Source organism: Crocodylus siamensis, chromosome 11 (assembly GCF_052110815.1).
Source record: "Crocodylus siamensis isolate JL-2025a chromosome 11, ASM5211081v1, whole genome shotgun sequence".
Classification (NCBI taxonomy): Eukaryota; Metazoa; Chordata; order Crocodylia; family Crocodylidae; genus Crocodylus; species Crocodylus siamensis.
Genome location: NC_143405.1, coordinates 38,223,602 through 38,367,780, shown reverse-complemented (window position 1 = coordinate 38,367,780; position 144,179 = coordinate 38,223,602). Strand labels below are relative to the sequence as shown.

The 144,179-nt window shown below is 43.3% G+C and overlaps 1 protein-coding gene across 1 annotated transcript; it reads left to right on the top strand.

Moving 5' to 3' along the window:
• The first annotated feature begins 30,755 nt into the window (after window positions 1-30,755).
• NUP210 (nucleoporin 210) lies at window positions 30,756-142,459 on the top strand. Its single transcript, XM_090022078.1, has 40 exons — window positions 30,756-30,922; window positions 39,635-39,771; window positions 41,316-41,447; window positions 46,399-46,495; window positions 55,385-55,535; window positions 58,536-58,668; window positions 59,552-59,710; window positions 60,177-60,245; window positions 60,571-60,677; window positions 61,445-61,585; window positions 63,358-63,495; window positions 67,730-67,885; window positions 75,237-75,435; window positions 77,024-77,169; window positions 83,421-83,642; window positions 85,568-85,741; window positions 87,091-87,283; window positions 89,578-89,684; window positions 93,226-93,330; window positions 93,478-93,579; window positions 102,913-103,041; window positions 104,090-104,217; window positions 106,965-107,100; window positions 107,392-107,454; window positions 109,826-110,005; window positions 111,583-111,663; window positions 114,593-114,724; window positions 114,852-115,010; window positions 118,086-118,177; window positions 119,981-120,155; window positions 125,259-125,434; window positions 126,504-126,721; window positions 128,695-128,831; window positions 129,629-129,752; window positions 133,825-133,971; window positions 136,051-136,301; window positions 137,947-138,163; window positions 138,599-138,694; window positions 138,824-138,907; window positions 140,233-142,459. Exons 1-40 carry the CDS (start codon window positions 30,756-30,758, stop codon window positions 140,319-140,321), a joined length of 5,649 nt encoding a protein of 1,882 aa, XP_089878204.1. The 3' UTR covers window positions 140,322-142,459.
• Window positions 142,460-144,179: the final 1,720 nt, after the last annotated feature.

The following is a 144,179-nucleotide window of genomic DNA, read 5'->3' as shown; positions in this document are numbered from 1 at the left end:
TAGACAGGTGGACAGGCCTTGTGACAGCCCCCCGTGACAATAATGTTATGACTATTCAGCTATTATGACTATTTTACACCTGTTTCTTTTCAAAATGTACATAACAGAATATCGGTTTAGCCTGTAAACATAGATTAGTGCTGCTCACATTAATGAATTAATAATTAAATGTATGTGTGATGGAGCAGCTTCAGTGCCCCATCACTTTAAGGGCTGAAGCAGGCAGCTGGCAGGTGTCTGAGGAGACAGTTTGTTAGCAGCTGGCCTGGGAGTAACATCACTTGGAGGGGCTACTGCTCCTGGAGCATCTTAGAGGTAAGTGCTGGAGATGTGGGAAAGGAGGAGGCCCCATGTCCTTGACATAACTGGAAACTGCAACTTACAGGGAAGGGTGACCTGGTGGGACTCCTTGTGGTGAGGGGGTCTCCAAGAAATGCCAGGCCAGTTACCTCCCTGTAGAATGGGGCACCTTAACCCCAGCCTCCACCATCCAGTAGGTTATCAATGAGAGTGGTGGGCCAGGCACGCTGAGGAGGCGGCACCTGAGCCTACAGGGTGTTTGACCCCATGCCCTAATGAGAAGGCCTTGTTGAGAGGCCCTGGGGAGAGGGTGTTGAAAAAAAAGTTAGCCTGAGAGAAGGGCTAAGGGAAAAATAGATCCATAGTTTGGGCCACGGGAGAGGCCCAAAAGGCTACACCAGGTCTGGCCAAGGAGTGCAGTCAAGTCTGATTGCTCTTCAGGGTTGCTTGAGGGAGCAGGGCAGGGTGAAAGGGGCCCAGAATAGGCAGTGTGAAAGAGGCCTGGTGAGAGCAGATGGAGTGAAAGAGGCCCTGGTACAAGAGGGGTGGTGTGAATGTGGCCCAGAACAGGGCGGTATGACAGAGGCCTAACTGTGTACTGAGTTTGGCCCAGCCTCAAGCCAGGGACTTACCAAACTGAGTGTATTATCTGTGAAGCATGGGACACATTAAAGGGACTGTAACAGGGAACCCTAGCCCTGTTTCTAGAAAGCAGGCCAGTCCCTTTAAGACCAGAACTTTCTGGGCACAGACTGCTGGCAGGGAGGGGTTAAAACTGAGCCTTGCCAGCTAGTCAGGTGACCAGAAGGGTGCAGGCCAAAACTATAAAAACCCTGGGCTTAGCGGTAGTTGGGGCCAGCAGCCAAAGGGGAAGGAGTTTGTGTATAAGAGCTCCACAAAGAGGCTTGGTGACCTGTCCAGCTGCTGTAGGAGGGGAACTACTCAGGACTCTCAGAGAAGTGGAGGCAGCCCCAGAAGAACTGTAATAGATGGTGGGAAGCAGAAGCACAGAGCCTAGGAAAAATGTAAGCTGGCATGCTGCCTTCTTTAATTATTTTTGTTGTGGTGGTTATAGGCTGTGGACATACTGTTTATATTTTTTGATTGATTAATGCCAGTGCTTTGTGGTCAAGGCTATATGGAAGGAGGAGGCCTCATTAGCGCCTTGGGCACAGTCATAGAAGGCCAAAGGGCCTAGCGCATTACAGTGTGCAACCGTATAGGGCCTGTAGCTCAGAGCTGGTTGCAGGACTTTCAATCCGCATCCCAGTGTGGGGATCTCGGCTGGTAGCCTGAGCTAAAGGAAAGGGCATCCTTGGGCAGCGGGAGCTTTGGGCCACTGCCCAGACTAGAACTTGCAGCCTGCTGTCTCCAGGCCTAGCAGATGGGCCTCTGGGCTAGAGAGCCTAGGCTCCAGGTTGAAAACAGAAGGAGGGCCCTGAGAGAATTAAGGAGCTAGGATTTGACTCTGAGGCTCTCTCTGGTGGATTTAGACTGGTAGAGAAATAGGCCTAGCTAGAGAAATATGGGGGACAAGGCCTGTGGTGGCTGAGAACCCCAACATAGAATTACAATAGGCAGTCTCCTGCTTGTAAGAACATCTAAATATTTACATCAAGACGTGTCAGGTGAGTAAAGGTGGGCTATGAGATGAATGAGAGAAATGAAACATTAAGGGACTTCAGGGGTGCCCCTCATAGGCAAAAAAGAAAATATCCTTCTGTGGACAGCAACCTTTTACAGGGAGTTTTGAGCACGTACATATTGCCTTTGGATGTCAGGGTGCTCAAACGGCAGCCTCCTACCTAATTAGCATCAGGATTGATTTACAACAAGGTGTAGCAGGAGAATGAGGTAGGCAATTTGTCCACAGACAAACAGAACGGGCCAGTACTGAGACTGGGCCTTAAGAGTTATGTCACAATATGCATGACTGATAACACTCTCCCCTGTCTCTCTCTCTGTGCTGCAGAGCCCCCATGCTGAGGCATCCTGCAAATTTTTGCCCAGCACTGAAAATCAGCAGCACTGTTCACAGTTTAACATACAGCACATGTGGTTTGTGGTGCCACGAAGAGGTTTGCAGTGCCACAAACTGCACGTGCCTACACATCTGGATCTGGCCTACAGGATCTTTTCAGTAAGACTTTACAGATAGTATCTCTGTATACTAACAGTATAGCAACATAAAATTTATGTCTAAAGTTATTTACATGATTTACTTTTTAATTATATCAACATTCCTATAAAATATAGAATGTTGTTAAGTGTCGCAGGGCACTGAAGCGCCCTGCTCCTAGAAAGAGGGACAGGTGCCAGTTGCTGGAGCAACCACAGTTTGGTCAGCTGACCAGAAGGAGGCAGGGCCTGGCCTATATAAACAAGCCAGGCTGAGGCCACAGTCAGTTCCTCTCTAGTAGCTGAGGAAGATGGAGCTTTGTTAAAGCAGGCAGAGTAGAGAAGCCCGATGGCCTGAACAGCTTCTGTGGAAGGAGACCAGGTGGAGGAAGCCCTGGTAGGGATCTGGGAAGATGAATGGCCTGATGGTTTAGAGTCTGCATTTCAGCCAGGAGGCTTAGTTTGAGTTATAGCCTGTTGGCTCGTGTTATTCCGTTTGTTGTTACACCGGAGGACTGGGTGAGGCTAATAAGGGTTGGAGGAGGCCTCATGGGGGCTCCACGGTAGTGTGGAGACCCAGTGCCAGAGAGGGTGCAGTGTTTTGGGGTGTATCGGCCCTGGCCCCAGTGTGGGCAAGAGCACAGAGAAAGGTCCCAGTGGGGCGCAAGACCTGAGAAGCGGGTCTGGGGGGGAGCCAGGTACAGCTCTGGCCACCTGAGCCTTGATTGTGGGAAGCCCCAGTGCAGGCAGGGAACGCGAGGCTAGGCCCTACTGTGGGCGTGGGCAGAGAAGGGCCCTGGTGGGGATCACAAGTATAAGACAAGCCCAGAGGGCATCCGCAAGGGCGCGGGCAACAGTAATTGACTAGACAACATCCGGTACATCTGTGAGGCTTGGGGCATGGTATTAGGGGTGGTAGGAGCCATGTGTAGCCCTTAAAGAATGAGGGCACCGAGTCACCTTAGATGGGGTACAGACTGGAGTACATCAGGGGTACTTGTGTCAAGGAGGACTAAAGGCAGCTTCCCTTAATACTCTTTATATCAAAGACGTGGCGGGTGAGAATGACAGTGCATTGACACCAACTTGGCATGGTAGGGGTCGCTAGCGGAGTTCACGGCACCCCTAGGTCCCATCTTGTCACATTAAGAAAATGGACTAGTTCTCTCATGTAGAGAATTCCATTAACTTCAAATTGTACCCAGAATGCAAGTCAGTTACAACTTGGTTTGGAACATGAGGCATACTCTAGAACACAGACCTGGCAGGGTAAAAGCAGACCTACAACATGGGCCAAAATCTGGAACAGACCAGGCAGGGTAAAGCAAACCTACTAGAACGGCTTGTGTGTGTCTAATATTAGGCATACATTTAAACAGTCAAATTTCAGTTCTATGCACCTAGAACAATTCAGAGCCATTAAACAACAAAATCTTAGAGCTATTTAGAAGACAGAATTGCCAAATACTGACTACAGCAAAACTGACTTTATTTTCACTTTTCTCATACCTTTAAACGACTGATTCATTCTTGTACAGACAATGCTTGAAACATATAGTTAAAAAGGTGAAAGGGTAACAAAGCTGTCAGAAGTTGAAAGCAGGAGGCAGGGGCAGATCCAGGGGAGGGGTGCAGTTGCACCTCCTCACCTTTTGATTCCTGCTTCACACAAACTTTAAAACTAACTGCCTGGGAGGGGCAGTGGCATTTCCATTAATGTAGCAATGAGGGAGCTAATTGACTTCATGGCTTGTTATAAATCTACTCAGTTCCTGCTAATATCTGTTCATTCCACAGGTATTAACAATTCTCTCTCTTTCTTAATGGTCTTGATGTTCCATTGTTGAAACTATCTTATCTTCTGCAATGTTGTTGTCTGTTAGTCATTCCTGCTAATGTCTCTTCTCAGAGCCAGCCTTAGGGAAAATGGTACCCTGGGTGGTCTTTCATAGATGTTATGGCTGGAAGGGACCTTGAAAATCATCAAATCCAGCCCCGCGCCCCAGGGGCAGGAAGTCAGCCAGGGTCAAGGGACCCCAACAAGATAAGCATCCAAACATTTCTTGAATGAGTCCAGAGTAGGTGCCTGCACCATTTCTGGAGGGAGTCTATTCCAGGCCTTGGGGGCTCGGACCGTAAAGAATTTTTTCTTTATGTCCAGCTTAAAACGGTCTTGGAGTTTATGACCATTGGTTCTTGCTATCCCTCGGGGCACTCTGGTGAACAGATGTTCCCCCAGATCCTGATGTACACCCTTGTGTACTTATAGGCAGCAACCAGGTCCCCCCTGAGCCTGCACTTCTCTAGGCTGAAAAGTCCCATAGCTCTCAGCTTCTCTATTCTCTTGCCCCCCGATCATGTGCATGGCTCTTCTCTGGACTCTCCTAAGCTTATCAACATTCTTCTTGAATTGTGGAGCCCAGAATTGGACTTGTGTTTTGGTGCCCTCCTTCCACCCCCAACACCCTCCCCCACACCTCAGCAGCACTGCTGCAGACAGAGGTGGGTAGGCAGGAGTGTAAGTCTGAAGCAGGAGCCACCCCACCTACACTGCCTGGCCTGGCTTATTCTAAGTAGTGGACTCGGGGACACCAGGACCTCAGGGACATCAGCTCCAAAGCCATGGTAAGACAGTGCTGTCTTTGCCCTGTATTGGCCCCCCTCCAGCAGGCTGTAAGGGTGGGCTGCACCTAGGGGACTGCCATGGTAGGGCACTTTAGCTGCCACTTTTTAGCCCAACATGGGCCTAGGTCTGGTGTTGCCCAAATGGGGAGTGGTACTGGGGTGACCGGAGTGGAACTTACCTGCTTCATATGCCAGAGTATAGGGTGGGGTGGGCCAGGTTGGGCTGGGCTGGACATGTGGAGTGGAATGGAGCAGAGCAGAGCCAGCAGCCAGGAAGGGAAAGTTTGTGCAAGAAGAGCAGAAAGTTAGGAATCAAGCTGGCCCAGCTTGCCCCCCACACTTCCTTCTACCCACCCCTCCCCATGATGTGCTGGGACCTTGGAGTGATGAGGCAGGCAGGGATACTGCCCTGCATGGCTGAGCCAGAGGTGCATGAAGGGACACCATAGGAGTCAGGAGCTGCTGCCCGACTCAGCCGGCTCCTGCTGGGCTGGGCAGGGCACTGCTCCTCCTGCCTGGGCTGGGGATTGACTAAGGTGGGGTGAGGTGGTGGGGTTTTTGGTACCTGCCTGACCACGGTACGCTGGGCAATGGCGTACATCACCCTCCCCTAAGGCTGGTTCTGTCTCACTTCTCTTCACAGTGCCATTTCACAGACTGTTTTTATCTCTAGCTAAAAACCTTAACTCGTATATAGAAATGACTGCTGAAGTACTGGAGGCACTTTCATAAAATAATATCTTGTTTTCTTGAATGTCTTGAATCTGAATATGAGATGTATGTTTAACTATAATGACTATAGGACCAATGAAATAACCTTCTATTTTTGCCTAGTTAGTTGTGTTTTTTAAACTTAATAGTTTATCTAGCAAATTAATGCACGTTCTAAAAAAGTTAATTAGTTTTGCTTTGAACTTAAATTGAGTAACACAGTGCTAGGCCCATACTATATTAGTAAAGTTTTTACGTTCTCTTTAAATGGTGAAAAACCGTAGTGTTTAATATGTGATGATGCACCCTGCTTTTCAAAATTCTAGATCTACCTGGCAGGTTAGAATAAAGTGTACCAGGCAAATGTAATATGGTTGTTCTATAGTGAGTAATGATGCCCATAAATAAAGTGGATGTAGAAATCTGTAGATCAGTATCTGTGGGCATGAACACATATAAGGTTTAAACTGCATTCAAGTGGTTTCAAGTGTTAAGCAGACAAATTAATATGCCTATTAAAGACTCTGAGAACAGTTCAGAAGTACTCCTGGATGGTGTAGACACATGAATGCTTAGAGCCCTTTCTAAAGAGGAATGTTTCAAAAGGGCAGCAGCTGGTACATTCCAATTGTTATGAGAGAACACTTAAAATGCATCAAACCTTCATCCAGGGTTAAAGTTGGAACAGGTTTACTTCATTTGAATTGTTCTCAACTTATTCACATAACAATTAGAATGTACCAGCTGCTACCCTTTTGAAACTGCTCCGAGCATTCATCTCTGGAAAAGCAAGTATTATTTTGAACTGGTTCACATTGCATGTGGACATCAAGCATTCTGAGACACAGGTACGGTCATTCTTCCACATATTCCACTGTATTCCTCCTCAAATCTTTTTCCTTACTATATCAACTGGCCACTCTAGTACACAGCCAGAACTCTACTGCCCTTTCCCCCCCCCCTTGGCTGGCACTTTTATTAATGCACTGATTGTTCGATAAAAGCTTTCAAATAGCTAGCTAGATCCTTCCCAGAATTGCCAAATCAAAAACTTATTTTATTGACAGTCTGCAAACATTTTACTTACAACAAAACTTTTTTATTGATGTGTTTTTACCATCAGTAAAAAAAAAAAAAATCTTGGGTTGGCAATCTTGTGCGACTGCAGCAATGTTTTTATACCCTGTTGCCTCCACAGCAGCAGTCCTTTACTCTCCCCACACCCTGACAGTCTTGACCGTCCCTCCCCCAGCACACATTCCAGCTTTACCCTGACCAGCCCTGTTTCCCATATCCCAAGAAGATGGCCTGCTGCAGGGGGGGGGGGCAGCAGATATGGCCTAATATGGTAGCACTGGGGGGGGGGGCACCTCTCTCCCACTGCCCTCTCCCCCCATTGGCTGAGCCTGCTCCTCCCATTCTCCCGCCACTGCCAGGTTAGTCTGGACACACTGCTCCCCCCACCACAGTAGCCTAGCTTCTCTCCACCCTCAGGCCTGGTCCTTCCCCCAGCCTGCATTGGGCCTGGGCCCACTCCTCCCCTCCCCACACTGCCACAGTCATAGTTTCTAGGGTCGGAAGGGACCTGAGCAGATCATCTAGTCTGCCCCCCTGCCATGGCAAGAAAGAGTACTGGGGTCAAACGACCCTGTCATGGGGGCCCCCCCCGCAACCAGCCGTGAGCTCGCTAGCACCCCCTTGCTGTGCCAATTAGGGTGATCCGGCACCCTCCACTCGCCCACCACATCTTTGCTGTTGAGGTTCAGAATGGGAGGCTGCCTATTTACCCCTATGACACCTTGCTGGGATCACCTCCGTTCCAAAGTGGGGTACTCTCACCCCAGCCTTATGGGCCAATGCATGCCTCCAAACCTCCCCTTTAGCACGCCCCAAGCCTCACAGCTGTTCCATGGGACGTTGTCCGGTCCCCTGCCCCTCAGGTGCTCTCCCTCTGGCACCCTGGGCTCTTCGTGCCTGCGGCCCCTCTCGGGGTCTCTGCCCGCGCTCTTCGTGCCTGCGGCCCCTCTCGGGGTCTCTGCCCGCGCTCTTCGTGCCTGCGGCCCCTCTCGGGGTCTCTGCCCGCGCTTGGGACTCAGGTGGCCATAGCCGTGCCTGGCCCCTTGACCCCTTCCTGGGTCGTTTGCCGCACTGGGCAAACCGCCGCCCTCATGGGCTGGGGTCCAAACCCCGTACACCGCGCCACTCAAGTGCAAACAGTCATGCCCCACTGGCACTGGGCACCGGGAACCCCCAAGCTGCTGGGGAGCTCCCATGAGGCCTCCTCTCACCCCTACAGCCTCACCCGGTCCTCCAGTTAACCATAACTCAAGCCAAGCCCAAACGGCTGTAACAAAACCAACAAAGAGCCTACCCGCTCGTAATGTGAACTCCGAGCCCCTCTTGGCTTCCAACCCTACCTCACTTCAGGGTTCACTCCTCCCTCACATCATTGCAGCCGGTCAGCAAGGTAAGGCTGCAACTCCCAACTCTGGCCGCTCAGCTCAGCTCAGCCACAGAACTCCTGCTCCTACAGCTGCCCAAAGGGAACTGCTAGCTAAGCTTTGGCCTAGCTGTTTATAAGGGCCTGGCCCTGCCCCCTCCTGGCCACATGACCTGCTTGGTTGCCCTAGCAACCCCCATCTGTGTTGCTCCGGGGCACTTCAGCAGCCCTATTCCTCCTGCTAGTAGCAGGCACCCTGGTGCCCTGCTACAGACCCCAGCAAGATGTTCATCCAACCTCCTCTTAAACACCGCCAGGATAGAAGCCTGCACCACTTCTCTTGGAAGCTGGTTCCAGACCCTAGCCACCCTGACCGTGAAGTAGCGCCTCCTGATATCTAGTCCAAAATTACCCTCTGCCAGCTTGTGACCGTTATTCCTGGTCACTCCTGGCGGTGCTCGGGGGAACAGGGACTCCCCCAATGCCTGCTGATCCCCCCCAACTACTTTATAACAGGCCACAAGATCCCCCCTCAGCCTTCTCTTTTGGAGGCTGAACAGGTTCAGGTCCCATAGCCTCTCCTCATAGGGCCTGCACTGCTGCCCCCTGATCATGCGAGTGGCCCTCCTCTGGACCCTCTCCATGCTGTCCACATCCCTCTTGAAGTGTGGCGCCCAGAACTGGACGCAGTACTCCAGCTGTGGCCTGACCAGTGCCGCATAGAGGGGGAGGATCACCTCTTTGGACCTGCTTGAGGTGCATCTGTGGATGCATGACAAGGTGCGGTTGGCCTTCCTGACTGTATCCACACACTGCCGGCCCATGTTCATCTTGGAGTCAATGATGACCCCCAGATCCTTTTCCACCTCCGTGCTGACAACAGGGGAGTTTCCTAACCTGTAGGTATGGTGCCGGTTGTTCCTCCCCAGGTGCATCACCTTGCACTTGTCTGTGTTGAAACCCATCCTATTCTTGTCCGCCCACCCTTGTAACCTGTCTAGGTCTGATTGTAGCCTGTTGCCCATGTCCCCCCACATCTTAGTGTCATCAGCAAATTTGAACAGGGTGCATTTTACCCCCTCGTCCAAATCACTGATGAAGATGTTGAACAGTGCGGGCCTGAGGACCGAGCCCTGCGGAACCCCACTGCCCACGTCCTTCCAGGTTGAGAAGGACCCATCCACTACCACCCTCTGGGTACGGCCCACCAGCCAATTGGCGACCCAATTGACTGTGTGGGTGTCTACACCACAGCCCCCCAGTTTCTTAATGAGAATGGGGTGAGAGACAATGTCAAAAGCCTTCTGGAAGTCCAGGAAAACTATATCTACTGCTACCCCTGCATCTAATGATCTGGTGATCTGATCATAAAAGGCCACCAGGTTGGTTTGACAGGACCTGCCACGGATGAACCCATGTTGGTTGCCCCTAAGCATGCAAGTCGGGAGGGGGGGAGTGGGTCCGGACCCCAAGCAGCAGGAAGTAAAGGGGGAGCAGGCCCAGAATGGGGGGGAGGGGGCACAGGGCTCCATCCCCACATGCTTCCCACCATCATTCATGATGGGCAGTTGGCTATATATATATATATGTATGTGTGTGTATGTGTATGTGTGTGTGTGTATGTATATGTGTATATGTATGTGTGTATGTGTGTATATGTATGTATGTGTGTGTGTGTATATCTGTGTGTGTGTGTGTGTGTGTGTGTGTGTGTATATGTACTAGCCAACTGCCTGTCCCCCTGTTCCCACTTGACAGGGGGAACAGGTGAACACAGAGGCCTGCATCCTTTCCCCCCCACCACCTCAGGCCGGGGCTGGGACTGTGGCGCTCCCTACCTCCCCACACTGCTTCGGGCTGCAGCCAGGGCCAGGGCGTGGGCCATTCCCCCACCTCCCTCCGCTGCTTTGGGCTGCGGCCAGGGCTGCTTCCTGCCTACCCCTCCCACTTCAGGCCGGGGCTAGGGCCATTCCACTTCCCCTGCCACTTTGGGCTAGGGCTGCGGCCGCTCCCTGCCTCCCCCCTACCCCTGTTCCCTACCACCTCTAGTCCCTGCCAGCTGTTGTTGAGGGGGGAGGCGCCAGCCCCTGGCTACAAGGAGTAGACCCTCCACTTCATCCCCTCCATTATGAAGGTGCTTTGATCCCTGTCATCCCCTTCTACCTCCAAGGTGGCAGTGCTCCAGTCCAATCATCTCCCTCTGCCTCCAAGGAGCAGGGGAGCCATGACAGTGGGGACTGAGGGGCCAGAGGGGAGGGGGGTGAGGCCAGTGGAGCTGGTCTCATCCCCCTCCCCTCTGGCCCCTCCATTCCCACTGGCAATGCTCTGCTGTCTGTCCCTGTCTGTGTAGGGCACTGTGTTTGGCTGCCGAGACAGCCAATCAGAGCACGAATAAAGCATTATGGACAAAGACAGACTTAGGCCTTTTATTTTATATGAATAGATAGATAGATAGTGGTGTTTCATTTTAATCATAGAAAAATGTGGATTTTGGACTTTTTAGTTAGGGGAAAACCAGGATCCCTGGTTGCTAATGTACTGGTTGAAAGGGAGAGGTGCCAGCAGAGCTGTGTCTTTTGTGGGGGTGAATTGGGGTGACCACCTCAGGCCCCATACTTTGGGGGGCCCCATGGACAGTGCCATACAGGCTCCACCAGCTGCTCACCAATCCCCTCTGCTCCATGCTTCAGCTGCTTGCCACCCCCCTGACTCTGCTCTCTGGCCGCTTGCCATGCCTTCCCCACCACTCCATGCTTCAGCCACTCACCACTCCCCCTCCTCTGCACAGGCCCCACACAGTCTGATATACCCTGGGCCCCACACACCCCTAGGGTCAGCTTTGGGTACCAGTACTGATCCCATGGGGAGGCGATTGGTTTGATGTCTCCAAGAATTAGTTTTCTTGGCCAGGTAGACTCTAAAGCAGGGGTGGGCAATTATTTCAGCTGGGGGGCTGCTTAGTAAGTTTTAGTGATCTGTTGAGGGCTGCAAGGGTAGCTCCACCACTTGATGGGTCACCATCTTGGGACAGGAAGTTCCACTCTGGGCTCCTGACCTTTACCACCAGAAGTCCCTCTCTTTGCCTTAGAAGTACTTATTTCGGGAGGGGTGGTTGCTATCTTGAAACCAGGGGAAAAAAAGTCATATACAAAAAAATCAAACATCTATTATAACTTATTTTAATTTTATTTTAGAAATATTTGTGTCCTGATTTAGGTGTGTTTGCACAGTGTATCTATTACATAATAGCTCAAAATACAGTCTTACTCTTGTATATTGTGTGTGGGAGGTAAGGCAGTGTGTGGGGGGTGTGGTTGGGGAGTGTGCGTGCGTGTGTGTGTGTGTGTGGTGGAGTGGCCATCATGGGTGACCTGTAATTTCCAGACATCTGCTGGGAGGGGCATTCAGCCAGGTCTGACCGCTCACGTAGGTTCCTAGCCAGAATGCAGGACCTTCATCTAACCTAGGAGGTGCACAGCCCCACCAGGGGAGATGCCTTGTTGCACCTGGTGCTGGCCACGGGTGACAACCTGGTGAGGGGGCTGAGGCTGCTCGACCACCTGGGTGACAGCTATCATCGCCTGCTGGAATTCACCATCCAGCACAAGGTGGCAAAGGCCTACAGCAAGGCAGCAGCCCTAGATTTCAGGATGGCAGACTTCAGTGAGCTAAGAAGAATAGCTGGGGAAGCACTGAGGTCCCAGAGGAGATGAACCAGGTGTCCAAGAAAAGTGGTCGCTCCTTAAGGAGACAATCCTCCAAGCCCAAAGGGAAGTAATCCCAACATGGATCAAAGGGGGCAGGAGAGCGCAAAAGCCCCCATGGCTCACCAAAAGCATCTGGGAATGTCTCCTAGATAAAAGGGAGGCGCACACCCAATGGAAGGGAGGGGCCATCACCAGGAAGGATTATACTGCGGTTGCTCAGGGATGCAGTGGGGCAGTCAGGAAGGCCAAGGCAGAGATGGGACTGAGACTAGCTTCCCGGATCAAGGACAACAAGAAGTCCTTTTTTAAATACATAGGGGGCAAAAAGAAGGTTCCGGGTAACATGGGGCCCCTGCAAGACACGCTAGGAAATCTGGTTGTAACACCAGACAACAAAGCTAACCTATTTAACGATTTCTTTGCCTCCATTTTCCTGAGCAGGGACCGGAACAGCCACACCCCCGGCCCCGCTTTCACCCCAGGGGAGGCGCACCTAGTCCAAGGGTTAGTGAGGAACTCATTAGGAAACTTCTGTAGGGACTGGATGTATTCGAATAAGCTGGTCCAGATGATCTCCACCCCGAGTACTGAGGGAATTGGCTGAGGTTATTGCAGGGCCCCTGGCACAGCTTCACGAGCACTCGTGGTGCTCTGGTGTGGTGCCAGAGGACTGGAAGAGGGCCTATGTTGTTCCCATCTTCAAAAAGGAGAGGAAGGAGGACCCGGGAAACTATAGGCCAGTTAGTCTTATCTCAATCCCGGGTAAGCTTTTTGAGAGAATTATTCTGGCACATGTCCACGAGGGGCCAGCAGAGGAGATTATGCATAGGGGCAACCAACATGGGTTCATTAGAGGCAGGTCCTGTCAGACCAACCTAGCGGCCTTCTACAACCAGGTCACCAAATCCTTAGATGCAGGGGTAGCAGTGGACATAGTCTTCTTGGACTTTTAGAAGGCCTTCGACACTCTCACCCCATTCTCATTAAAAAACTGGTGGACTGTGGTGTCGACACCTACAGAGTCAAATGGGTCACTAACTGGCTGGAGGGCCACACCCAGAGAGTGGTGGTAGACGGTTCATTTTCGACTCAGAGAAGTGGTGCTGGCTCCTACCCTGGGGGTCTTTAAGAGGCAGCTAGATGAACACCTTGCTGGGGTTGTTTGACCCCAGTACTCTTTCCTGCCATGGCAGGGAGTCAGACTTGATGATCTGCTCAGGTTCCTTCCAACCCTACTATGAAACTACGAGTGTGGGGGGCTGTGTGTGAGGTGTGGATATGGTGGGTGGGGTGTGTGAAGAAGGGTCAGTGTGGAGGGGTGTGGGGTATGTGGTTGGGGTGGAGGGTGTGGGATTGTGTGTGGTGGGGCTGTGGGTGGGTGTGTGCAGGCTGTGGGACGTGTGGGAGTAGGGGAAAGCAGAGGTCAACTGAGTCCCTGGCATATACCAGTCCCTGGATCTGCATGTGGTGTGAGCAAGTGGGACCAGCCCCACCCAGATCCACAGTGTGCAGCTCCCCATGCTCCTACCCGAGTCCCTAGATGCAGGTGGCAGCAGCATACGGTGGCCAACCCTGGTCCCTGGTTGCATGTCAGTAGTGTGCAGGGCCAGCCCCACCCAGCTCAATAGTGCTCCCACCCAGTCCGACCCAGCCCCATAGTGTGTAACTCCTAAACTTCTGCACCTTGCAGGGCTGGCTCAACCTGGCCCCATAATACATGGCATGGCACCCCATGCTCCTGACCTCTCTTCCTGCAGTGAGAGTCACTGGCCCTGGCCTGGTGGATCTTTTATTTAAATTCCCATGCTTGCAAGTAGGGAGGCTGGAGACAGCCACAGGGTCACTAGCAAAAGCTCTACCAGGCAGAGGTTTCTCGTCTCTAGTGCTCCCTGGCTCAGGGCTGGGGTGGGTCAGTCCAGGCTGGGGTGGGGAGTGGTTGCTTAGCAACTGAAGATGCACCTCCTGCATGGAGGCACAAGCTTTCAGAGGGGCAGGAAAGGCAAGGGCTTATGGGGGGGGGGCTTATGGAGGGGCCCCACAGGCCAGATGGAATTGCTTGGTGTGCCAGATCCAACCCATTGGCCATATTTTGTCCAGCCCTGCTCTAAAGTGTCGACCACATAGTAATAGTTCAACTAGATAAGTGTCCCAGTGTGGCAGAATACCTGATATTTTCACCGGAAGACTGGTATGCCAGACAGTGTCATATGCTGCTGTTAAATCATGGAAGACAACACCAGTTTACAAGTTTTTCTGAAAGCCATTTTCAATTAAGGTGGTTGAGGCCAGAACTTGATTGCAAGAGCTCCAAGCATGGCAGAATCCAGCTTGGTCTAGGCATAAGGCAGAATCAATTACTGGAGATATATGCAGCACAGCTAGTATCTCGAGTGTCATAGCAGTTACTCAAGAGGGACACTGATTGGTAGCTTGCTGCTGATTATGGGTCATTGCCAGGCTTAGGTAGGCCAATGATTTTTGTTTGGCACCATGCTAGAATTCATCTTTCATGCATAATACAGTTGAAGAGTAAAAGCCAATTACGAGCTTGAGTACTGAGACATTTCAGAAACTCTGGGTGCACATTGTGATAGCTAGTTGCAGTGCCAGATTTTAATTTACACAGCACAGAGTCAAGTTCTGTTGGTGAAACGGTTTGTGGAGGGTCTTGGTTCAGAACATTTTGAAGGAAATGACACCATTCTTTATATATTCTTTGCTCAAAATCTTTATTGTTATGGGGTGCTTTTGCCACTTTCAGAAGCTGGCTGGCAATGGTATTGGCCAACACAGATGATCAAGTGTCAGCTGAGGGACACTGAGCCACTCCCAAGTGGCAAATGAGGCGCCAGCTCTTCCACATAGAGTGACAGAACTTAAGTCGTGAAGTTGAGTTCTCCCAGTGGTAAGGGCCAGGCTATTCCACTAAGGGCCAGACTCTGTTCCACCTATTAGACCAACCCATCTTTTGCATTAACTGTTTTTCAAGGATTCAAGCAGCACTAAGTATCAGGTTTTAATTACATGGTTAGTATTTTAAGTAGTTTCATAACATTATTTGAAATATACTTAAAGGCTATGAAGATATAGGTGGCAGAAGGCCAGGGCTAACGGGGCTCAGCACCCCCAAAAACAGCATAGCAGGTAGGGCTGCAGGGCAGCCCAGCTACGGGCTCTGGACTGCTGGAGGAGGGGTGGGTGCACACAGCCAGGATCGCAGCCTGGCATGTGGATCACTGGCTGCCCAGCGTATCTGGCAAACACCAGTCGATTCCGTCAAGGGGAAAGGGCTGGTGGAGCCAGATCAAGCCCCCACAGTGAGGGAGGGAGTGGATCAGAGGCAGGGGCAGAGGATGGGGTGAATGGGGCCCTGGTCAGGTGGGATGGTGGGATAATTGGAGCCCAAGTGGCTCATCCAGTGGTGCAGGGGGCTCCCGCCACAGTGTGCATCCTGGCAGAGGCCCATGGGCCACATGCCCACCCTGATCTGTGTGCAGAGTGAGTTGGCTGCCACTGCATGCTGGGCTTTGCATGCCGCTGCAGCTGCCCTGGGAACAGGGCAATGCCATGTGTCTAATGCTGAGCTGCACCACTGCCCACCTGTTGGCAGGACACACATGGTGTTGCGTAGTTCTTGAGGCAGTGAGGCACAAAGCGCAGCCCATGGCAGTAGCCACCTCCATTCCACACACAGATAAGTGGGACGTGTGCTACTGAAGCCTCCGCCAGGGTGCAGACAGCAGCAGGAGCCTCCCCCCTCTACCCCGTGCCCCTGGATGAGCAGCCTGGGCTCTGGATTGTCCCACCACCTGGCCCAGCCAGGGCTCCATTCACTCCAGCCCCTGCCCCACTCCCTCCCTCACTGCTGGGGCCTCAAGCTGCCTCCCCCACGGCCCTTCCCCCGACAAGATTACCTGCTGGGGGGGACGTGCGTGCATGCACACATGCGCTCAGCCCCCACAAATAATTTTTTCTCCCTCCGCCTATTTATGAAGATCACTTTTATTTTGCTCTACATAACAAACACGCAAACAAAAACATGCTATCATTCTTCCACGATGCTACATATACCGACGTTAAATTTTATGAAAAAACCATAAAATATCTGAAGTTATAAGAAAACAACATTTCTCTTCTTGTGCCCACCATATATTTATACAGCATTACCCCAACTAAATTTGAGGATATTTGTGGGTTTCGAGCAGGTTTACTTATGTTTGTTTTACCAATGTGGCACGTGTGGTCTCATTGAAAAGCCAATGTTATGCTGTGTTCATTTATGTCATTTTAATCTTTGTATTGATGGTATGCTGTCTGCATAAATCTTTATGATTTTGGACATAACTTAGTCATAGGAACTAATGGATGCATACTTAAAGACAAGGGAATAGGTGAACCTGCTAAATATCTCTTGCCGTTGTGTGATAAAGGCAAAAATAATAGCAACTCCCAAACACAAGAAGGGGTTTTTGTTAGGATGGGCACCCAAGGTTTTGCCTTCCTGTAATATGAAATCCAAGCCATTAGCAAAAGCAAAAGCATTTCAGAACAATGGACCATTAACTAGAGAAATTCCAGTTGCCCCTAGCAGGAAAATTATTGAGGATTCTGAGCCATTAGGACAATGCTGATGCAGGGGCTTGGAAGTACTTAGTCATGGCCTTTGGATTATCCCAGGCCTGGGGAGAGTCCAGATCCCCAGCAGTCAGGGCTGACACAATTAGCAGGAAGGCTGATCTCTGAAAATACTGGCAAGACTCTCTGAAAGGAGTAGGTTGTAGTCAAATTGGAGGGTAAGAACTTTACTTCTTTGTGTTCTGTCTTCAAACTATATGGTCAGATTTCTGTAATTCTCTTATTTTAAATAATAAATTATTTTGTTATTTTGTCTCCTTACTGATTGTTTATGGTAAAGAGTGGTTTCAGAGCAAGTGATATTCCAAGCTAACCCATTCTACAAAAAGGGGGACCTAAAATTCTTTCACAACCCAAGGGGAAACTATGTGAAGCTGGCAAAGATTCCCCTCTGCAGCTGTAGGGTCCACTATAAAGATGGTGAAGATGAGGCTTGCAGGGATAACAAGTTATCTCAGGGCAAACCTTGGTCTGTTCCTGGGACAAACAGTGGGACAGCACAGAGAAATCTGGGGCTCTAGGGGTACTGTCAAGCTGGGTTTGTGACAAAAAAATTATTATATTTGTGGACTTCTAGTGCAAAAAGAAAAAAAATGACTGGTTTTAAGTTTTAGGTCACTTCCTTTTTTTGGTGACACTGGGTGCATCTACACATGCCAATTTAAAAATAGCTAATGCTCCTTAAGGTGCATTAAGGGTCTAAGTGTGCATGTCTTTAATGTGCCTTAAAAATGGCAATTTTAGGCTATTTAAGCCTAAATTTAATACCTGCAAATGCAAGTATCAAACTTATATGTGAACAGCTGATGTACCTTAACACATATGTAGATGCATTAAGGCACATTAACACTGTATATGTCAACTGACTTGGGACTAACTTGGGTCCCAAGTCAGTCCACATACTGCGTTAATGCGCCTTAGCACATGCATGGGTGCATGCATGCCTAAATCGCCTTAATGTGCATTAGACAAGTGCACATTAAGTTTAGGCACACACAAAAGCACATGTAGACATGCCCACAGTGGCCTGTTGACTTGTGTACTAAGAGGTGGAGGAGCAGGGCATAAACATCGACAGCCTTTGTGGTTCTGCAAATCAATGGACTTAACCACAGCTCAAACTCAGGAATGGCTCCCTCAAAAGCTGGGAGGGAGAAGGCAATTCCATTACTAATTCCACTCCCCTTAATACTCACCAGAAAGAGTTAGCCAGCATAGAATATACATATTTTGTGTGCTCTGTCTCTCCCATCCCACATACTCAGAAGCTAAGGAGAGTGAATTCCTGAAACAGACCTTGCTCTGGAGCTCCTCTCTGCAATAATGCAAGCTGAGTATTTCTCTTGGAAAACAAAATCTGTCATTTTGGTATTTAAGATTAGGAACAGGTGATGCATTTGTCCCTGGACAAGATGTACCTGTGTTTATCCCAAAACAGAAATATCCTGGAATTGGCATGTACACACATAGTCTTTCTAGTCAGGGTTTACTGAGTAGCTGAATGCATTGCTACTTTTCCACCATTGATTCAATGATGCAATCCTGGGATAATCACTCAGATGCACTTTGTGATTCCTGCAATAAACACATGGTACTTCATACTCTTTTTAGGGCTTATTCTGGGACAATCCTGGGATAATCACTCAGATGCACTTTGTGATTCCTGCAATAAACACTTGGTACTTCATACTCTTTTTAGGGCTTATTCTGGGACAATGGACATAGACATCCAAAATAGTTTCTACCAGAATAAATTTGATGTCTGTTTGTACCCTGTCATATTTCAAATATGAATGCTGAGTCTTTGTTGGAGGTGAAAGCATCTGAGCAAATGTAGGCTAATTGTGCAACAAATGCCTTTATCAAGTGGCTTCACATGGAACATCCATAATCTTTGGAAGCAGACTGTTGGACTGATAAATGCTACTTTATTTTGGTGCAGCAGATCTCCTGCTGGCTGAATCCTCTTCAGATTAACAAATCCCATTTTCCTGCCACTGAAAGACATTTTTAAAAATATTTCCGTGGTATAAGTCCATTGAAGTTATACTAGGGATGATTATAGCTTATAATGAGATTAAACCTTTGTCAATCTTGAACAAGAATTGCAAATAGTTTCAACACAGCTATGGACACGTTTGTATCTTAGACTAAAAGGATGCTACCTTTCAGCTCTGGAAAAAATACATTCTGCACACATTTTACTTTTGAAATAGAACTTCTGGACTAGTGATGCCTGGACACCACACTGAGCTAGCAAGCTTCCTGAGCTGACAGCTTGACCTAAATATTGTTTTGAAGCATAACTGATCTTGTAAACACTACCCACCTACAACATTTAAATAACTGCTCAGTTGGACTTGTGGATTGCTGGTTATACTAGAGCCTATGCAACTGCACTGAGAATTTTACCAACATAGACTGTTAGAAATGTAGAAAACATGTTAATGCTTTACAAATAACCAGTAACTGTTACATAATTGTATTCTGCAGTGCCTTTGTCAAGTCCTTCTGTGCCCCCTGTCCTCCTGCTGCTTAGAATTAATGGCTTGGCTAGTACTAATCCCACGAGCTGAGCCTCCAGAAAGAATGTTACCTGATAGCTAGAATGGCTGTCAAAAGGCTAATTATGACTGAAAACAAATATAAATCTGCATAGATTTGTTGATTAACATATTGATACAGTGGGATGTAAAAACATTCTCTATTCTGACTGTGGCAAAGGCTACTAAAGTTAATTTATCTGGAGCAGGTTATGCAATTTATGTTGTGAGTGGAGGGTCTTATGGGATTTTCCTTTCTCCATATCAACTTGCTGCACTCAGAGTCAAGTAGTATTAAGATACAGAGCCAAACTGCATTTCCCTTTTCTTTCCGGCTCTTTTCTTTATGTTCATAATTTTTCATTTGCTTTGTGAGACACGCATTTGTACTGCAATTCATCCTCAAGTGTCTGAGTAGTTCCACTGACCTGCGCAACACTTATGCCCAAGGTTAACTTAACTTACTTGTTACATGGAGATATCACTCAGGAAACATAGCCTAACATTGTCCTAATACACATCTCTTACCTGAATTGAATGCATCTTAGTTACAGTGCTTGCTTATTCATGTAGGGTCTAAATATGGCTATATTTAAGGTTACTGAAACTGAGCACTTTTCTGACTCTTATCACCAATATCATGCTCACTTGCCTGTAGAGGTTGTAGTGGTGGTCTCGACTCTCTCCTGTCACATCTTAATGTTTAAATCTGATCTTGAGCAGGAGGTGACAAATATCTCCACCACTGGACAACATTCTCATGAAATGTGTTTCTTCTGGGGCTCTGACTTCCCCTACACCCTGGCCTAGCACCACACAAATGTTATGTCACCATTTGTTGTTGTCAGTCTTAACTGGTGACTTTTTCTTTCTATTTTAGGCTTGCACATGTCTCGATGGCTATCTAGACATAACAGAGTCACTGAGAACTACTGGACTTTTTCTTCAGTCTCAGGCAAGTCCTGTGTTTAATCTTTCTCAACGGTTAACCTTCTGGTGTGGTAAACATTAAAAACAAGATAATGTAGAGTAAAGAAATCAAGCCCATCTGGACAGATGTCCCTGGTCTACCCTTGGTACCAGGATATTTAACCCAGTCTTGGGAATTCTTTTCCCCTTTAAGTCAGTCTAATTGACTTCTCTTTTTTTTTCCCTGCCTGCCTCAATGCTCTGTTACCTTGCAGAGACAGAGGCTCAGCAAACCAACAAAAAAAGGAAAAGGAACAAGAAAGTAACTTCAAACTAAAAAAAAAGAACACCTTGTTATAGAGCTCAACCTCATTCTTTCAGCTGGCCCTTTTTTCTCAGGCAGTTCCCATGCTGCCTATGCCACTCCACCTGGCAGCACCTTTCCAGCCAGCTTCCCCCGGCTTAATTGAGCTCCTCAGCCAGCCGGCTGCTGGCTCACAGCCATTGCAGCCATCCTATCCATCTTCCCGGTTCCCAAACTTCCCCATGTCCCCGCCTCAACCCTTCATCCAGGGCCTCACTTTCCTTTTTTCCCTCTGGGTCTGCTCTAGCCTCAGAGAGCTGCTGCTCCAGAACCACAGCTCCCAGGGAACTCTTCTCCCCTTTGCTGGCTCCTGCCAGCTCTTGGTAAGTATCTTCAGCTTTTCCTCTTCTTCACAATTCATCTGTAACCAAATCAATTCTAGGCCTAATATTGATGCTTTAAAGTCAATGGGAGTTTTGCTACTGAATTCAATGGCAACAGGATCAAGCCCCTGGGCAAATCCAGAAGGGTCAGGGAAGGTTCTCGAGTGCTCTGACTATGCTGTGCAGTATGTCTCTGGCATCAGAACATTTGGAGGGGGGCATCAACTGATCCTCCTTTAGGGCTCTCACTGTCCCCTCCTCAAGTGTATTTAATTCAAATTACAATCCAGTTCAAATGTATATTTAATCTCAGGATAGTTATATTTAAAGCGAAATATTCCCCTCTTATTTCTGGCTAGCTATTTTAAAAAGTAGAGGAAACGATTTTACTACTAAGTTTTGCTCTACAGATGTTCTCAAAATAGATAGCCAACTCTCCGAGAGTGCTGAGGGAGATGGCTGATGTGATTGCAGAGCCACTGGCCATTATTTTTTAAACTTGTGTTAATCCAGGGAGGTCCTGGACATTTAAAGGGCAAATATAGTGGCAATCTTTAAGAAAAGGAAGAAGGAGGATCCAGGGAACTACAGACCATTCAGCCTCAACTTAGTCCCTGGAAAAAATCATTGAGCAGGTCCTCAAAGATTCCATTTCTAAATACTTAGAGTATGCAGGGTAAGCCCCACTGGCTCCATAACATGCACTCCTGCCCAAGTCCCTGGCTGTACCTGGCGGCAAGGTGTGAGGCTAGCCCCACCTGGCCCCACAGCACGCAGTTCCCATGCTCCCACCCAAGCCCCCACAGTGATCAGAAATAATCAGCAAGGGTTCACACCAAGAGTAAGTCATGCCTGAACAACCTGATTGCCTTCTATGATGAGATGACTGGCTCTGTGGATGTGGGGAAAGCTGTGGACGTGATATACCTTGACTTTAGCAAGGCCTTTGATATGGTCTCCCGCAGCAATTTTGCAAGCAAGCTAAGGTAGTACAGGTTGGATGAAGAGACTGTAGGGTGGATGGAAAGGTTGTTGGATAGTCAGGCAGTCATTAAAGATCTGGAAAATGGGATGAAATATACCCTCAGCAAGTATGTGGGTGACACCAAGCTAGGTAAGTAGTAGATATGGCCGAGGGTAGGGCTAGGATTCAGATTGACCTAGATAAATTGGAGGACTGGGACAAAAGAAATCTCATGAGGTTCGACAACAACAAGGGCGCAAATAGGACAGACTAATACGATACACCACTACAGGCTTGGGACCAACTGGCTAAGCAGCAGCTCTGCAGAAAAGGACATGGGGGGGTGTTACAATGGACAATAAGCCAGATATGAGCCAACAGTGTGCCCTTGTTGCCAAGGCTAACAGCATGCTGGGCTGCATTGGTAAAAATGTTGTCAGCAGATCAAGGGATGTCATTATTCCCCTTTATTCTGCACTGGTGAGGCCACATCTGGAGTACTGTGTCCAGTTTTGGGCCCCCCACTACAGAAAGGATGTGGACAAATTGGAGAGAGTCCCACGGAGGACAACAAAAATGGCTTAGGGGGATGGGGCACATGATGTATGAGAAGTGGCTGAGAGAACTGGTCTTATTTAATTTGCAGAAGTGAAGACTGAGGGCGGATTTGATAGCACTCTTTAACTACCTGAAGGGTGGCTCCAAATAAGATGGAGTTAAGCTGTTCTCAGTGGTAGCAGTTTACAGAACAAGGAGAAACAGTCTTAAGATGCAGCAAAGGAACTTTAGGTTGAATATTAGGAAGAACTTTCTCACTAGGAGGGTGCTGAAGCACTGGAATGCGTTATATAGAGAAGTGGTGGAATCTCCAACCTTGGAAGCTTTTAAGGCCTGGCTTGACAAAGCCCTGGCTGGAATAATCTAGTTGGGGATGGTTCTGCGTTGAGCAGTTGGTTGGATTAAATCAGTGGTTCTCAACCTTTTTTCGTACAAGAACCCATTTGTAAACATTGATGGCCAGTCCTGACCCAATGCCTCTCACTCCCAAGCCATTGCCCCCTGCCCCCCAGTGTGGGACAGGGAGGTGTATGTGGGGCATGGGGGTGTGTGGACCATGATGGGGGCCCAAGCAGCCCCTAGCAAGCTGGAACTCTGCCAGTCTGCAAGGGAAAAGCCGTAGTTTCCCATGTTTTTCTAATTTAAAGGAGAATCCTTTTTGTTAATCCATTTTTAAAGTTTGTTCACAACCTTGTCACTTTTGGGTCCCAACCCACGAGTTGAAAAACAATGGACTAGATGACTACTTGAGGCCCCTTCCAAATCTAATTTTCTATGATTTCTATGATTCTCTTAAGATTTATTCCACCTTTTTTCTTTCAAATTGTTTCTGTTGTTGGTAAGTCACATTAAGAGCTTTCAAGCCTTGTTCACGTCTATCCCCTCCATCTTCTCCTTGGTCAGCCTAACATCAACCACCATAGAAACAGCTTTCCAAAACATGCTTAGTTGGCCCATTTTCTGTTATCTTAATGGCATGCCCTATTAAAGGAAGTTATTTGGGATTTTACTACACTTAGAGGATTTGATTTTTCACAACTGTCCAACTATTCTTTTTGAGATAATTTTGTCCATACATCATTTTCCTTCCAGGCTGAAACAAATAATCTTAAATTTCATTTTTTAAGATAATTACTTGTCTTTCTTATTCATAGATGTTAGGGTCAGAAGGGACCTCAATAGATCATCGAGTCTGACCCCCTGCATAGGCAGGAAAGTATGCTGGGTTCAGATGACCCCAGCCAGATGCCTATCTAACCTCCTCTTGAAGACCCCCAGGGTAGGGGAGAGCATTCTCTTGGGAATGCCCATTCAAGATTTTAGCCAGTCTGTTAAGTTCTTCCTAATGTCCAATTTAAATTTGCTCTCTGCTAGCTTATGGCCATTTTTTGTTGCAACTCCCGGGGCACCTTGGTGAGTAGAGCCTCACCAATTCCCTTCTGTGCCCCCATGATGAATTTATAGGCAGCCACAAAGTCGCCTCTCAACCTTCTCTTGCGGAGGTTCAAGAGGTCCAGGTGCCCTGGTCTCTTTTTGTAGGGCTTGGCTGCAAGCCCTTAACTGTACAAGTGGCCCTTCTCTGGACCCTCTCCAGGTTATCCACATCCCTCTTAAAGTGTGGCGCCCAAAATTGGACGCAATATTCCAACTGCGGTCTGACCAGCATCTAATAGAGGGGAAGTATCACCTCCTTGGTTCTGTTTGTCATGCATCTGCTGATGCATGATAAAGTGCAGTTAGCTTTGCTGATGACTTAGTCACACTGACGACTCATGTTCATCTTGGAGTCCACTAGGACTCTGAGGTCCCTTTCCGCTTCTGTGCTGCCGAGCAGGTAATTTCCTAGGCAGTAGGTGTGCTGGACATTTCTCCTCCCTAAGTGCAGCACTTTGCATTTCTCCTTGTTCAATCGCATTCTACTGTTTTCTGCCCATTTGTCCAACCTGTCCAGGTCTGCCTGTAGTTGTTCCCTGCCCTCCAGTGTGTCCACTTCTCCCCACAGTTTTGTATCATCCGCAAACTTGGACGGAGTACACTTCACTCCCTCGTCCAAGTCACTGATGAAGACATTGAAGAGTATCGGTCCAAGGACCAATCCCTGTGGGCCCCTACTACCCACGCTCTTCCAGGTTGATACTGACCCATCCACTACCACTCTCTGGGTACGACCCTCTAGCCAATTTGCCACCCACCAGACTGTGTAATCACCCAAGTCACAGCCTCTTAATCTCTTCACCAGTATGGGGTGGGATACTATATCGAAGGCCTTCCTAAAGTCTAAGTAAATGATGTCAACCCCTACTCCTGTGTCCAGGTGTTTTGTAATCTGGTCATAAAAAGAGCCGAGATTAGTCAGACATGATCTACCTACGAACCCATGCTGGTTTCCCCTCAGCATAATTTTTCCTGCTGGGCTCTTACATAAATGAGCCTTAATAAACTTTTCAAATACTTTACCAAGGATGGAGGTAAGACTGACTGGCCTGTAGTTGCTTGGATCCTCCTTCCTCCCCTTCTTGAAAATAGGGACCACATTGGCCCTTTTCCAGTCCTCCGGGACCTGACCTGTGCGCCACGAGTGCTCAAATATTCTTGCCAGTGGCTGTGCAATTACATCAGCCAGTGCCTTCAGTACCCTTGGATGGTGCTCATCTGGGCCTGCCGACTTAAATGCATCCAGTCCTTACAAGCGACTTCTTCTTAGTAAGTATCTGGGTATTGCATCTATATAAAACAACAGGCCCTCAAAAAGTTTCATGTCTGGAGCTTGGCCTTTTCTCAGTTTTTTCTGGATCTAAAAATTCTCCATTGAGAAAAATAACAGGCTTTCCAACTCTGTACCTATGCCTTACATTTAACTTCCTCTCAGACTGCTAGTAGTAATTAATGTCTCTAAGTATTTAAATTAATTAACATGTTGGTATCGATGGGTATCAACTGCAAGATAAGTTTGCCCAATATTCTCTCAATAGCTTACAGAGACATATTTGATATTTTATTTGATCAGTTCCCATTTTTTTCCCTGCTTCCATCAATCATTTGACTAACAGTACAGTATCTTCTGTCTCTTTTGATAGCCAAAAAAAGTTGGTGTCAGCCATTTAAAAATCACACCATTGTGAAAATTTCTCATGGGCGACACTACCTACTTTAGTTACATTCAGGCATATGAAGAATGGTGCACCTCCTACCTCTAATTTCACGCTGATGTCAAATAAGCAAAGAATATAATTTCCTCCTCATTCTATTTTTCAAACTGAAAACATACAGTTGTAACATCTTAACAATTTTATCAGAAACTCCAACTATTTCATTGTGGCCAGAGGACAATTTTGTGATCTTAAGTTTTCTTAGGAGATACAAGAACTATACATGTTTTTTGGTTATATTCCCATTTTTGGTTGATTTCACTGCTGCTATGTGTAGTAATTAGTAGAGTCAACCCATTCAAGTGAAATTACGATAACAATGGGGAAACTCCTATAAAATAAATTTAGGGCTGCTTTCCTGCTGTGTTTTAGTGGAAAATATAGAGTAAGTTACAAGTACTCATAATGACAGAATATTTTTAAATGGTATAAGCATAGAAAGTGATGGCTAGAAAATGGTATTTATAGGTTTGCTTTTAGAAATTATCTTGCAGGTAAAATAGATATACATTAGAACAATGTTCCAGGGCAATGGAAAGGGTTAATTGATTTCTAAAAGCCTGTTTGTGACAAAGTTTCCTTCAAGGCCCCCTGTGTCGGACACAGGTAAGCAACAAGCAGCCACACATGCTGGGAAATTGAAAATATATATCACTTTATTCCATAACACAAACAGTGTGCGCAAACAGAGGTAAGGGACTCTGCAGCATTGGCACCATGTCACAATGCCTACTGCAAAGCCCTTGGGATTTCTGGTTTTGGTAAACAGACCACATTAGGAGGAGACCAGAAAGAACCCAATTAAGATGTGTGCATGTGATGTTTTTGTGAAACAAAGGAGTATGCTGACAGGACAGAACATGGATAGTATGATGGCCAGAGAGGATGCCCAGAGATGATGAGTCATCAGAGGGGGAGAAAAAATACAAAAGGAGGTATAACAGAGCAGAAAAGGGTCCCTGAGAGGAGAACCCAAGCCCACCATGGGCAAAGGGCATACCACCAGCTCGTCTCACCCACTTCACTAGAGGGATTAGGGGCCTGGGCCTTGGCCTCTGACAACTAACCTGCATGAAAACCTCACGGCAAAGCTTGCGTGCTGGTCAGACATATCTTGACTTTGTAACAGAACAGAGAACTGGTAGATAGAGAATTATTTGCACTATTCTTATCTGTTATCACTGTGTATCAATAAATTTTACCTATTATCAAATGGAGAGGTCATGTTTGGTCTGAGGGTTTGGGTCTGACTGGAACAAGGTATCTGGGTCATAAATCCAGCGCCAAAAAGAAAGGACATCAAATGTGAGTAAGTCCAATAAAGGATAAAAATGTGACTCTTTTACTGTAAAGAAAGCAATTACAGAAAAAAATGGAGGGAGTACTTTAATGAGCTCTTTAGTGGTGGATAGATGCAAACACAGTCATTTTCCAAACAGCAGAGCTATTTGTAGAAGAATGAAATTTTTCATATTCCCATTTCTACTTGATTTAAATTAAATGAATTAAACCATTTAATTTACCACGAACCTATTTTATGGCACCAGTACAGATAATTTCCTACTGTATGTCTATATGAAAGTGTCCAGATAGGATTTTAAAAGCCATAATGAAGAGAGAAATAATAATTCTTACCGACCATTTACCCTCCATTTTACAAAACTAGAAACATAAGAAGAGTACCTCCTCCTATTCCTTTTTTCATATCTCCAAACCAACAAATCAGGTTTTTTACAATCTTTGAGTTAGTTTAATCTCTCCTGTTTTTAATTCAACATGAATATTATTAACAATTGGTCCTTTTTTGATCCTGAACATTCTGATTACCTCTTGAAGTTTCTTCAAAATTTGGTTCTTCTACAAATAGCTCTGCTGTTTGGATAATGGCTATGTATTTGCATCTATCCACCACTACAGAACTTATTAAAGTACTCCCTCCATTTTTCTGTAAATGTTTTCTTTAAAGTAAAAGATATACATTTTTGTCCTTTATTGGACTTACTCACATTTGAAGTCCTTTCCTTTCTGTGTTGATACTCTTTTAAAATATTCTCTCATTATTAGTGCACTAAACTACAGCAGGAAAGCAGCCCTTAAATATCTTTTATAGGAGTTTCCCCATTGTTATTGTAATTTCACCTGGATGGGTTGACTCTCTAATCACTGCATGCAGCAACAGAAATAAAGTCTAGCACTAAAATAATTACAATAACGCAGTGTGTGACTGGAAAGACTCACAAAGACTGGGGCTACACCCTCTGCCACTTATTGTAGTATTACAGTTTTAATATTCTGTCACACATGACTTTCAACTACTAGGAATATTCAGTGAATATTCTGGGATAGCTCTACTGAACACACTTCAAAGTTCCTCTACAAGCTGAGGATTACAGTGTGTCAGGTACTATGCTGGCCTTGACAATGGTTAAGCATGTGTCTCAAATACAACAAAGTAACAACCATGAACCATTTACTTAGCTGGTGGAAAATTACAAAGTTTAAAGACACACTGTCTTTAAATAAAATAAAAAGCTCAGAAGTCAGTTCTTTATTCAGCCATTCTCTTTTACAAATCACTTCAAATAGTAGTTCAGTCTGAACTTCTAGTTCGGTAGTTCAGCACTGCAACTGTTATATTAACGAGGTGCTTTTTTATATACATTAATTGTCCATCGTGATGACTTACATCTACCTGCAAAATTCACTGATCTTCTATAGAAGGAGCTCTCACAAGACCAGGCCTACTGACATTTGATTGAAACCTCTGAGCCTGCAGATATGCTCTTTCTTAAAGCAAGCAAACTGGTAAGGAAGTGTCCGTGGGACATGGAAGCCCAGCTTGTCAGTGAGGAACACAAGCAAGTACCAGTACGGTATGCATCACTAGTTTCTGTGCAATCTGTATTTCAGTTATTTCAAAGGATATCAAATAGATCTCTATGCACTACTTAGGTGCAAGTCAGGCATTGAAGTGCTGTCTTCCTTTTTCATTTTTCACCAAAGAACTTTACTAACACATAATTACTTTAAGCTGCTCCTTAAGAAACTTGTTATTAAGCTACCTAAATCCAAGTAATATTTCAGTAAAAGCAAATAATTTTCCAGTAATCTTTTCCACTCAACACTGTGAAATGCAGACTAAAAATTACAGTAAAGGAATATTATGGCTGCAAAGTCAGGCATTCAAGTCAGGAAATGCCACTATTAAGGTTGCCTGCCTTAATTCAGTCCCTTTGTGTGTATGCATATCTTTAATTACAAGATCACACTGTTTTCTCAATAGGGTATTTTCTCTTTCTCATTCAAGGCACAGGATGGAAGGCACTCACCGAATGGGTAGCTACTGTTTTATCTTCTTCATTCTATACATACTCCCATAATGTACACAATCCAGCCTCTGTTGTGACTACAGAAGTATTAATTTAATCATGAGCCATTTTATGGTACTGTCAAAATAACATCTGTGCATTTCAGACATGTTAATAAATGTATCTCTACTGCACTGCTGAGAGGCCAACTTTACAGGTGAGGAACTGAGCCAAAGAGAGATCCTGTTAAAAAAAAATCTGCTTGGAGCTGCTATAGGTCTGATGTTTTCAGAACATACAGCACAGTGGTCTTCAACCTTTTTAAGTAGATTACCTTTCCAAGATCTACTGTGTGCTGCACCTCCCCTTCCCTCCCCCCACCCAGCAGGTAAGTCTATGAGAAGGGAAGGTGGGGGCAGATTGAGGCAAATGGAAAAAAAATTATTTGGGGGCACACCTCCCCAGCAGGCAAGTCCCACCCAGCTGGAGCCCCTCTCCATTTACCCCTGCTCCTGCCTCTGTGGCACTGTCCTTCACTGCAGGGGCCTCAATCTAGCCCTCACCTTCCTTCCCTCCCCCATGGACTGAGCTGCTGGGCTAGGGCACGTGCATGCGTGCACGTGGGCACTCAGCCCCCCACCTTAGCCACGGATCAACTCCAAGAAACTCTGAGATCTATCACAAGAGGCTCTGAGATCCGCTGGTTGGTGACCAATGATTTAGCATCTTAAACACTCAATGTTGTTGAGGGACACTGAGAGCAAAAGGGGGATAGAGATTCCATTATATTTAAAGCCTGGCAGTTAGAAATAAATGAAATCAAGGTCTTACATAATGAAAAGTGGAAGACAGTGTTGAGTATTGGTGTCATTACCAATAAAACCTACACTATTTAGGTTCAGCTCTTAAAGAAAACATGATGAGCTTGGTTGGGAGCTCTATGAGGCATGAGATCTCTAGTCCACTGCCCTCATCTTAAAAATAAAAACAAATGCACCAATCTTGCAATACATTCCTTATGAACTATTCAAGAAATGGTCATATAGTTTTTGCTTGTGATGTTACAGAAAAAGAAACCTATATTAGTTCATGTTCTGGGTAACCATCTCTACTAATCAGCACAAGGTATGAAAGTTTGATGCCAGGGTTCTTTAAACTTTCTGCTGCATTTTCACTGGAAAGTACAAAATCTGCTCCGTGCCTCAGTTTTCCCTGTCAGCACAGGATGGCAGCACAGCAGCCTGTCCCTACCACTCACCATTCTTTCTTTTGGGGATTCATTTATCCAAAAGGGGGAACAATGCTTCTTTGAGGTAATGCTGATATTAAAGGGCCTGCATTTGGATACTACTTATTCTTTGTTCTGAATCTTCGGGAAAAGAGGAGCTCCCGAATGGCCATAATGAGGATCAAAAGGCAACTTGTGCCTGAACACAGGTGTGACGCAGAGATTAATGCCTTGATAGAGGACAAAAAGAAATGCAAAACTCTACAACTCCTTTTATTAGACCAACTAAGGAATTGCAATCTATGTATCTTGAGATCTCTCTCTATATATTTTTAGTTGGTTTAGTAAAAAGGTATCATCTCAAAAACCAAGACCTCTAAAAGAGTTTTGCATTTCATTTTGTCTCAGGCCAACATGGCTCCCAAACACATCCTCGACAGAAGAGTCACCGTGGCAAAATTCCCCACCTGTTGCAGTGGAGCAGGATGCTACGACTGGTTTTGGAGCAGATCTTTGCAGCACAAGTGCTTTTTTTTTTTCGGCCGCAGAAGACACGAGGGTGACAGGAGGCTCGGTGGTCCTGAAGCACCTGCAGTCCGGCCGCACCTGGGCTTACTAAGGAGTCGGGAGGCATCTCGGCTAGAGCCAGAGCCGAGCACCGCGGCCTGGGCCGCCCGCTCCGCGCCGCGGTCAGCGAGGCCTCCGGGCGCGCGGGAGGCGCGAAAGCAAAAGCTCCCCCGGCCCACGTGACAGCGGCCGGCCGCGCGCAGCCCCTCCCCGGCGGGTCTCGAATGGCAGCGCGGGGCGCGCGATTCCCGTGAGCAGCCCCCTCAGCCCCGGCCCCGGCCCGCCTCGCCTCGCCTCGCCAGCCGCATGGCTCCGCGCGCCGGCCCCGTCCGACCGCCGCTCCTGCTGCTGCTGCCGCCGCTCCTGCTCCTGGCCGCGGCCTCCAAGCTGAACATCCCCAAGGTGCTGCTGCCCTTCGCGCGCGGCACCAGGACCAACTTCACGCTGGAGGCCAGCGAGGGCTGCTACCGCTGGTGAGTGGCGGCGGCGGGGCTCACCTGGCCGCAGGGCTGGGCCCGGCGGCGCCGCAGCCTCTGGCTCTGGGCCCCGTGCGCAGGCGGGAGGGGGGAGGGGCTGGACTCGGGCCTCGGGGTCCTCGCTTGGGCTGATCACGGGGGTGCTCTACGGAGCCCGGCTGACCCGCGCGGGCCTCCCGGGTTGTAGCCTGAATCCACGGGCTGGTGCTCGGTGGGCAAGGGGGGGCCGGCAGCAAAGAGCAAGAAAATCTGCACGTGGGCGGGGAGCGCGTCCTGGGGGCCCGGCCCGGCCCGGCCACGTGCCAAGCGGGCGGTCAGGTTTCTGCCCAAACTCGGGGTCGTATTCATCCCTGTAGCCGCTCCAGTGACCCGTGAGCTCGGGCCTTGGCGTTTCTGCCTGCTGAATTGGGGGCACCATATTTCTAGTGTGATACCGAGTTTATTAACCAGAGCCTGGAAAAGCACCATGTTTCTACATCACTGGATGCCGTGAGGCACATGTCCTTTCAGAAGAAATCCAGCGAAGCACTAGGTAGTTTTAAAAGATTATTTTTTAAAAGTGCATCCCTAACAATAATCCTGCAGGGCCAGGCATGCAATTAAAGATGCAGAATACCATCAAACACTTGCACTCCCCTGAATGGGAGCTGACTCTTCCTAACTGCCTCCATCCCAGAGTAGCAGGTGAAGCTCACATGAGATAACACAGGGGTTGACTAAATTGAACTCAGTGGGATTTCTTGAAACTCCAGGAATTTGGCAGATTCAAGGTCTCAGCACGAAGATACTGGCACAGTTCCTAAACTTCATACTAAGATTATACATCCATGTTTTAAACAATGCATCTCCCATTTGGAGAAGCAGTAATGGTGAGGTGGCCAGCACAAGAAATCATGGTATTTCAACTCTAGCTGTGATTGTATCTGCACACATTTCATTTGTATGCGTTTAGCAGGTGTTTTTTAAGCTTGTGACTGAGAGCCGCCAAAACAGGTTCTAGTGGAATATATTTTTACGCGGTATAGTTTAACTTGTCATTCAAGTTCCTCCAAGTGCATGTATTTGCTTGGGGGTTCTAGACTTTCACAGGCTGGTTATAATTCTTTGATTTCTTAAAGGTTTGAGGTTGCTTATGCACAGGAAGAAGAGTAGAGCTGCATCAAAAGTTTATTTTAATCCTATACAGTATGTGCAGAAAAGAAAGAGGAAGCAAGTTATTAAGTCCTGCTGCTTCCTTTAGGGCTTTTTAATGACTACAAATATATTCTATGAATGTTTTCCTACTATTTTTTTTAAAGGTCCTGTTTTTTAAAAGGATTCAGCACTGTCAAAATGGCTTGGTAAAAGACAGGACAAACCTGTCAAAAAGAAACACTTTGAGGGGTTGCACAAGCATACATACATATGTGGAGGTTCATGTAGTAATATAATTAAAATTAGAAGTTTAAAAAAATCTTAATGGGAACAACTATAAATTTTCCTATACCTGCCATCTATTTAGAATGTGATTCCAATTATAATATAAAGCTTGTAGTGAAAGTTATCAAATCAAATTCTTTGTGGAAATTACCAAAGTTGAGTGTGTGTGGATGAGCCCTTGACTAAGATTTGGGGGAACTCAGTTCTGCCGTTCTGCCACTAGTCTGCTGATTGACTTTGCTTTTTGGTGCTTTGATTTTTTTGTTTGTTTGTTTTGTTTTCTTACCTGTAGAATGGGGATAAAGAAATCATCTTCCTTTGTGAAGTGCACTCAAGTTTAATTGGTAGCTATTGCAGGGAACATGCACTGTTAGCCCTGGGTCATATTCCTAGTCCAAAGAAATTTCAAGGCTTTTTTCCCCCTATTTCATTCCCTATGTCTGCGTTTCCTAGAATTTAGGATATTATTTCAGAGTGAAGGACAGTAGTTTCCAACTGTGCTGAATTTGTGGAAGGTGTGGCATCATTTTCTACCTTCCTGCTATAAGTGTACATTCATTTCTATCTTACAGTGACAGGATGTGGGTGGCAGACTTCTTCTTACAAAACTCTGGAGGAAGTAGTAGCTCATTGTTGAACAGAGTACAAGGGCTGAGAAGCATAATGGTGCTCTAAGCACGTTTATTAATTTTTAATCTTCCTTTCCTACTGCATCACCACCATCTGCTCATCTCTAAGAACTTTAAAAAATTTTGTGGGAGGATTCTAATGCCGTCCTCTGAAACATGGGGTTGGGCATTTAATATGAATTTGCCTACTGGGTAGTTGGGGATAGTGGAGTTCAGCAAGCTCTGAAAGGTCTGTGCACTTGCCCTCTATTCCTGTATGTTGCAACAGAGTTTCTTACTAGGGAGTTGCTCTGTATGCAGTATGTTAGTTGTGAATACTTTGTATAAAGTTCTGCTATGTTTATTGTAACTTTATATATGTTACATCCTTGACTATCTAGGTATGGTTGAGAAGAATCTGTTCTTTAGTTTGACTATATTGATATTAAAAACTTGTCTTTTTCCTGTTATCCAACCTGTCTTTTTATACCAAAGTAATTAAAATAACATGTACAAAAATTGCAGATATACTTTTGGTGTATTTCAATGGATTATCCTTTATGCTCACTTAATTCTACACAATTTATTAAAAGCATCAAAGTGAAACAGTCTTGAAAAGTTGCTGCTGGTTCAAATCCTTCTGTCATATGAGATGCATGCACCCCAAGCTCATGGTACAGTACTAAGAGACCTGATACAAACTCTTCCACACACATTCTGCCTATCAGGCAGAACCCTCTTATAGGACTCTTAAGATGCATTGTATGTGGAAAGTTCAAGGTTGATCTTGACCTAAATATCTATCTTTGAAACCTAGTCTCTTTGAGGGGGATAAATGCTAACTGTTCATTGTAGGCATCTTAATTCGCAAAGTCAAGTCCACTGATGGGCTGGTTAATTGTCCAAAGTTAGTTATAAGTTTCCATTCTGTTTCTTTGTAAAACTGGTCTCTGGCTCTTGTTTTCACAGCCACCATTATTACTTTCAAGAACATGTAATCAACACTTATGTGCAATGTTGCCAACCCCAAGCATTCAACAATATCAGGTCCCAAATACTTTGTTACTGTAGCTTTTTTTATCATAATCAAATTGTTTAGAAGCAGCGTCTTTTTTAGATTTGCAGAGCTCTCTGTTTAACTTGCATTTGAGGACCTCTAAAACTGACTTGTAACAAACTGTTGGCTTAAAGACTGATTAAAATATTTCTGTTCTCTTCGGTAGAAATAAAGAATGACTGTAGCTGTGTGGGGAGGTTGCTCTGATGCACTTGAAGCAGACTCGATTAATTGAGTCTGCTGGGGCCTGCTCCAGCAACCTTTATGTCTCATGTATCAATGTCCCCATGCTTCAGAATGGTGGCAGGAGTGCTTTAACTAAAGCTCATCAAATGAGCTTTAGTTAAAAGTGCCCTGCTGCCATTTTGAAGTTCAGGGATACCAATATATGAGACTCAGGATTCTGGATAAATAATATTCCAAAATTGACTAGAATTTTATTTATACTGCTGTTTGTAAACATTGTGGACCTCAGCAGCATCCCTAGACACTTTTGTCTGCAACCTTAGAGTGAAAACATTGAGATGGATTCATGCTGGGAAATCTTGATAACTCTAAGAGTTTAAAAATGATCATTTTAAGTGGGAAGCATAAATTACTTCAAAGGAAATAGACAACACTTGGAACCACTGAGGAGTGTGACTGTTTATTGTAGCAGAGTCCAGCTCTGGTTCTAAAGCACCTCTGTCTTAACAGCTGCTTATTTCTACAGCACTGTTACAGTTGTTCTCCATGGTCAGAAAAATAAATGTGAGGGGACAGTTGGGTTACCAAATGAAAGTAGTGAGCAGGGCTGGCTGAATTATACTTTGTATGGAGCTTTGCACCTGTCGGTGCATGTCTAATGAGACAAGTATACTCACTGAAAGCTAAATTGACAATGTGATATATACAGTATATTTCACTTTCACTCCAAATGTTTGTTGAAAGTGGTTCTTTGGCATGGTGGTTTCATCCATACATCTCAAATCACTTTGCAAAGTGTAAATAGTAAGCTGAACTGTAACGTATGGATAATACCTAAGTATATATTAAAACAGTGTCTGTGTAAGGCCCTGTCCTTTACTTAATCATTTACTGCATCAGAAAAGCATGGAGTTTCACAACATGCTATTTTCCTTAATGCTTTGTAGAAACCTCAGTGTTTTGCAGTGTAAATCTAGTAATTTCCTGGGCATATTAATTCTCTGAGCCAAACCTGTAGGAGGATGAAAATAATGTTATACAGTAAAATGGAGAGTCTATTTTCTCTCTTCATATAGTAGATATAAAGGTCTAGGGTAGAGGTGCTCAGCCCCTGGTTCATAGGCCAGATCTGGCCCATGGATCTATGGTATCTGGCCCTTAGCGTTTCACATGTGTCCAAAAATTTGGCTACAGGTTAGTGGTAGCGGTGTTAATTGCCATGGCTTTGGAAGTCACCACAGATAGTGCTGCCACCACTCACTTGCTGCTAAATTTCTGGATCCGTTGGGAGCCCGGCAGGCTAGAGCGACCCTGCATACTTGATCAAGTGTGCAAGCCTGGGGTGGCACAGGTCCTAATCCAGGGGTGCAGGGTAGGTTAGCATGAAGTGGGATCCAGGCAGTGTGAGGCGGGATCTGGCCATGAGAGGCCCAGTCCAGGGGGAGGGTATGGTGGGGATGGATATGGTGGAGACTGGGGGGTTGGGCTGACTGTGGGTATGGGAGACAGGGGTGGGGGTGGATATGGTGTGGGGTGGGAGTAGGAAGTGTCGGGGGTGTGGTGGGGGGTGGCTTTGGGTGTACACATGTGGGCTGCCTGAGTGCTAGATCCTGGGAGCTGGCTGGAGGTGGGTGGGGGGAGAGGGGCAGGGAGCACATGCAGCACATAATTATGAATTATGATATTTATGATTTAGTAATCACCTAGATATCCCAGACATCAGAGAGAACATGTCAAAAGTCACTTCATATGCTTTGTTTTTTCCTAGCTGCTCAGAAATCTGACCTTTGATATTGATGGTCTTTTTAAATATCAGAATCCCTACTAGGGCTATCGTCACTTACTTCTACGTATAGGGCAAGGGTCAAAAAGTGAAATAAAGTCATACTATTTGTCCTGTTGAAGTGTCACATTCAGTCATACTGAGATTTGGCTTGGTTGGGTAGGGCTTTCCAGAAACTTTTGGAGCAGCAGAGATGTACACTTTTGAATTGGACTGTAAATCCTATGGGATTTTGCCTGGGCAGTGCAGGTGCAGTCAGAGACGACCCGAGCAGGGTGCAGGGCCCAGGGCAAATCAGCCTGTGCGGTGCCCTGCCTCCAGATGTGAGGAAGCCGGTGGCAGATTTGGTGGCCGGGGAAAGGGGAAAGAGGCTGGAGGCGGGGGATTCAGCGATGTGAGGGGAGGCCGAGCGGCTGGACATGAAACCAGCAGCAGTGCAGAGTCGCCACACCACTCCACCCAGCTCTACAGGGCCCAGGGCAGTCGCCCTTATTTGTGATTTCCGCCCCCCCATGCAGTCCATGTGTTTCCCACCCCACCCCCAGCTCTCTGGCAATCTGTACGGAGCCAAGCCCTGACTGCTCCCACCCCACTCCCTGCGGCTTTGGCCCTGTGCTCCCACCAGTCCTGTGCTGCTAGCCCTCAGCTACAGCTTCCTCTCTGCCCACCACCACTTCCCCTCCCTACCTGCTGCCTGGAGCCCTGCAGCAGGGACAGGACGAGGAGCTGGTGGAGATCGCAACAGTATGGTCACAGCAGAGACTCTGGATTTTTATCCCATTATTTGGACATGGTTTTATAACCTGTATATCTCAGTTTTTTTAACTGTGTTGTTTAGTCCCTTTAATCTCTTCAGTTCACCGTTGCCTCTTTCAGTAGGGCCTCCTTTTTGCCTCCCTCTTTCCCTCTATTTTATATTTAACTTACATTATTCCATTCTATTCTGTTCTCTATGCAAGTCCATTCATAGCATTTGATGAAGTAGTCTGTTCATCTTTGAAAGCTTCTACTTCTGTTAATGAGTGTAAGGTGGTGATGCTCAGCCTTGCCTTCAGGGTGCTTAATCAGTGACTTCCCTCAGTTCATAGGGGGGACTTTCTTTTAATTTTGTAGCAACAAACATCTACTTGCTGAATGCTATTTTTGTGGCTATTAAAGATCATAGTAACTTTAGGCTTAATATAGGTTGTTATAGCTTTATTATTTTAAACTTAAATAGGTTTATTTTTAAACAGAAAAATATATGTAACTATTTACTCTCTAATATTGTTTTCTGTTTAAATACATCATCAGCTTTTATCCATCCTTCAGTTCTTGCTGTAGTTAAGAAATTAGCAATTTGGGCTGTACTTCTGCAGTGAATTTCACGGAGGTCTAAGGATATAATGGTATGATGCTCACTTCAAGATATGCTTTTTAAAGCAACACAATTTTAAGTTAGAGTACAATTGCTCCAAAAATTTAATTTAGGTCAAAATTTTAATAGCACAAAAAAGAATGATATAAGCTTGCAGATCTATACAAAGTTGCATGCATTAACCAAGGAACCTTAAATCAGTTTAATCTCTGGATAACTGTGATATTGGTTATTGTAGCAGTTCCCAATCTGTGATACAGGTACTACTAGTGGTACACAGAAAACCTGTCAGCGGTACATGTTAACAGATTTATTATAATTATATGATGAAAATTTGTTGCCGGTACTTAAGGTTGTATCATTTTAAATTGGTGGTGCACAGTAGGCCTATGTGAAATTTCAGGAGCTGTTTTGGCACCTGAAACACTGAATCTGAAATTAAACAGAAGGCTCCAAAATATCTGTGAAACGAAACCAAGCCATCCAAAATGTTTTGGATGTTTTGGAGCCAGGCTTGCAGGGAATCAGAAACTAAGAAGACGGAGGGGGAAGAGAGGCAGAAGGACTGCTCTAATATTGACATCTGTAGCTGGCCAGTGTCTGCGATCTGTCCCTGAGGTCCCTTCCAATCCCAGTGCTCTGGGGGCGGGACGGCAGCCTGCTGTTATTCTGCATGCTGATCTGGGGCCCTGTGCCCCCCTGGGAGGAGTCTGGCATAGCCCTGCAACCCTTCCGGAGGGCACAGGCCCCCAAATCTGCATGTGGGACAACAGCATACTAGCTCTGCTGGCTGGGGCCAGCACCAGCACCCAAGTCTGCTCAGTGCAGCCCGTGCTGAGTGCAGCCGGAGGAGCCACAGGAGAAGCCCCTATGGCTGCCCTGCCTGGCCCCAGCCTCCTGCCACTTAAAAAAAAAAAAAAAAAAAAAAGCCTTGTACTCACCAGTTGTAGCAGTGGGGGTCAGGGCCTCTGAGGGCTTGTGGCAGAGCCTTCTACTCAGTGGGGGGCAGTGGGGATCTCCCCTCCCCCCCGCCTGACATCTGCACAGCAGCTGCCCCATGGCGCGGATGCAGCATGGCTTGCAGGGTGTTGCACACTGTCTGGGAGCTGGGCAGGACAGCCATAGGGGCTTCTTCCATGGCTCCGGCTGTGCCTGCCTCTGCCCTGCCTAGGGGAAATGCAGGAGATGCCCCCAGGGCTCCCCTGCCTGGCCCCAGCCTCCCAGAACTTAAAAAAAAAGCCCTGCGCTTACCAGCTGTAGCAGCAGTGATCAGGACCTCTGGGGTAGCGGGGATTTCCTCCCCTGCTTGGCAACCACATGGCAGCTCAGCAGGGCGTTGCTCACTGTCTAGGAGATGGGGTGGCTCCAGCTGACTGGTGCCGCTCAGCCCCAATGCCCCCAGCTCCCAGAGAGTGCTTAGCGCCCTGCCGAGCCACACTCCACCTGTGCTGTGGGGCAGCTGCCGCGTGGGTGCCAGGCAGGGACAAGGGCAACGGCGATCCCCATAGTCCTGTGCTGCACGGGGTGGGTCTCTACCACAAGCCCTCAGAGGCCCTGATTGCTGCTGCTACAGCTGGTGAGTATGGGGCTTTTTCTTTTGTTTTTTTTTAAGTGCCCAGAGGCTGGGGCCAGGCGGGGGCCTCCCACAGCTCCCCCCACCTGGGCAGAGGCAAACGCAGCTGGAGGAGCCACGGGAGGACCTCCAGCTGCCCAGTTGTGCCTGCCTCTCCCTGGCCGATCCGAATCTCTGAATCAGTGCTGAAACAGATTTGGCCGAATTGAAATGGCACAGTGATCCAAAACACCAAAATGGTTCCTGTCCCTCCAAAACAGTTGAAACCAAAATGGAACGTAGCTGTTTTGCTCATCCCTAGTGCGCAGTCTGTCAGTCTGGGAACTGCTGGGTTATTGGATGATGATTCTGGTTTTCTGCACATTTTTCTGTGGAAATGCAACTGATTGCAAGTGATGAATAGCTGTTTTCATATTCATTTAGTTTTTATCTTGGCTTGTACTTCAATATCTTGTTTGTATTTTATCCATGTCTGCTGCTAAGTTAATACACTACAAAGTGAAGTCTTTGAGGCTTAATTTAAAGCATAGGGATGTTTTTGAGCTAAATAAATAGCATAAGCTGATGTTCAGATTCCATACTAATGGGTAGAATATGAAAATCCAGCTAAAAATAATAGAATCGAGACCTGTGACTTTTTCCTCCTTTGGGTGCTTTTAAGACAAGTTGCATATTTTTGTTAATAGTTGGCTTACACTATAGTAACTTAGAGTGATATTTCTGCAGGTCATCTACCAGGCCGGAGGTTGCTAGCATAGAACCTACAGATCAAAATGAACGCCAGTGTTCCCAAAAGGCTGTTGTCCAGGCACGTTCATCACAGCCAACACGTCTGACAAGTATAATTTTTGCTGAAGATATAAGTAAGCTTTTATGTATTTGGAAATCATGCCATGTGTATGAAAAATGTATGTTTTTCAAGTTTAGGATCATGGTGAATCTTTAATGGGTAATACATGCTTATATACATAAGAAAATGTGAAATACTTAGTTGTAGTTTCACTTGACTGTAAGATTGTAAATGGAAGAGAAATCAAGTTCTTTGAAGGTCTTAAGTCAGTGTGAGTGAGACGTGCAGCCCTTATAAATTTGGGGATATTAATACAAATTTCACATATTGCAGAGTTAAATATTTGGCGTATGAAAAACTGGAGTATACCTCAATGCCTGTGTACATGCAGTTCACTATCTGCTCTTAAAGACAGATGTGTAAAGTGATATACATGTTATGAAATCATTGTATAATAAACTGGTTATGTTATTTTGCCTTTCATCCAAATACTATGGTCAGTATTTTACATGCCATATCAAGAGTAATTGTTTACCGGTACCCATTGCTGCCAATGGATTATGCCTGGGGTGTAGGAAGTTGCTGCCACTATGAAACTCAGAACACTACAACAATTTTCTGGAGGGGAAATAAAGTAGAAGTTGTTCACTGAAACACTTACAATTAAAAGAAAAAGAACTATTTTACTCTTCTTGTTTTCAGAACTGTAAGCACCTCTGGATTAAGATTCTATGTAGAGTTCATAATTAGGGGTGTGTGAAACAGGCCCTGTTCAATTTGGACTCAGCCTGAATTGGGGACAGTGATTAGATTTATTGGTTGGGATCACTGTCCCCAATTCGATTCGGCCAAAACTGGATCTGAAAATTCAATGCCAATTTGGAAAATCCATGATTTGGCCATAAACACAGATTTAAATGTTTTTTCTACATACCTCGAGGTACCAGACATGGCTCATGAACGCTGCGATGCTGGGGCAGATGGAGCATCCTGCAGGAGCGCGGGGGGTTCCCCCATGTGTTTGGTGGCAAACCTGGAAGTGGACTGGAAGTACTTCCAGGTCTGCTGTGGAGCATGTTGGGTGCCATGCCCCCCCAGACCCAGGAGGTGTACCAGTTGCCAAGCCGGGGGGGGCACAGGAAAGTCCCCCAGTGCACTCCCTGGTGGACCTGGAAGCGGACTGGAAGAGCTTTTGGTCCCCTTGTGGGTCTGCTGCCGAGCGCACTAGGGAGCCCCCCACACTTCTTTGGGACACTCCACATGCTCCAGCATCTCAGTGTTCACGAGCCACCTGCTACCTAGAGGTATGTAGAAAAAACAGTTAAAGCTTTCTATGTCTGAATTGCCAAGTCTTTCCAAATCTGTCTGAATTGATTTGGAGAGTTCCAGTTCGATTCAGAGAGATTAAAGGGTCTCCCAATTTGATTCTGATATGGAGTTTTGGTCACCGAATTGGGCTGAATCTCTGCTGAATCAAATCGGGGATAGAAGGTTCACACAGCCCTATTCATAACCTAGTTTCTGTCCTCTTTGTAAGTCCCTTGTGTTGCCGTACTAGTTAAGATATGCTCCGTCTTATTGATCTAATAGTTTTAATTATGTTGTCTTCTGTCTAAGTGACTGGTCAAGTTCTTCGTTGTGATGCTATAGTTGACATAATTCATGGCATCCAAATTGTGTCCACAACAAGAGAACTTTACTTGGAAGATTCACCACTGGAACTGAAAATTCAGGCTTTAGATTCTGAAGGTAAGAGATTGCTATTACACCGTAAACATTTTAGTAGAGTTCTTTGCTTCACACTGAACTGGATGTTAAAGATCTGAATAAACAATTTGAAGAAGAGTTCTGTTGGCACACACACTTATGTATTATAATATTTACGCTTCAGTAATCACCTAGATACCCCAAACCTCAGAAAGAACCCATCAGACACTCAGTTGCTTCATACACTTTGTTTTTTCCTAGTTACCTGGAAATCTGACCTTTGGTTTTGATGGCATTTTTAAATATCAGAATCTCCCTACTAGAGCACTTACTTCTACATCTAGGGCAATGGTCAAAAAGTAAAGTGAAAGAAGTCATAATATTTGTCCTGTTGATTTGGTTTGGTTGGGTAGAGCTTTCCAGAAATTTTTGGAGTAGCAGAGAGTTGGACTGTAGATCCTATGGAATTTTGCACTTAATATTTGAGTCTAAGCAAGCTTATGCTTGGGGATCTACCAAATTCACGGCAGAAGTAGGCTGTCTGGCAGCTCCTTTAATCTTGTAGGTTTCCCCCATTGATGGGCAGAGGGGTCCTGTCACTCACTCCTGATTGGCAGAAAGACAAAAAACACAGTTTTAAATATGGTGCTGTTTGGCCAGTCAGCAGCAAGCAGCATGGCCACCAGGGCCCCTCAGTCAATCAGCAGTGGGGAGGGGATAGGGGGAAACCTGCAAGATTAAAGGAGCTGCTGCACAGCCCACTTCCACTGTGAATTCAGTAAGTCCCTACTTATGAAACTTTGGTTTCCTCCTTTTGTCTCTATTTCCGCCAATATCTGGCCTCATTTTCTTTTAACAGAATTCTAATAGCAGTGTCCATAACATAACTTCTTATCCAGTACCCCAAGAAAGAACTGAAATGACTGACCTAACTGAAACCTTATTGGACCCATAAGTACGAGAGAGAGAGAGTGAGTGAGCCTTTGCTGGCTAGACTGTGAATAATAATCTGAAGAGAGGGGGTTAGTTGTATTAATCTGAAGTCAGGCAGAAGGCAGCAAGGCAGTGACACCTTACAGACCGAGTGGTTCAGAAAGGCAACAGCCTACAAAAGCTCACTTCTTTCTGAACCAGTTAGTCCTACATTGTCACTCCATCTTGCTTTCTGCTTAGTAATCTGAAAAAAAATCTGATGCCGTAAAATGGCAAACCTTACTTCAAAACTATACAAATGGTTTTTAGAATGCTGCATGAAGTAAGAAACTAAATGACATATACTGTACTTGTATGTCTAAGCATTTATAAAAGCTTATTTATATTTTGGACACTTAATAGGGCCTAAATTATATTTGTCGATTTATAAATCATATACCACAAAATGTCAGTGAGAAGAACTGTTAGTTTTCTTACAGTATATGCAATTCCACAATGTTGGCTTGGTGTTTCTTCAAACTTTCAAACATCTTCAGCTGATGAGTTTGCCTTGGTAGGCATCCAAGTTAAAATTTGAATAGGAGCAGTCATTTGAAAACTGCAAGGAAATATTTAATCTAAATGACTGAAACTAGATGTTCACCAGGAGCTTCAGGCATAGTTGTCCACAGTTAATATGAAAAGCTCAAGTAAAAAGTATTTTGGAGAATAAAAGTTTTGAAGTGATTTACATTTTTAAAAAAATTGCCATGCAAAAGTGTATTGAGTAATAATAATGTGTCTTAATTTGGTGTAGATTTAGACTCCCTGTCATAGAACTGTTGTCAAGTCTAGGATGGAGAAGTAATCTGTATGTAACTGAAATTAATTTTAAAACAGCTTTGCTAACTCAAGTTTCATGGATATGATTTGCAGTGGTCAAGCAAAATTTCAATAGAGGCTAGTTGAGAAACAGTTGGACCAAAGAGCTCTGTTTCCCACAGAGTGAAGTTTAGCTTAGTGTAGCATTTCTTTGTTTGTTTGTTTGTTTGTTTTACTTTTTGCTACCAGCTGAAATCAATGGGAATTTAGCCATTGACTGGCATAGTGGAACCAGAATATGGCTCTCTTGCATTTACCTTGATAATACACTGGAAGGCCAGTACCCACTGCTGATCTGGACACATGTCAAGGGTGTCATAATTCCTTTCTCAGGTATTTCCCCTTGACTCGCCCCTAAAGCCTGTGCATGTTGTCCTCCAATGTTGCTAGGATCCAGTGCTTAGGGGCTACTTCCTTGCATATTGTGAGCAAGGTTCCCAGGTAATTGTTCCTTTCCCACCATTTATTAAAATATTTATTTGCTTCTTGGTCGGATAGGTATGTTTTATTATCCCCTGCCATTCTGGGATGAAATAAAACAATATGGGTTTATTACACCTATGCAGTCCTGGTAGATCTATGCTATATTCTTTATTGCAGTATGGTAAACCCTTTTAAAGCCACTCCTGGGGTGGAAATGTCTTGGATCTGCCCTACATTTCTCTATCTCCTAATCATGTGGTTGGTTCCCTTTCAACATCCCCATACTGATCTTGCCCAAAGGATACAGCAGGTATGCAGGTGGCTGTTTCCTGGGCTGTCAAAGAAGGTAAGAACAGCATTGGCCCATCCTCCCTTTACCATACCAACTCAGCTTCTTTTTGCCACTGAGTTCCAGCTGTAAGCCTGCAAGGGAACTGGCTGCCTTCCTGCAGTTTTAAATGCTGGATCTCATGACCAGTCTTCTTGTTAACCATGGAGCACCCTTCTGTTTGTGCCACTGCAACACTGCCTCACTGCTGAGGCCCGGTAGTGGACTTTTAGGAGGAATTGGAAGTGATAGGCTAATTACATAGTATTGTGCCCATGCAAATGTTTTCAACTCATCTTGCTCACATGATCCTGAAGGAAGGGATCAACAATAGGAGTTGAGTGTATGTAAAACACTGAATTAAACTCCCCATATCCTTTGAATTCCTCTCTGATTGCCATAGCTTCCTGAGCTGTATGCCACATTGGGGATATAAATGACCCCTCACGAATGAATTGTATCTCGTCTCTCCAGGGCAACCTCAGTAATATATACTTTTTGCCATTGCTATGAATTGAAATGTCCTTGTCCCAGGAAAAATGGGCTAGTGCCAGCAGCCTCAGCTCAACATAAGTCTAAACTGGTTTGATTGGGCAGACCGTGTACACGCACAGTCATTGTGGCTGTTCCTCAGTTTTTTTACTTTCAACTGGGTCATGCCTGCAGTGATAAGCAGCTGTACCTCAGTTTCCTCTGTGCGAAGGGAAGGTAGTTGGCTGACCTCCAGTTGTTTACTTGCACCCCATCAGCCCACCCTGAGGGGGATGCTGTTCTTTCAATTTCAGTAGTGGAAAGGACTCCTTAAGAAGGCAGTCCCTCCAATCCACATGGTGCGGGGGGACCTTCTGAGGTTTCAGGGACTGTATTTTGCTGCTTCTGCCTGTTTGCTGCAGCACTGTTTGCAAGTATCCTCGCTGCAGTGCTGCATCATGCTTTTTCTTTGTCTTGCTTATGTCTTTAGTCTGAGTGAAAATGAAAGAGGACTTTGTTTGGCAAAGCTAAACATAGCATGAAGAAAACCTGATTTTGCTTTGTGTATCTTAATTCAAAATGCAGGCTAATATTTTTTTTATGTTGCCCCTTGTGTTTTAGATTGCTTTTGTTTTAAGGAAGAGGTTTCAGAATTAATAGTATGGTGCTTTTCTTATATACAATCCCATTTGCTCAGGGTATGAATTTATTTGTAATACTATATTTCACCAAAGCCAAGACGACTTCAAATTTACGATAAACCTTCAATAATTAGATCCTATAGGAAAAAGTATACATTTGTTATAATTTTTCATGTACAAAATCTAATTATTGGAGGGTTGTCTTGAATTCACCCCCTTCCACCTCTGCAGTGAGGAAAGCAGTTGCAGGGGGCCAGAAGATTGGGGAGTCAAGTGACTTGACTCCCACAATTTGCCCCCTGGTGCCTATCCCCCCACCTGCCCCTCTGCTACCTGCACACCCTTCCACTTGCTGTCCCCCTCTGCTGCCTGCCCCTCGTCTCCCTTGTGCCTGTATCTCCCAGCACTTTTTCTCCTCTTCACCCCCATAGCAGTGCTGTGACGCCTGGTGCCTGCCCTTCCTGCCACTTATGCTCTCTGGTTGGCCCCCTTGCCTTTCCTTCTTCCTGGGTTCTCTTTCCGCTCCCTCTCCCATTCCCATGGGCTCATGGTGGCTCTGGTTGCTGCTCAGCCAAGCACCACTTGTACATGTGAATCAGCAGCTGCCAGAGCCTAAGCTGCTGCCATTGCAATGACCAGGGTTCAAGCCCTGGTGTGGTGCTGAAACTGCTGACTATTAGCGGATCATAGGCTGGCAAGGACGCACTGAGGCCAGTTCAAACTCTGGTGTGGTTCCAGTCCAGCCAGCAATCAGCTGATTGTCAGCATTATCAGGACTATACCAGTGCTGAAATCCCAGTGCATGCAGTCCCTGCCAGCTGACAATCAGCTCATCATTGGCAGGATTAGAACCATGCTGGACCCAGTGCAATGCGCCGTTGTGGTCCCAGAGCCAACTGATGATCAGCTAATTCAGCCAGCAGGGACTACACAGGGGCCTGCTGGAGATCCCTGTGCAGTCCACCCTGCCACGTGTTCAGTTTACAGTGGGATGGAAACCAGCCCCAAAATGATTTGTTTTGTTTAATAATTTTGTTGTTTATTTCCTATTTTTATTGTGCCATTAATTGCCTGAACTTGTGGCAGGGTTACACTTGAGACTATTAACCAATTAATCCCATCTTCAAGTGTAACATCTACCAGGGGCCTCTGTCTCTGCATCTCTTTTATACGTACTCTTCTTGATTTTAGTAATAAACTATCTTGCTTTAATTATTTTTGTAAATCTCTGATGTTCCTATTCTTGGTAACTAATTATTTTTGGTTATTTATAGTTTGAATTGCAAGAAGATTTGCTTGTTTTGAGCAAGTGTATTTTTTTTTGTCCAATTTATAGGAAACACTTTTAGCACCTTGGCAGGATTAGCCTTTGACTGGACAATAGTAAAAGACACAGAGGCCAGTGGCTTCTCGGATTCCCACAATGCATTGCGGTAAGTGTTGTTCACATTATGCTCAAAGACTTCAGCTCTTTAAAATTATTGTCCGCTTTGTTGCATTTGGACTTCAACTAAAATGGTATCTACGGTTGTATGAATGGGTCAGATATTTTAAGTTTCTAACTGTAAGTGCTAGTTACAGTTCTGGGCACCTTTTGACCAATTGAAAATTCACATTAATTAGAAGAAAACTGATGGAGTTAATGAACTGCCTGTCTAGCTCCAGGTCACCAATCCTCAATTAACCAAAAATCTGCCATAGCTTACCCCTCTGCAATCACCTAGTGGGGGAAAGGAGGGAGGAATGGAACAACCTGTTACATGAGGATGCAGGAGTATCTGCTGAGACCAAATGTTATCTTCCATTCTGAAAGGTGTAGCTCGGGATTAAAGGGAGCTGTTGGGTTAAAACTATTTAAAGATTAAGTAATGTTAACTACAGTATTGTTAAATAAATAGTCAAAATCATTTGATTGGCTTAAAAATCATGACTTTTTAAATAAAATAATTAAAAAAAAAAATGGGACTCACTATTCGTCTTCCAGTGTCTGAGCCTTTAGGGTACACTTCAATCATGTTTTCCAAATATTCTTCACAGCCAGAAGAGCTGGGGCTAGTAATTAACCTGAATTCTTCTTAAAAGCTGAAATACTTTCCTAATAACATCCTCGGAAGTTGAGGCTTTAAGCAAAATCATGAACGCTGTTGGTTCTACAAGGTGAACAGTTGTGTATGCTAGGCTAGAGGAAGCGAGCTGAAATAATTCAGTGCAGGTCACACAGCATGTGTCTTCGGTCAGTATAATGAATGGCAAATTCAGTATTTGCAAATATCCAGAGAATTATGACTTCATCATCCAGAATTAATTATCACCAGACTCAAAAGGGCTCACAGATAACTTGGAGTGCTATTTATCTCTTTACAGGCACATTTATTTAAAATTTTTCATTAAGTAATTTGAGTGAAGTTTTTGATGTTCAGTTTCCAGTACTGTCAGTGTGCCACAGCTAGCAAACACACAGTCTTGAGTTGATTAAAAACGTGTTCATATGGTGCATGTCTTACAGAGCTTCAGGTGAAAGCTTTAAGCATATTTAAATGCTTTAGTTTGCTTTAATTTGGTTACGTTGATTTGTTGACTGCATCCATGGGTGCCACTTTGATTGCTGCATTATGCCCGTGTGGGCACACATTATGTCCCACAGAACTCCGGCAAGTTGCACAGGACATGCTGTAGCTCCTGGGTCTCTGTGCTTGGGCACAGGTGGTGGGACACCAGGCAGGCCAGGACATGGAGCCACGTGCAAATCACAACAGAGTGTTTACTCCTAGAAGCCTAGGGCTGGGCATGGGGGAGGGCCTGTGGAGATGCAGCAGGGGTTTGAGGGTGTGCTTACTCAATCCCATGTCTAAAAGTAAATCGGGAATGGCCTGGGTGTTTGGCAGTGTCTGGCAGACCAGAGAGTCTGAGGGGCCTGCTAGGAGGCATGCAGGAGTACCTCTAACCTGCTAGCCTTGACCAGTGCAGGCAGCCTGTGTGCCCCTCACCCCAAGCCAAAGACTGAATGTGTGTTCTGTTCACTGCTAATCTAACCTAGGCCGCTTACCGAAAACTACGTAACTTAGATCGATTCTACCTTGGGTTTTTAAACGTCTGTCCTTACTGAGACAAATACACAGCCATAGATTCATAGACGTTAGGGCTCGGAAGAGCATCAAGTCCAGCCTCCCGCCAGAAGGGCAGGAAGTCAGCTGCGATCGTAGGATCCCAGCAAGATAAATATCCAATTTGCTCTTCAAGGTGTTCAATGTAGGTGCTTGAACCACCTCCGATGGCAGGCTGTTCCAGACCTTGGGGGTCAGATAGTAAAGAAAGTCTTCCTTATGTCTAGCCTGAAATGGTCTGGCAGTAGTTTATAACCATTCGACCCTCGTCATCCCTTAGGGCGTTCTGGTGAACAAACATTCCCCCAGATCCTGGTGGTCACCCCGATAAAATTATAGGTGGCCATCAGATCACCCCTGAGCCTTTAGCCTTTTCCAGGCTAAAGAGCCCCATGGCTCTCAGCCTGTCGTCGTAAGGTCTGTTTTCTTGACCTCTGATCATGCGCGTGGCTCTTCTCTGGACTCTCAAGCTTCTCCACATCCTTTTTGAATTGTGGAGCCCAAAACTGGGTGCAGTACTCAGCTGCGGCCTCACCAAGCCAAGTACAGGGGGAGAATGACGTCCCGGGATTTGCTCGAGAAGCATCTATGGATGCAAGCCAGCGTTTTGGTTGCTTTACTAGCCACAGCATCACATGGAAGGCTCATGATCATGTTGTGGTCAATGATAACCCCCAAGTCTCTCTCTTCCGTAGTGCTAGCCAGCATAGCACTGCTGAGCCTATAAGGGTGCTGCAGGTTAACCCTCCAAGGTGGAGAACCTTGCATTTTTCAGTGTTAAACACCATCAGGTTCTCGTCTGCACATTTGCCGAGCTTGTCCAGGTCAGCTTGGATCACCCGCCTGTTTTCTGGTGTGAATGTTTTTCCCCAAAGTTTGGTGTCATCGCCAAACTTGGCCAGTCTGCTTCTGACTCCAATGTCCATATCATTAATGAAGATGTTAAACAATATGGGTCCAAAGACAGAGGCTTGGGGGATCCCACTGGTCACAGGGCACCATGACAATTGGCTTCTGTCAACCACCACCCTCTGGGTCTGACCATGGAGCCAGTCTCCCAGCCAGTGGATCGTAGTGGACCCAAGGCCACAATTGGCCAGTTTTGCTGAGGTGATTATGGGATGCCAGATTGAAGGCTTTTTTGAAGTCAAGATATATGACATCAATCTCTTCTCCCTTGTCCAGGTGATAGGTCACCTGGTTGTAGAAGGAAATGAGATTGGTCAAGCAAGAGCTACCCGCAACAAACCCATGCTGGCTATCCCTCAGGATGTTGGCATCGGCCAGTCCATTAAGGATGACCTCTATAATAAACTTTTCTAAGATCTTCCCTGGGATAGAAGTCAGGCTGATGGGCCTATAGTTAGCCAGATCCACTTTTCTCCTTTTCTTGAAGATCGGTACCACGTTGGCCACCTTCCAGTCTTTGGGCACTACACCAGAGCACCAGGAGTTTTCAAATATCCATGCCAGAGGCTGGGCTATGATGCTCGCCAGCTCCTTGAGTACCTTGGGGTGTAGATTGTCAGGGCCGGCTGACTTGAAGGTATCCAGCCTCTCAAGGTGTTCCTTCATGGGATCAGCATTAATGGAGGGCAGGGGATCTCCCTCACCCGGACCTCCCTGTCCCGTGGTGGGCACGGACGTCCCACGGGACTGATGAAAGACCGACTCAAAGTACCCATTTAATAAGTTGGCTTTTTCCTGGGCATCAGTTGTCAGTTGTCCCATCTGGTTCAGCAGGGGTCCAACATTGCCCTTGCTTTTCCTCCGGCTCCCCACATATCTGAAAAAGGACTTTTTATTGTTCTTGATGCTCGAAGCTAGTTGGAGTTCAGTTGTAGCGTTGGCTTTTCTCGTTTGCTCCCTGCAGGACTGGACAAGTGCAGAATATTCCTTCCTGGAGGAATTGTTTATAAACAATCATTTGTTTATGGTTTGTGTAATCAGACTCTAGAATAAACTGCTAGCAGGGGTGGTGCAGGCACCTACCTTAGAGAGCTTCAAAAGGAGACTGGGTGCAAACCTTGTTGGAGTTATTTGACCCCCAGTAGTCTTTCCTGCCCAGAGCAGGGGGGCTGGACCCGAAGATCTCACAAGGTTCCTTCCAGCCCTAAACTTGTGTGAATGTGCATGGATCTACTTCCTTTCCTTTTTCATGTCCTTGTGACAAGGTGTTTAGTAGGATTCACAGATTCGTTGGAATGTTTCATAGTTTCTAGGGTCGGAAGGAACCTGGGTAGATCATCTAGTGCGACCCCCTGCCATGGCAGGAAAGATTACTGAGGTCAAACGACCCCAGCAAGGTGTTCATCTAACCTCCTCTTAAAGACCCCCAGGGTAGGAGCCAGCACCACTTCTCTTGGAAGTTGGTTCCAGATCCTAGCTGCCCTGACCGTGAAGTAGCGCCTCCTGATATCTAACCTAAACCTACCCTCTGCCAGCTTGTGACCATTATTCCTGGTCACTCCTGGCAGTGCTCGGGGGAACAGGGACTTCTCCAGTGCCTGCTGATACCCCCTGACTAGTTTAGTTTATAACAGGCCACTGCTGATACCCCCTCAGCCTTCTCTTGTGGAGGCTGAACAGGTTCAGGTCCTGTAGCCTCGCCTCATAAGGCCTGCCCTGCTGCCCCCTGATCATGTGAGTAGCCCACCTCTGGACCCTCTCCATGTTGTCCACATCCCTCTTGAAGTGTGGCGCCCAGAACTGGATGCAGTACTCCAGCTGCGACCTAACCAGTGCCACATAGAGGGGGAGGATCACCTCCTTGGACCTGCTTGAGATGCATCTGTGGATGCATGACAAGGTACGGTTGGCTTTCCTGACTGCATGCCCACACTGGTGGCCCATGTTCATCTTGGAGTAAGTGTTGACTCCAAGATCCTTTTCTGCCTCTGTACTGACAAGAGGGGAGTTCCCCAACCTGTAGGTATGGAGCCAGTTGTTCCTCCCGAGGTGCATCACTTTGCACTTGTCAGTGTTGAATCCCATCCTGTTCTATTCCGCCCACCCTTGTAACCTGTCTAGGTCCAATTGTAGCCTATTGCTCCCTTCTAGAGTGCCTACATCCCCCCACATCTTAGTGTCATCAGCAAATTTGAACAGGGTGCTTTTTACCCCCTCATCCAAGTCGCTGATGATGTTGAACAGTGTGGGCCTGAGGACTGAGCCCTGCAGAACCCCACTGCCCACATCCCTCCAGGCTGAAAATGACCCATCCACCACCAGTCTCTGGGTGCGGCCCTCCAGCTAGTTGGCAACCCAATAGACTGTGTGGGTGTCAACACCACATCCCCCAGTTTCTTAATGAGAACAGGGTGAGAGACAGTGTCGAAGGCCTTCCGGAAATCGAGGAAGACTATATCCACAGCTACCCCTGCATCTAATGATTTGGTGATCTGATCATAGAAGGCCACCAGGTTGGTCTGACAGGACCTCCCACTGATGAACCTTGTTGGTTGTCCCTAAGCACGAAATCCCCTGCTGGCCCCTCATGGATGTGTGCCAGCATAATTTTCTCGAACAGTTTGCCTAGGATCGAGGTAAGACTAACTGGCCTATACTTTCCTGGGTCCTCCTTCTTCCCCTTTTTGAAGATGGGAACCACAATGGCCCTCTTCTAGTCCTCTGGCACCACACCAGAGCACCATGAGTGCTCATAAAGCCGTGCCAGGGGTCCTCAGCCAATTCCTTTAGTACTCTAGGGTGGAGATTGTCCGGACCAGCTGACTTGAATACATCTAGTCCCTCCAGAAGCTCCCTAACTAATTCCTTACTAACCCTTGGGCCAGGTGTGCCTCCCCTGGGGCATGGGGGGGCCCAGCAGGGGTTGGCTGTTCCGGTCCCTGCTTAGGAAGATGGAGGCAAAGAAATCGTTAAATATGTTGGCTTTGTCATCTTATGTGACGACCAAATTTCCTAATGTGTCCTACGGGGGCCCCACATTACCCGGAACCTTCTTTTTACTCCCTATGTATTTAAAGAAGGACTTCTTATTGTCCTTAATCCGGGAAGCTGTTCCTAATTCCATCTCTGCCTTGGCTTTCCTGACTGCCCCCCTACATCCCTGAGCAGCTGCAGTATAGTCATCCCTGGTGATGTCCCCTCCTTTCCATTGGGTGTACGCCTCCCTTTTAGCTAGGAATGTGACAGGGCTCCACCTTAAGCGCTTCTTCTGTAGCTTAGAGCTTGCAACCTCTGTGCTGTCAACTATGTACCTTCTGCTATCAAGTGTCTGCGCTACCCCTACCCACCCTGGATCCACTGTGGGTGGGTAAAGTAATGGCCATTACCTGCTGAAATAGCTGAACAGGCCATATATTTGCAATGGGACTTGTGTTTCAAATCATAGTCTAAACACTAGGTGTGTGCGAAACGGGCCGTATTCTATTCAGATTTGGTCCAAATCGGGGACAGCGATTCGATTCATTGATTCAGAACACTGTCCCTGATTCAATTCAGCTGAATCCTAATCTGAAGATTTGATTCTGCCATAGACACAGCTTTAAATGTTTTTTCTATATACCTGGAGGCACCAAGAATGGCTTGTGAACACTGCAATGCTGGGATGGGTGGAGCGCCCCACAGGAGTGTGGGTCCCCCCGCCCTCCACTTCCGGGTCTTCTGCCAAGCATGCTAGGGAGCTCCCTGTGCTTCTTTGGATGCTCCATCCACCCCAGCATCACAGTGTTGACGAGCCTCCTGGTACCTTGAGCTATGTAGAAAAAACATTTAAAGCTGTGTCTATATCCGAATCTTTCCAAATCTCTCTAAATCGATTCGGAGGGTTCCAGTTCAATGCGGAAAGGTTAAAGGGTCTACTGATTTTGATTCGGAGATTTGGCCACTGAATCGGGCCTAATCTCCACTGAATCGAATCGGGAACCAGAGCCTCTCACAGCTTTTTATATGAAGAAAACTGTTTCAGTTTGTGATTGAAATGGTTACATTGCTCTGACCTCTAGCATTTACTCATGCGCTGATAAAGGCACCTTAATGCCTGTCCTACTTCTCAAAAGACACTTACAAGCATTTATCGCTGTTTTCACACTATGTTGTTTCTACTGCTTCAACTGAACTTTAAGTAATTCAGCTTTTGCACATAGAAAAGCATAAGTTACTCAAGTGCTTCTGAAATTCCTACCCAGTGTTGAGAAGTAAATCAACTGCTGACTTATAGACTCCAAGCACTGAAGAATCCTCTTCTGCCCTTTTCCATGCCCCGCCCCCCCCCGGCGTCTTCTGGTAGGCAGTTTTAGAAGTTATTTCCTCACTGTTAAGAAGTTTGCATATCAGTTAATTTACAGTATTAGTGGAGCTTTGGTTTCTAATATCTTCCCACATACCTACAAAACATTTTTTTTATAATAAAATGTTCAGGCCATGCTTCTCAGAGAAGCTTAAGGAAGTTGAGTTCAAAACTTTTAGTGGCAATCAGGCACCTGATATTCTTATTCTCCTGAAAGAATTCCAGCCAAAGAGGTTTTTTTGCAAGCAACCTTTAAAATTTGACCCTCAATTAACACCTGTCATCTATCCGTTCACCAGGAAGTACTCTGCTCCAGATTATCCTTCCTCATCTAAAGTTCCACTGACTACAAAAAACTCCACTTGTATGTCAGCATGAGGAAAAAAGCCCCTTATCTTACATTAACATACAAGGAAACATCATTAAATACACTGGGTATCATTAAACTGCTACCAACACTAAAAAGCAGTATGTGCTTAGTAATGGAAACCAGCTGTGAAACTGACTAAAATGCAGCCAATACTAAGCGTGTCTATAAAACATATGGCCCATATTGAGCAACTATAATGGTGGGATCCTACTACAAGGAGAAGTTAGTACAGCCCATCTGAATAAGATATATGGTAGTGCGCAAATTCTTTTTCAGGTCATGGTGAGCTACTACATTGAATATCTTCCAATTTTCTCTTCACTCTCACAGCTGAGCTGTGCCTTTCTTTCCCATTTCCAAAGATTGTTATTTCTTTACCAGCCTTAAATGCCTGGCAAACAACACTGGGACCTCAAACAGTTCACTAAGAGTCCCTCTTTCACCCCCTCTCTCAGCCTGGCACGTATGATTAATGTGACTCCCACCCTCCCTTCATGAAGTAGATATGGACCAGGTTGCCCTTCACTTAACCTGTGTGTAAATTTTTTTGAGGATTCCAGGACTCAGGACAAGAACACCTGGTTTCAGTCATAAGTATGGGGTTAATTAGCATATGGATCCCTGGGGGTGGGGAGTAAGGGGCAAGTGTATCTGGAGTACACACACATACTGAGCAGTGCTGAGCTGTGGGATCACCGTATGCTTTTGGCCCAGGCCATTGAACTATATGGTAAATCATGAGCCTTTTGGCATAGTTTTTACTGTATAAAAGTGCTGCTTAAAAATGTGTTTACAAAGTATCTGTGCTGAAACTTGCAGTAGTTTCAAAAAAGGTAAAATGCATTAATTCTAGATTAACTAAGTTTATGAGTACTATATGCAAATTACTACAGGTATGTTTATATCAAGGTTAATGTTTTCAATTTTGTCTTTGTGTTTAGGGAGAGCGGGTCTGATAAGAGTGGAGGGAAAGGGCTGCAGGGGAAAGAAGTTGGGAGGTAGAGGGTAAGGAGGCTACATGACCTCCAGATATATTTTCCTTGCTGTAGCAGTTGGAAAGTGGGTAAAGTCGAGACAAACCTCCAATAATTAGATTCTTTACCTTGAAAATGATCACAATTTTATAATTTTTCTATATATAGAATTTAATTATGGGGGGGGTCATCATATTATTTTCAAGTAATGTATCAAATCACATATTTAAGTAAATATGGTGTTTTCTATCCACATTACAAAAGTCAGAGACCCTTTCCAGTTCACCTGAGTGCTTAAAGAACTAAGAGATTCACATCTGCCTTGCCACAATGATTTAGAGAGTGCTATGTTTAATTTGTCCTAAGTACACCAACAGGAGATGTAACATATCTATGCTTCTCATACATATCTAAAGCCCTGATGAACTTTTATCTGAATTATTCTACACAAAGCAGCCCTAGAGGCCATTCCTGTGTTGAGGAATGTAAGTGGAAATTGCACATGTATTTCAGGTATAGGATAGGTGTCTTAAATTTGCTGTGGTATTTGCACTGGAATTAAAAAAATAGTGTAGTTCTAAACTCTCAGCTATTGTCTCTGAGTTATTCTGTTCACTTTTCAGCATACTCAAGTTCTTAGAATCAACTTACATACCACCTTCCTATATATCAGAAATGGAAAAAGTCGCCAAACAAGGAGACACGATTCTAGTATCTGGAATGAAAACAGGAAGTTCCAAATTAAAAGCAAGAATACAGGAAAATGTCTACAAGGTAAGAATTTCTTACTGTTCAGTTTTGAGTGAGGGCCAGGTACTTTTAAATGGTTGTGTTCAAAGGTTGCAAGGTTTTCAGCAGGGCAAAAACCTCTTGGCTTTACCTACCAGGAACCTTGCAATCCACCCATCCCACAGCCCACTGTTGGCATTGGACCAAGCTGTCTCCATTGAGCTCCAGGAATCAGTAATTGCCAGTATCAGGACCAGGAAAGTAGCAGACTGCTTAGGTCCTAATGCTGACAATCAGCTGATGGTTGTTATTGGGATGCTGGGATGTACCACATGTTAATTTATGGCACCATACAAAGCAGTCACAAAGATGTTACACATTTTATGTGGAATATTTTTTGATTGGTTTGTCATTTTACGCTGTCATAAATTGGCTGAACATATAGCATGTAGCTATTTATAGTGCATTTAACATGTAAATTGTGGTGTAAATGTAACATGAGCTTGGGGCCTCTGACTTGGGCTTACTTCTCAAAATCAACTGGAAAAACAATAGACCTAAACTTCCAAGATGCCATCTTTTACATAGTTACTTCTTAGAGTATTACCACATCCCTGGCATTTTCACAGTGCTCTAAAATACAGAATTCTAAATAGGCGTTCCTGTCTTTATTGATAATATCCTTAAACAACGGAGACCAGTTTGTGGCCTCCAGTTAATAGTGTGCAGTGTTATATTGCTCACTAGGACTCTGATTCAGCAAAGTACTGAAGCATATATGAAACTTGAAGCACAGTCAGTCTCAAATTGGTTGTCTCACAGACTTGAAGTTTTGATTGGTGTTACTGAACAGAAACATTCACATTGCAGAGTAATTGTCAATATCTAGTGGAGACTGAGGCCACGTTCACATGACCATGGGCATTTGTGTGTGGGGGAATTATGAGAAAGTATTGGAGGACTATGTGCTTGCTTCAGAGTGGGTGAGTTATCAGCCTTAGCCAGAGGCATGTGGGGCCTGGTCTGCATCCACAACCATGCTAGCTTGCCAGGGTTGAAAGTACCATTAAACTCAGGAGGAAAGATTTTGTTCTGAGATAAGGAGGAACCAGTGAGGATATCTGAATTTCCTCTGCAGTGAAGATTTATTCAGAATAGCAATAATTAATCTGGAGTTCACCCAACCTAAGTACACTACAGAACTTGCTGCCATGCCAGAGTTCCAAGTTGGTTTTGTTTTTGTTATTGTAATGATCCCCCAGGATGCTTTCACAATCATTTTGATTTGTACCCTGAATTGGAACAGCTGCTTAAATCACTGTGATTTAGCTTCCACTTTACTGTGAGGTAGGGCAGATGCATGAAAGTCAAGCTGAACTGCTGCAAGTTTCCTCATTTCAAAATTGATATAATGACTTCATCTGTCTGTACCCACAACTTACTCTCTGCATCATAGATTGGGAATTAGACTAGGGGAGGGAGGGTGGCTTACAATGAGCGGTTAAAAAAATCTTATTACATGAAATACTTGAGAATAATTTCCTAATTTAATCTGGCACGTGCACACGTACGTTTTTATTTATTTATTTATTTATTTATTTATATAAAGATGTCCTATTTTCACCTAATTCAATACAGTGTCCTTTCTGTAGCATCTTGAGTCTGTCACAAAATCTGGGTTCTGATTGACGTGGGAGCCACAGGAGCACTGTGCACTAAATAGAGTGCCTCAGTACCATATGCACCATTAGGTGAACGCACTTCTGGTTAAAAGAGGAATCTATAGTAGAGTGGAAGTAATTGTGCATAGACAGCATATGTATTGCATTATTCATCATTGCAGAAAAAATGTATCCATTGTACACAGTTAGAGGAAAAAGCTAACATTTTCCGCTGAGCTAGAAGTAACGTATTGGAGCAACGCCTGCAGGCTTGGAGATACTGAGCATCACCAATTTGGTCTTATTCATGCTTAGGTTTTCTCACTATTACATTTAACATGTTGGGCCTTTGTTAATTTCTCTTTGGTTTGGCCTGGACAAAATTAAAAAAAAGAAGTTTAAAACACAGTTCACCTGGTCCAGGGATAAAGAAGACAAGTCCTTTGTCCCAGATCACAGGAAGAAAGAAGAGGGGCATGAGAGGGGGCATGGTTTGAAGGGGGAGGTATGTGGGTGTCACTTGTTTAAATGAATTCCACTGAACTAGGGATCTTTCCTCTCATCTCCCCAGCCAGCCTTCCTTCCAGTCCTTAAGGACATGGGAACCCCTACAGTGGCGTCTGTTATTTTTTATCACATCTACGCAAAGTGTTTCTGCCCTCACCCTTCTTGAAGTTGCAAGGGCTGCGTTCTTTCACTTAAGAGCAAATGAATCATTCTTTGCATTTGCACAATATATTTGGCCACTAATATTTCTCAAATATCACACTGTAAAAGAAGAAAGAGCAGAAGATTTCTATAGTTGAGATTATAAATCTGACATTTTGAAAGCAATCTTGGAGAGCTTTATGAAAGCTCTCATAGATCTTCAATAAGAGGGACATGACAAGTAGTGCTGTAATAATTATTTACCTCTATAATTTTAGAGAGAAATGATTGTGACTAAAGTGTTTTAATTACCTTGACTTGCTTTCTGCCCCTCTTTGTTGTTTAACTTTTCTTCCTTTAGTTGGGTCTCTATTCAATTAGTTGGTAAAATGTTACTTGCTGGTATATATGAGAACTATTCTTTTGTGATCCTTAGTTGATATTTTACACAACAAGCACATTATTCATTTAATTAAATACTTAGAGCTTGAACCTGCAGTATATGTTAATATTTCATTTTGCTTGTTTCCCGTTGGTTGTTGATAATGCAGCATAAAGCAGTTCTTTATACTTTATTGTGCTCTGCCATTTATTACTGCTAATAATGTTGATGTAAATGAACAGGGTTTTTATTTCAAAATAATTTAATATTTTTGTAGATTTGTTCTTACAACTTTTTTCTCCATAGATGCATCTATACATATCAGTTATTCTAAAATTGACTTTTAATCAACAGAATGTACAGCCTGCTGAAGTCAGATTGCTTATTTTGGAAAACATCCTTTTAAATCCAGCTTCTGATATCTACCTGCTGGTAGGAACATCAGTTCAATATAAAGTTCAGAAAATAAGACAAGGCAAAATTGCAGGTTTGTATTTTTTCAATTTAAATATTTTATATAATTTTTTTTCACCTATTAGAAATTGAAAATGTTGGAGGTTTATAAATTCACCATGGATAAAATAACCTCCTTCACAGACAGGTCAGATTTCATAATGAAATTATCTTTTAGTCTCTTCTGTCATGCAAATGCTACTACATATGCTCATTCTGGGCAGAAGAGTAGTTTATTTAGAGATCAATTATGTGTTTTTAAGGCAGGCTGAAAAATAACACTTTGCAAGAGGAGCCAAGTTTGTATTTTCCAAATATGTTTCATCAAGCAAAATTTTAATTTCTAGTGTGTGTTTTATTTTCACAGAATGAAAATCCGCCTCACTGAATTTGACATGCTTCATTTAGATATTACCCTGAATATTTTCTTGGCAAATTAATATAAATATTAAAAGATGGTGTACTAAACACATGCTTGTTTCAGGGGAGGAGGAGAATTGTTTACATTATGGATGCAATTACAAGAAACTCTTTTAGTTGTTGAGAGTTCTTCTAAGAAACTGGATATCAAATAATATTTTCTCTGAGACCTATCATAGATCTCCAGCCAGTAGTATTGAATACATTATCTGGGATTTCTGTTACTTTTGTTATGAAATATTTCCCATGGCTAAGACCAGAAATTGGTCTGATGTTGGTCTCCCTTAAGCACTGCAGTTAAAGAAAATAGTTTAAGTTAAATGATGAAACTAATGTTTCATGCCTTGATAATGCATTTTCTACAAAACAATTAAAATCAACAACATCAATGTGTGGTAGGCATCAATAACAAAAAAATTAATCAGCAATAATTAACAGGGTCCAAACAACTACACATTTGCTTTTATTGTTTCATATGTTTTCTTATGTTGTTACAGAATTAATCATGCCGTCTGATCAGTACGAGCTGCAGCTTCAGAACAACATATTGGGCCCTGAGGGAGATTCAGCTCGGCCTGTTGCCAAGTTGGATCAGGCAACATCAACTGTAACTGCATTGCAGCAGGGACAAACTAACCTCGTGCTGGGGCACAAAAATATCCTTTCTTTGTGGTACTCTTTAATTTAGCATTGAGCTCCTGATGTCAGTAAGCAGATTTTCTACTTTCTGCCACGCACCAAGGTAAAATTATCCAAGCTTTTCCCAATGGTCTGAAAATTAGCAATAGCAGACGGAGCCATAGAAAGCAACATTGTTATGAGATCAGTTGTACCAAAGGCTCCAGATGCTCTGAGATGCCATTTGAAATTAAGGCTGAAAAAGACCAGTTAAATTATCCTATTTGTTGTCCGTGCAGGAGTGTGTGTGGTTAGGTTTGTTTTCTTGGTGTTCTGAACAGGTGAGTGTGTTCTCAAGTAACTGAGTGATGATGTTTTTTATCTTCTTTTTGTCCCAGAAATTTGGAGATAGATCCTGGCAAAAGCCAGGAAAGCAGTCCCAGCAGAAAGTTAATTTTAATTACCTTGGTCAAAACCTTTTTAATTCCTTAACTGTGAGGTCACGTATTCGCATGCAAGGTGCCTCCAGGTTACCCAACTGCACTATCTATGTTGTGGATCCCGGGTATTTAGGTTAGTATCAGTGGTAAATTTTCTGAGTGTTTGTTTAACAAGAGTTTATATTAATGCCTCTATGTACCTTGCTATCTGAATCCCTTTATACACTTGTAAATATAAACTATACTACAGTAGGCATATCTTTAGAAATGGGTTTAGGTTTTACACAGTTTTAACTGTAAGCATAGATTTACTTTTCCATCTGTACCATCTTCAAGCAACTAGAGTACCATTACAAAATTTAAGAATCAGACTTTTTCTATATATACATGCTGCATAGTAGTTCATCATCTGAACAGCTTTGTGGTCTGTACTGCTCAATGTTTTCTGTTTTTTACAGGGTTTACAATTCATCCTGGTGACAGATGGGTCCTGGAAACCGGCAGACTGTATGAAATTACAATTGAAGTGTATGATAGATCAAGCAATAAAATGTATTTGTCTGATGTAAGTGAAATAGTCGTACATGTTTCTAGATGTATGTAAATTCGTGTGGACAAATAGCTAAGCATCTCTTATTAAATAGATTTTAAAATTATGTAAACTTCTAAATAATTTTGTAAAACATTCTGAGTAGCTCTTGTCAAGGGATGCACAGAGATCATGTTCCAGAGAAAAATGGGATCAGATTGTGGGAAGTACGCACTGTGTACCTTTTATATACTGGAATTTGCAAACCAGTGCAGCCAATGGGGATAAGTGCCGAGTGTAACTTACCTTTTCAAGGTACTGAACTGTATTGTAATTTTCTAGTGTTAAACAATATGTTTACAGACTGAATCATTCAGCTGAATTGTGGATGGTCAAAATACTGTATCAATGGAGGATTATTGCATATCTACTCAGTTTGCATCCTAAAGTATGGACTGTTTTTCAGTCCTTATTGAGAAGAAAACATTTTCTAAATGGACTAATATGTTCCCATGTGCTTCAGAGGTTACAGCAAGGAGAAATCACAAATCTGAAGTAGTAAAATATAAATTGCTTAGCAATAAAATTTAAATTTCTGCCAAATCTGGAATTGGAAGTTTTAGCTAAATATTCTTCTTTTTTCAGAAAAATGACTGTTAATGTTACCCTGATGGTATCATTATTTTTCTGGATCATTTTATATATATGATCTTAAAAAATAAAAATAAAATACGGTTTTCTTACAAGATACTCATTTTTGTTCATTTATTTGTACCAATACATGTGTGATGTTTTAATTTCAGAATATCAGAATTAATACAGAGCTATCCAAAGAATACTTTGAGATTCTGAAATCCTCTTTGAATGGATCATATCATTATGTGAAAGCAATAAAGAAGGGTCAAACTATTATTGATGCTGCTTTAACATCTGTGGTAGATCAGGTATGTCTTTATATTGAGAAATGTTCTGCTTTGCCAGTATGCTTAGAAAAAATATCTGATACATACATGTCAGAAGCATTTGTATTAGGGCTGTGCGACACTTTGGTTGCTGATTCAATTAGGAAGAGATTCAGCAGCCAAATCTCCGAATCCAGATTGAATCGGGAGACCAATAAAAAGGTCTGAATTGAATCAGAGGAGATTGGGCAAATTCGGGCAGTCCCAGCTCACCACCGCCACTCAATGCCAGTAAGTAGGGGGCAGGGGGAGAGGGAGGAGGGGACCATGGAGGGACCCCCACCAGGCTCCATCCCCTGCCTGCTCCCCCAGCTGCCCTGAGCACCTCCCAAACCCTGCCCACTCTCCCGGCCCCATCAGTGGCTGCCCTGCCTGGCCTCAGGGTCCCGGTGCTTTAAAAAAAAAAAGCCCTGTGCTCGCCGGCCGCTGCACTACCTATTGGGGTCTCTGGGGGCTTGTGGCAGAGCTTCCTCCCCCCCATGCATTGGGGAGCAGTGGGGAGTGCCCCCCTGTACCTGGCAGGATCTGGTGAGTGCAGGGCATTTTTTTTTTTTAAAGAGCCTGGACACTGGGGCCAGGCAGGGCAGCCATTGACAGGGCTGGGAGAGTGGGCATGGGATGGGGCCTGTTTGATTCAGAGAGTTGGCAGTGGCCGAATCTCCAAATCAGATTCAGGTGAATCAATTTGGGACTGTGATTTGAATCACCAGATTGAATCGCTGTCCCCTGAATCAGCCAAATCAGAATTGAATCACTGTTCCCTGAATCGGCCAAATATGTATTGATAAGACCCTGAAATCAAACATAAAAAATTTGTTGGTGCTGCAAGTAAGCATGTGATAGTTAAAAAGAGGAAGGCCCAAATCCTGAAGTTTTCACTCAAGTGAATTCTTGGCCATCTTCAGATGTTTTGTCTGAGTAAGTATCAGGACTGGCTTCTTTGTGTGTGGCTCTTGTGTGTGACTGCTTAGTTCTGCACTGTGGTAAATATCTTAATAGCTGTGTTGAGTAGCTGGGGGCTGTTTCAGGAAGGATGACACCTCTCTGCTGCCTGGACATTTGGGCAGGTAGGCAAGGATTCAGCCATCCAGCACCTCATTTTGGGAGGGGTATGACTTCTGTTTGAAACTTGATGTATAAACAGATGGATCCAGGTATTTTATGCACCTTCTTGCTTGCTAGTGACTGCTTGAACACAGTAAACCAGTCCTACCTTCTGTTTCAGTCACATGTCCCCTTATCTGTTAGCTCCCCTGAAATGGGTTCTCTGTCGCCTTGGCAGTTGCAGTACCAGCAGAACCTCACCAGGAGTAAGTGGGATATAAATAAAGTCCTGGAGGAGCTCCTGATGACAGCATAATGAACAGTTTCAGTGTGTGATCTGATAAAGAAGCAGCATTCTCCATCCATCATCAGCTGTCTTTTCCTGTTATGTGAAGGAGTGATGAGTTAGAAAAGGAGTGGGGCAAGGAGTTTTTATGTATTTAAATTGCCTGCAAACTGGCATTAACCAGGTATAATTCCATGGTAATAACTGATGCTGTTTATCTAATGTAAGAGTGGACATTATTCCAGCCAGCTGCTACTTTATTGGAGGAATTGCTGACCTAGTAGTAGCAAAAATGGTCTTAAGTAGATGCTTGACTCTTTCTGAGTTTCTTAAATAACTTGGCTATAAATAAGGGCAGAATTTTCTTCTTAGAAAGACCTGTGAATGTGTCACTTATAACTGTATGCGCTGTTACTTCTTGCAGGATGGGGGTGTTCATACACTGCCTGTTCCAGTGCGAAACCAGCAGGAAGTTGAAATTTATGTTCCCATTGTCCTTTCACCAAGCATTTTGACATTTCCATGGCAGCCAAAGGCAGGAGCCTATCAGTATACGATAAAGGTATGCTAAGCAAGTCATCTAAATGCAGGGAGTGTTGCTCTGGCAGATTCAGTGATACCAGTAGTTATTTTTAGGAATCCAGTGTTGTATATTAAGTGTGGATGTTGGAAGCAGGTTTGTATATGAAGTGTACTGTATTTGGTAGAATTTCACTGGATTTTAGTTGCATGGGTTAGAAACTGATTGAAAGAAAAAAGTATCTCTTTTTTTTGCTTCAATTTTCTATAATTACAGAAAGTTGGGTTTTTTTTGCTTTTTCTTGACTACAGCGTGGTTACAAAATACAAACTAACAGAAACATAGTGCCATGTTTTTAACTAATGAAAATGAGAGGCTTCTAACTTCCTACAAACAGATCTATGAATTTGCAGGTGTAGTGACTGCCAAGAAAGCATCTTAGGATAAATGAGCAAATCCTCAGAGCTTTGACACTGGCATCCTTTACTCCTTCATGTTTTGCTCCTGTAACAATAATGTTGTTGGAAGGCAAAAGCCAGAACTTCATATACAGTAGATCTTTTGGTGGTAATTTTTTATGCCAATGTTCCTTTGGTCTCCACCATGCTTCCACACTTGTGAAGGCACAAAATTAAACTAAACTGTCTTTTCATTGTGCTGTGCTGCGCTGTACTAGAAGCAGTTAATGAAGCAACCTGTTTTTCTTTTGGTACCTTTAGGTAAAATTGTATTCTTGAATTAGGAACATATCTTTTTGTATAGTGCTTACATAGTCAGATTTTTGACTGCTGATGCATGCACTCCCAGTGAATACTCTCCAACAGATTCTGCCTCAAATAATTCACATACATTTCCTACCTAGCTAACTGAGAAATGCTGAGGTACGTAGAGATCTACCTAAATCGCAGTGTGTGAAAGGGACTTTTACAGGCTGCTTGTGCACATGGTGCTGATTTTTGTGGCCTTTTTGTAGTGAGTCTACCCCTTGCTGCTGATGGCCTCACTCCTTGCTGCTAATTGGCAAGAGGGCTGTCCATCGTGAATCTCTGCCCGTCACTGCTGATTAGTCTAGAGAGCTGTCTGTCATGTAGCCCTGTCTCACCATTGGTTGGTGGAGTGGGGTGGGGCCACATGACTGGCAGCCCTCTCAGCCAATTGGCCTGGGAGGGAGAAGGGGGAACCGACCACCATCTTGGCTGCTCCCCTTTTCGCAGGTGGCTGCCTGGCCTGAGCAGGCTGGGAGGCCAGGCCACAGCAGCCATGGGGACTGCTAGCTCCCACTGGGGAGCCAACATTTTATTTTTAATAAGTTTTTGTTTGGTTAGTTTTTTGTTTGCTTTCAGTTTGCTGACTTTGGAGACAATGCCCATGTTGTGATTTCTGTGAAATCTGCAAAATAACAAGTTAGGTAGGTCCCTAGAGATGCACGTCTCTTTCTGATTGAACTCTCCAGTAAAAGAGGCAACGTGTACATATGTGAAAATAGACTGAATTGCATACTAACAGCCTTCATACAGGGCAAAATTTTGCTCTTCTACACTACTGTACAAGATTGAGAAACACCACTGGCTATATTGGCAGCATGTGTCTTTCTACTTTTTGTGTGGTTAAAATTCAGCTCAAGCCCATTCACCTTATAACAGCTGTATCAACCACAATAACAATGCTTAGGTCTTCTGCACTTTTCTGTTACCTTTGCTGTAGTTTACATTTGTTGTACTCAAGGGGGAGAGAGACTTGGATTACATGGTCTTCTAAAAACTTTCTTTATTTCTTTCTTATTTATCTGGCTTATAGATTGCATTAAGTATCCTGCTAATACATTTATGTTCTGTAAATTAAAAAGATCATTGTTTTTAACTGGTTGCACCAATTTTTTTCATGAGAATAGAACTGGTACTGATTTTAAAACAGCATCTACATCGGTTCCTTTAGTGAGATTTCTCTCAGCATGTACATATACTTTAATCAGTATTAGTAATCATTTGAGGTAGAATTCTGTTTCCCTTTAGCCATGTGTGTGGCAGTTTTTTTGTTGAGCAGGTAGTATGTATAGACAATTTATGTACATGCATACCTGAGCACAAGTCCCAGAAACAAAATTGGTTTACTCAGAAAGGGTTTGGATCTGTGCCTCAGGGTGACTTTCCAGCACAGTGCTTAGACCCCCATGTCCCAGGTCAGGCATTTCATTCTTAGTGCTGATTATTAATTTAAAGCAGATGGATTGATTGCACTTCCTATTTGTGGATAACTCTCCTTGTGCTTCTCAGTGGGTTTTGGCTCATGCTCTTGGCATTGGATCAGGCCCAAAGTTTGTTTATGATCCAAGAAGTGATTCTGTCCAAATGGTATTACAGGGATTTCATGTTTCGCTTTGTGTCAGTGTATCTTCTGAATAAACTCTCTCTTACTATAAATAAGGGAAGCTTGAATATCTTTTTTAGCTTTCACAAATTAGTGAAGCCAGATTCAGATTCCTAGCTTTGTAGGATTAGTAAGTCAAGTTGTATCCTTTCTGGTAGTTTGTTTTGTTGGGGGTGGGTGGGGGGTTAAATCTGAACAATCAGCAGATCTGACTCTGCTTAAACATTTAAGACAACAACATTTCCAGCAAGTCTTCTCACCAGTGTCATATTTTAATGGAAGCTATGCATATTCAGAAATTTCTGATGTCTCCAAAATATTTTGAGAAGATAGTTTTGAGTTGCCTAAAGGAATCTGAGCTTTCACTCTCTCTCTCTCTCTCTCTTCCCCCCCCTCCACCCTCCCAGATCTATTCCTACTCTTGCATAGTATTGCCTACTGACCAGTAATTTTCAAATTGCTCTCTGTAAAGGGTTATGTAAAAGCTCACAAGAGGAAGGGAGTTACCATGTTAATAACCACCTTTTATAGTACATTTTTACATCAGTTGTGTCCATAAAAATCAATGTAGAAATTGTTACTTATGCTATAGAAATGAACACCCACATAATTTGTAGCTTTTCTTGTTGGCTATAGAATTTTGTCCCACAGGTGGACATAAGGGGCAGCTGGATGATATATAGAAAGGGGGGGGTTAAAGAATACGACTATTTTCAATATGCTTTGCTGTGCAACTGTTGGAGTGAAAATTTTCATAACTTATAATACTGTTTAAATAATAGACATTCTGTAGTGATGTAATAGTTTTCTTTATATAGTCTTTAATATTGAAGACTGAGGACAACAGTGTTAATTGTGATGAGAAAAACAGTTGTTCTTGACTTTAGATGAATAAGAAGCGACAGCAGATGGTGTTATGCTCCAATTTCCACAAACTTTTATATTACTTGATGGGTAATGTCATTCCTTTATTTCTATGGACTATAAAATCGAGTAACTTGTTCTTTTCCCAGCTACCTCCTTCCCCACCTCCCTATGACCTCTGAAATAATCCCCTTAAATTCCAGAGGATAATCTTAAGATCTTTCAAGAACTGAAAACCATTTTGATTTTTAGGAGATAGAGTCCCAATAGATGTGAGCATCTAGGTTTAGCACTTACTAGGTCCTTCCATGAGAGGTTGACCTGTACAGTGTACAGGCCTCAGTATTGCATGTGAATGTATGGACAGTCCTCACTTCTACCTATCATTTGGTCCCAAATGATGAATTTTTGGAGCAATGGGTATGCCAGATGTTTACAGACAGACCTGCTAACATTGTCTTCAAGCAAAAAAATAAAGATATGATGACAGCACAAAATCAATTCTTCTCTTTTCTCTTCCCCTTCTTTTAGACTCCTCAGCAATTCCCACTGGTAGAAGCCAGTTGCCATGGTAGAGCAGGTTAGCTACTCTGAGACCTAAAATCATCCAGTTGGCTGTCTCTCTTTTGGATTTCAGCAATAGAAAATTAATCACAATTTTGAACAATACAGCAATCATACATGCCAGGCCTCTGCTGTGCTGACTTGTGAAATGATATGCTGACTACAAGCACTATTAACCACTGGGATCTGTGAGGATTAGAATTTTGCAGCTGTAGCTGAGACTGGTTAATACAACATACATGCGTGAAGAAATCTGAAATTAAAATGAACAAAAGGTAGTAATCTGCTGATCCCAGAACTGGCTTATTTAAAATGGTGGGGCTTTGTTTTGGCTGTGTTTCAGCCCTAGGAATCCTAGCCCTAGCCAGCGCATTCATAATATTTTATACAGTACAAGCAAATATGGTGGTTTGATGGACAATAAGCAAGAAAACAGAATGCTATCTTAGTGTGGCTAAATAATTTTCTATCTACATTTTAGGCTCATGGTGGAAGTGGAAACTTCAGTTGGTCCTATTCTAACCAGGCTGTTGCTACAGTAACAGTCAAAGGAGTAATGACAACTGGGAGTGACATTGGTGTCAGTGTTATACAGGCAAATGATGTTCAGAACCCACTACACTATGGAGAAATGAAGGTAAGCAGTATTTTCTGTATTCACTTCTGAAAGATGCTTTCTTTGTGGCTTCTAAAGACAAGTAGCACTATCAGTGAAGGAACAGAGCAGTCTCACATAGTGTTGCTTCCATATGCTGGATCAGGCTGGATCACACTACCAGAGCCTCCTCTTAAACTCTAATTATCTTAATTTGAAGTTTTCCTATAAAATATGGTAATGAACGTTACAAGGTGGAGATCCACAATCTGATTCAGGAAAGTTAAAACAAAAATACTTCTGGGAGAGGTCTGAGCAGGGAGGGGTTCTCCTTTTATATAAACAATGGTAGAAGATACTATCCAGGTGGTTAGGAACTTCCCTTCAAAGGCAAAAGGCCAGAATTTTACAAACTCGCACATGATGATCTATATACCAAAAACTCAATCCCTTAAGTAGTTGATAGTTTCACTATGAATGCAGGGGCTTTCAAAACTCCTGTAAACTGCACCTCCACATTTTTCCTGGATGATAGTCTGGAGTAGTGACCTAGTGTAAAAATCTAGGATCAGTATACGCAGCCGACCTACCAAAGGATCACTGTAGCTGGAAGCAAATGAGAAAGATGTGTCTCTGTTTTATGCTTGTTATGGATCTTCCATAAATTTGAATGCTTTTTCTTTAGCATTTTATGTAGCTTAGGAAACTTTCAGTTGTGGGGGACAAAAATGCTCCTTTTCGTTCCTTAACTGAAGTTGTATGACTGCTTTAATCTTAGTAAGACTGAAATGCCATGCATAGTAACCTGAAATAATAAAGTATAACATTTAATAGCATTTTCCACAAGAGAGAGGGACCACTGGTCAAATTCTGTCTTGTTTAATTTTAGTCTGCTTACCTCAGTTATAGTGATGAATACGTGAAAATCAAACCTCTGTGCAGTGCTGCTGGTGGTGGTAAGAATGAAGGCCTCACAGCAGCATGCCACTTAGCACATGTTTGCATAGTGTGCTGCACTGGGGCTAAAATGAAGACACTTTTGTCTATATCTGTCTGAGTGAAATATAGCTACTGAAGCATGGTCTGAATATCAGGTTTACCCAAAGAATCTTGTCTGCCTATGTCCTTAGACCAACATGGCTACAGCCTATACCCCTGAGGCATTTAAAGCCACACTTCTACTTCGTTTTTAATAACCTAAGATTTGGAACAAAAGCTTGACTTAAAAGTTTGCTCTTGAACTCGCAGGGCACGTGCACCCATGCAGGCACGTGCACTTGCAGCAGCTCAAATAGAGGCAGCACAAATTTGAGCCAGGGCTTTTTGCCTCAGCATACATGCCTGGACATGCACTTTGGTGTGGGGCAAATTGTGTCACCTGGGGAAAATAACCCTGCCTGGCTCCTCCTGGATCTGCAACCAGGGGGAGCTAGAGCTCTGGACCACCACTTGTGTTGTCCCCAGCAGTTAAAAAGCTGCCCTGTCAAGTAGCTCAGGGCTACTTGCTCTCAGGAGCTTCTGAGGTTCAGCCAATTGGTACCTGGAGATGCAACCCTTTGTGCCAGCTGGACTGCTGAAGCAGCCCTGAGAGTTCCCTGCACCCCCAGGGATGCTACCTGACTGTGACCTGCTGCGCACCTGCCAGACCTGGATGGGGCTGCACAGCCAGTAGAGGCATCTGCCCATCTGGGTCACCTGCCAGTGGGCTATGGCTACAGAGTTGGCCTTTGTGCGGCACTACTGCCATGTGTGCCCCCTCCATGGGCAGCTATCACCTGGAAGATGTTCTTAGTGTGGTGGACTGCTTTGAACTGTCAAAGCATGCCCTTCTAGCCCCAATTGGCCAGGTCAGCCACAGCCAGCTGAATCCAAGGTGCCAGCTCTGAGCAGGCAGGGTCCTGCCACTGGCCTCCCTAGCAGGAATTTGGTGTTCTCTATTTGAAAACTGAAAAATCCCTGATTTAAAAAAAAAGAAAAAAAAAGCCGAAGTCAGTCTATAAAATGCCCCAAAATCTATGTTCTTCCACAATTGAAACAAAAGACCACTATATACACACAGGAGACAGTGATCAGTTGGGCAGTGTTTTATGGATGTATTTATAGTGTTAGAGCCATTTGGAAGCCTAGTGGTGTCTGTATCATCATAATGAAGTGAATTCTAAATACCTATATGTTTTGCTGCCCCCCACACGGGCTACCACCCCCCTCCTCCATACAGGGCCCACAAGCCCCACCCCTGCTTGCTCCCTGGGTCCCCCCACCCCAGCCTCTGGCACTTAAAAGAAAAAAAAAGCGTCTATTCACCAGCAGTAGCAGGGACTGTGGGGCCTCCTGGCAGATCCCACCCCCCACACAGCGCGGGACCCAGGCTGGGGCTGCTGCAGTTGTCTCCCAGCCCCACGATGTGGGGTCCCACAGTGCCCCTGACAGCAGCTGCTACTGTTTTGTTTTTTTTTTAATTGCCAGGATGCTGGGGCCCAGAGGAGCAGCAATTGGAGGGGCGGGGCTCAGGGGGCAATTGGGGAGTAGGGCCAGGCAGGGCAGGGATTGTGGGGGGTGGGACTGGGCAGGGCTGTGATGGAGAGACTCAGGGGGTAGGTGGGGGATCTAATTTTGCCCCTGTGCTGCAGATTTCTAGCACGGGGAACGTTTTCTTGTTCCTGCACATGCCTCTTGCAGCGTCTCAAAGGGCTTTGAGATGCTGCAAGACACATATGTGCGCATGTTTGGATGCACCCACAAGCTACAAGTTAGAATCTGTGACTGATCTGACTGTCTTTGTACGTTATATGGTCAGCATGAAATCTTTACCCAGCTTATATTTGTTTATGCCTGTGACAGGGGGCCGCCCTAAGGCCAAACTCTGCCTCAGCCTACCCACCTGTCTTGGGCAGTCTGCCCACCTACCTCATCTGCCACGCCTTGTATAATAAATAAAGTTGTTCGTTAGGCGGGGTCTGCCCTTCATGTACCCAGCTATACTGCACAGTGCATACATGCTTGCAGGTGTTACTACCATCATCAATTGTATACACCCCTGACATTGAGCCCACTGGCTCCTGTTTCTTTGCAACTCATGAGCACTGAGTTCTCTAGAGAGTGGCTTTCTGCACCTTTATCTGAGATGCCTGGCTCTCTGCTTATCTCTTGGACACCTGGCTCTGCACCCCTCTGGCACTCTGGGCTTCTGCGCCCTTCCAGCTGCCCCCTTTTTGGCGCTCTGGACTCTACCAGATCTTTTGCTCTTTAAGGGAACAAACTTCCACTCAGAGTAACATGCCCCCCTATCTAGGTACCTGGGAGACTCCCTTTAACACCTAAATAACAGCAGGCAGTAGCTAGGCAGGCAGCACCAGATCTGAAGTAGCTTCAGCAGGCAGGAGCTCCTTCCCTGTCAGTTGCCAGGATGTGAGTGCATCTGCTAGCTACAGCCTTGGTTTATATATCCCAGAACCCTGCCTCCTGCTGGTCAGATGATGTCTGCAGGTGTGGCCCATCACTCCCTTAAGCTGTTACCCCAGCAGCCTGCAGCTGGGGAGCTCTGTTTGGCCTGCAGAGGTCCCTGGCCAGGCTTCTTCAGCCTTAAGAAGCAGGCATGTCTTAGTGCCCTGCTACAATGCCAAACAGATCCCTAGTTAGAGACGCAGCTGTTAAGCAGCCTCTCAATCTTATGGGAGGTGATGTTCTCAGTCTCTGAAGGAAAATGGCATTTGATCTATTAAGAGCATTTGCAGATTAAGGAAGTACACTTGCCTTCCAGGACACACAGGTGTAGTTTAGAAACTAATGTGGAGTGAACTGATTGGATTAAAATTACAGATATTGGCTTCCCAAAATAAGTCATTGTTTTTAGGTTCTCTGTAGCATAACATAGCTGAAGTTCTGTAGGTGCCATATTGCATTTTTGATGCCTCAGTCCTTTTGGAAGGAGCTTTAGAAAGGATCTGCTTGTCCCAATCTCTAATTTTGTCCCTATAAAGAAGAGAGCCATTTAAACAGCCATCCTTTTGTTCTGGCAACCTGAGTGTTTGGGGGAAAAAATATTTCAAAACATTTTAAAAAGTCTTTCTGCATACCAGTACATCTGTAACTGGATGCATCAGCATGTCATTGTTCTGTTTCAAATGAACTATGACAGTTGCATAAAATATGGTTCAAATGACATTTACCATAATTGTTTTTAAACATTGATGTTATGGTGGTTTAATCTGTGAAACTAGTTTACAGTCTTGCTCTAGATATTGCACCTCCAGTGAGCTGTATCCCAAAGATGATACTTCTTAACAACATGATACTTACCAGCAGGAAGTTGAGAAATACTGTTTTTAATTTAAAACATTATTTGCCTGCAAGCTTTTACTTGTATTTGAAATTGTAACTAAAGAAAATGCTTCTTATCATGTGACCTTTGAAAACAGTACTTAGAGCTTTCAGAACTAAGTAGCTCACTTTTGAAGGCATTAAACAACTGCATTTATATGAAAAGCAATGGATTTGATTTGGCATAAATGTTATGTTTGAAGTAAGGAGCTTTTGTCTTCTGACCTTGATGAACAAGTTTCTAAGAATAGTTAATTATATTCTGTGAATATTACAATTTTAACACCGTACCATATGGTCCAACAATTTACCCTATCACTATTGGCAGATGGTTTTAAGTCTTAGACACTGCAAATGAAAAAAAATTGATCACAGCAATTGTTATAAAAAGTTCAATCCAACTATGATGGATTCTTTAACATTAGCAAGAAACTATTAAATTAGAGCAACAACTAATAGGGTTCCAGGGGCATGTCAGCATTTGGGTTGATGTATCTATGTACATTTTTTATATAAAACTTCTGAACAATCTGAGTTTCTAGGACCTGATGCTGCCTGTTTTACTTCCAGCATGAAACCTTTAGGTTTTTTGATGGTACTTCATACAGAATGATTACTTCTGTAAATAAAAGTTGTTTATTGATTTTTTTTTTTTTATTTAATTTGTTCTTTTCAGCTGGAAGGAAATCTGAAACACAACAATCTCATATCAATACACTGTTTAAAAAGTGTCCCTTAAATATTCTGTCAGCAACATAAAATAATTTAAATCTCCCATGGAATCCCTGCTAGAGTTCTTTCTACACGTTGCTGTTACCTCCTTTCCTGCTAGATGCCACCTGTATCTGGCAGTGTCTGTAGGGGGAGAAAATGCTGAACATCTTAAAAGCTACTATATTTACCTGAGTACTAGACAAGATTTTTACGCCTAATCAGCATGGGGGGAAAAATCTCTTCATCTTAAGTTTGTATACAAGAGCGGCCTTAAATGTCTGACAAACATCACCAAATAGGGCCCCACACAGCTCACCCAGAGTCCCTCTCTCCCCCACCTTCTCTAAGCCTGGTGCATATGATTAGTGTGGCCTGAAGCTGTACCAAGTTACCCTGCCCCTCATCTGCATATAGTTTTTTTGGAGGATCCCAGGACTCATAACAAGAACACCTGGTTCCAGTCAGGAGTTGAGGGGCTAATTAGCACACAGATCCTTTGTGGGATGGTTTCTGGAGTACACACATGTGCTGAGCTGTGGGGTTGCCATGGCTTGAAACACTACGGCCTCTGCTGGTGCCCAGCCCAATGAGCTGTATGGTAAATCATGAATCTTTTGGCTTTGGACTAACGTCATTCATAGTTTATATTGTACAGAAATAGGAGCAAAAGTGCTACTTAAAAATGTGTTTATGATGTGCCAAAACTTGCAGTAGTTTCAAAAAAAGGCAACATGCATCAACTCTGGATGAATTAAGTCTATGCTTTATTTAAAAGTCAGTGTTTTCCAATTTGCCTTTCACTTCTACGTGCCCAGGGACAGTAGGTTCTGACCATAAGGAACGGGGAAGGGGCTGCAGGGGGAAGAAGTTGGGGGGAGGCAGAGGGCAACGGGGCTATGTAACCCCCAAATTTACTTTTCCTGCTATAGCAGTGGGAAGGGGACACATTCAAAGCAAATCTCCAATAATTAGATTCTCTACTTGGAAAATTATCCCAAATTTATAAAATTTCCATATAGAATCTGATTATTGGGAGGAGTCATCTTTTTGTCAGGGTCATCTTATATTTTAATACATCTGGTAGTTGTGGGGCACGGAATAGGCAGTGAATCCACAGAATGCAAACTTGACAAGTTCATGAAAAAGCTCTTCAGTCTGGTAGGGACTTGGACCAGTATGAAGGAAGGGTCTTAATTTTAGAGGATGTTTCTAAGCGCTCTCTAGGCTAGTGATTCTCTGCTATGGTGGGATACCAGGAGATCGTTTGAAAAGTGAGCATAGGTGCGAGTAGTGCAGACTCAGGCTCATCTTCACGTGGGTGCTGCTTGGTAGGGCTGTGTGAAACAGCACGGTTTCATTTTGACTTGTTTTGCCATCTTGAAGGGACAGTGTTTTGTTTTGCTGTTTCAGAGCACTGTTCCATTTCATTTAGTCAAAACTTTTTCACTGTTTCAACGTGTTTCGCTGTTTTTGCCCATAGACTATAATGGGGAATGCCTATAACTTTGTCATTTCTTTCCTGATTTGAATGAAGACAGCAAGGATGGTGGCCCTGCTGAGGCCACAAAGCCTATCAAGTTTCAAGGAGATAGGTGCAGGGGGTTCTAGGAAACTGCACCTCAATCTGTTCAGAGCAAAACTCTGTATCACTTGTAAGTGTGAAGGCACAGAGAAAGCTCAGTTCAAGCAATGCTTTTTATGCTGTTTTTCTGTCCCTCCCCCAGAGCACTGGGATTGGAAGGGACCTCAGGGAAGGATCACAGTCACCGGCCAGCTACACAGTCAATGTCAGAGCAGTCCTTCCCCCCTCTTCCCCCTCCCTCTCTTTAGTTTCTGTTTAGCTGCAAGCAAGCCTAGATTTGAAACTCAAAATGTTTGAAACGTTTCAAGTGCCCTCGTTTCATTTCAAAGCTGTTTTGAAGCCTTTCATTTCATTTGTTTCACTGTTTTGAGGTCGAAATGCATCAAAACAGCTTTGAAGTGAAACACCCGTCGAAATTTCACACAGCCCTACTGCTTGGCCCCCTTGGCAAGGAGGTAAGCACTGTAATAAATTAGTTTTTGAAATAAGGTGCCTTGCATCTTAAACAAAAAAAAAGAAAAAAGTGGAGAACCACTGCTCTTGGATGTCTTTGTGGCAGACAGACAAGCACTGAAAGTGTATAGGTAGAGCATTGTTTCCTGCCCTCCTTAGTCAGAGGAAAGTTGATTACACTGAGATGTCTTTGAGAGAGTTAAGAATACTGAGGAATTGTAGGGCAAGACATAATGACTGGGACTTAAGCCTTCCTGTCTCCATCTTCTTTTATAACTGGTTTCATGCAGCCTGTCTTACATCTTTGTTTCTTGTCTCCCTCAGGTATATGTAACTGAACCCAGTGGCATGGAGTTCACACCATGTCAAGTTGAGGCACGCGTTGGTCAGATATTAGAGCTACCCCTGAGGATTAATGGTCTAATGAATGTTGAAACCAGTGAGATGGTCACACTGAGCGACTGTTCGCATTTTGATTTAGTTGTGGAGGTAGACAACCGTGGTGTGTTCAAACCGCTTCAAGGTGATTTTAGAAAAGATGCATTTAGTTCACTTTACAAAACAGAGATGGTACGAATAGAAGTCCTTTACCCACTAGTAATTTCTGTTTCAGCAGTTGTATAGAAAATTAGCAGAGGATGTCCAACTTCAAATGAAGAGATAAAGTAGTTTGATATTTCTCTATTTTTAAAATGCCCTCTTTTTATGGAGTGGCATTTTTCTTTTTCTCTTAGCATTTCTGAGTATTCCAAAAGCTGTAACAATAAGTACACTGAAAATGCTGGCATGTGCAGACTTGCACATAACTTTACTATTTTTCCACTATTTTAGCTATAACACACCTGATTGATTCCTCACATTTAATAAATAAGCATATGAACTGTGGGCCTAATGTGAGGCAATCAGACTCTCAAATAGAGCAGATTTGACTAAGGAGTGGAACGGTCTCTTTTAATTCCATTAACCCATCTGGCCCCTGATTGTTAGTCTGTTTTTGGGAGAAGTGGTGCTGGGAACTTTTATATTTTGTCAGCAGTACCAGAACACTTCTGTTCTTAAGCTTTAAGCATTTGTTTCCTCAGGTATATTCCTAGCTATTGTTACCCATTATAGCACTTTTTTTTACTAAAGTACGGGATGTGCATCTTCCAAATTTGCCAGTAAGACTTCTGTGCCACCTGGCCAAGTCTCTTTACATTGTGTTTCCTGCCTCTAAATGAGGTAGGGCCACAGTCCTTTCTAACCATCCTCTTGTATGGCCTATAGTCTACGTGACTGTATTATAGAGCCAGACAAATTTGGATATCTGTTTGTCTGAGAAGCAGGTATTTTAAATGTCTGTATCTAATTTGCCATTGTACTGTAAAGAAAATGGTTCAGCAAAAAGGAGCGTACAATGGAAATACCTTGACCTCATCTAGCTTAAGGTTTAACACGGGCCAGGTAAAGCCGTTACACTTTTACTGATATATGTGTTTGGAAACCAGTCTATATGCATAATAGAACAGAAGTTCAGCACGCACAGACTGTTTTAAAAATGTCAGAACCCAGTCACCCCACTACCCTCACCTCAAAAGGCAAATGTGTGTTGTGTTTACTACCAATCTAAACTATAGCACTTACAGAAAACTGTGTAACATAAATCAATTCCACCTCAGGTTTTTTGAATATCTGTACCTAGCCTTAATCATTAACTTAGTGCATGATGTATTGCATACGTTCATGTAGAAAAGGGTGTCTGGACTATGTAGTTTATTTGGGCTTAGTTACAAGCCAGTTTCAATTTAAAACAGCAAGTTTAAAGTACTCTGCTAAATGAGGAAACAAATTATATTGTTCTGTGCCCTAAAGAAGAGAGCCGTCTCTTCCTTTTGAATGATCTGGAAGCAAAAGAAGTTTATGAAACAAGTGTACTTGAGTAAGGTGAAAGTTTTGAAATTGACGATAATGCATTATTGAATAAAATTAGGTGGGTTACATGTTACCTTTGTGGTCACAGGAATACATATTCTTTGAATCTTCTAAGTATATACATATTATTGTTGAGAAGCTACATTAAGAACTGTCAGCTGTTTCCAAATGTGTCTATGTGTGTTTTTTTCCTGTGACAGGGAGACTGAAGCCACTTTCTGACTATTGCAGTGGAGTCAGAGTGAAAGCTGAAGCTCAAGGATATACAACACTTGTGGTTAGTTATACGCATGGTCATGTCCACCTTAGTGCTAGCATCACGATTGCTGCTTATCTGCCACTAAAAGTAAGACTACACTTGAACATTTTATTTCATTTCTGCTCCTAAAACTTTTAAGTAACAATTCTATTGTGAAACCTGTGTGTAAAAATGAAATGATGATCTCATGATCCTGGTTTAGGTAACTGTGGCTCTGATTTAGAAAAGTAGTAAGTGCATGCTTACGTCTGAATTTACTATGGTATGATGACTGGCCCTGTGGATGTGTGGAGACCAGTGGATGTGGTATAGCTTAACTTTAACAAGAAATGCAAAACTCTAACACTCTTGGTTCAGAGATGAGACCTTTTATTAGACCAACAAAGAAATCGCAAAAAAAAGTCTTTTTCTGCAAGCTTTCGGGCATATACGCCCTTCCTCAGGCTCAGGGAAAATTTAAAGATAGTAAGAAAGTCCCCATAGGTAGAAAATAAACTTTATTTTTGCACAGAGGAAGCTGAAGGTGGAAGTTCCTCTGGGTCCATGAGAGTGTCTTAAGACACTCTGTTATCCAGAGGACTGCTTTTGTTCAATATCTTCATCAATGACCTGGAAGATAGGATGGAATGTACCCACAGCAAGTTAGCAGATGACACCAAGCTGGGGGAAGTAGTAGATATGCTGGAGGTTAGGACTATGATTCAGAGAGACTTGGACACACTGGAGGCCAAAAGAAATCTCATGAGGTTTCATAAGGAGAAATACCAAGTCCTGCACATAGGACGGAAAAATCCTATTTAGTCTGGAGAAGAGAAGACTGAGGTGGGATTTAATAACAGCCTTCAACTACGTGGAGGCTGGTTTAATAGCAGCCTTCAACTGCCTGAAGGCTGGTTCAAAAGAAGATGGAGCTAGACTGTTCTCAGTGGTGTCAGATGACAGAACAAGGAACAATGAGCTCAGGTTGCAGAAAGGGAGGTTTAGGTTAGACATTAGATGAAACTTTCTCACCAGAAGAGTAAGAACCACTGGAACAAGTTACCCCAGAGAAGTTGTGGAATCTCCATCCTTGGAGGTTTTTAAAATTCATCTAGACAAAGCCTTGGCTGGGATGATCTAGTTGGGGATGGTCCTACTTTGAGCAGGGGTTTGAACTAGATCTCCTGAGGTCCCTTCTGGCCCTCGTGTTCTACGGTACTGAAAGACATTTGATTTCTCTGCTGACATTTATATCTTGTGAAGTTTTTCTTTTTCAGGCGTCTGCTTAAACAGTGTTTAAGGAAATTGATAGTATACTGTAGCGGGTTAGTGCAGGGATGCCCAACCTTTGGCCTCATGGACCAGATCAGTGGTGTGCAGTCAGTCCACAGGCCTAATCAACATGCCTGCCAGCCTGACCACGGCCTTATCTGGTGCACACCCACTGAGCCTGGCCCCACATACTTGCTGAGGCCCCATGCTAGATCATGCTTGGAGCCCTGGCCCCGTGCACAGAACTATAGTACTTGGCCCATCAAGGAAATCCAGTGGCAGGGGAGCAATAGCAGTGTTAATTGCCATTTCTCCCCCACAGCTAGATTTCAGGACACCTAGAAAGCTGTGCAGGCTAGGTAGACATGGTTTCATGTGCTGGAAGTTGAGTACCACTGAGAGAGTGCATTTTTTCCACTTCTTCCTAGGCTGAAAATGAGTTTGTTGCAGTAATCCATTTTTGAAGTTGTGTAGCAAAACAATAACATTTAGAAAGGACAGTTCTCTGCTCAAGAAAAGGTACAGCATAGTAGATCTTTCAGAAGCAAATATGGAAACCACAGTAAAGAAACAAGGGCTGTGCACTGTAGATCTCAATAAAAGCAATATGAAATTATGGGAAATGAGAAGATGCTATGAGAAGCAAATGAAGAAGGTGTGCAGTTAAATGGTATCTCCTTCACAGAATTTTATAAATAGACTTGGACTTCACAATCAGTTCATGAAATCATTCAGGACATGGATATACTTTTTCTTCTCCAAAACATAGTTGTTTGGTTAATTAGTTACTACTCAGTTCACTCTGATATGAGGGTGTGGGAAGCTCAGAGCCTTCAAAGATTCAAACTGGCTTTTTAAAAATAATTAACAATTGGCCTAATAAACTAGTAATGAGAGCAGTCACAAGTGCATGATCACAGCAGCAAAGAAAGGCAGGCCTGTCTTATTACAGTTCCTGTCACAGTGCACAAACCTGTTCCAGTAAAAGTTCTGTTAACCAGCATCTTACAAACCAGCATGCTCAATTAACTGGCATGCTGGGTTGTAAGAGAAAGTGAAACCAGAAGTGCCCACTGTGGCACTACCGGTTTCTCAGGGCCCCCACAGCCCAGGGCAAAGCAGCTTGTGCTGCCAAGTCCCCATGGCCCGGAGGCATAACAGACTGTGCGGGGTCTACCTCCCTGTCCTGCGGGGCCCACAGGAGGGATGGCAATGCCGCGGGAGGGGCAGTGGGATGCCCCAGATGCGGCAGGAGAAGCAGCAGCCTGGGCCGCTCAGTTAACCGGCATATTTTGTTATCTGGCATCCCCCATTCCCGGGAGATGCAGGATAACAGAGCTTTCACTGTATTTGGCAAAAAGCCTTGCAAAAAATAAAAATGTTTTCATTGGTGGACAGATGACAAAGCAAAATGGGACAATAATAGGGCAGTGCAAAGCTTTGGTAGTTGATTCAATTCTGAGAAGATTTGGCCTGATTCAGAGACTGAATCTCTGAATCTGAATCCTAATCGAATCAGCAGACCAAGTAAAAGTTCTGAATTGATTCAAAGCATCTGAATTAATTCAGAAAAGATTTGGCCACTTCAAAGATTTGGCCATAGACTAAACACGCAGCTGAGACAGCTGCCTCCAGCTGGTAAATCTGTTGGGGTTGGGGGAGAAGGGAGGGAAGGGGTGTGGGGTTGGAGGGATTGGGGCTGGGGCAAGCTGCCCAGCTGTGGTGGGGGGCAGGGGGCAGGGGGCACGGCATTGCTGGGAGCGGGCACTCTGTCCTGCTACTGCTTGTCCACCTGGGGTGGGCTGCGGGCATGGCTCACTCCAGGCAGAAGTGAGCAAGTGGCAGCAGGGCATAGCCCCCACTCCAAGCACTGCTGCACCTGCTTTGCACATCAGCTGGCAAGTGGTGACAGGGCAGAGCCCCCGCTCCCAGCACTGATGTGGTCGTGGCAGCGCTGGGAGCAGGTGCTATGCCCTGCCACTGCCCCGAGTAAGCCATGCCTTCACAGCACTGACTGGGCAAGCAGCAGCAGGGCATAGCCCCCACGGCTCTCCTTGCTGGGGCAGAGGCAGGCACAGCTAGAGGAGCCACAGGAGAAGCCCCAGTGGCTGCCCCATCCCCCACCCAGCCCAGCCTCCCGGAACTTCAAAAAAAAAGGAAAAGAGCCCCGCACTCACTGGTTCTGGCAGCAGTGACTGGGGGCCTCTGAGGACTTGTGGCAGGGCTCCCCCGGGCAGCAGGGATCTCCCCACCCCCTCCCGCTTGGCACCTGTGTGGCAGCTCCCCCATGGCACGGGTGTGGTGCGGCTTGGCAGGCTACTGCTGTGGGGCAGCTGCCACAGGGGTGTCAAGTGCAGGGAGGGGGTGGAGGGAATCCCCACTTCCCCTTGCTGCATAGCGTGGGGGGGTGGGCTCTGCCATGAGCACCTGGAGGCCCCAATCACCACTCCTGCAGCCAGTGAGTACAGGGCTTTTTTTAAGTGCCAGGACTAGGCGGGGGTGGGGCTGAGCAGGGCAGCCATGGGGGCTTCTCCTGCAGCTCCCCCGCCCAGCCGAAGGAGCTTCCTGGCTATGCTTGCCTCTCCCCGGCCACTCTGAATCGGCGCCAAATCTCCCAAAGCTGATTCAGCCAGATCAATTCAGGACAGTGATCTGAATCTCTGAATCAAATCACTGTCCTCCGAATCCAAATTGAATCCTTCCCTATTCGCACAGGCTTAGAAAATAAAATCCTGAATTGAAGGGCAGTACTGAGCAATACAGTGCAATGACTTTAGCCTCATAATTAGTAATGAAATACTGATATCAGACAAGGTAAGGCTGGTATGTCTTAGTATAGTAAAATTTTTGGCTTCTGGAATCAATAATTTTTCCTTAAAATCCCAACAGTCTGAATACTGGGACCAATTTGGCTAAAGTGGAATTGCATTATAATCAGTTGTGACTTATTCTACTCCAATCTGGCTTAAGTTGAATAGTTAAAAGACAAAAGTGGTCCTTTGTCTCATCCCCTGAACATTTCCTCTCTTCTGCCAGTATTCATCCCATCTTTTTTATTATTAGAGTCCTTTATGCCAATTTAATTTATAAAATATTCTTGTTCAATTGTGAATACTACATGAGCTAAAATCAAAGCACAATATAGTATTACAGAACAAAGAGGCTATGGGTTTCAGAAATAGTAACACATACATATGATAAATAAGGTACGCTATTGGAAACTAAAGATGTAACGCAACACTCATGCAGGTAATATATTCAAGAATTAAACTGACATGTAAGAGTTCAAACAAGTAAATATAGAGCTTATATTAAAAGATGTCCACTGAGCTGGGAAAAGTTACATTCATCGAAGACAGCATTTCATTTCTTGGTGTTGAAGTATGGAGTGAGATTATAAAATGGAATGTACCAGGTTTGGGGACAGAAGCAATAAACAGAGCTTGTACCAGATCAAAGAAGCTTCCTCAAGAAGAGTTCTTTGTATATGTTTCAGACAACCTGAGCTGTCAAAAAATATTGAGACATCATGAATGTAATAAAAGATCTTCTCTCATTAAGACTGAAATCTGCAAAAATGTTTGAGCTTGTTATATTTCAGATAAAAAAACTAATTCCTCCTTCCATAGGCAATAAAATGACTGGCAGGTAGAGAGTCAAAGAATAGATCCTTTTAGGATTATTAAATGCATCCTGACTAACAGTTCCTGGCCTCTTATTTAGCTACCAGTGTCAAAGACTTTGAAAATCACCATTTTATGGTATTTTTGAAACTGTGATTTCTGGTCTTCAGAATAATAAGTTCACTGTGGTGGGTTGTTGTTAGTTTTTTGGGGGTTTCTTTGGGGAGGGTGAGGGAGTTGGATGAGATGTCACATGAACTGGTCCACAGAATAAAGAAGAGTGAAAGGTCTTATCACAGAAGAATGAACAAAAGCCAACAGCGTAAATTATTTAATCCCACATTCTTGGCAACACATGAAAGTTTATGGAAAAAGCATAACCTGTGAGGTAGAGTAAAAACAGCCCAGAAGAACAATGCCTGCCATTAATAATTGTGTTTCCACATGGTCCTAGAAAATATTGAGTACCAGCCCTTTACCTGTAAATCCAATATATACTTAAATGAGGTTGTAAAACACTTGAAACAAATTATTGTTTACATATTACAAATGTTGGAGCAGTTTCTATGTAAATAAACATCACAGGCAGTCCCATTGAAGTCAATGAGATGGTGGCACAAGATTTATTTACTTTTGTGATATATATGCCGCCACTCCCAACAGAACAACTCAACAGGACTACTAGATCATCAAAATAAAACAGAGATCTGCTAAACAGCACCTCAGGCCAGCTTTGTTTGATAAATGCCTGCCTAAATAGGATACTCTTGCAGTGCTTCTGAGAGATGTCCAGGCTCAGGCTTTGGTAGATCTCAAGAAGGGAGGGGGTTCCAGAGCTGAGGAACAGTTGCCAAGCATAATCTCCCATGCATTTTTGCCAGGATGTACATTACTGTTTAATTCGGCATAATATTCCTAGGAAGTCTCACTTCAAAACTTTGATTTTCATTCAGTAGTGTAAATAAACATATAAAGTGCAGATTCTGGAAAACATTTCTATTTGTTAGATAACTGTCAAGTTGGAGAATTCAGAAGTTAGAGGATGTAATTCTGACCCTTTTTAAGCCATTTTCTTCAGTGGCTCTAGGGCCCACCCAGCATCTCTCTTTTTTTTTTTGCCTTGGAGTCAGTCAGTTTTGCCTTTTACTGAAGTCAGTAAAAGGAGAACTTGATTATCAGCTACTGGAGATTTTTCTTCAAACTGTTGGGATTCTGTGGATATTAATAATGCTAGAGAAAGAATTAATTTACTTTTAATGATCTGTTTTAGTATTCCTGTGTTCTTAACCAGCCTTTATTTTTTTTTAAGTTTTTTATAAAGCTTTGGACAAATAGTAGCTTCAAGAAAATAATCAGATGGTTGCCATTTCCACTAGGAATGATAAAATGTCACACAAAGTAAATCACAGTATAACACGTGTTTTAATATGTATGTTTGTGACTATATCCTTTGTTCATTTGCAGACTATTGATCCTCCTTCAGTTGCCTTAGTAACATTGGGTTCTTCTAAAGACATGTTATTTGAAGGTGGACCCAGACCATGGGTGCAAGAACCTTCAAAATTCTTCAGGAACATCACTGCTGAAGATGCAGGAAGCATTAGTTTATCCTTATTTGGGCCTCCTACATCTCGAAATCATTTCCAGCATTGGGTTAGAGTATTTTGCAAAAGCCTAGGAGAGCAAGTAAGTGCCTTAAGATATTTATGGCTTGTTGTTTCTTTCCCCCCATCAAGTCCACAGTCAAGGCAATTGAGAAAATACCGGATTGATTTATGATGAAGAAATCTAGCCTCCAAATGATGAGTGGTTGCTGTAATAAGTCAGTAAGAAACTTGACTAAGTAATTTTTAAGCATTTTTTAATCTGATGCCAGTCTTGAGAGCTAAGCATTTTTTATAAATATTTTATAAAGAAATGGGGCTCTTTAGTTTGGAAAAGCGCAGATCAGGGATGATCTGATGGCCACCTATAAGTCTGTCAGGGGTGACCACCAGGATCTGGGGGAATGTTTGTTCACCAGAGCGCCCCAAGGAATGACGAGGTCGACCTGTCAAACTACTGCGAGACTGTTTCAGGCTGGACATAAGGAAGAAGTTCTTTACTGTCCGAGCCCCCAAGGTCTGGAACAGCCTGCCATCGGAGGTGGTTCAAGCACCTACAGTGAACATCTTCAAGAGCAAATTGGATGCTTATCTTGCTGGGATCCTATGACCCCAGCTGACTTCCTGCCCTTTGGGCGAGGGGCTGGACTTGATCTTCTGAGGTCCCTTCTAGCCCTAATGTCTATGAAATCTATAATTATAATGGTTTACTATATTGTGAAGCTGAATATATCTTATCATTATTATCAGTTATTAAAAAGATACATTCAACAGAAATTGTTATGACTTACTTGCCATGAATAAGATTGTTGCAACAGGCTAGGAACAGACTGCATTTATCTGGCACAAACAAAGATGTGACTTTGTTTGTCACAGAATAGAAATGCCCTGGGATTAGTATGTACAAACATTGCCCTTCCAGTTGGAATTTAGTGCTCAGCTAAATGTAGTGACATGTTTTTTGCCATTGATTCAGTGATGCAAACCTGGGACAACCATTCAGACCCGCTTTCAGATGTTTCAGGGCAAGCTTTGCACTTATCCTGTGAGCCAGCTTAAGTTTTGTCCCAAGAAAATAGAAATGGAAGTCTGAATGAATATTCTTTGTCCTGGGATAAAATGGTTTATTCACATTTCAGTTCTGGACCAAGTTAAATTGGAGTCCAAGTACTCTTGCTAATGTTCAGGTATTATTCAGGTACACTGCTTTAATATTGTAGGTTCAGGTGGTCAGCTCATGATTGCATTCACTGACAAGGTTTCATCATTTCTTGTTTCTCCAGTATGTAGTAGAAGAGAATTTCCTTGCTTGACAAAACTGCAAGATACGTACGACATCCATGTTTGGCCTGAATTTTGGCTATCCATCTAAGGATCTTTCAAGGGTTATCCACTACAAAATGTAGTTGACAAACTGCTTGGCTGACATTCCCAGTGAACACCACACAAAATCTAATTCAGGTCCAAAATCAACAAGTTCTTGTTATTTCAGAATGTAATTATTCTGACTGACTGTTAGTTACAGAAATGCACACGTCTAAATCATATTGTGATCATAGCGCACATCAGTGGATGGGACTGATAAAGGCTGGCTATAGGCAGCAAACAAGCAGAAGGCCTGAAGTGCCTGAGCTTATGTCAAGCTGTCAAGGGGAAGAAGTGGGAAGAATGAAAAAAACAAAGTTTTTAGAGCTACTAAAATGTCTACAGGAACTCCATGTCTGTTGGTTTCCCTTTCTGTAGCAGGATGATCCTAGACAGCTGTCTTCAGAAGCGCTGGAAACTGCGTTCTGTTGTACTGTAAGGTTGATAACAACTCTGAATAGGGAATGACAGTTTGTTTTATAGTAGTCTAGAACTGCTTTTAAAATACATGTATCCTCAATTTCATGTCTGTAGTGGATATGGAATACTATTGGAGAGTGAACTTTGTGTCAAAAAAAATTGAAATATCTGAAATAGGGTACTTTCTCTCACTAGTTCTTCCCTTTCATCTGTCCTGTACAGGTTATTGCCTTAACAGTTGGAAATAAGCCCACCATTACCAACCCTTTCCCAGCTGTTGAACCTGCTTTTGTGAAGCTTATTTGCACTGCCCCTTCTCGACTCACTTTGACTCCAGTTTATGCAAATCCTCAGCTTGATCTTTCCTGCCCTTTGCTGCAACAGAATAAGCAAGTGGTAAGTTTGAGGGGAGAAACAAAAGGAATGATGTTATGCTCCTTTCATATTTTGGAAACAAAATTTCACTTCCACATAGATTCCCACACTGAACATTTAAAGACTATAAGAGCAATGTTAATGAGCCCTACTATTTTGACCAGGGCAAGTTCTGCAAACAATCTCTCCATGTTCAACAGTGGTAAACACAAGAAACTGTATGGAAAAACTGAAGTGTTTGAATATGGGATTTATACTGGGCCAATAAGGATGCATATGCAAAAGATTGTGTATCATACTTGCTGATCCCAACTCCCAAGTGCCAGTCAGAGGATTTGTGTGTGGTGGTGCATAAGATTTTACATAAGGACAGAAATTCCCTATTGTACCCTCACTGTACGTTGCTCTGAATAGGGTTTCTGACCATTTTTTTCTCTATCCATCTATTTTTCTTATAATGACCCCTAATTTTTATTGTTGTTTGTTACATCCTGAATGTTTAAATCAAAATGTAAGTCAGACTTTTAAAATAAAAATAAATGAATGTATGTTCCCAACAACTATTTCTGAGAAGAGTAGCTGGTTCTCAGACTATCTGATTCTAATCTAAATAGTCTAAGTTTTTCCTCCAAGTCTAAGAGTTTTGATTTTACACTGTGCATGCATTCACACATGTATCTAATTTGTATGGATGTAAACACTCTTTTATATGTATGAATACCTATATATGTACATGACTGAGTGTGTTACACATGCAATTTACTCAGAGACTTTTATATAAAATCCATATATGACCCACATTTATGTAATGGTTATTTCAGTAGTAAGACTATAAGATTCTTGAATCCAAATGAGATCAATCTTCTGTACCCTTCCTAAATATGCATTATTCATTTAACTATAGCATATCATCAATCATGTATACAAAATATTCTACTTCTGCAAAATATTAATAAAGCTTGCTTTAATGTGCAATTTTAAATATTTTCATTTAAAAAGATTTTTTTAAGCAATGATGTGGGATATATAGTTTGTGTTATAAATCAGTCTTGGCATTAGTTGTTGTCAGCAACTCCACAGGCTTCCAACTTGCTCTTTAATATTATTAGTATCCTTTGCAAGATGTATAATCCTGAAATATTTCCTATGGGTAACAGCAGTATCTTCAGATATATTTCATTTTTTAGACTCTGAAAGACTACAGTGTCTAATGAACACCCTCTTGCTGACAAAAGGAACGTTAAAATATAGTCTAATATGGCTTTTCATTGGTGGCTGGTTTTAATCGACATGGAAACATCTGAAAAATCAAAGAGGTTCTACCATCTCTTCAGTTTACAATTCTATTCATTTATTTATATATTTTTCAGGTTCCTGTTTCAAATTATCGCAATCCAGTATTGGATTTAGCTGTTTATGACCAACAGGGGATTAAATTTGATAACTTCAGCTCACTTGCTATAATCTGGGAATCAACAAAATTTTCCTTGGCCAGCATTGAACCCAGCATGCCATTGGAGCTGCAACTGAAAGAGGATGGAATTGGTCAGAAGAAAATGCATGGTACAGATCAGCTAAAATGATATGCTCTGTTTGGAGGAAGATCAGATTAACAGCAATTGGGGGTGCTTTTGTTAGAGTTAGGGAAATTAAGTTCCATATAATCTAACATACAAATTTTTCAGTCATTTTTTTTCCATCTTGTTTTCTAGGTTGGTGTGAAATTTCTCTGAACAAAATAAGTAGAAGAGACACTAGCACTGTAATGTTTTACCTCCTCTTTTCTTCTGCCCTGTAACCTGATTTAACAAGGCTTTCCTGTCAGAGCAGGTAGTGGGTGGGACTGAAACTTAGTAGAGGATCACAGGATTAGAAGAGGCCTCCTGGGGGCTATTAAGTCTAGTTCCTGTGTTCACAGGAAGTCATTAACCTACAGGCTGACTCGGCAGCATAGGGCTGGTCTGTACACAAGACCCTGCATGCAGGGTCAATTTGCAGGTTAGATTTAGCACAGGGTCAGTGCTCAGGGTCAGTCCATAGGCAAGATCTGGCATGCTAGCCCAGCCCTGTGGACAAGATCCAGCTGCAGAGTGACCCCATGCACTGGCCCAGCCATATGCTGGCAAGATCCTAGTGCACAGGAACATATCAGTCAGCCTGCCAGGCACCCTATGGATCTGGAAATTTGGCAGCATAGAAGCAGCAATTAATGCTATCACCATTCCCTTGCTGCCAAATTTCCAGACTCTTGGAAAGCTCCACGGGCTAGATGATATTGTTCTGCAGGCCAGAGATTGAGCACCACTGACCTAAGGAATCCCCATTGCCACTACAAACTTTCAACTTCTTCTTCCTTACCCTCAACTTCAAAACACCAAAAATGCCCTACAGAGTGCTGAAGGCAAATGCAGTGAGTTTAGAACACTGCTAGTGCTGTGGAACTCTAGTGACAGGGAAGTAGCTGGTTAATATATGCCCTGCAATTTCTAGGAGAAGCACTCATCACCCCTGCTACAGAAAAAGGCAAAAACTCCTAAGGCCTGTGCCCATCTGGTCTATGGAAACAGTTTCCTCCTTTACCCTATATTTGATGATTGGTATGACCGAGCATGAGAGAGACAATCTTTAGCCAAGAACCTTTGTAATGTCTTAAGTTTCAACCGAAAGATCTGAGTGCTTCAGTCTAAAATGTCAAACCTTAGATGTGATCGATATCCCAGTGCCTCAGGGTTAGGTGAACCCCCGTCCCACAAGAAGCTTGTAGCATTCATGGGATAGCAAGGGAACTGTGTGGGAATTACTTCCTTGTCTCATCTGGCAACCAGAAAGCCCTGAGACATGGGATTACTAGGTATATTCCACTACAAATGCTACCTTTTATTCCATACCCCAGGGACTTGAAACATGATTCCACACCACCCACAAGGAGTTGGTATATCCATACTCTCTGCCCATACCATCCTTTACATCAGGGATTTTCAACCTCTTTTAACAAGTGTACACCTTCTGTGTCATGTACCCCTTTATTTTTTCTTGTTTTTAATGGGGGGGGGAGCAGATGGAGTCCCCCACAATGAGGGAGGGCGTGGGGCAGGGGCAGGCACTGCACAGCCAGGGCAGAGCATGGGACAGAGCCCTGAGCCACTCATCTGGGGGGGTTTGGGGAGTGGGGGTGGCTCCCACAGCTGCACGCACCCAGGGAGGGCTTGGGGGATGTGTGCCCCCCGATCTGCGTGCGGGACAGGGTCAGCTGCCACTGCGAGCTGGGGCCGAGGCAGCGCTGAGCTGTTCCTGGTGGGTGTGTTGGGCTGGGCTGGGCTTGTGACAGGCAGCAGTGGTGTTGGGAGGGAAGCTATGGGGTGGGGGCTGCTGTTGCTCCAGAATTTGATGTAGCACCCCTCCTCTCTCGCCCCCAGCCGGGCTACACTCCTGGCTGCCTGTGTGCTCTGTTGTAGCTGCACACACTCAAGAAGCATGTATCGGTCACATTATCGGCCACATCAGTTCTGTGTACCCCCTACAACCTTTTTAAGTTTCCCGTAGGGGTACATGTACCCCTGGTTGACAACCATTGCCTTACATGGATCTTTAAGACTGAACTGAATAAGCTTAAGTGCTTAGCCCTCACCCCTCCAAAACCAAACTGCTCTGATGATAGAAATAAATAAATTTAGACTAAAAATTAGATTATAGCCAGTTTGTAGCCATTTAATCTTATGCTAGTATTGTTTTCAACATAAAAATCTTTTCCCCTTACCCAGTATTTACTTAATTTTTAAAGAGTGATTCCATCCATTTTCAACACCTGTTATATGGAACTCTTCTTGTTGTAATCTCTTACTCTACTTCTGTTTCAGGTTTGCAAACTGTCCTTGTTCATCATGAGTCTGGAACAGCTGCTGTCTCTGCTACTGCAACAGGATACCAGCAGTCTCATCTCAAGGCAGCTAAAGTGAACATACCGGTACTTTGAATTATAATTTTCTCCCTACTTTTTCCATTATGCCTAATGTCAGCTTCCCTATGTAATAATTTCTTAAATGCATTGTGCATAAGTAATTTAAATATAAGTATCTTCTGAGCTTCTTCAAAAGAAGATCCACATCACTAATTTTTATAATATTCCCCTTTGTCTCTATTGTTAGTTATTCATCCACTTTAAATATAAGTTTCTTCGTTACCTGGAAAAGGGAATTACAAAGAATTTTATTTTATTTTGTGTTGGCAATGGTACAGCTCTATTAGTTGTCGTTCACTAAAGCTACCCTGTGCTTGGTAAAGCTGTCAATGAAAAAATAAGCACATTTGTGATTTAGTTGCAAAATAAAGGAGAGATTCAGTTTACATTTTTGATTCACTAGTCATCCCCCGGCTTGTGAAAGCTGGGTTCTGATTAATATCCTATAGTTTGACTTCATTCGTGTTTCTAAAAGCAGTGGGGTTGTTTATCTGAAGAGTATCTGCCATGTACTTAGGCAAGATATCCAATATGTAAAAAATAAAAATAAAAAAATAAAAATAAAAGTTGTCCCTGTCCTAACATACTAATCTGTGCAGAGACGGACAAGAGTGGCAGCAAACAGTGCTGGTAAATGATGAAGTCAGAATTAAATTAGTGCCATTGATTTTTTTAAACCAGTGTGTGCTCAAACTGGAGAGGGGCATTTCCCTGTGGGACAGACTAAATTACACAGTAAACTAACAATTAAAAATATCATGCTTTACAAATCAGTTTTTGAGCTACAATACTCATTTAAAATAGAAAGAGTTAGAAGGGCTTTGTGGTAATTTTTCCCTCTAAATCTTTAAAAACCATGTTAAGCGCTTGTGTGACCATAAGACTCAAGCAAAGTTTAGAATTTATTGCCCAGGAGACTAAAGTCGTCTTAATTCAAAAATGATACAAAAATGAAGTTGCAGTAACAAATGGACAGCAGCTTTGTGGAATGTTCTAACCCCTTTTTGCCAGCATTTTCCATCCCTGGACTTTGAGGGTCAGAATTTTTTTGAAAGATAATGTGAATTACTATTCAGTCTTCATATTTCATACTTGAGGCTGCTAGCAAAGATGCCAGTCAGCTGGTTTTTTTATGTAACGTGGATACATGCTCACGCAAGAATTTGACCAGAACTATCAATTCTTGGGAGCCATCAGAATAGTAATGACTATTGTTTACTATTAACCACAAGTGGTTTTAAATAATTGACATAGTGGCTTACCGCCACCTCCTCCCCTGCTCTTCCGAGTTATGCAGTTCCTCTTCTGTTATGTCTTTAAGGCAGGGGTGGGCAAAATACAGCCTGCAGGCCAGATCCAGCCTGCCAAGCCATCCTATCTATGCAGGGCCCCTAAAAAATTTAGAAAATTAATATTTATCTGCTCCTGGCTGCCTGTCAAAGATGACAGGGAAAGCTGGCGGCAGGACTAAGCAGCCCAGCAGCAAGGCCCTCCCAGCTCCACCCCAGCCCACTCTACCTTCTCCCCCTCCCCCAACCAGAAACTTCTACCCGGTAGAAGCTTCTGGCCTGGGACCAGGGCTGTTTCTGCCTCCCTGCACCAGAGAGGGAAATTCAGATAAGACAGTGGTGTCCAGCTTTTTTGAATGTGGGGTTGGATCATGAACATTTTATCACCCAGTGGACCGGGTGGTGAATATGGCAAGCCATATTCAGAGACCTCACAGGAAGCAGTATCACATCAGGAAGTGATGTCACGTGACCTTTGACACCAATGAAGTTGCAGGAAGTGACAATGAAATGGGTCTGGAAATGTGGTTTAAAATCCAAAACAAAAAAAAATATAAAAGCATCAATGAAATAATACCAAACATTTGACTAAAATAAACGCTTTCGCATAATGCACAATGAAAGAAGCATAATGTAAGTCGACAGATCAAATGTGGAAAAGATATCAGCCAGAGTGGAAACGAATCAAAGGTGGAGGGATGTGTTTCGGCGGGAGACACCTGCACAGTGCTTTGCAGCCTCTGTCGCTCGCTGCCTTGCAGGGGGCGGGCGGGGAGGGAGGAGGGAGCAGGGGCTCCTCAGTGCATCCGAGAGGCTGCGAGAGAGACTTGCGGCTCAGCTGGGCATGGCCACAGCTGCAGCCAGGCGCAGGGCAGGGCAGGGCGGGAGGAGCTTTGGCCCTCCTAATTGATTCCCTGGAAGTGCAAGCCAAGGAGTTATACGCCTCCTTGGCTCCTGTTTCTGCAGCCTTTATACCACTTTCTTTGCCCTTAAGCTTTCCTGGGCTTCCCTGTTCAGCCAAGAGTGCTTCTTGGCCCCTTTGCTCTTTTTTATGCGCAATGGGATTGTCTCCTTCTGTGCCTGTAGGATCTCTCCCTTGAGGAATAACCACCCTTCCTGGACTCCCACTTCGCCAATGCTCTTGAGCTTTAACACCTCGCTAACTAATCTCCTGAGCACACTGAAGTTAGCCTTTCTGAAATCTAGCACTTCAGCCCTTCTGGTTAGTTTACCTACCTTTCGCCAGATAGTGAATTCAGTCAATCAATGGTCACTGTCCCCTAGGTTACCGTGTACCTGCAGATTCCCCACCAGGTCATCCCCTGTAGCAAACACCAAGTCCAGCAAGGCATTTTCCCCTAGTGGGATTGTATACCTTGCATTAAGTGGAGGTCCTGTATGCAGGTTAAAAACCTTTCTATGTGAGCGGTTAGATTTGGCTGACTGCTCCTCACAGCAGATGTCAGGGTAGTTTAGGTCACCCATGACAACCATATCTCTTGACTGTATGACTTCTGAGAGCTGTCTGGAGAATTCCCGGTCTAGCTCATCCTCCTGGTCTGGCGGTCTGTAGTGGACCCCCTCTACCAGGCCCCTTGCCCCCTGACCCACAGTACCTCGGTTTGGCCCTCCTCTGATCCCACCTTGATTATAAAGGAGGTTCTTCTCTGCTCTTCTCTATTCTTCTCTGTATTGTGCAAAATAATGTAATTGAGTTGAATTGCTGTGCTATACTAACTTGCTTTGAAAAACATAGCTTTGCATTTTTCCTTTTTAAGTTATTTAGACCAAATGGTAGACTTGTAGCTAATATGTATTAGTTCTGTAGTTGGGTAATTGGGCATTTCTTTTGCAATACTGACAATACTGAAAAGCAAATCTTGAAAATAACAAAAAGACTGAAAATGTATTTAAATAAAATGCAATATAACATCAGATTTCCAGTATATCTATGATCATCTCATAGCCAACATGTTTATGTTAATTAATCCTGTCTGGCCTGTGTTCTTTGTCTTGGCCTTTTGGGCATAATACAGAATACATGCATGCATAGATCACCCTTTATATACATAAAACATGTTGTAACCACCAAATCTGTACCTTGATCCTTTGGAGACTTTCTGTTACTTAATATCCTGATCTGTCCTTGTCCATTTACACAAGTAGATGTCCCATCTTTTTTCACACACACATATGGCTTGTGCTCTAATCTGACTTTTAATTTACATTTAATCAGTGGGCTGAATTATTTCTTTCAGTATGAACCTCTTTTGCCCGTATCTGCCACTATTGAGCTGATACTTGTAGAAGATGTGAAAGTGAGTCCTAGAGATGTCACAGTTTACAATCACCCTGATGTCAAGGTATGAATCTTCAAATTAATTTAATCTTGTGGGTAGGGGCAATGTCATGAATGACTCTCTTGTACTTTAGCATGCATACACACCAATATTTCAATATACTGAACAGAAGTCATGTCTGTTGCATGGTGTTTTTTTTCCTTTTTGCAGGCAGAGCTACTCATCAAAGAGGGTTCTGGATATTTTTTCATAAACACCAGTGCTATAAACGTTGTAAAAGTGGCTTATGATGAGGCTCGAAGTGTTGCTTTGGTAAGTAGAATTATTTGTTCTTATTTTAATGATCACTCTAGTGCAGTGGTTCTCAACATTTTTTTTTACCGTGGCCTGGTGGGAGTGGGACAGGTCATGCAGAGCCAGCTGCCTCCCTCTCAAGGCTCCCCTCCCACCCAGCTTTAACCCCAGAAGCTCAGCTGTGACCCCAGAAGCTGCTCGCCTGGGTGGACAGACAGGGCTCTGAGTGGGGGCTCGTGCTAGAACCCCGCAGCCCGTTGGTTGGGAACCTCTGCTCTAGTGGTGTACTGTGGTACAGTGAGCATGTCTTTTTTAATGTACTTTCAACAAGTTTTGAGGATGAGGCAAGTGCTTGTTAAGGGATTCTACAGATCTTTTGATTTGTATCCCTGCTGGTTCCTTTTGATTTTCTACTAAAACACCTGTAATAAGTTACAGTAAATGTATGAACAATGGCTGGCACACAGCTCTTCTCTTATTGTCTGGATAGGAAACTGTACAGAATTTTAAAGGACATGAGAGAAAACCTTAGTTACCATTCCACAGTAAATGGTCTTCATAAGAAGCGTGTTTTAGGAGCTCTCATAGTGCAGGTGTTTTGCCTTTGCTAATTTGTTTTTTGAGCCAATAAAAATGTAAGTTCAAACAAGCAAGATGTATATGAACAGGAAGTAACTTTTCCTAATGTAAGTCAGACTTTCCTAATGTAATGTACATTTTTTTTATTTCCTTGTATTTATGTGTTTTTGAGGTTTTCTGGAACTCCGGTTACAGTGTAAAGCTGGGGTTTTCAAATGTGTTCATAATCAGCTTCATTCTGTTCCTTTTAAAAGTCAATAGGTGTTTAACTGAAATAGAAGAAAAGTTAAGCCAACACAGTGTTTTTTATATATCCCAAATGAAAGATTCCCCATGGAAAGGTGTCCTGAGTGTACTTCATGAATCTTCTGGTCTTTCCAAAAGAAAAGCTGTGTCAAGATAGGTGCTTTGTGCACAATCTGAAGAGTGAGTTAATAGTATAGTAACAAATAAAAAGCCTCAACTCTGCAAACACCTGTTTGTTGCCAAGAGCAGTCGGATTAAATTAAGCATATGTAGATAAGAGGAGATCTGTCTCCTGAACTGCAGCATCATATTTTGAGATATTTTATTAGGGTCTGCAGTCATTCAGCGTAGAAATACTGTACCGGTTCCATACTGTCATTAACCACAAGTCATCCAAAAGGCCAAATTGATTCATTTGGCACTTAGATCACTCGTTTGACTGACTGCAGGATAAATTAGAAAGAATGATAATGTTTAAGTAAATTTATAAAGCTATTAATCATGAGAATGATGATGTAAGATTTGACTCTACTCCACTCTTCTGTGGCAATGTGTGCAATTCTCCATGTCATTTCTTCATGTCATAATTTTCTCTTTAAGAGGGTACAATAAACTGTAACAGCATATAATACACTAGAGATATAACTATGTTTCAAAAGGAGCAGAAGGTAGATTGGGATAATGGTTGAAAAATGCACTTTATAAATGTATTCAAACAATCTGCTTTTATTATAATAATAAAACTAACTACATGTCAGATATCCTGCTCTTATTGCAACATATATTGCCATAACTAGCAATCTGCATCTTATTTTAGTACTTCATCAGCCCAACTCTTCCTACTCTATTATCTGAACTTCATTTTATAAGCCCATAAACCACGACTAATGTGACTTCATAAAGAACAGTCAAAACTAGAAATGAATGTTCTTTGGATTTCTTTCTAACAGGAGTTCTTATTTACCTAAATATTTGTATGAAATAAATAATTTGATTAGGTGGTGATATTTTTTTCCAATTACTGGCTGTTACTTTGGCAAGTTGGGCTAGATTTATAAGACAGATGGCACGTTTTTCAAGAAATAACTGCCTTAATGAATTACACAAAAATAATAAAACTTCTAGTAGTCTTATTTTCAGTTTTATTTCCTCCCTCTCTAAACAAGACTCACTAGATAATTTCCTGTTGTTGCAAGTCTACAGCACTTATGAAATACCAAGGTTTTTTGAGTATGTGTCAGTGTGTGATTTCACTACCGGGGCTCACATGCCTCATGAACACAAAATCAGCCTTTTGTGAACAGCAGCACCAGTCAAGATCAAACAACAGCTCAGTGGCTTTTCATGCCCTTGTGCAGTAGTATGAAGAACTGGGCAGCGACAACTCTTCTTCTTAATACCTAAGCAGGAAGAGAGAACCTGGTGAGTGTCCTGCCTGTTAGTTTTTAGCTCCAGCTAAGTTTCTCAAAGCTCATCAAACCTTTAAAACTCCTAGCTTACTGTTAGGCAATTGGAAGAAACACTTTCAACACATCTGGATTGAATAATGATGTTCTGTACTTCCCACTCTATTGGGCTTCCTGACATGCTATATTTGATATTTATGGGCTTCAAGCCCTTCTCATCCACTGATAGACTCTTTCCTAAAAAAAAAAAAAAAAAAGGGGCACAGCAGGAACATCATCTGCTTGGAGTCCAGGGTAGCAAATAGATGTTTGGTATTGCTATATTTGTCTTTTAGAACAAGTAAAGCACATCATTCACAGTTTAAGCTTCCTCATCTGGAGTGATCCTGAAATTTTATATTCAGTTTCTCAGAGTGCAGGCACCAGGCTTTTGAATGTATTCAAGTACATTATATCAGTGTTGACAGCACTCAGATGAAGTACCAAAGTCTGGCCCTGAGTAAGGCTACGAGAATACAGTGGCAAATACTCCGTACATTGTTAATGCAAGGATAGACCGTGCAAATAAAGCCTTTAGGGGTAAGTTCTACATGACACCATGAACTACAGAGGTGATGAGGGGAAGCCTGTGACAGAGAAGACATCTCCTACACCATTGCCCCCACCACTTGATGTTAGACCTTATAGCAGAAGATACAGTATAAGATGTGCTGGTCACAATTAGAACCAAGACAACTGCCAACATGATGCAGGCTATAATACCAAGAGCATCATGCTTCTCAGCACCACACAGAGAAGAAGCAGTTTCATTCTCTGATCCAAGACAAATGTTGTTGCTGCCCATCCGCAAAGAACCTTCTTTTTTAGATCTGTGATCTCCAGGGTCTGCAGACTCACTCAGTTACCACCCCAATAGGAATGGCATTGGACTGGCCGATATCGACAGCCAGCACGGGCATATGGGGATCCTGCTGTCTCACACCTTTGGAGTTGGTCTGTGCACTTGAGGAAACTGATGTCTTTCATGACCAGACAATTTCTTCCAGAGGGGGCCCCCAGGGAGAACCAGGCCAGGAGGCTGAGCAACACCAGTAATCTGTTTCCTCACTTAAGCACCTTTAATGGTATCCCCTGACAAAATGTGGTGTCCTTAGCACTGACACTAGCAACTAATCTCATTCCCAGGCCCCCTGATAAAAACTGTGAGGACTAGAAATAGGAACATCTGTCATATCAGGGAAATCTCATCAGTTGTTTAATATTTTGACAGCTGCCTGCCCATTCTTCTTGTATGTGAAGGACTGCTTGACCCAACTCTATCATCCTTTGCTGTGAAATGTGAAGAGAAGTGGAAAACATTAAATCCAACTGTATGCTCACCCCAGACTCAAATAAGGTTATCACTAAAGATAAGGCCCCCAAAAGGCTCATTCTGTTAGAAGAAGAGAAACTTACTCATGGGAAACAAAAGAGTGACAAGTGACCGCACCTTACCAGCTAGATATTTAGCTGGAGATGTTATGCAGATTTTTTTTTATTGATGCTTTCCCCCTACCACGTGTTGCCAGTTACTCCCCTGCCCTTATGACCCGTTTTTCCCTCCCTCACCACTTCTGCTTGTTGCCAGTTTGTGTTGCCACCTATTACCAATTTCCCACACTAAGCTGTTCACATTCTGCATTGTTCCACGTATGGTGTTAGGCACCTGCACTGCAGCCTAAGTAATTGGATCAGCTGTGTAAAGCTACATCAAGTCAAGCTCCTGTTCTGTAGCCCTTGTAACTGGGTCAGCTGCACTGAACAAACTAATTACATACAGCTAGCTCCTTCTCTCTGATTTGGTTCTGGGGCTGCTTTTAAGGCACTCTTCCAACACCTGAGCCATGCTGTACAACTTGCTGGTCTTCAGTCTTTGAGTAGCTCCTGCCTCAGTATTCCTGACTTTGTACCGAGCCCTTCAGACTTTGAAATCTAGTTTGACCTCGGCTTGCATCTCAGACTATGGTTAGTCCTCTGCCTTGGCCTCTGGGTTCAAATTCTTGGCTTTGAATCTCAACCCCAGTTGGAACTCAGGCCTGCCCAGAGTTGCTTCTAGTCCATGGCTCACTCCTGCAGCTTCTCAGATTCCCACCCCCTGCTCTACCTGTTTGGCCTGACAGCCCCTGTGGATCATAACATAGTTTTAATGGGGCATTCTGTCCTTATCAGTAGATAGTCTCATCTGACTCATCTCAGGCCTGCCTCTGTCCCTAGGGGTTAATGCATTACTCTCATGATGTCAAATCCTTAGTCTGCTGATATTACTCCTTGGTTTATTTACACAAAACCCTGTTTTGCAAAAACAGACCATCCCTTTGTTGTGATACTCACTTGTTGATGAACCAAGTATCAGGTTTTGTTTTGGGGGATTTTTATGGTGTATAATTTCTCCTCCTGTTCAGTGCATTATGAAGTACAAAGGTGTTGTAGCATGACAGTGCCGTTTTTGTCATCCTCTGAAAAGTGCTTCTTGCTTGGTGTATTTATATCTGCTAGTGATTTTCCTGGGCAGTACCTTCTCTCTGCATTACATACCACTGTAGTCTCAACAACATGTGCTGCAGTCATTTGGGTGCAGTCAGCCCTGGCTTCTTCCTGATACTTTCTTCCTGTGGCTAATTAACCTGCTCATCTACTTTGTGCCCAAAGGTAAACTGAATAGAATCATTGTATTCCAGAGAGTGCAGCCAGTAACTTCTCTTCCATCTGAGCATATCCCTTCCCTGTGTTTGTCAAGGCTCTGCTAGCAAATGCTACAGGGTTTAATTATTTGACCCCAAAGAACAAGAATGTACAGATATACCAATTTTCATGCCTGAACCAAGAAACAAATGAGGGGCAAAGTCCTCAGGTTACACCGCTCAGAACTCTGGTGCCTAATTGTAAATTTGAGATGGTAAAGGTTCTTTCATTAAAAGGTAAGATTAAAAACCATGAACATGCAATTCTAGGCTACAAGATGTGGGCTAGCTGAGCCTAGAACCTATACAGAGCAGTCTTCTGGAAAGACTTGCTCCTCCAAATGGAAATGGTTCTACCTGGAGCCTTGCATTGCATAATTGTGAAATCCACCTTGCACCAACATCCACTATAATCGTACATGATTTTCTTACATTTGACAAAATTTATTCCTCAAGGGCTACCTGCACTCTTTTTTCAGGTGTCAGGGACTTGACATCTTCCTCCCAAAACTTGTGGAACCCATATTCAAAGGGGCATCAGATGCTATCTTATGTATAAAGAGGTCTTTCTGGTGGCTGTTACTTTTGTAAAACTTTTACCTCACTTTTCTTAGGGATAGGATGAGGTCACAGCCCAACCTTTACCATTAAGATAGGCTCAGATTAACTTGCAAGTCATTTCCTTAAACTTGATGCAAGAAGAAGGTGTATTCTGTTGTATATTTTAAGAGCTTTGATCCATAAAATGGATGGGATCAAATCCTTCAGACTATGCCCTTATGTGTTTGTGACTGTCTGGCTCATCAAAAGGCCAAACCATCTTGCCTCAGAATTTCTTAGTGGTTCACACAATGAATCACCAACTCTTTTCAATTAGCTAGTGAACCTCTCCTTTCATGTCAAGGGCTACTTTGGAAATCTAAGATCGATAAAGCTGCAATTTGAAGTGATCCACTTGTCAGACATTACACGCCTGGCATTATTAGGTCTGATGCCAAGTTTGAGGTGGCGATACTCCAAAACATCATTTAATGATATGTCTAGCCCTTGTCATTCCCATATTGCTGAGGAGTTATTGCTTGCCAGTGAGATCTACACTGATGAGTCTCAAAGAAGAAAAAGCAGTTACCCTACAGAAATTACAGTTCTTTAAGGTGTTGAGTGTCTTGACAGTGTCATTCTCTGTCCCCACTTCTCAGAGTACTCAGCTAATGGAGATTTTGGTTGTGAAGGAACTGAGGCAGGGTCATGACTGACCTTTGTGGCGTTGCACAGAAGCCTGATAAAACACAGGTCATCATAGATAATGCTTGATAAATGCTAGTTAAAAAAAAAATCCTGATCTTTCCTACATGAGGTATGCAAACATCTATGCTGAGGTCTACACTGACCAAAACATGGTTGATGACCAGAACAAACTGTTCCTTCTGTTAGAAACTGTTCAAAGTCAGTTTTTCATGGAATCAAATACTAAATACAGCTAAAGAGAATCTGGGGGGGAAGTCCAGGGAAGCCATGGTATAAATGTGGTCAAAAACCATACATTGTAATTAAAATTGAATTATAACAAATATAAATCAGTCTTTGGAATTAATAGGCAAAGTTTCCTTCCTCTCTCCCCCCCCTACCTCGTGCCCCTCCCCCAGCAGCACAAGTTAAAAACACAAACCTGCATTAGATTTTTAATTTTTACAATTTTCTGAGATTATTTTTCACAGCTGCTCTCAAATACAGACTTTGCAATGCTAAAGCTATTCAACTCGAAATAAAACTGCCTAATATAAACACCATTTTTGTTGTTTATCTGCTAATATGCCACTGTAGTACTTCCCCTCCAAGAAAGGGTGTCCATGCTTAAGAAACTCAAAGGAAAACATCTAAAACTAGCCAAGCAGTAGCCATACTCAGAATGCTTTATTTTCTATTTCCCAAGTTCTTTGCTTAAGCAGGCAGTTCTCAGACAAATGGTCAGAGAACTAAAAAAACAAACCTTACTTTTTGGAAGAAGGTTGGTCAGACATTGAAAGTACAAATCCTTTGCTCTTACTGTCCATAAATATTTGCAGTAAGTGCTCATATTATCTGTCTTGTGTATATATAAGAATACAAACTAGTTCAAAAATACCATGTAGAATGATAAGTTGACTATAGCCATCATATTAAAATTGTTATATGTCATTAAAGATGCTACTAAAATCTTCAGATTCTTCGGATCCTGCTAAGGAAGAAACTTGCATTTTTTCTATGCTCTAATAGGATTGCAGCATTATAGCTTAAGATGGAAAAAAATTATGAAAATATTAAACCCGTCTCCCTGTGTTTGAGAGACCCTTCTCAGAACTAGATGCATTGTGCATTATTCTAGGGTAGGGATCAGCAACCTTCTGTTGGCATGGGCTGCCCTTGCAGCCCACCCCCAGCCATGGGCCACAAGTCTCTGTCCCCTGAAAGTGGCCAACTGCCTGTACTTATCCTTACCATTGATTCCCCAACCCTTCTGCAGCAAGTGTAAGCACAAATATGGTGGGGCAGAAGGCTTCACAGCAGAGGGGAGTATTACAGAGCAGTTGGGTGCCCCAGCCATCAATCCCCCATGCTAACTCAGACCTTTACAGACCAAATTGGACCTCTTCATAGGCAAGATTCAGTCAACACACCATAGGCTGCTGACCCCTACTCTAGAACTATGCTTGACTTGATCTAAATGCCAGCAATACATTTGTATGAGGCACTACATATAATGTATTTTGTGGGGGAAGGGTTATCCCCATGGCATGATTCTTTGTAAATGTCAACAAATTAAATAAAACAAATAGAATTAATTGTGAATATAGCTATGTTATAACTAATTCATCACATATATAAGCAATGATATAACTAATATAATGTATTATATAATAATATAATCTTAGTGATTTTATAACAGAATGGTAGTCTTTAGCAATGTGGCAGTACTGGCAATGAGAGACTTTGTATGAACAAAGATTTATTTTCAGCACTTGTCAGATTATAAATGCAAGGAAGCATTGGGTTTATTTGCTTGTTTTGGTTTTTTTTAGTATGACAAAAACACTCTCTAAAAATACAGGTCTTGTTTTGTTTCATCTGAAATCCATGTTGCCTCTGGATTTTGTTTAGCTTCCAGTTGTGGATCCTTCAGCATGGTCTCTTAAAAAAGAAATGTACTCTTACTTGAGAAATCAGCACGGTGGCAGGCGTTCAGGGGAATGGCTTGCCCATGCCAAAATAATGCACTCATGTAAATTAAATTGAATCTTAAAAAAATATTTGGTGAATACATTTATAAAACAAGATATTCTTTTCCATAGTGTGAAGCAAAGTTAGACAACTGCTGTCAACAGGAGTACAATAACAGGTTCTCCAACTTCATACCTGGTGGTGGCAGACAGGCAAACAGTGGTGGCAGCTGCTACTCGCATCCCCAGCCCCATGGTTATCAGGGTTCCCTAGTGAGAAATTTGGTGGGCAGCCCTGATCCCAAACTCCTTGGCAAATAAAATAGTTCTGTTGGCTAGATCTGGTCCATGGGCCATATGATTCTTGCCCCTGAATTTAACCTTCTGGAAATTGGAGTCATAATAGCTGCCTCTTTTAGATGATTGTAAGAAATAAATATACTCCTTTTATGGACCAGAGAGCTGAAATGCTAGGAAACCCAATCTGAAATACATACAAAAATGTGGGTGGAGGGGGGTTACCTAAATCTGAATCTACTTTGGGAATGTGTTTGTAATAAAAAAGAGTGAGATTTTTGGGCAGAGTGCTGACTAAAATAGGCTTGGAGTTATTAATAAAGACGTTTTTGTTGTTTGATACAAGCCTTTTTATTTACAAAGAATGTATAACTCCTATTCCCTGAACAGAGAGATGATTGAGTCATCAGTTGCTCCTCCTAACAAGGGCAATCCATAATTTGATTAATCACTCAGCTCAAAAGGGGAAACAAGGATACTCTGCATACTTCAGGAATAGCAGTGCTAATGCTTTGAGGTACAGCATGTGTTCCTGGTTTGTAGTGTAGGAGGTTTTTTGTTTTGTTTTTATCTCTAAGGAAAATTTTTCTTTGTGTTGGATGATTTGCTATTTGTTTGTTTTTCTCATGACAGCCGAACACAGAACCTGCAGGCTTACTACCATATTAGGTCCATTAATGCAACTGCTATCCAGAGGCCATTTACACTTACTGAATAGCATGAGATTGTTTAAATACATTTTACCACTTTCTTTTTACTTTAGTGGAAGAAATGATTGTACTGGATGTTTTGAAATGTCAATTTTTAATGTTTTCTGCAGTAAGAGGAAAATAAGCTTAATCCTGCATAGAACAGATGATTTAAAATGGAAAACATAATTATTAAAATTTTCCTTTGGTATTTCAGGTGCATCCTTTACTTCCAGGATCAGTAACTGTAATGATTCATGACTTATGTCTAACTTTTCCTGCCCCAGCCAAAGCTGAAATATATGTATCTGATATACTAGAGCTGTACGTCCGAGTTGTTGACAAGGTTAGTCTGTTCTGAGCTATTAGTATTGCTAATACTAATACACAAAATCTGCTGTGCTGGCAGTAAACAAAAAGCTGACATATGTACAAGGCAACATGGTGGGATGTCACAGTAATGGCACATGAGCTTTCCCACTGGAACTGCTGCGTTTGTCTTTGAGATGTCACTTCAAGTCTTGGTGCCTCACTGTTCCCCTCTAACCTTGTCAGGGCAGAGGCTGCTTCTTGCTACTAGTCTGCATAGTACCCAACTCAGTTGAGTCATGATTTCAGTTGGGGCTGCTAGGCACTTGCCTTTACACAAATAGTTGCTAATTATTAATAATACAGGCAACCCCTGCTGAGCATTCTTAATTGGTTCCTGAAAAACCGAGCATTAAGTGAAATGAGAATAAAGTGAAACCAAAAGTATTTGACAACCTAAGATGGTGACTGCAATTGTTTTTAATGACCCAAGATGGCGACTGCGAGTGTTGTAATGAAACTTGCTGAGTGTTAAGTGAAATCAGGTATCAATTTCAAATAAGTGTTATAGCGAAATAGCGGTAAGTGAAACAGCATTAAGCGGAGGTTGCCTGTAATAATAATATGAAGAGCAGCAATGATGATGATGATAATACATAGTTCTGAAATAATATTGGTTCACATTTTTTTTTTTTTAAGAATTTATGAAAGATTGATTCATCATGGCCCTTTTGGGAGAACTTTTCATGGTCATTTTTTCTCTTCTCTCTCTCTCCTTTCTCTCTCTCTCTTTTTTTTTTTTATGTATTTTTATTTTATGTGCGAGCAAAATTTAAGTTTAGATTTCTCATGTTTGCTTGAATGATATCCATGCCAGTTGAAATATCTGAATTGATTAATTTCACTTGACACTAATATTACCTGTCAGGGACTGCTATTTTAAAACTAGCACCAATTTAACTTCAGAGTCCATTATCTTAATATCTGTTTAGAAACTGAATGTGAATGAAACTAACATTTATGTTGAAATACAAGAATAACTTTAAAATCTTGTTTCAATTAATAATAGAGAGTGACTATTGCAGGTGGAGATTGGAAAAACAGTTAAAGCTTCTGTCAGAGTATTGGATGACTCCAAGAAACCTTTTTTGGCTAAATATCTCGCATTCATGGATTTAAAACTAAGGGCAGCATCTCAAATTGTTTCACTGGTGTAAGTTTATTCATGGTCTCTTTTTCCCTTTAATTTCTAAATAAATTGCTTCTAGGTAGGGAAAGTAAAAAATATAATATTGCAAAGACATTCTTGGAGAAGCAAGTAGCATACATTCACTGATAAACTCCCTATGTAATGAATTCTAAGACTCAGATTGTCTTAAAGCATTATCTGTACAACCTTAACATTTTTATTTTGATTTAGTAGTAATATTTAAAAGTTAAATGTTTGTAATAAAGTTTCTCTTTTGGGCGGGGGGCATGGAGACAGGCTCTTATAGAGCAAAGAATTTAAGCATGGGCATATGTCCCTTTGACCTTCCTGAATTGGAGCCTTTGTCATGAACTTGTAGTGCTCTATTCAGTGCTGAGCGTCTTGTAAGCAAAGTCTGTATAAATAATATGATATGAATACATGGCTGCCTGAAAATCATTCTGACATTATCAAACTCACTTAACTTGTTACTGACCCTCTAAAAGTAACAAAGCTAGATCACCATTTCTGTTAGAAGCTCTGTTTTCTAGGCCTGTGCAAATAGGGAAGTATTCGATTCAGATTTGGCCAATTTGTAGGACAGTGATTCGATTCAGATAACTGTCCTGAATCAATTTGGCCGAATCAGCTTCAGAAGATTCAGTGCTGATTCAGAGAGATTCAGTGACTTCAGATTGGCTGGAGAGAGAGAGGCACAGCCAGGCAGCTGCAGGTTCTCCTGCAGCTCCTCTAGCTGTGCCTACCTCTCCTGGGCAGGGGGAGCCACAGGAGAAGCCCCCATGGCTGTCCTGCCTGGCCCCAGTCTCCCAGCACTTTAAAAGCCCTGCATTCACAGACTGTAGCAGGGGCTGTGGGGGCTCTGGGGCCTCCTGGCAGAGCCTCCCCTCTCTCTCCCCCCCCCCCCACAGCCACTGCACCCCAATCGCACCCCCACCTGATCTCCCCACACACCCCAATACGCCCCCCCACCTAGCCCCAGCAGTGCAGGAATAAAAAAAACCACAAACCCAAAAATGTACTCACTGGCAGTAGCAGTGTCTGTGGGGGCTCTGGGGCCATGTGGCAGAGACCTCATGCACAGCCTCCACTCCCCTATCTCCTCCCCCCAACCCAGCACCACCCCCAGTGTCTGCCCCAGCCATCCCCAGCATTCCCACACTTTAAAAGAAAGAAAGAAAAAAGCCCTGCACTCATCAGCTCTGGAAGCAGCTACTGGGGCCTCTGGGGGCTTGTGGCAGAGTCCCCTGTGCAGTGTGGGGCAGGGATCGCCCCCTCTGCCTGGCACCCATGCAGCAGCTGCCCCATGGCGTGGGTGCAGCATGGCTCAGCAGGGCACCACGTGCTGTCTGGTAGCTGGGGCTGCTGAGGCTGAGCACTGCTGGACTCCAACTGGCAGGTGGAGCTGCCTCAGCTCCCAGACAGCGCACAGCACCCTACTGAGCTACGTTGCACCTGTGCCACAGGGCAGGTACTGTGTGGGTGCCAGGTGGGGGAGGTGATCCCTCCCTGCCCCCCGCTGCCCCATGCTGTGTGGGTGGGCTCTGCCACAAGTGCCGCCAGAGCTAGTGAGTGCAGGGCTTTTTTTTTCTTTTCTTTTTTTTAAGGCTGGGCTGGGCAAGTAATGGAGCCAAGAAGGGCAGCCTTGGGGGCCTCTCCCATGGCTCCTCTGAGTGTGCCTGCCTCTGTCCCAGCGGGGGGAACTGTGGAGGCTCTGCCCTGCTGCCACTTGCCTAGCTGGTGCGGTGGGGGGCACACACACGATGTAGGCGCGGCTCGCTCCAGACGGCAGCGGGGCATGTCCCCCGCTCCCAGCACTACCACATCCACATCAGTGCTGGGAGTGGGAGCTCTGCCCTGCTACCGCTTGCCAGCCGATGTGGGGAACATGGGATATGGGCGCGGCAGCACTGGGAGCAGAGGCCATGTCCTGCTCCCACTTGCCCCTTTCCACCTGGAGTGAGCTGTACCTGCATCCTGACCTCCCTTCCCCTGGCTGGGCAAGTGGCAGCAGGACAGAGCTCAAGCTTCCAGCACTGCTGTACCTGTATCCCCACCCCTTTTGTCCGTGTCCCCCTCCCCCCCCAAGTAACGCACCCCTCACCCTGGCTGGGCAGCTTGTCCCAGCCGCAGCCCCAATCTCTTCTTCCCCCACACCCCTTCCCTCCCCCTATTCCCAGCAGACTTACCAGCTGGAGGCAGCTATCAGCTGCCTCTTTAGTCTATGGCCTAATCTCTAAATCATCCGAAGCTTTTCAGAAGCTTTTTCCAAATCGATTTGGAGTTTTTACTTGGTCTCCCAATTTGATTCAGATTTGGAGATTGAGTCCCTGAATTGGGCCATATCTCCTCTGAATCAAATCAGCTACCAAAACTTTGCACAGCCCTACTGTTTTCCAGCCTGAAAATGCAGAAGGGTTAAAATGGAAACAAAAATCTTCTGTACTGTGGGTTAGTGGTGAGGCTTTAGTGATGATTATAACACATATTCAGTGATACTGTGTTTCATCTTTAATATTCTGCTTCAGGCTGTGAGAATTCACTCTTCATGCTGTTCAGTATTGAACAGAGAGATCACTACATAATATTTTGCTTAGAATTTTATTGCTTAAAACTCCTTGAGGTGAAAGTTCTAAGCAAAATATTATGTAGTGATCTCAGGGCCCTTAAGCACTAATTCGCTTACTGGTCTCCTTATTAATGTAATTTATCTGATGACCTCTCTCTAATACAATGTATTTTCTTTGCTCCAGCCCAATCAATGAAGCTGTTGATGACTACACTGCTGCTTTCCTAGTTCATGGTGTAGCCATTGGTCAAACCAGTCTTATGGCGACAGTCACTGATAAAAATGGACAAAGAATCAACTCTGCTCTGCAACAGATTGAAGTAAATAATTTCATTTATAATTGAACTTTATCAAAAATGCTTACAACAGCCAACAGTGGTGCTGATGTATGAATATGTTGATTTGCTGAGATGATCTGTATTTTTCTCCTGTGAAATCTCTACATACAACTTTTTTATATTCAAAAGTTGTCCAAATGTTGGTCTACTGCAACAGAATGTTAGTTTAGCATTTCTTTGCAAAGTTAGCTGGAGGTTTTGGTATTTTCTAGAGGCATAATTGATGTAAATCAAATAGTGAAAACAAAAATATTTATATTCCTATTTCTCTAGGTCTTTCCTCCATTTAGATTACTACCAAGAAAAATTACCCTGATCATAGGAGCAATGATTCAGGTGAGGTATTTAGATTTATTTCCATTTATAGTTTTTTTTTCTGCAAAATCACTTCAGCAAATTATTGGAAAAGTGCTAACTATCTTGATTTTTTTTGGTGTTGCATTATTTTTTTCAGGGACTGGTATTCAGCTTGGTATCTGTAGCAATTGCTTGTCCCAGAGATGGTTGTGATGCCCCATAATGGCCACTCAGCCCTTGCTATTTTTGACAGTTCTTGGACATGCCCTTTCTCTTGCCTGCCATGTCTTGATGTTATTGACTTTTAAGGAAAGTGAGGTTGTCCAAGTCTTCCCAAGCTCTTAGTACCACAGGTGTCCATGGTCATTGCCTTGGAGCCAGTTACACAGGCTGCATCCTCCCCAGTACCTGCTCCTATGCCTCACAGGTGACATGCCTTTCCTGGGCTACAGGCTCAGCCCCAGTACTTGCTTCTTCTGGGTTATGGGCTCCTTGGCCCCCTCAGTCTCTGGCTGTGACCCCCCAGTCTATGGCCCCTCTCTATAGGCCCTGGCCCTGTTTTATCAGCCAGGTGAGACTTCTGGGCTCCTCTGACCCTTCCAGTCTCTGGCTCCGACCCTACATGGCCTTCAGCCCCTCCCTAGGCCCTGGCCCTGCTCGTGGGCCAGTGAGACCTTTGGGCTCCCAGGCCCTGCTGACAACCGTCCTTCCCGAGGCTATGGACCTTGAGGCTCTCTGGCCTTGCTGATGCTCTGCCCTTTTTGAGCTTGGGCCCTCTGGCCCCTGCACTCTGCCCTCCTCTGGGCTATAGGCTCACCCACTCCTGTTCCCAGGTATCTCTCTTCCAAGGCATGCCTGCCTAGACTATAGATTCACCCACCCCTGTTCTCAGCCCAGCTTGGTTTGGGACAGTCCACCCAGGGGCATGTGGGGGACGTTCTGCCACTGCACACAGCCCAGCAGAGGCCTCAGGCCCATGCCCCCCCACCTGTGCTCTGGAGACCCATGCCCTGCCCCCCTGTGTTCCAAGACAAGGCGGCTGCTGCTGCAGGCTGGCTGCTGTGCCCAGAGTGGGAGGCCTGGAGCCCCCAGGCCTACTCTGGGCTGTGCCCAGCAGCAGGATGTCCCCCCAACTTGCTCCTGGGTGGCAGAGAGTCCCACACCAGACCGGGCCTCGACCCTACCCCAGTTTTCTGCTGCCACTGGGCTGAGTCACGCCCACCCAGCAGCCAAAGGAATGTGGCATTGGGCCCTGGCCCAGCCAGGTCTGGGACTGCCACCCAGGGGCACATGGGAGGGCCTCCCCCAGTGGAGGCCTCGGGGTCTGTGGCCCCCTGTACCTGTGCTCCAGAGGCCCATGTCCCCTCCCCACCATGTTCCAGTCACAGCAGCAGCCGCTTCATCCCAGAGCACGGGGGGGGCGGGGGGAGGCAGACTCTCCCTGGGCGGCGGAGAGTCCCAGACCCAACCAGGCCGGGAATCACTGCCACATGAGTCCCCCTTGCTGAGCTGCGCCACACATGGCCAGCTACAGCCGGGCTCAAGGTGCAGCAGCAGTCGCCTGTGCCACCTCCACCACTGCAGAGATGGGGAGGGAGTCTCCTGTGCCCCTGAAGGAGCCCCCCTGGGGTTCCATTCCTCCCCAATGGGGCTGGGGCCCTATTTACCTTTTCCTGCTCCTGGATGAGCCTCAGGTCAGTCTCTCACTGGGGGGGCCTCAATCTGGCCCCCATCCCTTCTCTCCCCCACAGATTGACCTGCTGGGGCTGGGGGCAGCAGGTGTGTGCATGTGCACATGCCCAGCTGTCCCCACTGCTCAGGATTGACCTAAAGAGGCTCTGGGATTGACTGGTCGATTGTAGTCCCCAAGTTGGTGACCACTGCCCCAGGACATCTTCACACTTGACTGTCACCTTGTTTTTAGTCTATTGTAGCAAGGATTCCATGTTTATTTTGGTCAAATGAATGCTGTATCTCCAGGATGATTTAATAGTGTCCCATAAATCTATCACCTATATAAAATAGAGATTTGTGGGAAAGGTATATCAGAAAGGTACAGACAGAGCCACATGAGCTAGGGGAAATAGAGAGGGACATTCCCTGGGATGGGGTGAACCTGATTGTATGTCCGTGTGTGTATGGCCTGCTTTCCTCTCTCTAGCTCCCTGTATACCGGTCCTGATCCAAATGCAAATATGCATGGAAAATAGGTATCTTGAAGTCATGGCACAATGGGGATGGCTCACTTCCTGCACAAAGAAAGTAGTTGTATTTTGCAACCAGTTTGTGCAAGGAAAAGAGGTTCTTGGTTACCTCCCTTGCTGTTATGCACCTGAGCCACATATAAATGTAAAGCAGAGCTGTGATGGATGCATTCTCTTGATGATCATTGGTTTCTGTGTAACTACAGATTACTTCAGAAGGGGGCCCACAACCCCAATCCAACATAATTTTTGCTGTTAGTGATGAAACAATTGCGTCGGTGAACAGCGCAGGCCTTGTGAAAGGAGCAGCAGTTGGCAATGGAACAGTAACAGGAGTGGTACAAGCTGTTGATGCAGAGACCGGGAAAGTTGTTGTGGTTTCTCAGGTAACGTTTTTATTATGTAGGTTGCAGAAGGAATTAATGTTGATGCAGTGTGGTCCTTACCCAAAATCAGTAAGTTAACTGTTGTATCTGTTTTACTGGTTTGACTGGAATGAGGAAAAAAAATTATTTCTATCTTCCCAGATTGTGACTTGGTGCACTCATTGTGAAAGTGAATGATGTCTTCATTAATTCTAGTTGTGCATCTTTCCTCCACTTAAAAGGTTGAGCTCTGAACAAAATCCAGAGAAATCTCTTGATAAGTGAATTTACTATCTTGAGGTTTGAACGATTAGTCTGATGAAAGGGTCTGCCCAGAAAGGGTCTTAGTCTTGCCATACCATACCTCTGCAGTCCTTGTTAGAGACTTTGTTGTTACTTAGTTGGTGATGTTTATGTGGATATCACCATACAGTTTAACCATCGTGTACTCTGACCATAGTTTTCTGTCGTACAAATGACCTACAGATTACATGTCAGTAGATAAACACATTCTGTATTTTATCTAAGCCAAAATCTAACACAAATATCCAGACCCAGTCCATTCAAAACACTGTTCCACACTCACTAGTGAGCCCTTATCTAATGCTTTTAAATTAAGCACCAGAAACTGATACATGTAAAGTATAGGGCCTTTTTTGTTTTCTCTCCTGTTTAGTACTTTTTCTAAATCTAACAGTATAAATCCTTTTTTACAGCTAGAGCTTTGACTTAGCTGGATTTCGATGCATCTTTTATGGACAAGCATTCTGTATCAACCTGGTTTTGATTTGTTGTGTCAGTGTTTCTGTTAAAATTCCAAGGTGTTTTATTCAATGTTGTTTCTGCAAATTTGTTTAGCTGATTTCCAACCCCACCCCTCATCAAGAAGAACATCAAGATAAAGGACTTTAGCATAGTATATGTGAAACCTGTTGCATTTTATCACTTACATTTGAATCAGGATCACATAAAAATAATCTTAAAAAATTACATTTCTTATTGCAATGAGACAGTCCTATCATATTATCTCTGTTTTTGTAAATCTTTGATTTTTAAACTTTTCAACTGGTTGGGGCAGGTTTTAAAAACAAACATGACAACGAGGCATATTGGTACAAGAAAAAGTTGGCCCTTGGCTTATTGTTCCATTTATTACCAGCTGCGTAATAACTTCCTTCTTTTTAAAAAAAAAAATATTTAGTTTTATCTGCTCTGCTGTTATTTCAGCCACCTGGGTAATAGTATCATTTCACCAGCAAAGATTTCTGCTGTAGCAGTCAATGCCTGTTGCTTCCTACTTTCTTGCACCTTCTCTTACCCAAGGCTGCTTCAAGCTCAATCTTACAATTTCAAGACAGGTAGAATGGCTACAGTGCAGGGATTCATTATGATGGTTCTGATCTTGCAATGACCTCTGGGCAAGGAGAGCCAAGTGCTCTATCGAGTGCAATGCAGAGTTTGGGGCATCAAGCAGTAACAGGTACAGCTGGAATACCTGTTCCAGTGTGTCAAACAGCTGATATTGAAAACAAAATCTAATTCACAGAGCATTGTTAATGCAATGGTCTGCTATTTACTGAACTTTTTTTTCCTTTTAGGATAAAGTGGAAGTTGAAGTAGTACAGCTTCAGGCTATTAGAGTCCATGCTCCCATTACACGAATGAAAACTGGTACCCAGGTTAGCTGAGTTACACTTTTTTTTCTAATCTTAAATTTGTTTCTCTCCTTCTTTCTTGCTTGTTATTTTTTTTAATAGTTGTGAAAAGTAAGGTGCCAATTAGAATTACAAAGAAAGAAAATCTTAGTTTAATTGGTAAGCATTTACAGAACAACTAAAGTTCTAAATCAGTCTGATGTACAACAAATATTCTATGAAGATATTTAACTCTCATATTTGTAATTACTTTTAATGACTTTTTAAATGAATGTGATGATGCAAAAATTAACTGTGGTACATTGTTCTAAGGATTTTCCTCTCTTACTCTGTTTGTACCATAATGAAACATTTACTTAAACACAAACTTCTTAGTCTTCTCCTTCCTGGCCTGTAATGACAGTTGCTTCTTTAGGACAGTGTTTCTCCAGTCACAAGGGAGAATTACCTAAGGAGAATCAAGCAAGTACACGGGGAATAGGAATAAAAAGAATATAATTTGGACTTGTTAATGCGGGTACACTGTATTAGCCAGCTAATATTTTGTCAGGTATGCCTTTGAATCTGTACATGGGCGACTGGGGTCACCTGAGTTGGGGGGGCACATCCCCCCCCCCAGCAGCCAGTCAGCAACCAAGGGGGGCCCCCCCCCGTGGCCAGTCTCACCAACCGGGGGGGTGATCCATGGCTGATCACACCAGCCGAGAAGCACAAGTGGCACTCCCAGAAGTGCCAACAGCACATCCAGCACTCCCTACTCCTTGGGCAGCACTTGGAGGGAGGGCACCAGTGCTCCTGCCTGCGCTCCCCCCGACCATTGCCTAAGCAGGGAGTGCACCAGCACTCTTGCGGGGGGGGGGGGGTGCACGTGCACCCTTGTGCACCCCCTACACGCTGCTGAATCTGTAATTTAAATCTGTTCTTAATTACATCATATTGCCTGGTTATATCATTTATGGCAATTACTCTTCTTGCTTTGTGCTTACACCTTCCACATATTTGTGTGTAAATTATGTTTTCTGAGTGTTTGGGAGGGATGAGCTGGAGCAAGCCACCAATCTGAACAAGGGAGAGAATTTTTAGGCAAAATAGTTAAAACAAGAGTGTTCAAGCTCCAGCCCATAGGCCAGATGTGGCTTGCAGAGTCATAGCATCTGGCCCATAGGGCTTCCAATGGCTTGGCAAATTTGGTGCCAGGGGAGCAGTGGCAAGTAATACCATCCCCCTACCCTCTGCCAAATTCCCAAGGTCCCCTTCTCGCACACCTCCCCACCCCCAACAGCTGGATTTGGCCCTTCTCAGGCCCTCCAACCATGTCCAACCCACAGACAGACTGAGTACCATCTATTTGGCCTGCAGTGGGAAAAGGTTGGGCACCACTACATTCAAATATTCTTATAGTCTCAATTTTGGGGAGTATACATATGAGAGTCTCACAGGATGGATACAAATTAGGCCTGTGCAAAGCAGCAAGTATTCGCTTCAGATTTGGTCACTTCAGAGGACAGTGATTCACTTTAGAGCTTCAAATCACTGTCCCGATCCAATTCCACCGAATCAAATCTGAAAGATGCGGTGCCACTTCAGAAATTCGGCCATAGACTAACAGGCAGTTGACACAGTTGCCTCCAGCTGGTAAGTCTGTTGGGGTTGGGGGAGGGAAGGGACATGAGGGAGGGATTGGGGCTGGAGCTAGAACGAGCTGCCCAGCCAGGACATGGAGGTGCGTTACTTGGGGCAGGGGGGCACAGGATGCAGGCATGGCAGTGCTGGGAGCAGGGTCTGTACCCTGTTGCCACTTGCCCAGCCAGGGGGGATGGAGCAGGATGTGGGCACAGCTCGCTCCAGTTGAAGAAGGCCAAACAGCAGCAGGGCATAGCCACCGCTCACAGCACTGGTTCGCCCACATCCCATGCCCCTCCACACCAGCTGGCAAACAGTGGCAATGCAGATTCCCCACTCCCAGCACTGCCATGCCCACATCAGCACTGAGAACAGGGACTCTGCTCTGCTGCCGCTCAGCAGCCAGCAGGGACAGGCACGGGATGTGGGTGAGGCAGCGCTGGGAGTGGGGACTATGATCTGCCACCACTTGCCTACTTCTGCCTGCAGTGAGTCGCGCCTGCATCCTGCCCCCCTGCCCTGGCTGGTCAAGTGGTTCCCGGTACTGCCATGCCCACTCCCCTCCCCAAGTAATGCACCCCCGCACCCTAGCTGGGTAGCTTGTGCCAGCCGCAATCCCTCTCCCACACACCTTCCCTCCCCCCAACCCCAACAGACTTAACAGCTAGAGGCAGCTGTGTCAGCTGCCTGTTTAGCCTACTGCTGAATCTCTGAAGCGGCTGAATCTTTTCCAAAGCTTTTCTGAATTGATTCAGATGCTTCAAATCGATTTGGAGCTTTTAATTGGTCTTCCAATTCAATTCAGATTTGGAGATTTGGTCCCCGAATCAGGCCGAATGTCTTCTGAATCAAATCAGCTACCAAAGTTTTGCACAGCCCTAATACAAATATAACAACTATATCATCATTAAGTGATACTTATAAGGTGTTACATTATAACTGTTAACTTCATGTGTTTTTGTAGCATACAAGTATAGCATAACCTTGCAACTTTAACCATAAACTTTAGTTTTAATCCTGTTCTTTCAGAAGTATGTAGATGCAGCTGTTTGTAACAGCTGATGTGGGTTCCAGAGTAGCAGCTCCCCTTCCCCTTTTTAAAGTAGGTAATATGTATGTTTCTCCATAGCCTTACTTGACATTACTTTAAGAGTGTACTTTAAGAGTGTAATGAATTTATTGTTAAGCATTCTTTCTGGATTCATAAATCACTTCACTTCACGTGTACATCTTGAATTTAATTTCTGTATTGAGTCCTTGTTTGCATCTCAGAGTTCTGTCCCAAAGTTGCACTAGTTTTTAAAGGAAAGCTCTGTTTTTGTATTTCCAGATGCCAGTTTATGTGATGGGCATCACCAGTAATCAGACCCCTTTCTCATTTGGCAATGCTGTGCCAGGGTTAACATTCCATTGGTCTGTCACCAAGAGGGACATCTTGGATATCAAGACAAGACACAATGAGGTAAATTAAATACATCTGGTATTTCTGTTTGCTCAAAAGGAGCAAACCAGTTTCACTGTCAAGCATGGAAATGTCTTTTATACCAACTCCAAATATTTCCTTGATCATTTTTTTTTTCTTATTTCAGGCTTCATTTCAGCTTCCAGCAAAATATAACTTCGCTATGGATGTTTATGGTAAAGTAAAGGGAAGGACAGGCCTGAAAGTTGTTGTTAAAGCCCTTGATCCTTCAGCTGGGCAGTTTTACAACATGGAAAGGGAGCTATCAGATGAAATCCAAATTCAGGTAAAATGTTCTTGTTCCCTGGATTATATTGAGAGTTGATCAATGCTTCAGATTTGCATTCAATTCATGATGGTGAAGAATCCTTATGTAACAGTGCAGTTCAGGCTTAATCCATTTTACTTGACCTTACTATTGGTGGTATAACATATTTCTTAGTCTTCAGAGATTTCTGTGGAACCCAGGGGACTTAGCCTTTGCCAGTGTCTGTATATAACTTGTTGAATTCTCGCTTCAGATGGGGCAGGACAAAAGTACTTTTTCTTCCTGCAGTATTATTAGAAGGAAAAAGAATACTCTTTAACATGCTATGGTGACAGGTGCTTTCTAAACTAGTGTGTCATTCAGATTTAGATTAATTTTGTGCTACGGGTGTTATACAATGACAGCATGGGTTACAACATCTCTTGAAGATCTTCATCACCATTGTCTGCTTGGGAATATGTGTTAACAGCAGTATGCATTCTAGATCATAGAAATATAATAATGCAGTGTTGTTATTTACAAGTAATATGCGTTATGGACTAATTATAGTTCTAATTTAATTTTAAAGTTTGGCTCCCTTTTATAGAAATGTAAACTAATTTGCTGTCTTTAGAAATGATCGTTGTGGCCTGTCCTTAGTGAAATGGATTGGAAAACTTGTGTTTTTTTAGCACAGTATATGCTTGTACTGTGTCTACTAGATCCCACAACTCATTTTCTTTGGGGTCCAGAAATGTGGTGGGTCTTAATATCTCTCAGTGAACCAGTGTGGGGAAATGATCCCTGCCATGTGGATTTTACAACATAGAAAGGTCAGGGGAAAGGGAGTTCTGTTATGTGCTTGTATAAACCCCATATGAAAGTTTGATGTGGTGTTAATCAAAGAGAAACTCAAAATCCAGTAAACAAAATGTATTATTAGAAAAATATTCAATTTGAGTCAGTTGCTAAGTTTATTAAACTAGGAAATGACTACCCTTCAGAAAATGATACCAACAATTTAAATACACATCTTTCATAAAATGTTATTTTGTCCTATAAGTTCTGCCTTTCTTTTTTAAGAAATCAAATCTACCCTAATTAAACATTGCAATGTTAGAGAAACACTTTAAAAATCTTTCTTTGTGCTTTTCATCTTGAATGCTGCTATTTCATATATGAGCACACTTTTTATATTACAAGTGAATATCAACATCAACAACTCATAAATAGGTTTTTTATACCTTTTTTCTGTTTGTAATAAGGGAACCCTACTTTTACAAACATGTAAACAATTTCACTTATGCAAAAGGGCTTGTTACAGTTAAATGTTAAAGTTAAACATTAATAATTTGTAGGATTGCCCCCATATTACAGAAACTTCCTAACGTATAAAAACAACGAAGTGGTGCAAAGTTTAACCAAACTGCCTTTACTTACCTCAGTTACACTTCTCATTTTAAATCTTGGCATATGATATGAATAGTGTATTAGCATTGTTTTACATCGTCCTTGCGTTTTGTGAATAATGTGTCATTAAAATCAAATGAAAAAGTCCCGACATAAATAAAGGAAGCTACAACAGCCACTTTTTAAAAAGCCATTATACTGACCTGGTTGCAGTGTCTGATTTATTATTATGGCAATGGTGTTTAATAATACAGTTAGAACCTTCAGAAATCAGATGGCTAAATGTTTTACAACCAGAATTTAGTGTTAGAAGCACCAGGAAGTACAAATAATGCTTCTCAGGACTTGCAGGTAGTAAATCAGTGTGAATTGAGATGCAAATCCGTTGAATGGAAGAATTTTTAAAAATTGCAGAATGAGTAATTAGCATGTGGGCTGTTCAAGCCAAAAACTGGAAATAACAAGAAATAAAAAGCTTAAATCAAATGTCAGCGCATGAGGAATTGCCTCCATTTTCTTCTTTTTGGTTTGTCTATGTTTAGACAAACCACTGCTCATCTTAATGAAGGAAGATGAGACCCCGTGACAAGCACTTCCTTAGAAATGTTGAGGACCCTCAACTTCCACAGTCAATGAGACCTGGGGATGCTTCAGAGGAGACTGTGGCCACATAAAGTCCTGCCACGCTGCATCTGTGCCATGTGACAGCTGCTGCCTGGGTGCCAAGCAGGGCATGGGGGGACCATCCCCACTGCCCCGTGCTGCACAGAGGGGCTCTGCCACAAGTGCCCGGAGGCCCCGATCACCGCTTTTGCACCCAGTGAGTGCGGAGCGTTAAAAAAAGCTCCACACTCACTGACTGTACCAGCAGGGATCAGGGCCTCTGGGTGCTTGTGGCAGAGCCCTCCCCCCCCCCACGCACAGTGTGGGACAGTAGAGGAACAGCAGGGATTGCTCACCCCACCTTGGCACCAACACAGCAGCTGCCCCATGGTGCAGGTAGAGCATGGCTCAGCGGGGCACCATGCATTGTCTGGCAGCTGGGGCAGCTCCATGTGTCAGCCAGAGCCTGGCACCGCTCAGCCCCAGCTCCCAGGCAGTGTGCAGTGCCCTGCCAAGCCAAGCCACACCCACACCATGGGGTGGGTGCCAGGTGGGGGGGGTCGATCCCTGCTCCCCCGCGCTGCATGGGGGGGCTCTGCCACAAGCGCCCAGAGGCCCCAATCGCTGCTGCAGCAGCCAGTAACTGTGGGGCTTTTTTTTTTTTCTCTTCAAACTAAATAGCTGTAGTTGCCGCAGAGATACTGTGAGATCATAAACATGAAGGATGCGACAGTGTGCTTGTAGATTCAGTGGGAAGGTTCCCACTACACTGCTTTCATTTTCCATCACCAGAAATCTAGATTCATTTTTTAGTCTTCAATTCAAACGCACAGTCTTTCATGGAAGTGCTATGACTGACCTGTGCTATGCAAGAAGTTAAGAGTAGGTCATCTCACTGGTCTCTCTTGGCTTTATAATTTAAGAAAATGCCACCATTTGCTAATCCTTGTATTAAATTCAGTAAAGCGGTTAGTAATACTAAGTTATAAAAACATTCTTTTGATCTATTTTTTGGTTTCCTTTTGGTTTTGAAAGTAGAAATATTTAAAAAGTTAATTATCTTAGCTGTGCATTGCAGTAAATGAGTGGCTTATTTTCTAGGTATTTGAAAAACTTTGTCTAGTTACTCCGGATGTCAAAGCAGAACAAATCTTAATGTCACCAAATTCATTCATTAAACTTCAAACAAATAGGTAAGTGATAATTTTTCACATTGGGACTTTGTGTCAACAATTTGTTAAAGCAGTAAAGTATAATTCTAGGTAGATTAAAATAATTTTTCTCTGTTTCATTTAAAATATCTTTCTGTTGATTCTTATGCTACATGATTTATCTTATGATTAATAGCACCTTATCTCCACATTTGTTCTGTCAGAACATGGATTAGTCTTCTTGTGGTTACATTGCTATGGATAGAAAATCCATGAGTCAGGCATTTAAGCTTTTATTTTAAGACATGTTAAGAATCTGCAGCTGATGTCCATTGGAGTTTTTGATCTTTGGAAAAAACAATGTCTACAGCACTACCTTCTCCAACAGAGGGAAGCTTTAAAATATGGTCAGGGCTCTATTGGTTGCATCATCCAGTGGCTGCTTAACTGTATTTTTAAAAATGAAATAAAATCCAATTCTGATTCTGTAAACATTATTGGATTTGTTTGGATCCTATATTAGGCAAAACCAAGAAGATCCATAATTACGACTCTTCTCTGAAGATGATATAATAATACCTTCTGTAATGTCTCTCCTGCATCAGTTAACATGGATTACTAATAAAGACAATGAAATTACTTGCAGAGTAAGACATTAAGCAATATGAGAGCAAGTATATTATGTTGGCTTTTGGAATCTATTTTATCACAGGGAAGTACTGTATGTTTGGTTCTGGAAATGGCTAAGAATGCTTTGTGTATGGCTCCCTGCCTACTCCACTGTCCTAAGGCAGTACCCTCAGTTTTGGGGGTGCCTTACCCAAGTTAATGTCCAGTCAGTGCAGAACAGCTCATTTTAATGAACAACTCCCATAAGTCAGACTGTCTGCATTATTGCAGGCCCCCATCCAGGAATGTAGTATCAAAACATCTTATTCCATAGCTGAACAAAGCCTTTTGCTATTTGTCCTACCACAATGTGGCTAGTACAGGGGTGGGCAAAATATGGCCAGGGGAGGGACTCCTGGTAGCAAGGGTCAGGGTTTAGAGGGTTAGACTTCCAGTCACAAGATGGCAACCAGGGGGCGGAGCACCTGTCAAGGGGCGGGGCTACCCATGCAGCCCCTCAACAGCTTGCCAAAACTTGGTTATCGACCCTCCACCCAAAATAATTGCCTGCCCCTGGGCTAGTAGAACATTTTTTTGACGCTGGGTTTCCCTGAAGGAAAATCCAGTATTCTCAGCTGAATGGGGAGCTCCTGGGGAGAAAAAAGATCTTCATATTTTATAGAGAGTGTGTGTATGTAAGTGATATTTAAAAACATCTAATGCCCACTAATTACTGTTTATGTGAGCTCACTTTCTATTATTAATAGTAAATACCATGGAGAGAATTTCTCCAGAAATTAACTTTGTGTACAAACAATTTCCAGGAAGCTAATGAGATCTACTTAATCATGTTTCTAACTTTATCTGTAATACCAGTGTTGACCCCAGCAAACTAATCTGCCTTTGAATATTGTTTACAGAAAGCGTCTGTGGAAACTATGCAATAGCCTTATCCATTAGCATTCAGAATCAAGTTTACATCAGTGAATGATGACACTGCAGGGCAGTGGCAGCAAGTAGGTTTTAATATATGCCCAAACACTGTTGAGATTTTTCTTCTCGAACAGGCTTGAACACTTGATTCTTAGATTACAGCACAGAGCTTTGTAGCTTTAGAGTGAAAACATGATGGAAGAACACATTGAGCAGCCCTATTTTATGACAGGTTTAAATAAAATATTGCTGTAAACATAGATTTATATCTCAAAAGAGGTTTTTTGTTTTTGCTTTATCAAGGGACAGAGTGGCTTCCCTGAGCTACCGTGTGCTGGATGGTCCTGATAAAGTTCCCCTTGTGCAGATTGATGAGAGTGGCTTTCTTAACTCTGGATCTTTGATAGGATCATCCACAATTGAAGTAATTTCACAAGAGCCATTTGGAATCAACCAGACCATTGTAGTTGCTGTTAAGGTAGCATTTTCTTTCTCTCTTCACTAAAGTCTGAACTAAAGCAGTTTTGTGTTAAAAGCATAACCTCCAATGGGATAAAGTTAATTGAACCTTTTAAACTTAAATTCTGCAAAGCATAAAATGCACATTTTAATGATTGCCTCTGTATTTTTAACGTGGTGTTGGCACATCTATTAGATGGTAGTACAGTTATAAAAAGTGCCTTTTCTTACAGCAGGGGATTCTCAAACCCAGTACAATGCCTTTGTAAACTGGAAAAATATTGTCCCTGAAAGCTCTTTGAAAGTGGTTGCAATCAACTTCATTACTCAAGGAGTGGGAAGGGATAAGGTCAGCTAAAGTCATGAATACATGGTGTCAGCTGCAAAGCAAATAAGTGGTACCCAGGTTTTCCCCATAGGAGTGTGTGCTGGGGAGACTGGAGGCAAGCGCAGGTGCAGAAATTTTCTTTGTTCTGTTTCCAAGCACTGTGGCATTCAACATGTATACAGTCTACTGGGAGTGCAGACAGGAGAGTGCTTATCCTCAGGTTTAAATTAAACTGCTTAGCTGCTGCCTAATGTCCTAGCAAGTTGAACAAGATAATCTTCAGGATTGTTTTATAATTTGTGCAGTGCTGAAGTTCTCTGAAATGTCATTGGTTCAAAGAAAGCACAAAAGCCACAGTAGGAACTAGCAGTGGGGAATTAAGTCTCAGGCTGACTAAGTATCTTTCTTCCACACCATTGTTATGCCATAATTTTACCTTTCTAGTTTAGCATGTTATGGAACTGATGGCGGATGGGTCTGTCCTTTTGCTTTCCACACCAAAGTAATTTAAAAGACCAAGCATCTTCTATATCAGGAGTTCTCACCTTTTTCTTCCTGAGGCCCCTCCAGCATGCTGTAAAAACTCCACAGCTCACCTGTGCCACAACAGCTGCCCAACTCCACAGCCCTGGGTGCAGCGGGCAGGGTTTGGTGGTGGGGAAGCCCTGGGGCCCCACTCACCTCAGCAGCAGCAGTGCGGGGCCTGGCGAACTTGCCTGCAGTGCTGCCCACAAAATGGAGGCAGTGGGGCGTGGCGGGGTGACCCTTTTCCCAACCCTGCCCCTTCCTCGGGACTCGCCTCAGCCTTTGGGGATCAAGGCAGCTCCTCCCTGTGCCAGGCTGGGCTGGGCCGGGCAGATCCCCTGAGACCTGCTTGCAGCAGTTGAGAACCATTGTTCTGTATACTTCCTCAGTGACATGTCTAGGGAGGGGCACCCCCGCCAGGCGCTAAGTTATGAGGAACTCTGGAATTGCCCTCCACCCCTGCAGAATCTGCACCCCAGCACCAAGAGCAGCCCCACACCTTACCCGTGCCAGGAACTCCAAAACAGTCCCTGGCTGTTAACACTGCTTTAAGAGCAGCAGCCAGGGCCAGCAGAGCACGTGGCAACCACAGCCACAGCAGCTCAGCCAGGGACTTTTTAGGACCTCTCCTTCCTTCTCCTCCTGGTCTCCCACAGAGTTTGCCCAGGTCACCAGCTCCTCTTGTCAGGCCTCTGCAATCCCTCTCCAAGATGAAGCCACATTTACCTCCCCAGCCTATGCCTCTTATTTGAATTATCTTCTCTCAAGTATGTTGCTGTAATGGGAAGGGACAGAGCATGCTATAAAGCCAGAATGAGGGAGATGAAGTGATCCTCAGCAGAGGCTGGGGGTGGTTTCCATATATGTATTTCCCTTTTTATTTCCTTACTGTCTCTTCCCAGCAAATGATGTCCCCTTCCTCTGGGGAGACGGATTGATTCCGTTTGCTTCCTGGCCCTCTCTTTTAAACCGTACCTTCTTAGTAACGAGTGTGAAGGCTTGCTGGCCCATCCATTTTCCTGTTATCTTAGATAACTAGATACACAGAGTAGTTTGGTATTTATCCCTCTGTCCAGAAAGTTAGCCTAGTAGAAAAGTAGAGATACTAGTGTGAAAGTCAGTATTAGCATTAGTCTGTTCTCCTTGCTATCTTCTGAATGCAGCTGGGGGTGACGTTTCCTTGGATCTGTTCCTAGCTATGTTTGCTTACCTGACTACAAGCGAACAGGGCTTAATTTCTAAGCTCCTCATCTTGCTAGTCCAAGAAATGGACAAAATTCTGTTTTATCAATTGTTTCATGACTTCTGGGTGATAATGGCTATTTGATTGTAATTGTGGTTTTTTAAAGCTGCTTATAGAATATAAACACAGAGCCACTGTGAAACGGACTGATTTAAGCCCTGAGGCAGGAGGGCAGATCATATTTGTACTTACCAGGAATACCAGGAAGGGAATTGTATTTCTGAGTCTTGTGTTCTCCCTACTAGTTTCAGCTAGAAGGAATAACTTGCCACAGCCTTGTAAAGTGTCTCTCTTCTCCCTGACTCAACTCTGCTGGGTCCTGACCCAGTGGTTGTGATTGTCAATAAAAAGACACCCATTCTTTTCGGTGGATACTGGATCAGAGGCCCCAGGGTCAGCATGTTGCCATGGTGGAGATGCACCCTCTGTCTGTCCATTTCTCTGCAACACTGCAGCTCAAGATTCTGCATTCTTTGAGATGGGGACTGTCTTTTAGTTGCATGGGTATATAATATCTTCTATGATCATTTAATGTGTTTACCACAGATGCATAGCTGACTTGCTGTACTGTAGCATTGTGGTGCCTTACAGTCTTTTAATGTACCCATCTTCACAACACTTGTCCATCCAAGTCACTGAAAAGGTATAGGATAGGGTATAGGTATCCAAATAAATTACATGGAGGGGGCAAGCTTCTTGGGGGTTTTTTTCATTTTTTCTTTTTTCATTTTTTATGGAGTAAGAACCATCCATATGATAGGTCCTGCAGACCACAGTAGCTGGAAAGCAACTCTGTAAACCCCTAACCTAATTTTCCTCTTGGTAAATTATTCATGTGCCTGTGTCCTAAGGGCACCTAGACACATGACACAGCTCTGCTCTGATCCGTGCTAATTAATTGATTATGAGTATGCTGAAGCATGCTAATTTAGCATAACATGTATTAAGCATCCCTGCATTTCAAAATGGCGGTGCAGGTGCTTTAACTAAAGCTCGTCAAATGAGCTTTAGTTAAAGTGCCCCCACGGCCATTTTGAAGTGCAGGATGCTGACTACACATGACGCTGCAGGTGCTTTAATTAAAGTGGCTTTCAGAGCTGCTCTTATTTAAAGCGCCTCCGCTTCCCCCTCTCCCCCCCCTTCCACACTGGAGCACGTGTATAGATGCCCTAAGTGACTAGAATCAGACAGGAAGGCTGTAGCAGAACAGGGAATGAACCCAGGTCTCCTAAGTCATAATAGGTTAGTTATACTAACTGTTGATCGATCCATCCTGACTCTCCTGGGCCTTGGGTTTATAGAATCATAGAAAATTAAGGTTGGGAGGGACCTCAGGAGAGTCTTTTAGCTGCAACTGTACTTGCAAAAGCAGAAGCACATAAAACAGAGTGGGTATTTTGGCAGCCTGTGCTCAAAAAAGGTTGTTATTTAAAAATATTGGAAGTAAGGAATGAAGTAGTACATGGGAACTTTGTGAGGAAGTAAGTTCAGCACTAGCTCTGGTCAACCTAAGTATCAATAAAATTAATGCAGGAATCTTCAGAGAGCTGAGGTGTTTTTAAAATGAATGAATGAATTTTGCTTTCATCATATTAGACTTAACAGTTGTCCTTTGCGGATCATAAACTTGAAATCTGTCATGGAAAATGTAACTTTTGTTAGATACATCAGCTTTTTTGGGCAGATGGCTGTATACACTGATATTTTAGACACCGGTTCAGATTTGTCTAAGATGCAGGTTTGCTTCAGGCCAAAACTGTCCTTTCTTTTTAAAGTTTTGACATGTACATTGTGAGAGAAAATGTAAAACTCTGTTATCTGAGGTCAGAAAAGGGGCTTTGCTCCAGATAGGCTTGAGGGAGCCATTTAAAATACTTTTATTCCATGTCATTGTGAACTTCCTTTTTTTTCTTCCTTTATCCATTCATTATTTACATTCCAAAAAGCAATACCAGTGAGTATACATATCCCTTTACTTTTGATAGTAAACCTAGTTAAGCTGTGCAGGCTGTCTTTTTAATTAATAAATAATGGACTTGCATATCTACAACACAAACATTTATGAATTCATCATCTTAAAAAAGTTTCCTTACAGTTAAGTGTTGCTGCAGAAATCATCTTTGCTTTTTTGCATAATGTAACTCTTATTTCTTTAAACAGCTCAAAGGTTCTGAGAGGGATTGCAAACTTGTTCCGTCTTGTTTGAGGGGTCACTGAGACAGTAAAATGCAGCCTGCTGACTAGTCAGGGTTTAGCAGATGAAAGGGGGGGCATGACTGACAGACTTCTTGCAGCCCAGCCCTTCCAGTTGAGCACACCATGGTCAGGCTACAACATACAAAATCCATTGCAGTGTGCTACGTTTTCGCCGTGCCCCATGAGCATCCTGTGTGAGCGTCTGTCCTGTACCTCTCAGGTGTACATCACAGATCTTGCATGCCAGTGGAAGTTGTTGAAGCTAAGGTGTCTTTCATGGCCTTCCAGTCCTGGGGTGCTTTGCATCCTCAACAAAATAGCATTAGCCCAGGGGTCATGTTTAAGTTGTAACAGTTTCTTGCCTAGGGTGAAGCAGAAGTGATGGTTTTACCCTTTGCTCTTATGAACTTCAAACACCCTTCCTTATGCCCCAATACCTGCAGATCCATAAGATTGTTTTTTAGATCTCGCTGGGAAGAAATCTACAGATTATTAGCTCTGTCATGTATCTGTAGAGCTTTAGGGTTCTTCTTTACAGGATTACTGCAGCACCTCTCATTTGTGCTTTTGTTACACGTCATTATTTCTCACTGCTTTTGCTCACAGTGCTCTAAGAACAGGAAATATATTGCAGGCATACAATGAAAGATAATATGCACCGAAATTATGAAGTCCATCTCTCAATGTTGCCATAACAGGCAAACTAAAAAAGTGAAGGGTATCATAAAGAATTCTACATATATCTATATCTGCAAATAATTTTAAATAAATTTATCTTATAGGCACTAAAGCAATTTTACTTAATGTCTTCTCTTACTAATGTTATGCAGGTTTATCCTGTTTCCTACTTAAGAATCTCTACAAATCCTGTTTTGCACACACAAAACAAGAAGGCTATGTTGGCTCTACCACTAGGTGTTACATTGAGCTTCACTGTCCATTTTCATGATAACTCTGGAGATACCTTCCATGCACACAGTTCTGTGCTCCACTTTGCAACCAACAGGTAAGTTTATGCTGGAGTGTGAAATGTAGCTGCAGCAAAGGAATAACAAGTACACCGTAACCTACTCATGGCAGCTGCCTTATCAAATGAAAAGAGGAAACTGTCAACTGTATTTCTGTTGCCTGGATTGGAGGCACCGAAGAAAAGTTTTGTCATATAAAAAGTGTTTGCTCTTCTGAGGGGCCATATCTGAAAAAAGGTCTCCTCTTAGTAATCTGTAGTGACCTGGCAAAATGAAGTTGTGGCTAGACAGAGTCAACAGTAACTGCTGATACAGGTATTTTACTCTAAAGTGGACCATTCTGTCATACACGTTGTTGCCTTTGTAAGCAAGTAAATCTAATTAGCATTGGATCCACCATTCCTCTCTGCATTTTTTGTCACACTTGCTTTATATTCAAATGCATTTGTACAGAATTTAGCATGTGGGGAAAAATCCTTGGAGGGACTTTTAGGTGTCACTATATTTAAAAAAAAAAAAATAAAAAAAGTAATGATCATGCATAGATAGCAGGAAAAATAGCCATTCCCCAGACATTATTGCACAAAGCTTGTTTTTGATGGAATTCCTGGTACTGATACTTTAATGAGAATGAATAAGAAAATGAAAGATTTGGGTTTAAGCTATTCTGTCTTCCCACTCATGGATGTGTTACTATACTGAATGTCCTAGTGAATGTCCAGATAGTGACAGTAGTTGGAAGACACAGAACTAGTAGAGTCAGAAATTATAGCTGACACACCTTGTTAGGCCAGTTCCTAGGGTTTTCATCTTATTGTTTCTTAGTTCCATAAAAAGGTTGAAAGAAGAGAGACTTTTATAAATTTGAAAATCTGCTTAAAATGGCCACAAATACCAAAAGCAGATAATTATGACCTCAGGATTTTCTTGTTATAAAACACTTTTACATTTTGCATTTTTGTCAAGTTGATAACCATTGCCAAAACAGCAAGATAGTGATTTTTAAAATCCTGAGTTAATACCAGTCACACAGCAGGTAAAGGTATTAAGGAAAGAAAACGTATTAATGGATTTGTTGGAAGTTAAAAACATTTCTTTTATTGCTAGAGATGACTTTGTGCAGATTGGGAAAGGAGCCACAAACAACACATTTGTAATCAGAACAGTAAATGTTGGCTTGACCTTGCTTATGGTTTGGGATGCAGAGCACAGTGGGATTGCAGACTATGTCCCCCTTCCAGTGCAACATGCCATTTTCCCTGAGCTTGTGGATGTGGTAGTAGGTGATGTCATCTGTTTGAGTACTTCATTGATGAACCAAGAAGGTAAAAAACATTTTTAAGTCTTTGCATTTTAAAGAATTGTTTTAAGTCATTTCAGTGCTGGCTTTTCAGCAATTCTAAATTACCATGGAAACTTTCTAGTGCTGTGCATTGTGACATTCTCAGGAAAACCAAATATATTATTTATAATGATGTTCGTAATCAAATGTCACCTGCTATTCTTGCTAACAACAAAAATAGGCGTGATCGACTCTTTTAATCTTAACTGTATTATTTAACAATCATTTTCACTGAATCTTTCAGCGTCAGACTTCTGCAATTTGTATTCAGTTGATATTCAAATATAAAGCATTGTGGAAAACACTCACTTTTTAACAGGGACAAAATGATGAAGTCCTTACACGATTCTCTATTCTAATGGTCGGCAACCTTTTTAAGCTGTGGGTTGGCTTGGCCCAGGTTCGGGTCAGAGAAAGCAAGGTATTAGGACCCATTTGCTGCCACAAACACTTCACCCTACAGCAGCATGGGGAGAGCATCTGCTGCTGAAGCCCCCTGTCACCAAATATTGCCAAAGCCTTATGTCCACAGGCAAGATCAAATGGCTCCATAGGTGAGATCCAGCCCATGGGCCTTAGGTTGCCAACCCCTGCTCTACATCATTTTTTGGCTTAACTGTGGTTTTTCCATAGAGGTGCACCAATATATCAGTCCATATCATATCAGCACTGATAAAAGGAAAATTGACATTATCAGCAATCGATGTTTTTTGGCTGGTATAGCTGATAATGTCACCAATAAATGCTGCTGCATGCACGCCGCTGCATGCCCACAGTTGCAGCATGCATGCAGCCCGGCAGCTTGAAGAACAACTTTCAACTAGTAAGTCTGTGTGGGGGAAGGGGTGTGGGGAGGGGCAGATCAAGGCCCCCATGATGAGGGAGGGAGTGGGGCAGGGGCAGGTTCTGCCCAGCTGGAACAGGGCACAGGATGGAGACATGGGTGGCTCATCTGGGGGATGTAGGGGAGTGAGGTTGGGGAGAGGGGCAGCTCCTCACCTCTGTGTGCACCCCTGGGGGAATCATGGGGGGCATGTGCCCCCTGGATTTGTGCACAGGGTGAGGGGAAGCTGTGCAGTGCGGGCTCAGAGCTGGGGGATGCAGCAGCCTCTTCCCAGTCAGGGGGGTCTGGGTTGGGGCTGTGCTTGGGGCAGGCAGTAGCAGCACTGGGAGGAGGGAGCTACGGCGAACTTTGTGGTGGCTGTAGCCCACCCTATAGCCTCCCCTTCCAGTGCCACCACCACCTCTCCCCCACCCACCTACCCAGAGTGCAGACCTGGCCTAGCACCCCCTCTGTGAAGAGGCCAGCACAGCCTTTGGCCTCAAGCCCACAACAAAAAGGCCACCCTTGCTCCACACACAAGTCTGTGGGGCATGTGCCTCCCATGCCTCCCCCGGAGGTGCATGCAGCAGTGAGATCCACGCCTGCTAAACAAGCTGCCCATGGCTCCATCCTGCACCCCATTCCATCCCAGCTGGGCAGCTCCTGCCATAGCCTCACTCCCCCCCTCACTATGGGGTCCTCAATCTGCCTCCCCTGTGCCCCTTCCCCACCACCCAGACTTACTGGCTGGATGCTGCTCTCCCAAGATGTGGTGCTGCATGTCGGTAATCAGGTCAGGTCACGTCAATATGTCTGGTTAATAATTGGCCATCGGTATTGGCCAAAAAAATCTTTATCAGTGCACCCCTCGTTTTCCAGTCTTGAATTTTCAAGTTAGTTGGAGTTAAGCTGGTCTGATGCAACTGAGAACAATGCGGCCTCTAAAGTGGGGACCCCACAATTAACTTCCTTAAGTAGTGGAAAGCATGAAGTGGTATGTGTGTGAGTGAGCACAGGTGCACCCACACATGTGCAATCTATTCTGAATAACTATATGGCAAGGATACTACAATTAACAAACTGTGTGTACAAGTTAATAATGTGTTTAATGTACAAATGATCTTTTCTCACAGGTTTACCAGGAGTATGGATCTCTTCATCAAACAGTGTTCTTCAAGTTGATGCAAAGACTGGTGCAGCTGTGGCAAGAGATTCAGGAGTTGTCAGTGTTTATTATGAGATTCCTGGACTACTTAAAACATACAGGGAGGTAAGCCATTTTTAGTTTCCACAAGCAACACAAACGTGTCACTGTCTGGCTATATATTTTTGCATATTTAACAATGTGACTTTAAAAACTTCTCTTGCTGTCACTTGTAAAAATATGACTTGGAGATGAATAAATGTGTTCCTATTTCTGAACTGTTCATCTTGAGCAGAGGATGAACGGATACAGTGTATTTGACATATATCCAAATGCATCAGGGTTGTAGTTCATATAATTTGGGTTAAAGAAAGCGATTTAACTTAATTCGTATTTTTAGTTTATTCTTATCTGTTACACTTCATTTTTTGACTAAGTTCGTTCCAGATACTAAAAAACTTTAGTTTTAAGGCTTTGTTTTTATAAGTAAAGTTTCACTGTTCAATGAGATGCCAGCAAGAAAATTTGTAACTGTATCCACCACTCAGTACCAGTTTCAGTTAAAAGTTGCATTTATGATCTTCCCTAGAATGGTTCTGTCTGCACTGAATTCAGACCATCAGCAGACATAAGTACCAGACATTTTAAAACTCAGGTTAAATACAGCTTTGTGTGCCTGTTAAACAGATTTATTTATATGGGATTAATAGAAATAGCAAAATGTTTTTTGAAAGTAAACTAACTTTAAAAGCAATTTCTAAAATTACAGAAATTCAACTTATCAAAAAGTGCATCTTTGTTTTGGTGTATATATATGTAGGCAGAAGTAAATCTGTGATTCACTACTGTACCTGCCTTAATTTGTATTTATTTCAGTCTTCAGTAACAGGGTGCTTTGATGTCTTTTTATTTATTTTTTTTAGATATTGATTACTATACCTCAAAGGACTGTAGCGATGCATGTAAGTGGAGTGAAAACAAGCTTACAAGGAGTTGTGGCTTCAAAAGTCATAGTCACAGTTGGGGAAAGAAGCAGAAATTTGAAAGGTACTGTGATGAAACATTTTCGGCTGGCCTATTTACCTCATGTTTGTACATTTCCAAGTACTAGTGCTTAACTAGCATCTCCTTAGCTGCATGAGGACTCATTAGAGACCCATTGCAGAGTCTCTCAGAGGCAGAACTCATTGGGAGCATCATACTAAGTTACACAGCAGTGGCAAATATATAAGCTTCCTAGCACTTAATGTAGAATAAGGGTGACTGGGGAGAAAATGCCTTCCTGATAACTAAAAGGAAAGGGAAGGCAGGAGCTGAGATGACCTCCCAGGAGCTGTGCTATGTAAGTGACTTACTATAACAGGGGCAAGCAAAATACAGCCCACAGGCCACATCCAGCCCACCAGGTGCTTTCATCTGGACTCCGGACACCCAACAATGAATTGTACCCCACCCAGCCCTTCTAACCAAAATAGTGGGAGTAAGGTACCCACACACCCCCACACCCCATAACTTATTGCACCTTGCTCCCACTTTCATGGGCAGAAGCCCCCAGCCCAACCAGCATCCACTTTTGGGCAGGGCTGCTGCTGCCACTGCTACAGCCACCCTGGGAGATCTGTTTGGCTTCTGTGGCAGCCCACTCGCTCCAAGCAGCAGATAGGGAAGAGGCAGCGGTGGGGGGGAGCTGCTGCTGGGTGGGGGTGGGACTGACAGCAGTGCAGAGCCTGTGCCCAGGGGGGTAGTGGGAGCACAGAGCTTGGGTGGCCAGGATATGGTTGAGAGGGAGGGTAGGGGATGTGGAGACCCCCCCACACCCACTCCCCCACATGGCATGCAGCCCCTGCTGCTGGCAGCAGTAGCAAGCAGGGCACTCAGGGCACCCATGTCCTGCACTGGCACCCAGCACCACACAGCTCTGGCAAGCTCTGCACATGGGGGCAAGGAGCACAGCCTGCTTGGCCCACCTCTCTTGCAGGGGGTACCACATGGTGCACGAGCAGCTCCCACACTTGCATGGCATCAGGGGAATCCCTGTGCTGGAGCCAGCTGCCTTTTCTGCCACCTACCGTGCAGGTCTCAGGACTCTAGGGGACCAGGAAGGTATCTGGCTTCAGCACAGGGCATCCCCAGGTGCTGTGTGAGTGCCAGGACGTGAAAGTGCACTGCACCAAGCTCCTGTGATCCAGATGGGCCAGGCAGGCTGCGCTTCTCGCCCCCCACACAGCAGTGGCCAGAACTGTGCACCACCGGGCACCAGCACCTGCGCAGGGCATGAATGCCCCAAGTGTCTCCTTGGGCAGCAGGGTCTGCATCATACACATACACCCCCCCCACACACACCCCACCATACACCCCCCCTGACACACCCATTATACAAGAGTAAGACTTTATTTGGAGTTGTTATGCAATCCCCTCTCTATATAGTACACAAACACATAACATGATAAATATTTTTTGTAATTTTAATTTTGTAATTGAATTAAAATATGTTATAGCAGGTGTTTGACTTTTAGTATATGATTTGGGTTTTTTTCTGGTTCCAAGATGGCAACCCTCCCCTTCCAAAAGGAGTATTTCTGGAGGGCAAGGGGTGGGACTTCCAGTGGCAAAGGTCAGGGGATAGGGGATGGGACTTCCAGTCCCAATATGGCAACCAGAGGGCAGCACAACTGTCAAGGGGCAGGGCTATCCATGTGGCCCTGGACAGATCACCAAAATTTGTTTAAGCGGCCCTCCATCCAAAATAATTGCCTGCCCCTATCCTACACCATATGGTTCACTATTCTTTGTGATTAAGTAAATTGGGTAGTTGCATCAGCACATGAGGAATTTTTTAACCACAAGAAAATACCATCAAATGATGCAATATGTCCGTAATGCCACCACCTTCAGGATGACACATTGTGATTCTTTTGGGGCCCAGGAGCCAGCTTATTTGTTAACTTGTGAACATTGTGTTCCCATGCTATGTGTTTTTTTTTGTAATGATTGTAATTCCATAATGCTGTGAGTAGCTACACATTCAGAATGAACTTTTGATCTGTTCCACTGGAAAAAAATGCAACATTATGACCAAGTGTAAACTTCTCTAAATTACTCTTTCATGTGGCTGCTTCATTTGTAATATATTCTTTTATGGTGTAGAAGGAAAATCAGAAAAAATGTTTATTAGATTAGCTAACTCAGAATGACAGAGTGGACTTGATCAGACAGCCCACAGAGAATTTAAACTGTCAATCAAAAAGGAAAATAAAATTGAAAAATTCTCAACTGTTGGGGAAAAGTGAAGGGAATGGCAATAATTCTGGCCAAAAAAGGTTCCCTTATTTCCAATCAGCTAGGTAACTGGCTAAACAAATGGAAAAGGAGAGGATCCAGGAAAAAATACGAACTACTTCTTCTACTAGAGCTGGTTGGAAGTACAAGCAAATGTTAAAGGATATATAGTGAAAATATACTTGAACCTTTACTCTGGACCTATTGTAAAAGGCCTTTGAAATCTAGTATAGGCAAAATTAGTGCCTGTGACTGGCTCAGCATTTGGGGCACTACAGGCTAAAGCTATTTTTCAACGGTGACAGATACAACCGAAAAAATCAGTTCACAATCCACATGTTTTGTCAACCTTGTATCAGAGGAACTGTTTCTAGAAAAGACTAAGATTAGTGTCCAAAGCAATTTGGTCTTGGTCTTTCTGCTTGGATTTCCAGTCACAGAATCAGTTTGTAATGATTGGTTTTGTAACCTAGATATTTTTTCAAGCATGCTGTGTCCAATTTTTCTCATGGAGACCATGGCAGGGTACTTCAAGCCAGTTTCACAAGCACCTTTATTTGGACAGACAAACAAAAAAAATTAAAGGTTCTCTATCTCATCACCATTCTCTGAGCCATCTCGGTGTTAGCATGTCCCTTTCCAAAACAAACTTTAAATTCAAAACCACTGAGGTTTTCCCTTTTTAGGTACTAAAAATACAGGTTCTGCTTGAATGAAGGCAGAGGTAACTTGCTTAAGGAAGTTCAGGATAGATTTTCAAATTACTGCTCTAATTGATACAGTTGCAAAAACAGTTTTCAGGGAGAGGAAAAGTTGGCCCTCCATACTTAAAAGAAAGGAACACAAATGTTTGTAGAGTTTGCTTTGCTTGGTAAAGGCCAGAGTATTTCTAAGGACATCAAAGGATTTCAGAAGTTTCTATGCCAGTATGGAAGTATGTTGGATTTTTTTTAATTAGACTTGCTTCTTGTTTAATACACATAATAATTTAAGTCCTCTTAAGATTTTATAGAGCAATTTTTGAATTGCTTATTATTAATATTTTCTAGTTATGGATATTTTATGATCTTGAGATCAGTTATATAAATAAATAATCAAAATAACTATTTTTTCATATTGCTAGCACTAAAAAAGAGGTACAAGCTAACCAACTGATTACCTCTCTACACCATTGTAATTACCTGTTTAAAAATAACAGACTTGGCTCTAAACAAGTTTCTGCTTGCTGTTTGAGTCCTTAATGAATTTTGAGCCAAAAAATATTTTGTAGAGCTATGTAACATGTAGAGTTAAACACTGTATTTATTTTTTCTGATTTACCAATCCTTATGTTGTTTAATCACAGTGCCTTTTTCATATTACATATTCTTAACATTTAACAATTGTTGAAAACAACTGTAGGTGAACTATTTCACCTATTCAATCCTGTAATAAATTTTTAAAAAATCCTTCTTGGCAGCTAGTGAAATATACATTAATGGAGCTTCCAGAGGCTGCCTTACATAAGAGGTACAAACTATTGAACAAAACCAACAAGCTGAAGTAATCAATTGTATTTATTGCCTGATGGCAAATGCTTTGCTTACATACACAACTATTATAAAGCTTTCAGTTGCGTATTCTCACAGACTGCATTTGAGAGGAGACAACTTCATTTTACTCCCAGCTACATTAAGACCATGGTAACCACTCTAAGCCTTTTTATAGAATGCTTGAAATTATAATGAAGGTGGCAGAATGACCTGAAATTTCTTCTGAGAGGCAATGATGAGCCCTGCTTTCTGTTAGCATGTTTTTTTTCATATCTTAATAAGCCTGCTGATTTATTTTTTTTCCTTAGGGGAATGTTCACCTGCTCAGATTGAAGCCATTGCAGAACTACAGCCAGAGTCCATTATCAGCTGCCATCTTCATTTTAACAATGCTGCATTTGATTTCCCAGCCCATGATATTTTTACAGCAGAGCCTGGATTTGATAGCGCTTCAGGTAAGATGGGGAAAAGGATCCAGGACTGCAAATACAGCCAGAGGGCTTCCACAGTTTGGTCCATCATTCTTGGTACAGCTAGATCTCTTGATAATACCACTGGGAATCTTGGATGTATATTGGAATTAAGGATCGGGTCCCAAGTGTTTAGTTAAACTTATGTTTGTCCCTGATGTGCATTTGTCACACACTTTTCTCATCTTATGACGGTTTTCTGCATACAACCTTAAGGGTACTGTATTTACTTGCATACCACACATGAAGTTTTCCAGAAAGTTAGTCTTCCAACATTCTATAATGTCTTAAGCAAGGGGGCTGGTTTTTGGCTCAGAATAGAAGTGTGAAGATGCTGCAAGAAGGCAGCTGCTGCTTTTTCTTCTCTTCCCTCCAGCAGCTGGAGGGAGGGAGAGGCAGAATCCATCAGGGCAGATCCAGGGCAGGCTTATTGGTTGGTTGTATCCTTCTTAAATTCCTGCTTCACCTGAAGTTTAAAACCCAGCTGCCCAGCCTTAGCAATGGTGTTTCTCATAAGCAATATGGAGGGAGTCAGTTGACTTGATAGTTCAGGGGTTTTCAACCTTTTTGATCAGTGTACTCCTGGCAGCCAGACATGGAGCAGTGTACCCCATACAGCCAGACAGGGGGCACGGCAGCATGGGATGGTGCGTGGTAGCCCTCCGTCCCCGTCCATCTGCACGTACGCATAGGGCCCTCTCAAGTACCTCCGGGGTACACGTTGACAACCCCTGTGCTAGTTCTACCTGACCTCTGCTAATTGCTCTTCATTCCTCTTCACACAGCCCTCTGTCCTTTTTGGTAGACTTGATGTTCCAAAAATAAGACTGTCCTTTCTTTTGCAGTTTTGCTGTCTGTTAGCTATTCCTGGTCTCTCTTTTCCCTGCAGACTGTTTTTTTATCTCACTTCAAAATCCTAGTTCTACCGATGGAGTCCAGTCTCAGCAGCAGCTACAATTTCAGCTTTTGGCTGAGCAGCCAAAAGCTACTAGCAATTCAGCAGGGAAAAAATTAAAACTAAATTCTGCCTGAGCAGGAAATAGAGAGTGAGCGAGCTGAAGGTTAGGCTCTGTCCCTGCTGCATGTGGTTGTACCTCTGGAAACTTCTCTTTTTTTAATTGTACTTTCCCCCAAAAAGGTGCATGTCTTGCGTGGGGGCATGTGTTATGCAAGAAAATATAGTATTAATATTTTTCACCATATTCTGAAGCAAGTGGGAAACAATTTCATATATATCCCTCATATATGTAATGCTATTTTGGTACCTGCAAATCCCTGTGGAATTTCATTTAAAATAATAATGTGCCTGATGGAATGTTTGGGTACATAATTATTCTGGACTCCTGTGCAACAACCCCAACCTCGATCACTTGTGAAAAGAATGTGAGTGAAAGTTAAGGTCCTGATTCTGTCTTGCTGCCCCGTCCTGGAGTACAGGCATAACAGGTTTGTGCTGACCTACTCCCCAAAGCTAGGGGGTGCTACACGTACATCTAGCTGAACTAAAGCCTGCTGTTTTACATTGTCGCAGTCCAATCTGAATTTCTGACTCTGACCCGTAACACAAGCATGAGCAATTTGTTATTAATAAAGAACAGATAATGCCACAAAAGTTGATGATGGTTACTGGCTAGAATTACAGCAGTAGGTAAAGTAAGTATGATTCTTGTTAGATTTGGTTTTCAGTAAAAGATTTTATACAATATCCCCGGAAACCTTAAGTTCAAAATGTAATTCAAACCAGCTGGAATATGAAGAACCTTGGATGAATTGAAAACAGCCTGATTTTATTTATTTATTCCTCTATCCTCTGCACTTAGTTGACAATGAACTGGGGTGAAGTGAATGCTGTGGTAATGTTGTACCATGGAGATTTGTGTTAGGTCTTGCTTGCTCCTGCTGTCCTCAGTTTCAGTTTATTAGGGCACATTTTTATATTGCTTCATTGCCCCTCTAAAGAAGATTCCTCAGTGAGACCCACAAGAAATGTTCTTAGGCATGAAAAGAAACAGAAGCAATTAAGGGCTGATCCTATTTGTTGTATTTTTTTTTTTTTTTTTACAGGTCAGTATATCTGTTCCATCACAATGCACAGACTTACTGACAAACAGCTAAAGCATCTCAGCATGAGTAAAACAGCTCTCATAGTTACAGCCTCAATTCAGAGCAGCCATTTCTCTGGTGAGCAGATCAGCACTGAAGTGCCGTTCAATCCAGGATTTTATGCTGATCAGACTGAAATAGTCTTAAGTAACCATTATATTAGCTCTGATGTGAAAATATTTGGAGCCACTGAAATTCTCAACAATCTGGAGGTGAGTGTATCATGGCAAATCATCCTATATATTTAAAACTGTGCTGAACCATTAGACACAGTTCTGAGGAGGAGGTCAGTATGCACTTCACCATTTAGGAGTACTCCAAGAGGCAAAGTGTCTTGGAGATGCTCCTCTAAGGTGCAGTACTCTTTCCTGCATAAGGCAGTATTAAATTACTAATGGCCTACACCAAGAGAAAATCATGAAAGGTATCCCCATCCAGGTTGCCTCATCTGTGCTGGCCAGATTGTTAGACAGGCAGACGGGTATAGGGCAGGGGTGTAGTTACAAAGTTGCCTACAGTAATCCAAATATATGGGATAGTCAGGAAAAAGGGAAAAATAAGGGGTCAGGAAATAAGTATAAAATTCAAGTATGATTTGGCTTTTGCAAAGATGGCATGTGGTTGTGTAAACTAATGATGTGACAGATCAGAAATAAAGTTGTGATAATTAGGACTTCCCCAGGAATAAAATCTCCCTCAAAATGTACTGAAATTGTTGCCCTGAACAGGACAAGTATGAGGAGAAGTCACATCTGGAGCTTCCCCCAAGCATTTTCTTTTTTAGCAGTCCTCTTCTGACATTTTCTCCTCAGACAGCTATGCGAGGGAAAGAGAAGGTGCAACGAGAGTCCATCCCAGTAGATATTAGTGGATAGATGCCAGCCAGCTATAATCTTTTCCTCTTCTTCACTCTTGTGTATGGTTACATCCACCTGAATAACTCTTGTCAGAGGATGATGTTCTGCACTTTCTGGAGCCTGACTCAGTAATCTGGTAGATCTTTGTCATCTCTATCTGTTATGATTCTATGGTTTCATGTACTAGTTGGTTCATGACCTTTAAAAAGCTAAAACTTTGCCTGACACTCCCTACTGTGGTGTGAATAGCAGATTTTTATCATGTCTACAGGGGAAAGATAGTATGTCAGGGCTTTTTATTCTACAAACAGTGCTAATGCATGTGTTTTCTCCAGTTAAAAGGATAATTTGACACATTTTGGTTATCTAGTATTCTACTCCCCCCACCCCTCCAAACTAAATATTAACGCTTATCTTTGACATCTGATATTAAAATATTTCTATTCCTTGCTTGTCACATTCTATTTTTAATTCTAATAGATATGTTACTTGATGTCAGATAGATTTGCAGAAGAATAGGGGGGTTTGGTCTTAAATACCTCAGCAGACATTACCGTTCTTTACATTTCTCTGAAAAGGTAACAACCAACAGCTGACCTAACAGTATGAAACTAGTAGGGATGTGGGAGCAAAATCTTTTCTTCCATTTTCACTCTGTTTGGTCTCTTGAGGGTGGAGTTCCACTTTTTAGTTAATGGTCCTTCTGCATGTCTGTTTCATGCACCAGCAGGATATTGCCCTCATGTGTTGTTGTATGGGGAGCTCATAGGCATATTCTTTCCCAAGCCCGTGGAGTTAGAGGAGCTGCCAAAACTAGCATCAACAAAGTTTAAACTGAGAGCTCTGCAAGTAGAGAGGTGATGGGGGTATGAACAGGTTTGGTGGAATAGATCTGTGGCTATGGTCTGTGTTCCCCATTGAAGTAACTTTTCCTTCAAATATAATTTGTATGCATTTATGCACGTACAGTGTTTGTTCAGACAGTATCTTTGTTTTGCAGGTGAAATGTGGATCACCAATGGTGAAGGCATTTGAGAGAGAGAAATCGTATGGCCTGCCCAGTTATGTAACCTACACTGTTAGTTTATCTGATCCAAGAGTTACAAGCCAGGGGTCCTTATCAACCACGCTTACGATATCTAGCACAGTGACTGACCAGTCTATTACTATTCCAGTGACAATTATTTATATAACTGGCAAAAGTGGGCCAGTGAGACGTAAGTTTCTCTAAATTTTTGTGTCAGAATAAAATTCTAATTCCCATTAATGTTCAAGGAGTTACAGAATTTAATGTAGTTTAAATCTGAGCTGACTGCTGAAGCTATCACTGTTTGATATGCACTAATACCCTGACAGTGAGGTTTGCATACAAATGTTGAGTGTGGCTGAAACTGGACACCTTTCCTTTTATGGTTCATTCAAAATGCAATCACTCTTTTAATGTACACTTGCCCCTCCAAGATACCATGATGCTTTAGTAACCAACAGTACTTTTGCTGTTAAATGCATCTAATGCAAAGGTATTAAACGCAATATTCAAAATAAAATAAGATGTAGGAAAGGAGTCTAATTTATATTTAGATCAGATTAGAGAGATAAGATGCGATTTATAACATGGTTATGTTATCTCTTCTTTTCAATTGGTTCCACAGATGGAGCCAGCTTATTCCAACACTTCCTTGATTCCTATCAAGTAATGTTCTTCACGCTTTTTGCACTGCTAGCAGGGACAGCTGTTATGATCATAGGTAAGAGTATAAAAGGCTGCAATATTGTTCCTTACTTTATAAACATTATTTTAACTGTGATTTAAATGAATAATTCCAATGCTGAAAATTTTTTTTGTTGTTTGTTTTGTTTTTTTTAACATCTCTCAGCCTACCATGCAGTATTCTCACCGAAGGAACAGCATATTCATCCAGCATTCACCCCAAGGACAACTCCTCAACATAGCCGTAACAGTAAGCAGCTGTTACCCAGTTATAAATTAAATAAATTGGTTACCCTAGCTATTTCGTTTGAATGACTATTAAGAGATATCACTAAAAGATGTCTGTATCCTGAAATAGATTGCAAGACTGGCACAAAAGCACTGTACATGACTTTAGAAACATTTTCTTTGTTTGTTTTTTTGTTTTTTACTTGATTTTTGAGCTCACATACTGCATTCTGCACTCATGTGACTTCTTAGCTAGAAACTACTTCTAATTTTACTTGCAATAAAGATGAGAGTCAAGATCTTTTAATGGCAGTTTGGATGGTAAGGGAATAAGTAGTCTGTTTTACTACAGGGTTTCCATAATCTCCTGACAATGATTAGGAAAATAATCGCATTTACATTTTCAACAAAAATATTATTCAGTTTCTCAAAGTTGTATAGACCAGCAGGTTAAACAATTCATATTTGTTACTTTAACTGTAGGGATGACTAAGCATGCAAATAGTTCATGGCCTTTGGCAGGGAATATTTCTTCATATTTTAAGCACATAATAAAGTGCTTCACTAAAGAGCCTTGGCTCTTTACCATTGTCCATCGTACCATTGTCCTTAGTTTGTTTCTTAGAATCACTTTGGGAAGAGCATTCTTGATTCTAATAACCAGCAATTCTAATATGCACAGCAAAGTAAAAAAAAAAAAATAGAGAGGCCAATCGAGGAATTCTGCGCAGTTTTGGTACTTCGTTTATAATTTACTCACTGACTACAATAAACTTGCATCCTAGCTTTGTAGCAAACACATATAGTTGGGAGTATAGACTGAAGAATACTTGATTCTAATAGTGGGGAAACAAGTTTGTATGTATGGATTATGGTTTAAGATTCAGAAATTAAGAAACAGAAATTGCACATACAATGCTTTTGCCATTTGTTTTTTGGATGTTGATTCTAGTAGACAGTCAATGCCGTTAAATGAGATACCAATAAGCAACACAGTCTTATAGTATCATTCAGATATTTGGGTGAGGTAAAGCAAATCAAGACTATCAGTTATCGTTTATTACTGAAATGAACTGTGCTTTCTTATGGGCATGTATGCACAGGCAGTCATGTGTTTGTGGGTGGGATTTTTTATTATAATTATTATTTCTTTATGACAGTATCTAGAAAAGCCTCCTATGTATAAGTAGATGAAAATGCACCCAAAATATAAAAGAAAATGTTTCAGTTTTCTCTAGACTCCCTTCCCCATTTCCAAATGCTCTAAGAGTAACTGTTTTTCTGCCTTCTCACCATGTCCTGTCTCTTTATGAATACAATTTTCTTTTTCATCTCCCCATTTTATAGGTTTTTCTGCTTCACCTGCAAGTCCTTTCAGTCCTGTGTCTTCAAATAGAAAAAGCAGCCCTTCCTCCATTCTATGGAGTACTTCTTAGCCTCTTAAGCTTCAAGAGACTACAGATTCATCTGCATAAGGGCATATACTTGGGTTTTTTAAAAGTCAGTGCCTTTACTAATAGTAAAAGTGTTTCACTGTGGAGGAATCTCAGCAAAGTTTGAAAATTTGCAGATGCTCAGTAATGGTACAAGTTGTCTTAAAGCATACTGTATAACACCTTTTAAAAAAAATGCCTGGCATTCCTTTAATTTTTATGGGGATGCTTTTAATCCTCTAAACTCTATTCTGCTGTTTTCTGTTTTATGCTCAGTTGACAAGGATGACTGGACAATAATCAATTTTTGTGCTAAGTTGGCATTCCTGCACGCTTCAAGTATTGGAAGCTACATTTAGGAGAAAATGGTAGTGGCTTTTATTTACTTTCTGTAGAAACTAACTTTCTTTTAATAAGTTTTTTTTTAAAAAAAGGGAATTAGAAAAGCAGGTAAAACGTGAGCCAAAAAATGTGAAGGATTGTATGTGTAAAAGGACTTAAGTTTTACTTTGGGTTCCAAGACTCAGGAATGTACTGCACTGATAAGTATTCTTATATTATAGCCTTACAATGTGAATCTTCATTATAACTTGCCAGTTTAGGAATGCTGTGATAACTGTGAATAAATTAGTTTTTTTAACAAAAATAAAAACAAAAAATATACAGATATGGTTTCTTTTAGGTAAAATTGCAGTATTCCTTTTTGCTACTGTATGCTTATGCTGTGACCAAGAATGCAAAAAAAGCATGTGCCTTCTTAGAAGAATCTGCATTTGGTAATAAAGATTTCTAAAATTATGTAGAGGTATGCAAATATTTTAGTTGAAGGCAGTAATTTTCATCACCTTTTTAATCGTTATTATAAATATGAAAGATATGATATTTTTATTGATTGATTGTTTTAAAAATATAAATACCTCTGCCAAAACTGAGCCTACATCCATTGCCACTGCCCAGTTACTGCCTCATAAACTGAGTAGCTTGTTTCATGGTAATGATAAATTTTAGTTGGTTTATTCTGTCTCTGATGCAATATACCTGCATACATATTCTCTGGGCACCCTAAAAGATTGCCTTTTACTATTAGGTAAAGTATTAATGCTAAGATCAGCCAGGAACTACTGTGTTCGTAATTAATATCTTACCCAATAATAATAGTGCCTACTGTATAATGTGTATGTATAATAAAATACTTATGTATGCAGTGTATTGCATAGTTATTACTCTGCTATTTTATGTGTGTGTTTCTGATGGACTAGAACACGCCCACACCCATATGACATTTGTGCACAATTGACAGATAAATCAGAAGTTTCTTGACTAAACCAGGTGGTAAATTACTATACACACTCAGACCTGCCATGCTTTCAGAAAGTAAAGCTGCTAGCAATGTGCACAAAAGAGAGAGGTTTTTTTTATGTTAATTTTAAACGTTGAGAGAAACAAAAGACTGTTGTTCAAGAAGTTGCCCTAAAACATTGGCCCTAGGATAGAAAAATTACCTCAATTATGATGTAAAGAAAACCGTTTGTTTTGTGGATCACAACTGCAGATATTTTCTCTTGTCCCACAGGCGCTATTTTGCAGCTGTTGCCCTCAGAATTGGGGTTTGTTTACATTTAGGTATCATTATCCATGTTGCAGCTGTGAATAATTCCTGAAGTGTGAATTGTCCAAAAGAACCATAATGAAGGTAGTCACAAGTGTTCTGATTAAAAAAACAAGGCATCACAACATATGTGATCAACACATGAAATTATGCAAGAGGAGACAGGGATGTACACACAGACAAATTGTGTGGCATGTAGGGTTTTTTTATGCAGTTGTTACTGAAAAATTAAGCACTGTTAATTATTGATCCTTTGTGAGGTTTTTTATAATTTATTTACTAGCTATTGAAAGAGAAATGTGCCTTACATACTAGTACTGCTGAAAATTGACAATTTGGATGTATATATGGGCATTTATACTTGTCTTATTTAATAAAGTTTTATAAGATTACTTAATATAGCGCTACTGACCATTTGTGTTTTCTCCTGTCTCCTTAAAAGCTAACTGTGCATTCGTTACCTTTTTGTGTCCCTTGCTGTCAACCCCCACTATGTGACTATGCCTTGATGTCATTAAATTTCAGTTCTGTATTGAAAAACATTCTGCTTGTGGTCTCTAATGAATTCATATAAAATTTGATGAGTTTGAAGTAAAAAAGGCATTTGCCCTGTCATTGCCAGGCCTGTAAACTTACCCTAGGACTTGACAGTCAAGCCAGCTTCTTCCTTTCACACATATCACCATCACTTAGAATGATCCTGCACTGCAGTTTATGCACTGAGGACACCTACAATTCCATTGTCTCCAAATCGTGTCCTGACTTTTGCCTGTGCATTCCCTTTCACCTTTCTTGTAATTGCAGAGAAATTATGGCATGGTTGGGAAAATGGTACAGCAAGGTGTCACTGACTATAATTTGTCCTTTGGGATTTGAAGCATGGTAGGACTGAAAGAGAATATAGTTGGATTTTTCAAATGTTAGGGTGCACCTGGAAGGGGGAGTGGCAGTAGGGGTAATAGACAAAGTAGAGATTTCTCAGATTTACTTTTTAGGTTTTACTCAGTATAACAGGTTGTCATTTTTCACAGTACAGTTTTTCCCTGTGGCAAACTTGTCCCAACAGGAAACAATATGAACCATAAACAAATACATAAAGAATATGCAGTTAAATCCTGTGGTCCTTTCCCAGACACTGAGAGGGCAATCCCAGCTCTGTGTTGCCTCCTCAGCCCTGCAGCCTTTCCCCTCCCTTACCTCCCCTTCTTGGCCACATCCAGACAAGCACAGTTGTTGTGGTAAGTGGCTCTGCAGGCTCATCTGCAGCACCATGTACTGCACATTCACTTGTTCTCCACACTGCAAGGGAGCAGTGTGGGGGGGTTGAGCCCTTGATATCCAGGGCTCAGAAAAAACCCTCACAAAAACAGAGTGGACATGTGGAGGCAGAGCATGCTGCTCAAAACTGGAGTTTAGCCAGCCAGAGCCATGCTGTGGCTGCTGGCCAGGCTCTAAGTGGCAGGATCGCCACTGCTGCAGCCCCAAGAGGCCTCGAGGGAATCCTGCTGGGGCCAGTCCAGTGCTGGCCCCAACCTCCTCTACCTCCACCCAGGGTAACCTGCTATGCTCCAGAGGGCACATGGCTCAGGTTTTCCCCAGGGACAATTAGCAGTAGCACAAGGTATCCTACTGCTAGTTGTTCCTGGGGAGCCAAACGTCCCTGCTTGTATGGATGCGGCCCCGGGAGCTTTTAAGTTCCTCTGTGGCCAGCCAATCATCCCTGCCAGCTAATCCAGGTATGCTAGGCCAGCAGGCTATCCTCTTCTAACTGCCTGAGCCATGCACTCTGTTCCATATCCACCCTCCCACAAGTACAGCCCAGGATACACTCTTCTATTTCTTGAAATCTCTTCCCCCCTCTCCAGAGAAGTCTGTATTTGCATGTGCTGGTCCACGGGGGTGGCATATCAGTAAATGGACGGTGTGATCTTGTCCACTGGGAGTTGGCCTCTCACATAGCTTTAAGTCATATTAGTGGAGCATGGTCAGTGGCCAAACTAAAATGGACCCCTACGCAGTAATAGCAAAGGTTCTCCACTGCCCACCTAATTGTCAGATACTCCTTTTCAATCACAGCATACTTCTGCAATGGGGGAGGAGCAAACTGTTGAGATACAGGAACCCCTCCCCCCCCATGCCCCACTCCAAGGCGTGTGTCTGCAATATAAATTATTTTAAGTCCAGAACCAGCACACTGCATCATAGCCTTTTTCACCCACTGGATGTGGTCTGCCCATGTGTTTGCAAGTATT

Bases quoted from the DNA above. Each gene is read 5' to 3' on its own strand.
- NUP210 (XM_090022078.1), top strand. From the start codon at position 30,756: ATGGCTCCGCGCGCCGGCCCCGTCCGACCGCCGCTCCTGCTGCTGCTG. The intron at 46,496-55,384 runs GTAAGTGTTGTT...TTCACTTTTCAG, and splicing joins GATTCCCACAATGCATTGCG to CATACTCAAGTTCTTAGAAT. The intron at 120,156-125,258 runs GTAGCATTTTCT...AATGTTATGCAG, and splicing joins CCATTGTAGTTGCTGTTAAG to GTTTATCCTGTTTCCTACTT.